The 121,896-nt window shown below is 41.8% G+C and overlaps 1 protein-coding gene and 1 pseudogene across 7 annotated transcripts; one reads left to right on the forward strand and one right to left on the reverse strand.

Moving 5' to 3' along the window:
* TBC1D30 (TBC1 domain family member 30) lies at positions 28,993 to 121,420 on the reverse strand. 7 transcript variants are annotated; one of them, XM_018047983.1, is made up of 14 exons: positions 120,018 to 121,414; positions 115,482 to 115,646; positions 72,579 to 72,640; positions 71,977 to 72,042; positions 67,087 to 67,212; positions 65,305 to 65,490; positions 59,130 to 59,298; positions 56,339 to 56,507; positions 51,400 to 51,505; positions 41,331 to 41,443; positions 39,140 to 39,279; positions 35,953 to 36,159; positions 35,740 to 35,781; positions 28,993 to 32,504 (listed from the first exon to the last, which is right to left on the reverse strand). In XM_018047983.1, the coding sequence occupies exons 1-14, from the start codon at positions 120,427 to 120,429 to the stop codon at positions 31,786 to 31,788; spliced, it is 2,682 nt and encodes an 893-aa protein (XP_017903472.1). In that variant the 5' UTR covers positions 120,430 to 121,414; the 3' UTR covers positions 28,993 to 31,785. The 7 variants fall into 7 exon arrangements, with proteins under 7 accessions (XP_017903472.1, XP_013819348.2, XP_017903473.1 ...); XM_013963894.2 differs by having other exon boundaries at positions 28,993 to 32,576; XM_018047984.1 differs by lacking the exon at positions 35,740 to 35,781 and having other exon boundaries at positions 120,018 to 121,413.
* On the forward strand, positions 102,644 to 103,629 carry LOC108636008 (annotated as a pseudogene).

Below are 121,896 nucleotides of genomic sequence, written 5' to 3' on the forward strand. Positions count from 1 at the left end.
GTTGTCCCTTTCACAGCACTTCCCTGGTGGTCCAGTGGTTAAGAATCCGCCTGCCAACACAGGGAACATGGGTTTGATCCTTGGTCCAGGAAGATCCCACATGCCTCAGAGCAACTGAGTCCATGCACCACAGCTACAAAAGCCCACACGATCTAGAGCCCGTGCTGCGTAACAAGAGAAGCCACTGCAATGAGAAGCCAGAGTACCACAACTAGGAAAAGTCCACACACAGCAAGGAAGAACCAGCACAGCCAACAAATAAATAAAAATGAAAAGAGAAGTTGTCCCCTTCACAATCTCTGCTTCATGTGACTGAGCCGGGTCTTCACGGCCATGGACATGTAACCCAAGGAACACTCCTGCTGCCTCAGTTACAGCCTTGACCAGAGACTGCACAGGAGAGTATAAATCCACTCCTTGAGCACATAGGTTGTGTGCTGTGTTGTGGATGTGGGAGAAGAGATGTCAGGCCTTAAGATGAGTCCATGTCTCCAGGGATTTCACATAAATGCTTCTCTAATTCTCATACATCTCTGATGGCCTCTAGGAGCCAAAGTTGCAGCCCAGGTGACTGAGCTGGCCTCTAAATCAAGTCAGCCTAGCTCATAGCTCATAATTAACCTCTACCAGATGCTGCCTCCTCTTTCTGGAATGTTCTCCTTCTTTCAGGTTCTCCTGGGACTGTCCAACATGTGCCCTTCCATGTTCAACATCCTTATCTGCCTAAGTATAGCTTAGTATAGAATAGCTAAGCTTTTCTCAAACTTGGGAGACATACAGAAAAACTGATAGACTCATACCTCAGTTTAAGAGAAAGTTTAAAGCTGTCAACTTCTGTCATCACTAAGTTATAAACCTGGAAGCAAATATGGGCACTGAAATTAAACAGTGGTGGTTGGATATGAGGTGATCACAGATATGATCCAAAATTCCATTTTTTAAAATATTGAAACATTAAATATATTTGATATTAAAGCATTGAACTAAGAAAAAAAATCAGAGAAGGCAATGGCAACCCACTCCAGTACTCTTGCCTGGAAAATCCCATGGACGGAGGAGCCTGGTAGGCTGCAGTCCACGGGGTTGCGAAGAGTCGGACACGACTGAGTGACTTCACTTTCACTTTTCACTTTCATGCACTGGAGAAGGAAATGGCAACCCACTCCAGTGCTCTTGCCTGGAGAATCCCAGGGACGGGGGAGCCTGGTGGGCTGCCGTCTATGGGGTCGCACAGAGTCAGACACAACTGAAGCGACTTAGTAGCAGCAGCAGCAGCAAGAAAAAATAAAAACTTGTAACTTCTCACTGCATCTCCTGGGAAACCATGGCTGCAGCTTCAGAAATACCTTCCGTGGTAAGGTATTACTTTCCCTTACTTTCCCTTTCTCACAGGTGGGCCCAGAGAGGACCCTGTGGACTCTCAGATAGGCGGTGCCACGTGTCTATGCATATCTGTGTGTGTGTGTGTGTGTGTGCAGGAGGAGGGCAGGGATGTTACAACTGACATTTACTGAATGCTTCCTTGTACAAGGCTGGTTAAGTACATTGAATGTTTTGTTTACTTAACCCTCCTCCCAAACCTTATGTGCTGCTGCTGCTCTTATCTCTCCTTTTCATGATGAAGTGATGGAGACTGAGCGAGGTTTAATCATCTGAGCTGGGTCACACGGTTGGTAAGCAGAAAAGCCCTTGTCTACAGCCAAAGTGGGAGCTCCTGACATGAATACCTCAGAGACGGCCTCTCTCTCTCTCTCTGATGAGAGGTGGCAGCACAGTGTACCTCTCTCCTCCTGACTCTCCATTGCCACCTTGAGTTGCCCCAGCACTGATTCTACAAAAAGCAGCTTCAGCTTTACTCATGGAACCATCCCAGCTTCGAGCACATGACCTGCTTACTAAACACTAGGCTTGTCATGGGGGGCAGAATGCTTTAAACAATGGGTTATGAGTGAGTGTGTGTGTGTGTGTGTGTGTGTGTGTGTGTGTGCGCGCGCTATTGTTTTAGTGATCCTTATTGTTCTGTTCCCCATTTTATGAATAACGAGTACTGGCTAGAGCAAACCCAAGAAAATTAACTTTCTATTATTGACAACAGAGCAAGGAGCCCCAACTCAGGACCATATCCCATAAGCAGGTCCTCACACACTTTATCCACCTCCCCTGGGACTTGCTAGTTTGTGAGAATTCTGAAGGGACAGATAGAGCCCCTACATTTCGATGTTGGGGGTTAGTTTGGGAACAACAATATTGTTGTCTCACTGGTGAGAGACATCCTCTCCAGGTTTACAGTGGGTGGGCTCCACGCCTGACAGCTGGGCTCTTCCCCTTGTCCTCCTTCAGGATTTCAGACAGGCAGGAAAGAACACCGCGGCCACAGCCACTGTCTTCCTGAACAATAGCGTCAGCTCCCCACCTCTGCCGTTAAGGCTCCCTGTGGAGAGGCTCAATGGAAGCAGCCTATGTTGAGACACGATTCGACTTGCTCACTTAGAGGCATTACAGGCAGGAAATGAAAAAGAGATGAGACGTATTATTCTACCTTTGGGACCCCAGATAGTATGTTTATACAGTCACCATGAGGTAACAACATGGAAAGGCTCCAAAGTCTGGCATGACCTAACCTGCAAGTCAATTTTCCTGCTTTCCGGTCTAGAATCCCTCCCTGGGGGAGCTGCATGCCGTCTGGAGCTAAATGTTTCCAGTCAGGGAACTTCTAATCTCTCTGGAGACACCCCTGAGTAAACTAGTGAGTCTTCTCTTTCATTTTACCTCATTGCCATTGCTTACGCTTTGGGCGCCAGGCTAAATAAGTCTTTGCTTTGGTGGGTTACGCCTTTCAAGTATTTCCTGTCTGTTATCACATTCACTGAAGTCCTTTCTGGGTCCCAGTTCTGTTTTTGGTGCCTTTAATCTCTCCTCATAAATCAGCCCCCAACCCCATTTGCCTCATCATTTTTTAAAATTTATTTATTTTTAATTGAAAGATAATTGCTTTATAATACTGTGTTGGTTTCTGCCATACATCAACATGGATTAGCCATAGGCATACATATATCCCTTCCCTCCTGAACCTCCCTCCCATTTCCCACACCTCTAGGTTATTACAGAGCCCTGGTTTGAGTTCCCTGAGTCATACAGCAAATTCCCATTGGCTATCATTTTACATATGGTAGTGTCTATGTTTCCAGGTTACTTTCTCCATTCACCCTGCCCTCTCCTTTCTCTCCCCACCCCCATGTCCATAAGTCTGTTCTCTGTGTTTGTGTCACCATTCAGTTCATTTCAGTTGCTCAGTCGTGTCCGACTCTTTGCGACCCCATGAACTGCAGCATGCCAGGCCTCCTTGTCCATCCCCAACTCCTGGAGTTCACTCAGACTCACATGCATCGAATCGGTGATGCTATCCAGCCATCCTGAAAATACCGGTTTATTTCTCCATTTTCACTGATTTTCTCTGAACTCTCTTTAACCTGTCTATGTATTTCTTGTACTGGTTGTCTAAATGTATGGATGTGAGAGTTGGACTGTGAAGAAGGCTGAGCGCCAAAGAATTGATGCTGTTGAACTGTGGTGTTGGAGAAGACTCTTGACAGTCCCTTGGACTGCAAGAAGATCCAACCAGTCCATTCTGAAGGAGATCAATCCTGGGATTTCTTTGGAAGGAATGATGCTAAAGCTGAAGCTCCAGTACTTTGGCCACCTCATGTGAAGAGTTGACTCATTGGAAAAGACTGATGCTGGGAGGGATTGGGGGCAGGAGGAGAAGGGGATGACAGAGGATGAGATGGCTGGATGGCATCACAGACTCGATGGATGGGAGTCTGAGTGAACTCTGGGAGATGGTGATGGACAGGGAGGCCTGGCGTGCTGCGATTCATGGGGTTGCAAAGAGTCGGACACGACTGAGTGACTGAACTGAACTGAACTGGTTGTCTAAATATAATTTGCTGGGGTAAAAGCCATATGTGGGGGGAACTCATCAATTAATCTCCTGTCCTGAATCCTTTCAAAGAGTCTTGTATATAGTTCTAAATATCACTGACCTGATTATCCTATAAATGTATAATAAATACCCCCTAGAACAACATGATAATGTCAGTAATAGGAGTGCATATCACAAGACGTCCTTACAGGAGAGGCTATTTTCCTTCAGGGTCCTTTGGTTCATAGCAATTAAGCCAATGTGGAGGGACCTATCTCAATTCTTGGTACAGTTTCTAATGAATGGCGTTAAGGAAAGATTCCAGGACATTTTCCCAGCCAACCTCCCCCTTGTGGAGGAAGGCTATTTCTAAGTTGGCCATTCAGGAAGTATACACTTTCCTTGGGAAATCATGCTATTTGTGGTTAAGGCCTGACACCAGTCCACCAAACATAAGTAATCAAGTTTTTACACTTCATAAAACCCCCAGTGTGAGCAAAAGAGAGGTGAAAGGGGACCCATCACACACTGGTAATGTTTGTATGAACTGGCATGACCTTACTGTAGGTAACTTGGCAATCTGCATCCAAAATCTTTACAAAGTACATGCCTTTTGACCAATGGGGAACCAATGAGGTTCCTTATAAATAAATTATCCAAGAAAATAATTGAAAAAAGGACGAAGATGTGTGTACAGGATGTTTATCCAAGTATTATTTATAGTAGTAGGAAAATATTGGAAATAACCTAAATTCTTTTAAAAACAGTGATTAGGTAAATATAACTGAAAAAAGGGAGCCACATGTAAGGCTATTTAACCCAGTATTATGTATAGTAGTGGGAAAAACTGGAAACAGCCAAAAATTCCAACATATGATGATTTATTCAACAAGGGATGGTCCAAATCCCATTTATTCACATAGAAAGATGCCTACAGCACATTGAGCCAAAAGATTATCCTACAAAGATGGAGTCATAGTGTGATCTCAATTTTACTTAGAAAATTTTCTACCTCTGTGTTCCTGTAAACATAGCAAAAGGTCTAGAGGAAAATATTTTAAAATATTCATAGTGGTTGTTTCTAAGTGGTGGGCTGAGGGTGTCTGATTCTAGCCCAACAAGCCTAGTTACTTGTGAAATGAGCAAAGACAGTAAAGCTTCTCTTCTACCTTTTAAAATCTGAATCATAACCTAATCAGGGTTTACTGAGCTTCTACCACATGCTAGGGCACAAAGATAAATGAGGTGGGTTTTCCTGCCTCGGGTAAATGTGCAGCTGCCGTAAGAGTACGCAGAAGATTGGCCAAACAGAGGAAGGGCTCAAATGGGGCCTGCAAGGATGGGAGAGGCTTTAGGGAGGAGGAGATGTCCAACAGACCTTGAGGGTAACAGACAAAGTGGGGAGGAGAGCTCCGAGTCCAGGCAACAGAATGAGTTGCACACACACAGAGGGGGGCAAAGGCTCTCGCTGGGCTGGGGTGGCCAGTACTGGAAAGAGGTCTGGGAAGAAATAAAGAAGGGGACTTCCCTGGCGGTCCAGTGGTCAAAGAATCTGCCTTACAATGCAAGGGATTCTGGTTTGATCCCTGGTCAGGAAACCAGGGTCCCACATGCTGCAGAGCAACTAAGCCTGAGTGCACAAACTACCGAAGCCCACGTGCTCTAGCACATGCACCACAGAAAGTCCATGCACCGCAAGGGAGGATCCTGAGTACCACTGCTAAGGCCCGAGACAGCCAAAGAAAAAAGTAAATATTTCAAAAAGGAAGAAAATAAGGCTGGAAATGCAGACAGGGCCTTGAATGCCACTCAGCATTATTCACTTTATCCTGTAAGCAGATAGAAGCCACTGATTTTTAAGTTGGGGTGAAACGTGGACAGATGTGTATTTTAGAAAGACAACTCTGGGGCAGCAAGGAGAATTGATGGGAGTAATAGAAAGGCTAGAAACAGGCCAGTCTGAAATAATAATATTATTATAAATAATTATAATTGTTATAATATTATAACTAATTATAATAAATAATAATATAGTTATAATATTAATAATATATAATAAATACAATAATGTTTATAATATAATATTATAAATAATTATAATAAATAATATCATAATAATAATAATCTAAGTTAGAGCATCAAAAGGAGAGGTATGGACAAAATCAGGACATTCTTTTCAGAGACAGAATTGAAAGAATTTGGTAGCTGAGCATAGGCTTTGAAGTCTGACCGTCCAAGGTTCAAGTCCCGGTTCTACCATTTACAGGCTGCGTCATCTTGGGCAAGTTACTTAACCTCTCTTTGCCTTACTTTCCTCATCTGCAAAACATATACAGGTAATAACAGTATCCACCTTAAAAGACTGTTGTGAAAATTAAATTAGTAAATACATGTGACACGCATGTAGCACAGTGCCTAGAACCTAGGAAGAGCTCGTGCATAGCAGTTGTTAAGCTCTGCTGCTGCTGCTGCTTCTGCTGCTAAGTCGCTTCAGTCGTGTCCGACTGTGCGACCCCATAGACAGCAGCCCACCAGGCTCCTCTCTCCGTCGGATTATCCAGGCAAGAACACTGGATGGAGTGGGTTGCCATGTCCTTCTCCAATGCAGGAAAGTGAAAGTGAAGCCACTCAGTGGTGTCCCACTCTTCGAGACCCCAAGGACTGCAGCCTACCAGGCTCCTCCGCCCATGGGATTTTCCAGGCAAGAGTATTGGAGTGGGGTGCCATTGCCTTCTCCATGTTAAGCTCTAGCCCTATTGAATAAGAACCGCTAACATGTATGGAGACCCTATTCCATGCCTGCTACTGAGCTCATGCTCTACTCACATTCTCTCTACCCTTGATGGTAAGTGCTTTTAACCATGTTTTCTACAACAGACTCAGACATAAGTGATGTGACCAAGATCATAGAGGTCTCCATCTTTGAGGGAAGGCCAGGTCTCTCCCAGCCCATCTGGGGTCTAAAACTGCTCCTCCCTCTTTACTTGCTTAGATTCCCGATAGGTGAGGGAAAAAAACAACTCCAAGAGGTCTCCACACTTTCTCCTTAGGAAACTAGACAGGTGGTGACACCACTGGTCCAAACAAGACAAGGGAAAGGAGGCTTTCAAGAGTCCTAGAGAGGGACTTCCCTGGTGGTCCAGCGACTGGGACTTCACACTCCCAAAGCAGGGGACCCGGGTTCCATCATTAGTCAGGGAAGTAGATCCTGCAGGCTGCAACTAAGACTCAGTGCAGCCAAATAAATAAATATAAATAAATATTTTGAAACAGAATCCTAGAGAAAGAACACTTTCAAGTTATCTAGTTCAACTCACATTTATAATTTCAAATTTTCCAATCTTGGGCTTTGGTCCTCTCTTCACAACATGCCACCTCCTAAGTGTCAAATCTTCTTTTTAATTTTAAAAATACTTCCTATCATACACATTTTACTATATATAAAGTAGATGACCAACAAGGACCCTCAGTATAAGGAAACTATACTCAATATTTTGTAATAACCCTTAAAGGAAAAGAATCTGGAAAAGAATAGACATGCATAACTGAATCACTTTGCTGTACACCTGAAACTAACCCAATATTGTAAACCAACTATACTTCAATTAAAAAAAAAAAGTTCTATGGAAAAAGCGAAAAAAAAAAATTTTCTTCCCAACATCTTGCTGGTCTTGAACTATCCCTTTAGGTATAAATAAAGTCACAATAATTATCTCCAGAGCACACAAGTATTTAAAAGCTCACAAGCGTGCTTTTATTATCTATAAAGTGATTAGTCGATATCTATGACTAGTGTTTGGTTGGTTTTGCTAGCAACCTAGGGCTTCCCTGGTGGCTCAGCTGGTAACGAACAGACCAGCCAATACAGGAGATGCAAGAGATGCAGGTTCGATCCCTAGGTTGGAAAGATGCCCTGGAGAAGGAAATGGCAACATGCTCCAGTATTCTTGCCTGGAGAATCACAGGGACAGAGGAGCCTGGCAGGCTACAGTCCATAGGGTTGCAAAGAGTCGGACATGCCTGAGCACACATACACGGCATGGCTAGCAATCTATAAAAGTAAACAACGTCAGTGAACAAAGAAAACAGTTGCTTTAAAATCAGGTCCAATCAGACTCTCAGTAAGGAAACTCCCAGTTTAGAGTTGGCGAACGTGTGCCCAGCACTGAGCTAGACACCGCCACCACCTCATAAAACCCCAGCCTCTTCCTTATCACACCTTCACATATGTCCGGCTTTCATCATCATCTCATTAGGCTGTTAAGCGAGTGTTGATAAGTTCTCTTTCGTGCCATTGTGAAAGACCGAATCACATCTGACGTTCCCACCCAGATTTCTGACTCTAAGAGAAGAGTTGATTAAATTCCAGATGCCAAGAGGCACGCATCATCAAACAGAAAGATGGCTCTCTGTTGCGAGGCAATTTTTCTTTCCCTGCAGGTGACCTGGAAAAGCAAAGACATTCCTAGAGTGGGCGCTGGCTTATACCATGCAGGGCTCTGGTGCTTTGCACAGGCTACCAAGAGCCCTTTGCATCCTGTCGATGGTTTACCTGCAAAGCATTATGCTGACCTGCTTCCAAAATAAAGGTCTTCACTCACATCAGAGTAAACACCTAACTTCTGAAGCAGCTCAAGAGGATAAAAATGAAGAAATCACTTGAACTCATATTGTTTCACCTCCTCCAAATGTAGATTCAAGGACGGTTAAACACACACACACATACTTACACATGCAACGTTTAGAACCAAAGAAATGATCCAGATATGCTAGAAGAGCTTTTCTTGAATTAAAAGAAGACCAATGTCTGCAGATAGAAAGAACTCAAGTGCCAGGAAAAGACAATAATGTCAATATTCTAAATGTCCCAGAACTGTACACTGAAAAATAATTAAAATGGTAAATTTTATGGAATGCATGTCTCACCACAACAATGAAGAAAAATAACCACCAGGAAAAATGTACATAAAGTTGGATCCTGGTTATATAGAATAGGTAGGTAACATATATAATTTGTCTGAATATGCATAGAAATAAACTGGAAAATATCCCACAATACGAATAGTCTTATCATTAGATATTGAAATTTCTGATAATGATTTTCCTTTTGTATAATTTCCTGTTGTTTTCCAAATTTTATAATTTAATGAGCATGTAATTTCTTCTACAATCAGAAGAAGGCAGTAAAAAATAATAATATTCCTCAAATCTGTCCCTTCTTCACCATAACCTTTAGCAAGACACCGCCCCCAATCACGTTTCATGGGAACTATTTCCATAAACACCCTCACTAGTGAATGAGACCCTCTCCACTTTCTCTTCTGCACCACCACCAGAGAAAGAGTTCTTCAGAAGCATAAGGCAAAGGAGACATGCCACACAATAGCGTAATATCCACAGTAGTCATCCTCACCCTATTGCTGGTCCTTTCTCATCCCAAAGCCCCATCCCTCCCCTAAGGCTTGCCTTGTCCTTCAACTCCACTCCTTCCTCTTCCCTCTCTTTGGATGAGCCTAAGGATAATGCTGATTTGTAGGCATCAGGGGTTGGGATGAATCTGAGTGGTGGGTTTGGGGAGGGATATAGGGCAGTAACATCTCCAGAGGTCTCTATAGGAGGGCATTCAGGTAGAAATACACTTGAAATTGGGAACTTGTATTCTGTAGTAATTTGGGATAACTTGGGGTAGGGTGATAGAGATTATGGGCGCTGTAATAAAATACCGTCTGCCACCAAGCACACTTGGTTTAATTTGATTGTATAATCCCTTGGGTTGTGTGAATTAGGGTTGATGAACATCATGGAGAGTTCTAGTCCCATCAAGCCACCACCGGTTTACCTCCACATTAGCTCCCTGATAACTCATCAACACTTAAACAGCACTTTCTCTGGAGATTATTCTCTGACACTCTAGGCTTGGTCACGTGCCCCTCTCCCGGACTCTCATAACACAGCACTTTCTCTGGAGATTATTCTCTGACACCCTAGGCTTGGTCACGTGCCCCTCTCCCGGACTCTCCTAACACTGTGAGTAAACCTTGATCCGAGCCCTTCCCACACTCTAGTCTACTCCTTCTCTTACCTACACTCACTAGACCATAGCTCCTTCTTTCGATCTGCGTCCTGAGCACCAAGCACTGTGTCTGGCAAATGACAAGTGCTCAATATTTTTTCACAAATAATAATATGAATAAGCAGAGAAGAATTAAAGCTATACATAATTCATCTCAAGAGGTTACAGAGAGATAACTGATCTGCTATTCTGTACCTCCACAACCCTGATGATTAAGCCAGAAGAAACAACCTTTCATATAGTAAGCTACAGCGAACTAGCCTGTGAATCAGTCATTGATGAACTAATGAACTAATGGAATCGTCTAAAACAAGGCTCAGGACAAATCTTAAAGTGAAACAAAAATATGTGACTATTTGATTCCCGTAGAGGTGAAGGCAGGTAACACACAGCAACAGTATCATAGACTCAGAATCTAAGAAAGATCAGTGGGGGATTTGCCAGTCCAGTTAGGTGATAGTTATTCCATGAATGAGTTACAGAAGCGTTTGCTATCCCTCTCCATGGACCTCTAAAGAGCCTTGTCTTCTTCATCTTCCCACTTATAAGTGGTAGCCAAGTCACTCTTATTTTCCGTCACTTGCAACCAAACATAACTCTAATTAATCCATCTTCCTAAAGAAAATGAGTCTTGAACAATGAATAAAGGTTGGCCAAGTGCAGAAAAGCAGATAGGGTGTTTCAGAAAGATACACAGCACGAACACACTTATGGAAGTGTGAAACTTCATGGTGTCTGTGTAGCAGCAGACAACAGGAACTCCACTACACATTACAAGGCAGAGAAAAGCAGGCTATGAGGCTGGAAAACAGGTGGGTACTAAATTCAGGATAACACTGTATGCCGCACAAGGGAGTCTAAATTTTTATCTTGACTATGATGGGAAGCTACAGACAGTTTTTAGACAGAAGACTGATAGCTGGATTAGCATTTAGAAAGATGCTAATGGCAACAGAGAAAGGAACAAAGGGGAACAAGCCAAAGGCAGATAAGGGCTACTGCAATGGTCCAAACATCCACTGCCCTGTAATTTACTTCCACATTCAAAGCAACACAAAATAAGTCCACCCCCAGAAGTCAAAGATACCAGGGAATCTTGGGTGGAGTAACTGTGAAAAATTCATATGGCTAACTCCAGTCCTTTACTTGAAAGGACACCTTTACAAGCACTGCCTAGGCCAGCTTGGCCCAAGCCAGTAGGCCTGCCTCTGATCCACAAGGACTCAAAATAATTAATCCCTAGACTTTTGCCTCATTAAAAATATATATATTTATTTATTTATTCAGGTATTTACTTATTTGGCTGTGCTGGGTCTTAGTTGCAACATGCAGAATCTTTGATCTTCGTTTTGGCATGCAGAATTTTTAGTTGCAGCATGCAAACTCTTAGTTGCAGCATATGTGATCTATTTCTCTGAAGAGGGATCGAACCTGGGCCCCCTGCATTGGGAGCACAGAGTCTTAGCCACTGGACCGCTAGGGAAGTCCTTTGCCTCATTCTCGACTTGTGTTCTGAATTATTTCAACCAGGATATGCCTTAGCCTTTGTTGTGGGACTCTTGCCTCATTTCCTGCTTATAGCCTTACAATCAGCCCTTAAAAGTCACACCTGATTCTCTGATACATCCTCTGGTTAGCCACTACCCCATTTCTTTGCTCCATTTGTAGCAAAATTCCCCAAAGCCTTCTCAGTACTGATTGTCTCTAATAACTTTCCTTCAATTCTATCTCAGACCTACCCATCATAAACACTGAAATTATTTTTATCAAGATCACCAAAGAAGTGCATGTGGCTAAACATAATGATTAATTCTTGGTTCTTGTCTTTGACTAATTAGAAGTATTTGATCTCCTCCTTCTTAATAAATCTTCTTCACTTTTAGTTCTGTCCTAATTGCCTAATTGTCCCTTCTCAACCTCCTGTGCTGTCCCTCTCTTCTGACTCACATCTTTAATGTTGTGGGGCGTCCTGGAATCGGTCCTCAGTCTTCTCTTTGCCATGTACACAACACTTTCTCAACTCTGACACTACTGGCACTTGGAGCTGGATAACTCTTGTGGTAAGGGCTGTGATATGCACTGTAGGATATACACTAGATTCTATTCACTAGATTCCAGTAGCAATCCTCCCCTCCCCAGTTATGACAATCAAAAATGTTTCCAGACATTGCCAAATATCCCCTGGGTGGCATGGGGAATCGCCTCTGCTTGAGAACCACTGCTCTAAGTCTGTAGGAAATCCTCCTTTAAATATTTTAAACTTTAGTGATCTCTTCCAGTTTTTAGTCTTTCAATGCTATCTATGTGCTAATGATTCCATAATTTATATATCCAGTCCAGACCTCCCTCCTGAACTCCAGACTAGAATATTCAATTTTGCTTTCAAATATTTCACTTCCATACCTAACACATATTCCGAACTCAACACACTGTCTTCCCATCTCAGTTGAAGGTAGCTCCATCCTTCCACTTGTTCAAACTAAGTATTTTGGATCCATCCTTGACTTCTCCTTTTCTCTTCCACACCCTACATCCTGCCAAGAAATCCTATTAAGTTTACCTTTAAAATACATCCAGCAACTAACCACTTCTTATCATCTCCACTGCTGCTGCTGCTGCTGCCAAGTCACTTCAGTTGTGTCCGATTCTGTGCAACCTCACAGATGGCAGCCCACCAGGCATCTCCACTACTATCCCTGATTCAGGTCACCATGATCTCACACCTGGGTAATTGGCTTTCTTGGTGGCTCAGCTGGTAAAGATTCTGCCTGCAATGCAGGAGACCTGGGTTCAATCCCTGGGTTGGGAAGATCGCCTGGAGAAGGAAAAGGCTACATGGGTCACAAAGAGCTGGACATGACTGAGTGCCTTTCACTTTTCTTACTTAACTGGTCTCCCTGGTTACAATGTTGTGCTCCTACTGCCTGTTCTCAGCAAAGCAGCCAGAGTGAGTCTTTTCAAATATTAAATCTGATCATTTCATTCCTTGCCCCAAATGCTCCACTGTCCTCTCATCTTACTCAGAAGAAGTTCTTGAGTTCTTACAAGTTCTTAAGAGAGCTGGCTGCTTGTTACCTCACTTGTTGTATAAACTGCTATTTTCAGTTATCACCATCTGAGATGAGAAAGCTGAGAGGAGCAAGTTGGGGAGGGATGACCAGGAGTTCATGTTTGGATGTTCTTAGACAAAGATGTTGTGTAGAAGTTGGATCTGTAAGTCTAGAATTCTGAGAGATTCTTGACTGGAGGTATAACTTTGGGAACTGTTGGCACACAGATGGTATTTAAAGACCTGAGTCTGGAGCCGGGCGCCAAGGTAGTAAATATAGAGAACCAAGGACTGAGCCCCAAGGCACCCTAATATAAAACAGAGTGGAAATAAAGGGAGGAACCAGGAAAGGAGATGGATAGCAGCCATCAGTGATGCAGAAGGGAAACCAAGAGAGCATCAGGTGAAAACAGTCAATGAGAGTCAGGTGAAAACAATCAATGAACTAGAACCTGTGAGTAGAAAATGTCTTTCCAAACCTAGACTGACTCTTTTAGGGCTTTCTCTAAGAAATTATAATCTACTTGCATAAAAAATGCAGCAGAGAATGTCAATATTTCTTTCATCACTGTGCTTAATTTCTCATTAGTTTATCACACACAGTTCTTCTGGTTCAAAGTCTTATCTCCATTTAATTTCCATCTGTTTTCCTATTTATGATAGTATCACAGTTTGATTAAGTAAACTGAAAGCTTAGGTGTTACATGAATAGGAAATATTTATATAGAAATACCAAATCAACACATATGAATAACATCTTAAATGCAATAATTGCCACATTATCTAATCATTAATCTTGTCATTTACCAAAATGGGTGGCTAGAGACCAAAACTGGGAGAAAGATCTCTTCTTAGCTCTACACTTCATCCTAAGAAAACCCTCTAAACACAAAATGACTAATATTTAATAATCAATCTAGTAATTGTTCAGATAATATACTACTTTGTTAATTTCAAGGGTGAAGCCCAACACTTAATGAGAGTTGGAACCACTTTGACTTGGTTATTTCTTCCAATGATAGAGACAAGGGCCAGTCTGGCCAGTGTGGCACTAACAGCTTACCAAAGCAAAACACAAATGAACTCTGGTCAATGTCTGCAAGAAGAGAGATACCTTATGTATTTCTAAATGGCTTCTTGGAAACATTTACTCCCTATGAAGTAGAGGCTTACTGTTCTTAGCTTCCGATCATCCTTTTAAATCAGAAGCTCTTACAGTTATTCTAAAAAGAGCCTTCAAGCTCTTATTTCCCCCAAATAATAACTGAGCCCCAGAAACTAAATATCAACAATGCTTCACATGTGTAGGACAGTAAAAGCTTCCATAGTGTCTATTTCTGATTTCTCTCATATAAGCTACTGTTCTAAGAACTCAAACATAATTATGTACCTATATGAAACAAATTTTACTAAAAATGTGAAATTAAGTAAACTTGAAATTTTGTAAAGCCCTATTTTTACAACACAATGATAAACAGAATCCAAAACCCAAGCTAGGTTTCATTCATATTCCTTGAGGAATCAGATTTCAAAAAAATTAGTCAGATCCTTCTAAAGTTCCTATAAAACGAACAAGCACAACCAGTAACATTTTAGCAATTAGAATAAAGTCAGAGCAGATATATACTCCAATTCTGAGAATGGCATAACCCTGGGAGAGTCATCTACACGAAAAGAAATAAAAGGTAGAATAAATTGTCATATGTCTTAGCCAAATGACATATAGGACTGTGAGATTCCCAATCCCCACTAACTGAATGAATGGATAAACAAAGACCTGGGTTTGTAGTGGAAATTTTGGTGGGAAAAGTCCAAGATGTTAAAAAAACCTGCCCTGACACAGATCCTAAGAAAAGTGCCCTGGGGGTTGAAATCCAGCTCAAATTCAGAAGAATCAGAGTGGTTATAATATATAAATGTTAATACAATCTTATTAGATGGAAGCTTCCAGACCAAATGAAGTAATTATCCCTGTATTTGGTGTGAATTAGACCTCACCTGGAAAGTTATGTTTCATTCCAGGAAAGACATAGTTGGAAAGACGTTTTGTTGCAGTTGTTTAGTCAATCAGCCATGTCCGACTCTTGGCGACCCCAAGGACTGTAACCCACCAGGCTCCTCTGTCCTTGGGATTCTCCAAGCAAGAGTACTGGAGTGGGTTGCCATACCCTCCTCCAGAGGATCTTCCCGACCCAGAGATCAAAGGACATCGGCAACCCCAATATTCTCCAGAAGATGTTCCAGATGGCTTAGCACAGAGCCTTGGACCTAATGCTGCTCAACAAATAAGTACCCTGAGTCTGGAAATCACATGAGAAATGATTAAGGTAAGTTGAACACAGAATGTAGTGTCTAGCAGATCCATCCCACAGGGAAACAAGATGCCCAACAAAGTATGCCTCATATTTCAGCAGGTACTCCAGTTCATCCTTCAGCTCTGGGGTCCCTAGAACAGACATCGGGACCTAGAGAGGGTGTGGCCATGGCTAGTCCTCCTCCCCTCCCCACTGCGAGCTCCTCCTCTCCATCTTCTCCAAAGAGAGATGCTGCTGGGCTCCAGGCTCAACTTTTACCATTGCACAACATGCGGGGCGTCTCTTTGAGACAGAGTCACCTGTACTGGACACTGCACTGGGCACTTATGCCTAAACCGGCCACAGCACTTGCTTTCCTTCAGCTAGCTTCACATTCTACTTGAAGCTGATTTTGAAATCATTCTTCAAGAAATAATGATCTTTGACTGGGAACTTTGTGTTTGAGTGCTCCTTACCCAACAGCCAATTCTACATACTTTTAAAAAATTTATAAGATGGGAGTATGGGGATGGGACAGGGGTGGGCATGCAGCAGTGGGATTCTTCTAGGTCTCCCCCTCACTCTGGATCCTGGACTCCAAAATCACTGCAGACAGTGACTGCAGCCATGAAATTGAAAGATACTCACTCCTTGGAAGAAAAGCTATGACAAATCTAGACAGCATATTAAAAAGCAGAGACATTATTTTGCCCACAAAGGTTCATCTAGTGAAAGCTATGGTTTTTCCAGTAGTCATGTATGGATGTGAGAGTTGGACCATAAAGAAAGCTGAACACCAAAGAACAGATGCTTTTGAGCTGTGGTGGTGTTGCAGAAGACTTCTGAGAGTCCCTTGGACTGCAAGATCAAACAGTCATTGCTAAAGGAGATCAATTCTGAGTATTAAGTGGAAGGATTGATGCTAAAGCTGAAGCTCCAATACTTTGGCCACCCGATGCAAAGAACTGACTCTTTAGAAAAGACAGGAGGAGAAGCGGATGACAGAGGATGAGATGGTTGGATGGCATCACTGACTCAATGGACAGGAGTTTGAGCAAGCTCCGGGCAATAGTGAAAGACAGGGAAGCATGGTGTGCTGCAGTCCATGGGGTCGAAAAGGTCGGACACAACTGAGTGATTGAACAACAACAATCCCCACTCAAACACCCTGGACACTTCAGAATAAAATTCCCAACATATGCTAAAACGCAGGGGTCTGGCGATATTGCATGAAGCAACAGTGGCACCTAGTGGTTACAAAAGTTTGTCATACCCGTGCTCAGTTGAAGTGAAAAAAACAATAAAAACCCAATCATTCTCCCCATCCCTTTGTATTTCTTATGCAACCAGATGGATGGGAAGTTAGTTGGAAAATAGAAAGTCAGTAAAACAGAGAATCATTAAAATAATGCATAAAGAGCTTACTAAAGAAGAGAATGGCAAACCACTCCAGTATTCTTGCCTGGAAAACCCCATGGACGGAGAAGCCCGGGGGCCTACAGTCCAAGGAGTTGCAAAGAGTCGGACACGACTGAGCGATTAACACACACACACACACAAACTCTTAATATAGCTAATGATAATTTCATATAGCCGTAGATATATATCAACCCACTCCAATATCCTTGCCTTGAAAATCCTATGGACAGAGCAGTTCATAGAGTCGCAAAGAGTCGGACAAAACTGAGCGACTAACATGCACACACATATATCCAAGGTTTCTTTACTGAATGTAGATCCACTAAATCATTGCTAGTCTATGTTGCATAAATCAAACATCATACATCACCTAAAAATGTCCAGTCTTTGTTTATTTAAATAGTACAGAATCGTAAGAGTCTTGTGAAACAAGATTCCCTCCACTGATTTTTGTGAGTTTTTTCCTCTCATAGTTGTCCCTCTTTACTTTTTCTTTTTTTAATAATCATACTTTTTCAGGTTCAAAGTTAACTTAAGAAGGAGAGATGAGCATGGGTTTGGGGAGCTGGTGCCCATGTGTCCACGTGGCATCCCCCTCATTATGGGTGCCAACAGCTGTTCCAGCCCACCCTGACTCAGGAGTGGGGAGACCTGGTCAGCGACACATGATTCTCCAGTTGCCTCTTGCATCATATCCAATTTTTAGGGGCAGGGCTGGGATGGGCCACAAGAGGGAAAAGAGTAGGCACCGACTGCTAGAAGCAGTCACCAGGTGGTTTAGGGTGTAAGAACTGGAGCCACACTCCCTGGGTTCAGTTCCACTTTCTGCCACTTTTGAACTCTCTGACCTTGAGAATATTACTTATCCTCTCTCAGCCCAGGTTCCTCGTATGTAACCTAAGAAGGGACATTAGTACCCACTCTTAGGATGGTTATGAGAGTAAAATGAGGTAATCCATGTTAGGCCCTTAGCACAGAACCTGTCAAACAGGAAGTCCTCATAAATAACTATTGTTATCTTACATTTATTTTCTTTCACTACCCCATAGACCAGCAGCTCTCAAACTTCTTGGTATCAGGATCCTCCTAAATTCTTAAACATTTTCTTAAAAATTATAAGGACCATACAGAGCTTAAAGCTTATGTAATTTTATATTTACTTTTTTATGTCAATTCAAAATATCTGAATTCTTTTTTAAATGACAACAATTAATCCATTAACATAAACAACATTTTATAAAAAAAATAGCTTCACTTTCCAAAACAAAAATATCTGATAAGAAAGTAGCATTAGGGTACACGTGTCTCTTTCAATTCTGGTTTCCTCGGTGCATATGCCCAGTAGTGGGATTGCTAGGTCATGCTGCTGCTGCTGCTGCTAAGTTGCTTCAGTTGTGTCCGACTCTGTACGACCCCATGGACAGCAGCCCACCAGGCTCCCCTGTCCCTGGGATTCTCCAGGCAAGAACACTGGAGTGGGTTGACATTGCCTTCTCCTTGCTGGGTCATAAGGCAGTTCTATTTCCAGTTTTTTAAGGAATCTCCACACTGTTTTCCATAGTGGCTGTACTAGTTTGCATTCCCACCAACAGTGTAAGAGGGTTCCCTTTTCTCCACAGCCTCTCCAGCATTTATTGCTTGCAGACTTTTGGATTGCAGCCATTCTGACTGGCGTGAAATGGTACCTCATTGTGGTCTTGATTTGCATTTCTCTGATACTGAGTGATGTTGAGCATCTTTTCATGTGTTTGTCGGCCATCTGTATGTCTTAGCAGACGAATGGATAAGAAAGCTGTGGTACATATACACAATGGAGTATTACTCAGCCATTAAAAAGAATACATTTGAATCAGTTCTAATGAGGTGGATGAAACTGGAGCCGATTATACAGAGTGAAGTAAGCCAGAAAGAAAAACACCAATACAGTATACTAACGCATATATATGGAATTTAGAAAGATGGTAATGATAACCCTATATGTGAGACAGCAAAAGAGACACAGATGTATAGAACAGACTTTTGGACTCTGTGGGAGAGGGAGAGGGCGGGATGATTTGGGAGAATGGCATTGAAACATGTATACTATCATGTAAGAAACAAATCACCAGTCTAGGTTCAATACAGGATACAGGATGCTTGGGGCTGGTGCACGGGGATGACCCAGAGAGATGATATGGGGAGGAATGTGGGAGGGGGGTTCAGGATTGGGAACTCATGTACACCCGTGGAGGATTCATGTCAATGTAAGGCAAAACCAATGCAGTATTGTAAAGTAAAATAAAGTAAAATTAAAAATAATAATAACAATAAAATAAAAATAAATTAAAAAATAAAGGAGTAAACATCGTTTTTAAAAAAGAAAAAAAAAAGAAAGTAGCACTGCTTTACACTTTCGCAGATTTCTTTCATGCCCGGTTACCAACACAGCTGGCCTTTGCATTCAGTCTGTTCTAATATCTCTCATTAGGTAGCCTCTGAAAAACTCGCGTACACTCATGAGAAAACGAGAGTGAAAAAGACAGACAATATCTTAGTGTCGTTATCAATATAAACAGTTTTGATCTCAGGAACCCCAAGAAAGGACCTCAGCGACTCACAGGCTCCCCAGACCGCACTTGGCAGCTGTCGCCCAGAGCATCAGTCCGGATTTTCCCCTCAGGATGAGTATGGTGGAGTCATGGGCCTCATGGACCTGGATATGAAAATACAATTGCTGGTGCAACCATGGCCTTGCTCTGCTGAAAGGTGGCAGCAAGCCCTTCCATCCAAAGCCTACCTTACTCCATCTGGTTCAGAAACTCAGACCCGGTCCTGCAGAAGTCCAGATCCCCACTTCTCTACTGCAAAGACAAAGCTTGGTTCTCACTAATAATACTTTTACAGGATCCAAACTACTTCTCTGGGTTAAGGTATGCGGCTGTTTCTATTATTGTTTTTCTTGCTTGTTTTACTTTCTGTTTTTTTTTCTGGGAGGGAAGAGAGTTAGTTCAAGGAAAATAAGATATTCACTTGGCATAATTTCTGTTTTAGAAAATATCTTTTTTTTAAATCTGGAAATCCAATGGTTGGGTGTGACTTGATTATTAATTTGTTATTTTTATATCATCACAGGTTGAAGTGTTATTCGTGGCAAGCCTTTATGCAAATCTTGATGCTGGGTGAGACCCTTTAAAAGTTTTTTTCTTATTCTTTCCTTTCTTGACCTTTCAAGCTACGTCAATATAACTACACCGTGCCATCATACTTACCGTGTCCCTCTGTGATACTCCAAATCCCATATGAGGCCAACTCAAGCAATGGAGGCGCTTCCTTCCAGAGTTTATCTCTAAGAGAATTTTCAAAAGGAAGGCGGAACCAGACTCTCTGGGACTGACTGCTTTGGGTGCAGAGCCTCCCTTTTACCCTCCACAGGTTCTACAGCACCGCTTATTGCTCCCACTCCACCACCACTAATTATAGAAATTCTAAAAGTTACCTTATCCGTCATCATCTTGAGCTGCTGGCATCAAAATCCATATCAAAGCAGCTGAAGTGACGAGGGATTTCTGGAGGAGATGCTCATTTACTGGAAACACTTTGCAATGATTCCACTCAGTTCAGGAGCACTATGAAAATAAAAACAGTATGATGTGTCAACTGTTAGCTGTGAACTTCTTAAATTTATTATTTTTAATTGGAGGATGATTGCTTTACAGTGTTGTGTTGGTTTCTGCCATATATCAACATGAACCAGCCATAGGTATACACGTGTGTCCCCTCCCTCCTGAACCTCCCTCCCACCTCCCACCCCGTCCCACCCCTCTAGTCACAGAGCACTGGATTTGAACTCCCTGCATCATACTGAAAATTCCCACTGGCTCTCTATTTTACATATGGTAATGTATATGCTTCAATGCTACTCTCAATTTGTTCCACCTTCCCCCTACTGTGTCTACAAGTCTGTACTCTGTGTCTGCGTCTCATTGCTGCCCTGCAAATAGCTTCATCAGTACCATCCTTCTAGATTCCATACATATGTGTTAATATACGATATTTGTCTTTCTCTTTCTGACTTAACTTCACCCTGTATAATAGGCTCTAGGTTCATCCACCTTATTAGAACTGAGTCAAACTCATTCCTTTTTAAGGCTGAGTAATAATTCCATTGTGTTTATGTATCATGACTTCTTTATCCATTCATCTGTTGATGGACATCTAGGTTGCTTCCAGATGGAGGATATATATGCAACAGAATACTCAGTCAGTTCAGTTGAGTCGCTCGGTCATGTCCGACTCTTTGTGACCCCATGAATCACAGCACGCCAGGCCTCCCTGTCCATCACCAACTCCCAGAGTTCACCCAAACCCATGTCCATTGAGTTGGCAACTCAGCCATTAAAAAAAAAAAAAAATGAAATAATGCCATTTTCAGCAACACGGATAGACCTAGAAATTTTCATACTAAGTGAAGAAAGTCAGCAAGAAAAAGACAAATATCATATGATATCACATATATATGGAATCTGAAAATACAACACAAATGAAATTATATGCAAAACAGAAATAGACTCACAGACATAGAAAACAAACTTTTGGTTACCAAAAGGGAAAGTGGTGAGGTAGGGATAAATTAGGAGCTTTGAATTAGCACATACAAACTACTATATATATATATATATTTTTTTTTAAAGATAAACAACAATATCCTGTATAGCTTTGTTATTATACAAGGAACCATATTCAGTATCCTGTAATAAACCATAATAGAAAATACATGAAAAAGTATATGTGTAACTGAATCACTTTGCTGTATACCAGAAACTAAGACAACATTGTAAATCAACTATACTTCAATTTAAAGGTTTAATTATGAAAATGAAACCCAAAATAGTAGTAGAAGAAAAAAGAGAGACTTTTCAAATAATCACAAGATGTGGAGAAGGCCCTTCTAAATGTCACACAAAATCCAGAAGATAGAAAAGACTGATGAATTTGAAAAAAAAATGTTTCTAAATATATGTCAAAAATTAATATAAACAAATTTAAAGATAATCAGCAAAATAAGAAAAATATCACAACTCATATAACAGACAAGGACATTTTTCTTGTATAAAGAACTGGTATCCTGCTATATTGGTCTTCCCAGGTGGCACATTAGTAAAGAATCCGCCTGCCAATGCAGGAAACACTAGAGACACGGGTTCAATCCCTGAGTCAGGAAGATCCCCTGAAGGGGGAATGACAACCCACTCCAGTATTCTTGCCTGGGAAATCCCATCGACAGAGGACCCTGGCAGGCTCCATGGGGTCACAAAGAGTCAGACACGACAGCGTACACACACATCCTGCTATAGTTAAAATGAATAACCATCAAGTAACTATTGTATATCAATAGTATCAGTAGTGTATCAATAGTTATATCAACTAACCATACAACTAACTATTGTATAGCTCAGGGAACTCTGTTCATTATGTTGCAGCCTGGATGGAAGGGAATTTGGATGAGAATGAATACATGTTTATGTATGGCTGAGTCACTCTGCTGTGCACCTGTAACTATCACAATGTTCTTAACTGGCTATACCCCAATATAAATAGTTTTTAAAAATACAAGTAAAACATATGCAAATTGTCCACATTTAGAATAAAACTGTATTTTAGTTTTTTAAAAAAAGAACTGGCATCAATAAGGGAAAAAAGAGCAAAATTGAGCAAATGCTATGAACAAACAACGTATAAAGAATTTTAAAATGAATGTTAACTTCATGCATGTTTTTAAATGCACATTAAATACCTGATAAAAATATTTGATAAGATATTGAGTAATATGAGGGTATGAGAAATTGGATATTTTCACACATCTCCAATGGAAGTCAAAATTTATATACAGAACAACTGTAGAGAGTAATTTGGCAACTTTATCAAAACCTAAAATGCACACAGTTACCAGATAATTCCATATCTAGGGACTAAGCCTATAGCTAAACTTGCTTGCTTGTAATATAACAACACATGTACAAGGGTATGTACGCTCATAGGTAAGGAACTAAGTGCTACGTTGCTTCAGTCATGTCCTACTCTTGGCAACACCATGCATGGACTGTAGCCCACCAGGCTCCTCTGTCCATGGGATTTCCCAGGCAGGAATACTGGAGTGAGTCGCCTTTTCCCCTGCCAAGGGATTTTCCCAGCCTAGGGATCAAACCCGCATCTCTTATGTCTTCTGCATTGGCAGGCGGGTTCTTTATCACCTAAAGCACCACCTGCTTAGTACAGGTAAGGAACTGTAAGCCATCAAATGATCTAACAAAGGCCAAAAGGGTAAATTCACTGTGTACAGTAAGTTGAAAATTAAAGCAGCAATAAAAAGAAAAAAAAAAGGCTGAGGTTGCTACCTGCACTCTTATGGAATCACCTCTGTGATACATTAAGTGAAAAGGAAGGGTTCAGAAGGTTCTTATGCCACTACCTATGCAAATGTGTGTGTATGAAAGTACTTGAATATGCATAAAATCTCTCTGGAAGGAGATGCAACAAAGCAGTAGCAGTGGTTTCCAGTGAATAGGGAAACTGCTGGCTAAGAGACAGGGTATGGAGGGAAACTTAGTTTTTACCATATGCTTACCATTTACCATGTTGAATTTTCAACATGTGCAAATATTACTTATATAAGTGAAAGTGTACATGGACAGAGTAGCATTTACATATATACATTGTGTAAAATATATACCATGTATAAAATAGCTAGCTAGTGGGAAGATGCTGTATAGCATGGGGAGCTTAACTGCGTTCTGTGATGACCTAGATGGGCGGGATAGGGTGGGGGGAGGTCCGAGAGGGAGGGGATATACGTGTACATAGAGCTGACTCACACTGTTGCAAAGCAGAAACTAACACAACGTTGTAAAGCAAATATACTCCACTTTAAATAAATAAGGAAGTAAATTTTTGAAACTGAGCTCCATGCCCTCTGGGTCTGACATTTAGTGATTTCATTATTCTGATACGAACATTTTTGTTAAATAATTCCATGACTCTATGATTTGTTTCCCACTTGGAAAATGTACTAGAAACTCCAGTCCATAGCTCCACATGAAAAAAAAAAAAAAACTTTAAAGCTTTTCACCATCTGCTAGGTTCTGTCGCATATACATTTGTGGAATTTAGCACGTATGTGTGATACAGGTTATATGTAACCTGACTTTTCACAGACTCAGCAAATTTTTGGTCTGCATAGGGTCCCTGTAACAATGACTCAAACCACTAAATGTGTGGTTACCAAGAGGGAAAGGGGTCGGGTGGAAGGAACTAGGAGATTGGAATTAACACATATACACTATTGATACTGTGCAAAAGTAGACAAGTGTTGGGAACCTACTATATAGCACAGGGAACTCTACTTAATGCTCTGTGGCGATCTAAATGGGAGGGAGCTCCAAAAAGGAGGGGATATACCCATATGTACGCTGATTCATTTTGCTAATGCAATAGAAGCCAACACAACATGGTAAAGCAAACACACTGCAATAAAAATTAATTTTTTCAAAAACCATTGTTCTCACATATTTTGAGGCAGTGGCTATAAGGTCTTTCCATCCCCTTAACACCAGGCAATGTTTTCTTGAAATCCTCACAAGGTGCTCCTCTTTTTTTTCCCAGAAGGTGTGCTCCTAGTGGGTGCTCCCAGTGGATCCTGCAGGTCCCCAAGAGGCCCACCCACCCCCATCCAGCCCTGCTACTTCCCAACAGATGCCAGCAGAGCTGCTCCAGAGCCTTCCCTGTGAGAGAGCTGAACAGGCTCCTGAGGGAGCAAGGGGAGACGCCCTTGGTTTCCATCACACCTGGGGAAGGAAGTTCCATACACAGGCTGCCTGGACGCCCAACTTTTGCGGAATTTCGTTAAAATAACCCTTTCGTGACTTGCTTACAGTTATTTTGCTCTCCCCAGGACTCAGCTGTGAACAAAGATGGGGCTGGAATAAGAGGTGAAATTGGTGGAAAACTGTTTCATACTCAGAATCACCTCTCCTGCCACCAGGAGATACAAGGCCAAAGAAGATTCAAAGGCTGGAGGAAAGAATCCCGTTCATAAAACAAGAACCACACTTCCTGTCACCAACTTACACTATCTATTATTAGGATGGGTAGGACAGAGCCAGAAGTCATAGAGAGCCCTCAGGAGACGTCTGAGTCATTGTCAGCTTAAACTATTAGCTACTTGTTAGTCACGGTGCCTACTATTTTGCCTTTTAACCTGTTATCCTCATAAAATGTCTATTCCAATTAACAGGTTTTTAATATGAATGATAAAAAACCTGACCAAACAGGTTAAAACCAAAAACTGGAAGGTTGACTGATGTAGTAAGTGCTGTGAAAGTGAAAGTGAAGTCACTCAGTCATGTCTGACTCTCTTCGACCCCATGGACTGTAGCCTACCAGGCTCCTCTATCCATGGGATTTTCCAGGCAATAGTACTAGAGTGGATTGCCATTTCCTTCTCCAGGGGATCTCCCGACCCAGGGATCGAACCCAGGTCTCCCGCGTTGTAGACAGAGGCTTTACCGTCTGAGCCACCAGGGAAGAATAAGTGGTGTAGAGAGAGTAATTTTGCTTCAGGTATGGTCTGATCCAGGGGTCTCTGACATGAAAAGGGCCAGGTTTCTGCTTCTCTGCTCTACTTGCTCAGACTCGATTCACTCCTCCAAGAATCTCTCCTGGATGGGGAGATGTTACAGGATGGTTGCTACCAGCAGCTCCTTGGCTTTTTCCTTCCAGGTTCAAATCCACTAAAAATGAGCAAATCAGCTTTCCCCACGAGTTCAAAACAAGAGCCCAGGAATTGACATTCTTTGTGTGCTTGACCATGGGTCAGACACCATGGCTGGGAACAGGGAGAATGCTGAATGGCTTAGCTTGGACTGTGTGCTCCTAGGCCATCAGCCTCACAGAGATGTACGTGGGAAGAGAACAAAGCTCTCCAGGACATTACTGCCAAAGGAAGAATGTTAATTCTAGGTCAGAATCACAGAAGTCTACAACAAACCTTGTGAGATTGAAATTATCCTCATTGTACAGATGTAGAAAGAGAAGGTTAAGAAACACACACAAAATCGTACTATTGGAAAGTGGCAAGGGTTGGAGCTGACGCTATTAATGTGTGTGATAAGACTAAATGGGTGGGTGGGTGTTTTCCAAGCAGACTGGAGCAAGGAGGGAGCTCAGGGAAGAGGTTAATAAATACACAGTTACAAGGGTGTTGGGAGAGTAAGAAGCTTTCAGGGCATTTCAAGTTGCTGTATGCAAAGGTCTCAGACGGTGCAGACAGCACAAAGCAGAAAGCTTGGGCTCTGGTGTTAGAAGGATCAGGACTCTGCCAGTTACCATGAGGTGACTGTGGTCAAGAATACAACCGCTCACCCCACTTTCATCATCTCCAACACAGGAAAAATGTGTGTGTGGGGTTCTTAGGAGGAATATGCCAGCAAGATAACATAAAGGCGCTAGTACAATGCCTAGCAGATAAGATCTCAACAAGGGGTTGACATTATTGTGCTGATGATGACAAACTGCAGAAGGCAATGAATGGGAAAGATGGCGGGAAAACAAGCTGGAAAAATGACCATGGGCTAGATCAAGCCAAGATAAGGGTTTCAACATTTATCCTTCAGAAGATGGGAACCAGCTGAAGGATTTTGACCAGAGGAATTGTCTGAGCAGTTTTGCATTTTAGAAGAATTACTCTGGCAGCAATATGCAGTCATACCAACAAAGAGAGGTGGGGTGGGCTGGGAGACTATTTGAAAGTCCATTAAAATAGGTTGACCAGTGGTTGCCAAATCTAGTTCAGTATCAAAATTTCTAGGAGAGGTTTTTTGTTCTGTGGCTGCTTTGCTTTGTTTCAATCCAGATTTATAGATCCTCGTCACACAGAGTTGGACATGACTGAAGTGACTTAGCAGCAGCAGCAGCAGCAGGGATTGGGAGACACCTGGGTTTGAAGTATCAGCTTATTTCCAACCAGAGAGCTGGTGGCCCCACAGGGCAATTGATCCACCTCCTTCTCAAGGATCAGCACTGCCTAAAGAAAAACTTAGAAGTGTTGTGGGAGTATATAGAAAGAAAGAAAGTATTAAGAAACAGTCAACTTCCTTGTTTTTTAACCTTAAGAAGACTCTTGAGGCCCCTGGGATGCAGGGTGAAGCAGTCAGATAAGGCTTGCCCATGCTGGAAGGAAGGAAGAGAATGGGATGGAGAGTGACTTTGCAAAAAGGTCAATGGGTTTGATCAGAGCTGCACACTAGGAAAGAAGTAGACTCAGCTTCAGGAGATGGCCAGCAGGGAACCTCAAGGGAGCTGAACCAACCCAAGTGTCTATGTAGCTCCATTCAGTCCCCATTTAACTGAGCCCAGATTGCCTCTGTGGAACAGCTACATTGCACGGTTCTGGTTTCAGCCATCATCCAGTAAGGACCTCTCATTCATAGCTGTATCCAGTGAGTCTATGATTCCAGATTTCGCTGAAATTTTCACCTGAACTGCCTCATGAAGATAAGAGAACCACCATGTCAATGGTCCAAACACTCATGGGCCCTTGCACTTCCATTTTGTAAATGAACCATAATTCATGCAACTGTTATCCTTGTCCTCAGATCTTTACATTATTTCCAAATTTCCTCTAGTAAATTTAATACTGCAATGAAAATTTGCACATAGGACTTTCATCACTATCACTTCCAACTCTAAAATACCTTAATACACTATGATGAAACTTGGTAATAGCTATTTTCTCAAGTTCAAGATACGAAGTCTTAAGCATCACTTCCTTTTCAAAGGGTGCAATTTAGGGATCACTTGATAAAGTTAAATATGTGTTGATTTTTTTAAAAACTCTTAGTGAGCAAAGAATAAAAGGTGCTTTCCTTAACCTGTTAAAAGATACCTACCAAGAACCTCAGGAAACATCCTACTTAACAGTTTTCTTAAAAGTCAGGGATGAGATATGAATGCCTATTATCACTGTTTCTATCAATTCGGGAGGTCCTAGGGACAAAAAAAAAAAAAGGCATTTTCATTGAGTACTTCTGTAGTTACTTCAATCTTCAAGTATAGCAATTTGGAGGTGGAGATAAATATATATATATATATATATATATCTTACAAATTCACACATTTTCTGACCTTGCAACTCCATTGGGATGAACATATCCTAAGAAAATTCTTAGGTCTGTGCACAAAGATATAAGTGTTAGGGTAGTCTTTCCAGTACTATCTATAACCAAAAAATACCAGTTTGAGATATACCCTACCATATATAAAATAGATAAACAATGATTTACTATATAGCACAGGGAATTATATTCACTATCTCATGTTAAACTATAATGGAAAAGAATCTAAAAAACAATATACAGATCTATGTATAACAAAATTAATTCTTATATACCTGAAACTAACATAATATTGTAAATCAACTACACTTCAATATGAAAAAAAAAGACATCTCTTTTACAAGAAGATGCTGTTGTGTGAAGTCTGGCATGAACACATGATGAAATACTGGTCAATGAAATGCTGCTGTAGAAGAGCATTTGCTAAAAACAAAGCTTCAGCTAGTGTTCTCAACACACCTTTTAGTAGACAGTGGTGTGTGTATACATGCAAACATAAAAAAACAGCAGAGAGACCCATTCCAGAACACCAATGGTCCCTTGTGCTCTGCTTTCCAAATTTTCTTAATACACGTGTCATATTTCTAATAAGGAAACATAGTATATTTAAAATGCTGCCTCAGATGATGGCTGTATGTAGCAAAAAAAACAAAACAAGTAGCTCAGAAAGAGTCAAGGGAGATTTTATGAGGGGAGATGGCAGCAGCTGTACACTTGACCACAGTTCTCTGTTCATCTAGATTCCATAAGACCGGGAAGCTAAACTACTGCTCTGTTTTATTAAAACAAAGAGAAATGAAAGCTCTACAGATTCATTTTCTATGCATACATTCACACACACGTATGCACACTCTTGAGCAAACTCTCTTACTTATATTTAGGAACCCAGCATTCTGCCAAGTTCCTGGCAGATCACAGGCCACCTTGCAACCTAGCGGTTAAACTGGGGTCACTGGAGTTTATTGGGCTGCTTCACATGAACAAAGGCAGAGGGGAGGCTGGGGGGAAGTCGACAGGAAAAGAGAAGAGGATGAGAGAAGTCACACAGCATTCTATGCAGGCACTCAGATAAACAACGCCACAATAGCTACAACAATGAGAATCTTTATGCATATATTTTCGTGATCGGTACAGTTCTTCAGAACAAGAGAGACAAAAAGAGGGAATACAATATTCCAAACAGTTACAGCCCCATTGTTGACATTACAAACTAGGTTTAGATTAGCTGGAGGCTTTTGTAAGAGGACTGAGGTGCAGAGACATAAATCGACTCCCAGAATAGTGCTGACAGGGTACAGACATACCTACAAATAAAGAAACCGCTACTTGGTAAGTACTTCTGGTCCTGGTGTACAGTGTCCAAGACAAAGGAAGATAAAAGTCCACACTGGTCTTCGTACATGCTGTGTGCTACAGGCTACTGCAGATTCTGTTTTCTAAAGTAGGCAAAGCTCACAAACTGACCGATTCACATGGTGATTACATGGTACAATGCATGCACTTTAACAGGACAGAGTGCTTGAACAGGAATTTGTCGGGTTTTGAAATCCTGCTGTCGTCATTCTTACCTCAAAAGACTATTACCCTTTCAGTAGTTTAATCTTCATCAACAAATACTTATCCCCAACTGCATGCCATCACATCCACCCTTTCCTCAGGAAGACCAACTGCAAGAAACTGGAACAATATGTGTTACAAACCCTAAGATAGGTAGCAGACAGCGATGGCACAAGCCTAGGAACTGCAGTAAGTACCCTCTACCTCATTACCCACCTCCCCAGACTCAGAGCCCTCGGGGAGCTGGAAACTGACTCAAGAGAGGAAAAACAATTCTCTGTTCAAATCAGACATCCCTCCAGGGGACAGGACTATTCTGACTCACTTGGGACTGGGGAGGAGAAAAGAATACAAGGTGGAATCATTCTCATCTGAAAGGCTGAGCAGATGGAAGAAAATCGTGTCTCTGGCTTAACTTTGGAAAACATGGTCTCTTATGCAAAGTAATCCCGACTCTCCACCTACACTCTTCCCAAGACACAGGTTGTGGGTGTGGCTGCTCTTTAAGAAGCTGCGTGCTAACTTTGGAAAGCACTAAATTCAAGACCCAAACTGCAATAACTTATTACTCAGATTTTCCATCTTCAATTCTTTAAGGGGTAAAAATACCACAAAAAGGATAACTCTTCTCATTGTATATATCATTCTCATGTTTTCTGTTCAAAAAAAGCCCACACAATCACATTCTCTATTTTATTCTAAAAATTAGTGCCTCTCCATAGGGAAAAAAAAAATCCTTTCTTAAACTATAGTTTTGGTTTCAGAATTAGCAATCCTCCAATTAGGTCAAATGAATATTGTCTGCATCATCAAAATGCCTGCCAGCCTGGTCGAGGTCTTCCAGAGATGAGGATAAAAATGCTGAGTCTGTCTCTAAAGATGGTGGGAAAAGGGGGTTGTGGAGTGAGCCTTCTGTCCAGCCAAAATGACAGCTGCATGAAGTGTTTGGTTGTTTTTTTTAATAAACTGCCTTTTCAGATAAGCAGGTCAGAGCTGGTTTTACAAAATGCCATGATAGCATCTGGCGAAAGGTTCTTTGAGTCAGGAGGGAGTGCAGTGAATGGCTTCCAAGTCTTGGTTTCTAGAACCTAGGTAGCCAACACATCTGTGTACAAAGAGCATGAAACCCGCCTATTGCACTGGAGGAAACGTGGCTGAGTCACACTGAGTACCGAGAGTATTTACCTGGAGTATCTGAAGGGTTATTCACCTCTGGGTGACTCAGGGTTCCCATCTGCATAGTGGAGATAACAGGTGCTATCTCTGAGGAGGAAGGGGTGAGAGAGAGCTAGAAAGTACTGGGGACTTCTCCACGAAAAGGCAGTGTTCAAGTAACAAAGAACTCCAACCTCCCCCAAAAAGCACAAAATTCAACTAACAGAATTGCAGGTACTATGTTCTGGCTTTTGAGCAGAGGCTTCCTGTATCTGCAGTGGAGAGCTGGTCAGTAAATGAGCTGCGTGGTGGAGGGTGCCAGACAAGCTCTGTGTAGAGCCCATCAGAGATCCCACCACTGAGGACCTACACTCTCCTTAGGAGAAGAACATGGAGCTTGGGGAAAGCTTAGTGGAATCAGCAAGCTGTTCGGGGCAGCTGCTTAATGCATATTCCCTTAGGGACCCCTGCATAAGCTCTTCAAGTTGGTGATGAACCTACATTTCAACAGATGAGGGTTTTCTTCACTTTGCAGGTAGAAACAGAAAGTGAAGGAAAGGCTGTCTAGATTTTTCTCCTGAACTTCAGCACAAGAATAAAAACCAGTTTTGAGACTGGCCGAAACTACTGAAGGAAAACTCACACATACAAACATTTCCCCGCTGCCCTAAATAGGGCATGAAGAGGGAAATTGGGAAGTTTTGTTTTTTTTTTTTTTTTGCAACTAAGAAACTAACTTTCTTTTTGCAGTTTCTGTTCTAGCCAGCTAGTGTGTGCATGCTTTAGTATTAATAACACCCAGAGAACTGGAAGTTTTGGGGGGTGCCACTAGGACCCTGAAGGCCCTCAGAACAGGAGGGAAGGAAGAAGAGTTAACAGTCTAGATACAAAGTCTTTTCTAAACAGCTCACAAGGAAAAGTTGGGCAAACACTTTAAAACCACAATATTTATTTTGCCACAAGAACCCACTGCATCAGTAATCAGAAGACATCCCGATTCTAGCGCCAATTATACAATTTCCAATTCCCATTTTTTAAGGACTGCTGCTCATCTCTGAACCTCTGGATTCACTCTCAGGGGACAAGGGAAGCTCATCTGGAGCCATCCATCCGGCTGGAACCCTCCTGCCACGGGGAAGAGGTGAATGTGGACAGTTTCTGAGAGAAGGTCACCGTTTCTTAGTGCTGCTGTTGCCACTGCTGGACTTGCTAAAGCTCCTGCTCATGTGAGGAAAGTGCACGGTTGGGGTTCTTTCTGTCGGACCATATAATCCCAAATTCCTGGCGGCGGTGGACTTCCGCAGTGGCTTGACGCTGGGAAAGGGGCTAAAGATGGGGGTCTTCGGGTGGCTACCACCTTGGGAAGCCTTGCCGGGGACCTTGTTTCCTCCCGGGGCATCGGGTGGCTCTGGGGTGTGTCGCTGGCTGGGTGGAGGTACCCTGGGCTCAGGTTCAGCAGCAGCATCCCTTGGGGTCAGTTCCAAGGCTTCTATCTTCACCTGGACCTCAGACACATCGGCCTCTGCATCCGCAAACACCGGCTCCGGAGACCGCCCTTCGATGGTCCTGCCTGTGCTGCCGTCGGAGCAGCCGCTTTCGCCTCGAGCTGTCCCGACACAGTCGGAGGGAGATGCCTTGGCCGCCCCCAGGGTGTGAGTCTTGGAGCCCTCGCTCTGCTCTTCTATCAGCCCGACCATATCCCCGCAGCCCAGCTGGCTCTTGGTCCTGGCCATGTTCTTTTTGTGGACACGGATGTGGGTTCGCCATGGAGAATTGAGCTTGGTCCTAAGGTCTTCGTAGGGGACGGGTGATATTTTGCCTCCTGTGTGCCCAGGGATGTGGATGACAGCGTTCTTGGCGGCTCTGTTTGACATTTTCATCTTCTTGCCTAAAAGAAGGTGGTTTATAACTGGAGAGCTGTTTACCTGAGACGGGAGAATGCTGGTCACCGGCCCTTTGTCTGAAAGAAAGGTTGAAAGGTCGTGTGAAAGGTACCACAGAGAAAAACATCCACCTTGGAAGAGGAGTCAAGACAGGCTGTCCCCGCCCGCTGCCCACATATTTCCCCAGTAAAGGCAGAGTCATGTAACTGAAGGCAGCAGAAACTGAATTCAGTCCTTGAGCCTGGGGTACAGATTCCCTCCCTTCACACAGAGGAGAGAGGGGCTGAGGACACAAAGGGAACAGACTCTGACCTCTTATTACCAGAGTCCAGGCTCTCTAATGCTTTCTACAGAGAGCTTTGCTTCTGAGAAGCAACCTCCCAGGTTATATGTCTAGGAAATCTTTGGGGGAAAAAAAAATTTTTTTTAATAATAAGTCAAACACTGTGACCGTATGGATTACCAGCTGTCAGCATCTGAGAGGTGGGAAAACCACACCCTGCATGTTATTAAGTGAGAGACAGCAGAATGAGAGAAGTGATAGGGAGGTGGTAAAAACGCAGTGACATCACAGGCATCAGGTGCCTGGTCCCAGGTCCACTCCTGTGTCCTCAACAGACTCTAAAAGCAAGCTGAAACCAGGAAAGCACCCAAAATGGGGTTCTCCTGAAAGACACTATTAACGGTAGTACTGTCTTCCTCCTGTGGCTATGACCAAGCCCCTGTTTTCAATGAAGTTTGCACACTCAAGGGGACAAGAGCTGCAGGCAGAAGTAGTGGAAAAAGACCACCTTTGTGAACAGCCTTCCTTCACATCATCCAGGTCATGTGGTGGTGGTCGTCCTCCCTGCTATGCTTCTCAGCTGCTCTCATCTCTCCACCTCTGGTCACAGGCCAGTCTCCAGTGAAACTTGGACACCTGTTTCCCCTTCACTCTGTGTCCTCTTACCTCCCTGAGTTACGTCACGGCCTCAACCTGTCCAGTTCCTTCCTAAACATCATCTGGATCTGCCTCACATGAAAAAAAAATATTGGACTCTCCTATTCTTCCCGCAGACTCTTCTAGCTCGCAGACCTTGGATGTAACTATTCTTGGTAATGAACCACACAGACTTCATTCCCTGATGCCCCAGGCTTCTCATAATCTCTCACTGTCTCTTCGGCCCCCTTACACCACCACCACCACCCTGCTAGGTGCATGGCTGATCCCTTGGACCACACCTCATCAATAACCACGTTTCAGCATCCCTGTGGCTGTACCGCACGTGCCTGACAAAACTCCACTCTAGAGCCACAATTCACGTTCTCTTTTCCAAAGTGGGAGCTAAGAGCTGCTGGGGGTAGTGGTGAGGGGAATGGGGGATTCACACAGGTATGTGGGTTGATATTCCTTAAATACATAACTGCCCATTTTTTTAGGTCCTCACTTGCACTGAACAAACGTTCTTTCCCTCTCCCATTGCTTTCAGTGTTCAATCTAAATCTTCATTCCTTTCTTGAAGCTCCTACACAACCTTTAACTTACTCCCAAGCAAACAACTTTTTCTCCAATTTCTTCATAAAAACAGAATCTATTAGGACTAAAATGCTTAACTTCCTGTCCTCCCTAACCTAGAAAGCTAACCTAACCTAACCTCAATCACCATCCTCACCACCTTTCTTTAAATCTCAGAAGCTGACGATTTTTGTTTGTTTTGCTCACGCCACGCAGCATGTGAGATCTTAGTTCCCCGACCAGGGATCAAACCTGTGGCCCCTGACTTGGCAGTGTAAAACACTGGACCACCAGGGACATCCCAGAAGCTGGGAACTTTTGCCTCTAGCTGAATTTCACTCTCTCCACCTGTACTGCTAATCCTAACCTATACCATCTCCAAAACCTTTCTACTCAATGTGCAATCCTCACCCAGCAGCAGTGGCATCACCTAGAGGCTTATTGGATATGCATAATCTTAGCCCCACCCCACAGCTACAGGAAGCAGATTCTTCATTTTAACATATCCCCAAGCAATGCATATTCACACTAAAGTCTGAGAAGCAATGTTCTTGAACTTTGCCCTTGAGCACCAATATTTCTCTAAAAATAACCACAGAAACCATGATCTAGAGTAGGGGTCAGCAAACTTTTCCTATTAAGGACCAGACTATAAATATTTTTGCTACTGAAGTGTGAAAGCCATCATAGACAATATGCAGACAAATGGGCATGCCTGTGTTCCAATAAAACTGTATTTATAAAAACAGACATTGAGCAGAATTTGACCTATAGACCATATGTCTGTACACACAGCATGTCTGTACATACAGCACAGACGAGAGTACAAACAGTGGGCTGATTTAGTACCCAAAGGCAACTGTTCAACATCCCACCCAAAGCTTTTGAAAGTGGTTCAAACAGAACTATATAAAGAATCAAAACGTGGGGGTTATAGCCCTGGCCTGACCACTCAATATAGCTATATAATCCCAGACAACTGCTAAGCCTTCCTCAATTACCATTTCCTTATTTTTTACAAGGATATGAAAACATCTGTTCTTGCTTTCCTTGTAGATTTAAGGACAAATAAGGACATGTATGTGCCACTGCTTTGAAAATTAAAGTGTTATAGTTTTTAGTTTTTTGTGTGGTAGATTTTTATAATGATTCAGGATAAAGGAAGAATCTTCAAGAAGTTGCCTACTTCTTCCCAACAAGTAAAAGGTAAATTCAGTTTTTGTGCAAGACAGTCACAAGCTCACCAGTCTCTTAGAAACATGTCAAATTATACCATGGTTAACTCTGGACTGGTATCATTTTCATTAGGATTTCACTTAGAATAAGACAAACCAATTCCCAAATCAGCATATATTAAACAATAAAATAGACTGTTCATTGGGATTTGGGGAATTTAAAGAAAAAAAAAAGAAGCTTAACAATCCTTGGAAAAGAGCAACTCCAACTACAGTAAAATTGTGTTCTTCTCAGTAGACTCCCAAGACACTGCTAACCCATCAGCCAGGCACAGAAATGGTTTTTTCCTTTTCCTCTGATCACAACATCTGTTATATTACTATCTAAATGACTGAAGAATAGCTTAATTTACTAGTACACAGATGACTAAATTCCACTTCCAAATGCCTGGAGCTTAAGAAGTAAGAGTTCCAAAATGTCTCAGATCCAAGGATTGCATGGCTTTGCAACATTCTCATCATTTGTAAACCCTTCTCCAAAAGCAACGAGAGCAAAGAGGTGTTCAATACCATCAGCCGCCTGGTCCTTGGGACCTTTTTCTTCTTTAGAGCCTGATAAGATAAAATAAAAAGTGAAAAGGTAAAGATGCTGTTGTCTCCTGCCAGCTGTGTTGGTGGGTGCTGAGCCAGAGTGAGCAGTAATTCCCAGGCCATCCTAGAAATACTTGTGTCGACTTATACAAGTTGAGACACAGCTGAAATTAACTCAAAGAAGTACATTACCTGCCCTGATATACACCTGATGAACCTGCTGCTGCTGCTTCTTTTTAATCCGAGAATATTGCCGCTTCAGTGCATTGATATCTGTGGTCATGCGTTCCATCATCATACTGTTAAAAGCTGCATGGTATTCACTTCGGCAGGAATTGATCGCTCCTGGACTCAGCTCTGCAATGTTATTGGATCTCAGACTCTGGTCCCCATTTGATTCTGTATTCCAGGGAAGAGAGCCAAGGAGACGGTGTCACTGGAGGAGAACAGAACTAAGTGGGAATTGATGACACTATATAACCCAGGGTAGTATCTTAACCTCCGGGAAATTCTGAACCACAGAAAAAATCCAGGTACACTAGAATGTGTCTAGTACTTGTTTTTATTTGGTTCTGAAAATACTTCCGCATTTTCTTATTAGCCTAACTGTAATCTGAAATGAGCCATGTGAGTTCATTGTTTGATTTTATTACCACTTTGATCATTATATGGACATAAGGTCAGCTGTTTCCAGATAAAAATCACTGCCATTTTCTAAACTTCCCTTAGAAAAATACAACTCTAGCTGTCTAAAATCAGGGGACAGATTTCCATATAACTGCACAAGAATTTACAAGGGATCAACCGTTTGCAGGGTTTAGTCAGGCATTAAAAGTGAGTTTTTTCCTCAGTTAAAAATAGCAAGACAAGATTATCAAGACTTCAGATCACAGTATCACTAGAAATTAATGTTTTTATTCATTTAATAAGCATTTCCTGACTCTCTGTTATGTTTGTTATATCTGGTGTGGTTTCTGCTCCTGTGACATCAACAACTAGATTTATCCCTTAAATTTGAGATTACATCCAAGTATGAAAATGAAAAGTGTTAGTCAGTCATATCTGATTCTTTGCAACCCTGTATACTATAACCTGCCAGGCTCCCCTGTCCATGGGATTTCCCAGGCAAGAATACTAGAGTGGGTTGCCATTTCCTTCTCCAGGGGATCTTCCCGACCCAGGGATCGAACCTGGGTCTCCCACACTGCAGGCAGATTCTTTACCACTGAGCCACGAAGGAAGCCAAGAAACAGAAATAAATACTGTGTGAGAATACATTCCCATGTCACATAGGCAAAAGGGGATAAATTGAGATTTTTCTAACACAGTATGTAAAACCAGCCTGGGGACAAGCTTTAAAAACAAAGATTATTAGGGGATTTTAAGTATTCTAACATCTGCTGAAAGTGTTATTCAGATAAAGACTGAATATCTGATATTTTTATTGAAAATATTTCTCTAAGGAGAAGAAAATTAAAAGGAGATCTACTAATCTAAACTAAAGTAACACAAAGACTAATGATGAAATTTAGGAGAAAGTTATCATGTCAAACCAGAGTACATAGTTGCACAGAAAAAATAACAAGGTAGAAAAATGGAACATAGACCCAGACTATAAAAATGTTAGAGTTAATAATACATTATAATGTTAGATTCAAAATGTTAGAGTTATAATACATATTGATCCCATGGCTAGAAACCAAAAGCTAAAATTCAAGCAACAAAAGAGAAGGAAGAAGACATTACAAAATCAGAAGAACCCTGGTTGAGTTCAGATTCTTTTTTAAGTCATTTCAAAAGATGACGAGGGAGTACATACCAAGAACACACACACAAAATGACATGAACTGAACGTTAAGCAGGTTAAAATATAAAGCATGCTGAGGGTTAAAACTACCATGACCATGTTGTTGTTTTCACCAACAACAAAATGAACAAACCAAAAAAGCATGAAGAACAAAAATGAGAAAATAGCTCATGACTTTGAAATGGCAGTATAAAGCTAGCAGATGGCAGAGAGAATGCAGAGGTGCCTGACATCTTTTGTTTCTGTACTCTTCCGGCAAAGAAAATGGTCTTCAAACTAGAAGAGGCAGAATTAAATGTCCTAAGGGAAGAACTGCCACCCAAGATAGGAAAGATAGGAAAGATCATAGTGGGAGAACAACAAACTGCTTTAAAAGAGTTCACTGCATGGATAATGTCCAGACTTCCACAGGAAGTCTGTTCTCTGCAAGGAGAAAACAAACATAGCATGGCATTCAATTTAGAGTACCATTTTTAAGAAGAATACTACCAAACTGCAGGACATTTAGAGGTGAATTTATAGAATATTAAAAGTTCTGGAAGACATATCTTTAAGAAATTCTGAACTTGGACCATGGAGAAAGCTCTAGGGGACATGAGGACTGGTCTCAAGATCCAAGAGACATCCAGCAGAAGAGGGAGCAGACTTGTTCTGTCTTGCTCTGAACAGAACTATTGATGATCAGAACTGGTAAGTGGACGTTATCTTTTCAAATCTAGAGACCTTGGACTAAGCAGAGGAATTCAGCGGAATGTCCTATGAGATAATGTGTTTCTCGTCACTGAAATTCAAATAGAGGCTACCATGTTTTGGCTTTAGAGAATATTTCTATAGTGGAAAAGAAGTTAGTCTATAATGAATCCAATTATACTCAAACAATATAGTAAGCATCTATTATGTATCTGGCCCTGTGCTAAGGAACTGAGCACACAAAGTTGAATCAGGTGAGTGGAAAGCAAAACTAATCATAAAGAAAAAGAAATATGGATGATGTATGTGACACACAACAGAGAGATCCTCTTAAATGATAAAGTAACAGAGAAGATACTTCTAATGAAGATCTTTAACAGTGGTAATCAGTTCGGGAAACAATAGGCCACAATAATAATACCCTGCCTATAGTGTGAAGAAGGCTGAGCGCCGAAGAATTGATGCTTTTGATCTGTGGTGTTGGAGAAGACTCTTGAGAGTCCCTTGGCCTGCAAAGAGATCCAACCAGTCCATTCTAAAGGAGATCAACCCTGGGATTTCTTTGGAGGGAATGATGCTGAAGCTGAAGCTCCAGTACTTTGGCCACCTCATGTGAAGAGTTGACTCACTGGAAAAGACTCTGATGCTGGGAGGGATTGGGGGCAGTAGAAGGGGACGACCGAGGATGGGATGGCTGGATGGCATCACGGACTCAATGGACATGAATCTGAGTGAACTCCAGGAGATGGTGATGGACAGGGAGGCCTGGCGTGCTGTGATTCATGGGGTCACAAAGAGTCAGACACGACTGAGCAACTGAACTGAACTGAACTGACAGTGAACCAACACACTGTGATTATCTAACAGAGGCCTCCTCTTTACCTTTAACTTGCTTCTGGTACTTCTGCAGTTCAGGTGCCAGGAGTCCACTGAAAGGTCCGAGACACCCCACTGCATTAGCAATAACATCTTCATCATCTGGGTCATTCTCTTCATCGCTGTCTCTGACCTTACCATGTTGCCTTGGAAAACATAAAAGAAATAGCAATATTCAAAAAATAGCGGTATTACTTTTAAGTAACATACCTACATGATTTAAATGACATACATATATGCTATAATTTATATAACACATTTATATAATTATATTTATAATACACATTTTAATATATCTATATAGTTATTATATATATATATATATTAGGTTAGTCAAAAAGTTCATTTGGTTTTTCTGCAAGATGTTACAGGAAAACCCAAACCTCTTGGCCAACCCAATATAAAGTCCATCTCCCATCCTTGTCCAACTTCTGCCTGGTTCTTGCCTCACCTAATTCCCATACCCGATCACTGTTACTCATTTCTGATGTATTCTTTGGCTTTGTTATCAGGTAAATAAGCAAATATGACTAGTCTTATTTTTCTCCTCTTTTTCATAAGTATTAGCATACTACATATGAGTACACTCTTCTGCACCTTGCTTTTATTCAACTGAAGAGAGTCTCTGTATTCACACACAGAGCTTCTTCCTCATCTTCCTAACGGCTGCACTGTACTGCATGTATACATAATCATACGTACGCATGTACTGTACTGTATCTATATAGCCCATGTTGTGGACTAGGCTATTAATGACGCACGTTTGAGTGGTTTCCAATATTATTCTATTACAAACATCACTGCAGTTAATAACCTTATATGTTAGTCACTCAGTCGTGTCCAACTCTTTGCAACCCCAGGCACTGTAGCCCGCCAGGCTCCTCTCAGCACATGGAATTCTCCAGGCAAGAATACTGGAGTGTGTTGCCATTCCCTCCTCCAGGGGAATCTTCCCAAGCCAGGGATCGAACCCAGGTCTCCTGCATTGCAGGCAGATGCTTTACCATCTGAGCCACCAAGGAAGTCCAAATAACCTTATACACACTGTGTTTTGCATGTGTACAGATATATTTGTGGGATAAATCAGAAAGGTAGAATTGCTGGATCAAAGGGTATGTGCATTAAAATCTGGGGAAATACTGTCAAATTGCCTGCCCCAAATCCTATGGTAATTAACCTCTCATCAGCAAAGTGTAAGAGTGTCTGTTTCCCTATAGCCTTATCGACAGAGAGCACACCGACCTTTTAAAGTTTTGTCAATCTGATAGGTGAAAAAACAGAATCTCAATCTCACTTTAATCTCACAATCTCACTTTGCATTTCCCCGAGTCTAAGTGATGCTGCCTTTTATGTAAACTGCCTATTCCCCTCCTTTCATCATTTTCAGTTGCGTGGTCATTTTCTTATGGACTTCTAAGAACTTTATACACAAGAGAAATCAGTTACAAATATTTTTCCACAAGTATTTTTTTGTCTGCTTATGGAGGTTTTTTTTTTTTTTTTTGGCTCTGTTTGGTTTTAGTCAAGCAGAAAATTATTTTTAGTCAAGTAGAAAATTATTTTTAAAGTGCTTAATTTTTTCCTTTATTTTTTAAATTTTGAGTCAGTTATTAACACCTTCCCAATTACAAAGAAGTAAAGACATCCTTCCATATTTTCTGCTGCTTATTTTATTATTTCATTTTTTTCCATTTAACTCTCTCATCTATATGGAATTTATCCTGATGTGTGGTATAAAGTAATGACTCCTATTTTATTTCTTTCCAGATTGAGTCTCATAGGCCCAGAACCACTTACTAAATAGTATATCTTTTCACTGTGACGTACATTTCATAATATAAATTCCTGTGTATATATATTTGTCAATTTCTGGTCACCACAGTATTTTAAATTAGCTCATCTGTCTCTTCAGGCACCAATTCTACACTTTTTAAATTACTGAAATTTTTATTATTTGATATTTTTAAATAAGTTGTAGGGTTGCTAAATACCATTTCAGTTTATGTCCCAACCTTCTTCGAAAAGTAACACTTTCAAAAATCTTCCTCCTGGATTTAAATCAAAACCTTTGGGAAAGAGATATTCAGATTTTAAGCACTAAGCTATTTTGAATGTATTTCTGAGGTTTAATAAATATAAATAACAAAATATTAAGTCTTTCATCATGAAAATAACAAGGGGAAAAAAAAGACCTTACCCAGAAACTGAGGTGGGCTTAACTGTGGCAGGGAATGGTGTAATGTTGTAAGTGTATTTTTCCCTCAACTCTGCCAGTTGTGGAAACGGGAATGGAGCCATAGAATAAACAGTCTGGAAAACAAGAACAAAAACACCATGTCTGAAATCGTGGTCTTAAATAACTTTATCAATCCTGTGAAGACATGAAAGTTCTATGATTTGGGTGTGAAAAGGTAGAGACTGCTCCTTACCCAGCTGATGGAGAGAGTCCACTTGATATTGTCTTAGAGAAAGACAGAAGAATTTTTAAAAAATTAAAAAAAGAAACAATAGTGAGTTCTCAAATCAATCCAGCTGCAACTGGGCACTCAACTGGTGAATGCAGGGTAGGAGTGGAGCAGGAGAAATGAGGACAGTCTGACACCCCCCTGCTCCTTTGATAGATGGGTTAATTCAGAAATCCATAGCTCCCTATTACTTCTTTCCCAGAGAACCCATCAATCTTCTTTATATGTACTGCTCATTTTCCAAAGCTTTCCTTGATGATTTTTATAGACATTAAATGTCAGCCTTCCAGATAAAGTTAAATCTGGGGGACGATCTCATGATCGCCTGCAAGCTTCCTCCAAAGATACCACCTTTTCAAATGTCTGTGAATGAGTTCTAGGCGAAAATTGTTAACTGTTATTTTTAAAGAAAAAAAAAAAAGAAGAAGGAAATGACAGGGGTGTAAAGCATAGGCTGTTAAAAAATCTATAAATAAAAATGGGAAAAGCACCTGTGCTTCCTCCAGAATTTTAAGATGATCTATCATTCTACCAGTGAGAAGAAAATCATCTTGTTTGTTCTCTTAATTTGATAAAAACTTAACTGCTCCAAACATATTTCTTCAATCTTTTGAGCTCTTATTCATCAGAAGATGCATATTAGTCACATGAACTTTCATTTCTTCCAGGAAGCCATTCAATGTCCTGATGACATTTTTCAAGGAAAATATTTTAAAGTAGTATTCTTCAATTCAGAAGGTTTGGGAAATGTCTCATCTCTGCACCGGAAGAAAAAGGAAGGCTCTAAAAGGGGCTTCCTAGCACTGCAGTCTCACCCCACAGCTCAGAGCCGCCAATGGAACAGTCCACTGAAATCTTGATTCTAAACAGCCAGCACATCTGACTGTCCCCAAACTTCGTGGTATCCACTTATACCTTAGTGTAACATCCCAAGACTCCAAACACAAAAGTGCTGGCTACAATTCCTTTGATTCTCCATTGCTTACTGTGCAAAGTTAGAAAGTATATCAAGACCACAAAAGTCCTCTCTAAATCACCTTATCTCATGCATACTTGATTACAGACAGTCGCTGACTCACAAGAGTTCAGCTTAAATGATTTTTCCTCTTTATGGTGGTGCAAAAGTGATATGCATTCAGTAGAAACCCTTCTTTGAATTCTGAATTTGGATCTTTTCCTGGGCTTACAATGTGCCATAGATCCTCTCTCATGATACTAGGCAATCAAGCTCCCCATCCGCCAAGTGATCACGAGGGGAAACAAATAATACATTTACAACCATTCTGGACCCAGACAACTGTTCTGTTTTTCACTTGTAGTTCAGCATTCAATAAATTACATGGGTTATTCAACTTTCCATTATAAAATAGGCTTCATGTCAGATGATGTAGCCCAAGTATAGGTTAACATAAGTGTCCTGAGCATGTTGAAGGCAGGCTAGGATGAACTGTGATGTTTGGTAGGTTAGGTGTATTACATTTTCAGTGTATGATGAGTTTATCTGTGTGTAACCCCATCCTAAGTCCAGGAAGATCCGTGTACCAAAATGGCTGAGAAGCAGCACAAATGTACTAACAGTGAACTGTTTCCCCCTGGAAAGAAGCAGAAGGCACCCCGTGGCTCCCATTAGTCCGGAAGGTGAGATTATGCTGGTTCCCAACCTCTCTGTGCCTCCTTTTCATCTGAAAAGTGAAGGCATGAAACTCATCATGAAAAAGTGAAGGATGGTGGTTGCCTCCGAGAGAAGCAGGATCAGAGAGGAGTACATGAGGATGTTCACCTGTGTTGTTAATATTTTATTTCTTAAACTGGGTCATGGGTGTGTAAGTTTTGTCATATTATTTTAATACATTCTGTATGCCTGAAATACTTCATATGATTTCATTAATAACATGGTCAGAGTACACTCTCTTTGATGCCACAAAGGCTGCCAGCAGTTCAGTGCCCAAAAAGCTGCTTTACTGACAGTACAGAATGCCAGTAGAGGTTTGATCCATGGTCAGGGAACTAGACACCACATGCTGCAACTAAGATCTGGTGCAGCAAAATAAACGAATAAATATTTTTTAAAGTCTTAATTATGCACGGTGATGGTTGACTGGACTTTTGTGATCATTTCACAATATATACAAATACCAAATCATTAGGTTATACACCTAAAACTAATATGTTATATGTCGATCATATCTCAGTAAACAAACCCATATCATTAGGATTCAAGTTTAAAAGATGGAATTACTGGGAGGGAGGTTCAAGAGGGATGGATACAGGTATACCTATGGCTGATTCATGCTGATGTTTGGCAGAAACCAATACAACATTGAGAGCAAATATCCTTCAATTAAAAATAAATTTCACTATTAAAAAAGATGAAATTACTAATGTTAGGAATTTCAAAATTCTCTACAAATGAAGGAAGATGTCTTACTGGAGACAATCAGTGAGATGTCTAGCTGAAGAGTCACCTTTTATTTCTGCTAATTTTATTAAAAGTTATCAGAAAACTCCTTGGCCCAGACTCATGAAGGAAGTGTGTAAGAAAAGAAAGAAGAGTATATCTTGGCCCTACTCTGTCCCATTCTGCCCCAGAGTAAAAGGTCTGGGGTCTCACCAAGCTCCTTCAAGGACCACTCAGCTAAAGACATTGAACCAAAAAGAACACAGGCTCCATTGGGATTCATGTTCTTTTCCTGCTCTTCCTTTCTCTATAATTTACTTTTAGTTAGCCCTTTAAAGTATAAATCAGTGTTTCTGAAAGAAATGTCCTTATAGTATTTCGCATGTATTCACACACTTACTTAAAGGTCTCACTTGTCAGAAGACATATTTATTCCATGAAGGTACATGACATATCACCACAGTCCTCAGGGTACCTGAGAAGCTCCAGGTACCCAACTGTGTAAATCAGAGATTTACAACCAATTTCAAGAAAGGAATTTTACTAATTATCTTAGAGCCAAAGTATAGTACAAAAATAGTATCTTAAGGTTAAAAAGGAGTTTAAACATAATTTGATTCAACCTCCCTCCCATGCAAGAGCACCCTTTAGAGCATCTCTAACATTTGATCATAAGGGTGCTGCTTGAACACTTCCAGTTATGGGCCCACACAGTTTTGCAAGGCAGACAGTTTCATTTTTGACAGCACAAATAATCAAATAGTATCCTTCTATTGGACAAGCATTCACATCCATGTGATTTCCATTTCATCACTGATAGAAAAAGGAACAGTCTCATGGCACATGAAAGCTCCCCTCAGGTAACCGTAAACTACTGACAACCACTTTTGGTGAGGTTTTTCCAAACTCATCTAGTAATTGCATGTGCCTAAATTTTCTATAATGCCGCTGCTGCTTAGTCGCTTCAGTCACGTTTGACTGTGTGCGACACTATGGACTACAGCCGGCCAGGCTCCTCTGTCCATGGGATTCTCTAGGCAACAGTACTAGAGTGGGTTGCCATGCCTTCCTCCAGGGAATCTCTCCAACCCAGGGATCAAACCTGGGTCTCCTGCATTGCAGTCAGATTCTTTACTGTTGGGCCACCAGGGAAGCCCTCTAAATATAATAACTATACAGAGAGATTAAAACTATAGAGAGAGATTTTCTCAGTGATCTAGTTCCTAAGACTCTGTGCTCCCAATGCAGCGGGGCCCCAGTTCAATCCCTGGTTGGAGAACGAAATTCCACATGCTGCAACTAAGAGTTCACATGCCACAACTTTAAAAAAAAAAAAAAATCTTGCATGCCACAACAAAGTCCTGGAGCAGTTAGAAAAAAAAAACTATAACTTTTCTCTCAAAGATTCCATGAGAGACTTTGTCAAAAGGCGTAGCAAAATCCATATAAACAATTCCATCAGTATTCTCCCAATCTCTTTTTCTAACATTCTCTCTTATTTAAATGGCCATTGCTAATAATATAAAAGAGTGATGAGATTTATGGTAAAAAGAAAAACAAACTCAGTAGATAATTTGGCGCATGGCACCTAGAACTGAAAGAAATAGGGAAAACCAAACAGGGAGAATCTTTGCATCTCTTCAGCACAAAAATAAAGATCTTGTATGTGGTCCACATTTTCCATCTGATTTTATTTTTCATCATTTCAAGTTTGCTGACAGACTTAAGGTCTACCGTAATTGGATCATAGCCACTGAATTAATTTTCTTAAGGAGTAAATACAGAAAAGAGAGCGCTTGAAATGACATTCAGCATTTCTTTCCTTAATACTCTACAATGTCAAGGAAAACCAACCAGTCTATTTACTGCCCAAACTACCAACATGCATTTAAATAGACATTTTATATTTAGGTACTGCTGAAAAGGAATAGTATTTCTCTTTTTCATCACTGACATGTTTTACAAAAAACATGAAATCATAAGCTGTACAAAATTAGGCTCAGTTCATCTTTACCAGATGTTTTCCTCGGCAGGAAATGCTGCTAAAATGAAATCTAATCAATCAAGCCACAGTCTACATTTTTCCTTCTAGGATTCTCTTAAAGCAAAATAAAGAGGGGGCTCTCCTTTCTCCTGGAATCTAAGACAGGAAATTCCCAGAAGACAAAGTGCAATGTATCTGTCATTTACAATGTTTAAACTTCAGGTGAAATGAAATGTTGCCCATTCTTCTAAAGGGGATTTCAGATTTTAGAAAGACATTTTAGAAACACAGGTAGAAGCCCTGTGTTAGGTGGTGAGGAGCAGCAGGCCACGTGTTGAGCTTGGATCCCACCAGTTCTGGGCCTGCCACTAGACAACCCAAGAATATGGCAAGATGCTCTCCATGTCTTAGTTTCTTCTCTGTTAAGTGACAGAATTAGGTTAGTGGGCCTTTAAGAGTCTTTCAAATCAGTGTTTCTAGAAGTGTTAGTTCAAACCACTTGCATAACAACCACCCATGGGCCAAATATCTGCCTTTTAATACACTCCTGACATGTTGCTTATATACAGTCAAGTTTGAAAAACACTGCCTCAAATTCTAATGTTTTATACCTCTGTGTATCCATGGAGCAGCCAGGGGGATTCCTAGCACTACGTTAGGCATTATGGCAGAGAAGGCAATGGCACCCCACTCCATTACTCTCGCCTGGAAAATCCCATGGACAGAGGAGCATGGAAGGCTGCAGTCCAAGGGGTCGGGAAGAGTTGGACACGACTGAACTACTTCACTTTCACTTTTCACTTTCATGCATTCAGATCAGTTCAGTCACTCAGTCGTGTCCGACTCTTTGCGACCCCATGAATCGCAGCACGCCAGCACTGGAGAAGGAAATGGCAACCCACTCCAGTGTTCTTGCCTGGAGAATCCCAGGGACAGGGGAGCCTGGTGGGCTGCCGTCTATGGGGTCACAAGGAGTCAGACACGACTGAAGCGATTTAGCAGCAGCAGCAGCAGCAGGCATTATGGGGATACACAGTAATATGAGGCCCTTATCATTAAGCAAACTGCTACTTCATTAGGGAGAGAACACAAACATATTTGAAAAAATATCAAACAATATAAAATAATTTGTAATGAGCACTAAGCCAGTAGTGACAATTGCTGACAATCTTAAGTGTTGAAGGAGTAGGGAGGAGATATTAGGATCATTAACAAGGGCTTAGGTAACAGCCTGGTGGGAGGAGCTGGGGGAGACTGAGTACGATCTGGTAGACAGAAAGGATTTTCACAGAGAGGATGTCGGAAGAAACCCCAAGCCCTGTCACGGGGATGAACACGGCCCACAGAGGACAGGGTGAGGACGGCTACGGCCAGTGCAATAGGTCCTGGCTGTGAAGTAGTGGGGAACAGCTCTGGATAGGTGAGGAGTGGGGCAACCACGGAATGCCTCCAACGCAGCCAGTGTGAGAGCAAACCCACCTGTCTCCCCCCATGAACATCCCCTCTTCTTCCTAAGCCAGAAACCTGTGGGCTGTCCTTGTCTCTCCCTTCCTTTCTCCCTCACACCATGTCCCTTTTCCATGGCCATGTCCTGTCAACTTCACCCTCTAAGTATTGCTTCTGTTCCATTCTTGCTTCTTCATGTCCCGACCTCCTGACAGAGGCCCCTTCAAGTCCACCCTTCATGGGGTTGCCCCTGGAGTCGACATAAGACACAACTAAGACTGTTTCCCTCCTCTCCCTGCAATCTCTCAGACCCACAGCTCTTCTTCTCCCCTTTCCAAAGGTTCAACAGAAGCCCAAGAACTCCAACAAGCACAGCCTCACAACCACTGACCTGGAGGATCAAGTCCACACTCCTTACTATGGGTTGTGGTTTTCCCTACATTTGTTCAGCACTCAGTCATGTCCGACTCTTTGCAACCCCAAGGAATGCAGCATGCCAGCCTTCCCTGTCCATCACTATCTCCTCCGGAGTTTGCTCAGACTCACGTCTACTGAGTCAATGAAGCCATCCAACCATCTCATCCTCTGTCACCCACTTCTCCTCCTGCCCTCCATCCTTTCCAGCATCAGGGTCTTTTCTAGTGAGTCAGCTCTTCACATCAGGTGGCCAAAATACTGGAGCTCCAGCTTCAGCATCAGTCTTCCAATCAGCAAACCAAACTCCTACAGCTTCCTTCCCACACCATAATGTTTGCCACAGCCAAAGCCTTGACTCCTGCTGCTCTGTCGCCCATGAATTGCCTCTCTGATCTGCACCACTGCCTCCAACACATACGCACACACCCTCAATGTGCATGCTCCCCTGCATACACACACACTCGCATACACACACACTCGCATACACACACAGAGTATGACCTACTCCTTGTTTATCTTTAGAGATAAAACCAGACATTAATTTCCACAAAGAGGTCTTCTGACAGAGAGAGGCGCTCAATTAACATTTGGAGAAGTTAATACAGGACTTAGAAAACTAGGCTGAAGCATTTTATTTGTTAATAACAAGGAAGCATGGGAAGGTTTTATGAAGAACAATAAAAAGACCAAAGCAGTAAGTGATGACGATTCTGCTGACTGCAAAGTACAGACTATATTAGAGGAGAGAGACCATGGAAGGAGGGCCATCATGTGATGTGATCAGCAACCACTTGAGAAAGAGAAGGCAGAGGGACTTTCCTGGTGGTCCAGTGGCTAAGACTCCATGCTCCCAATGCAGGAGGCCTGGGTTTGATTCCTGCTCAGGGAGCTAGATCACACATGCTGCAACTAAGCATTCACATGCTGCAACTAAAGATCCTGCATGCAGCAACTAAAATACTCCACACGCCACAAGGAAGATGGAAGTTCCTACATGCTGCAACTGAGACACAGCACAGCCAAATACACAAATAAATACTTTTTGAAAAGAGAGAGAGAGAAGGCAGAAAACTAGTTGCAGACTCTCAATGGCTATTTGCTTAATGAACTAATACATTTACTGTGCAGCAGTAGGAGAAGGTAGTATCTCCCTGGTGGCTCAGATGGTAAAAAGTCTGCCTGCAGTGTGGAAGACCCAGGTTCGATCCCTGGGTCAGGAAGATCCCTTGGAGAAGGAAATGACAACCCACTCCAGTATTCTTGCCTGGAAAATCCCATCGACAAAGGACCCTGGCAGGCTACAGTCCATGGGATCCCAAAGTGTCAGACACAACTGAGCAACTTCATTCTCTTTCTTGCTTCTTTCTAGGAGAAAGTAAAGTCCTAAATATTATGAGAAAACAGTCCCTGTCCTCCAGGAACTCATAATATCACTGAGGAAATAAAATCCACCCTCAAATCAAGGTAGAATGTGATGAAGGCTCACAAGAGTGGTACAAGGAAAATGTGATGAGTCAAAGAAGCAGATGCTTATAGTTGAGCCTGTCAGAGACTGGACTGATGCTGAAGTTGAAACTCCAATACTTTGACCACCTGATGCGAAGAACTGACTCATCTGAAAAGACCCTGATGCTGGGGAAGATTGATGGCAGGAGAAGAAAGGGACGACAGAGGATAAAACGGTTGGATGGCATCACCGACTCAATGGACATAAGTTTGAGTAAACTCCGGGAGTTAGTGACGAGCAGGGGGGCCTGGTGTGCTGCAGTCCATGGGGTCACAAAGAGTTGGACACGACTGAGCGACTGAACTGAACTGACTGCTGACTGTTTCATGAAGGAGATAGCATATGAACTGGCACTTTCACAGGGAGGCAGGCTGGAAACACGTGAAGAGACTGAGGGAGACCGAACACAGGGAGCAAAGGTGTGGAGCAGGCATATCCCCCAGTAGTTCTGGGAACACGGAAGACAGTGTGACTTGCCTAGACTTGGGTCAAGGGTACAAAAGGGAACAACAGGAACCATGGCTGAAAAGAGAGGTAAATGCCAGACAGTCAAGAGCACTGGGCGATGAGCTGGGAAATCCATGCTCTGTGTTGAAGGTAATAGGTAGTCACTGAAGTTTCATGAGTGAGGAAGAAGGGATGAGATCTCAGAGTCCTGCCTGGGGCATGTGGATCAGGCAGTTCAGTAGGATGTCAAGCACAAGTCTCCAAACCCCAGGCCACAGACAGTACCTCCCATCAGATCACTGGCAGTATGAGATTAGAAATAAAGTGCATAATTAATAACATGCTTGAATCTTGAATCATCCTGAAACCACTCCCCTGACCCCGGTCTGTGGAAAACTTGTCTTCTACAAAATCTGTCCCTGGTGCCAAAAAGATTGGGGACCTCTGAAAAGGATCTCATATGTGGAATATGAGAATAACGTTTAATAAAAAAGACACTTCCCTCTACAAGAGAGAAGAAGCAAGGAAGCAATGGCTCGGGAGGTGTGACAGGAGCTGGAATCAGAGCACAGAGGTCCGGTGCAGATAGCGTACTTCCTGCGCTAAGTCAAACAGGAAGGAAAGAGGAGAGACGAGAATGCAAAGAAAAGGCGAAATAAAAAATAGAAATGCTCAGGGAAATTCTACCGGGTGGTCAGTATTCTCAACAACTTGGGCAGCTTTCTGCTAAAAGTGAGGGGTTCCAAGAAGCAGGTGGAAGTGCCAGGAGATGAGGAGAGAAATAAAACCTCTTCTCAAGTCCTAAATGAGGGCCTGAGTCTTTGTTTTCTAACCCATTGACTGGGCCCCAGCCACCAATATGACCTCAGGCATGGAATCAACATTAAAGTTGAAACCAAGAAAAGAGAGAGGGAAGCACCACAGAGAAAGAAGGAACCAAGGCCCAACAACAACTCTGGATAAGAACCACTGCTGGTTGTTTGCAGGACGAAGGAAGAACCTGGAAGAGAAAGTGTCATCAGAAGCCCAGAAGGCTGAGAAAAAGATCATGTTATAGAGCCTAATGGAAGACACAGTGTTAACAAATCTGCTATCTCTTCTACACTCACTGCCATCTTTAATGACCTGCCCAATATGATGCTGAGATACAGTAACATGCCAGAAAGTGACAAAACCCTTCAAGTTGGTGATTTTGAAATGTATGATTCCTATGTAAAAACCTGAGTTGCAAATGTGGACAAAACAAATAAACCAAAATGAGAAGCAGAATAATCTTCTTTTGATCCTCAATAATTCCTTCCCAGAAATAATTATTTCTCCCCACCAGTCTCCCTTTAAGGCTAAGAATCAGATCCAGAATAAGCGCCTGGGGATTCGCTGGTGAGGGGGGCGGTGCTCTGATGGGGTTTTTCGTTTGTTTGTTTTTGTACTGCATTTTCTGGTTTTTAAAAAAAGTTCCAGCTTTATTTGAGCCATAATTGAAATATAACATTGTTTAATGAAAGTCATAATAAATATCTGTTATTCGTTTCTTCCTTCCTCTGCTTGTTCTCAAGGTATTGGGGTCCCCTGAGCCAAGTGGGGCAGGCATTGCCCACTCACCTGCATGAGTTCATGGCTTTCCAGAAGATCATTCTCTAGCATCTCCTGGGTAAGGCGCCCCATGGTGCTATAGAATTCATCTGCTGTCTCACAACATTCTATCTGCCTAGATAAAGAAAGGACAGAAAAAGGAATTGTTTAGGAGACCCCTGCTATCAGGTACATGCTGCAGGCACAACAAGACATGCTGTCCCTTGCCATCAAATCAACCAAGTTAGCAATCAACGGAAGTCAAAATCCTATGATTACACTCACAGTACAGCCTGTGGTCGGCAGAGAAAAGAGTTTAAAAACTGGAAGGTCAACATAGTGGTACTTATTCCAGGGTGAGTTCCTCTCTTTGCTATACCGCTCTCCTGACTCGCAGCTCCATCGGTGGCATTTTTATTGTTTCCACGTGACACCTTCTACACGTCTGAACACCCATCACTGGTCAGAAATAATAACTAAGAAATTGGGTACCCAAGAACAATTATCCCCTGGAGGGAATCTGTTGCTCTCAATTTGCAAACAGCAGTACCATTGACAGACTAAAACCAAACCACAGTAGAAATGAAAGATGAAACACACAAGAACTTTCTCTGCACATTTCGTCAGTCCTCAGGATATTTTCACAAAGTCTTTCCAGCCCTTCTCAGGACACTGCTGCTAGCTGGCGATTACACCCTGTTATATTTTTTAACTTCTTATTTTGTATTAAGGTACAGCTGATTAACAATGTTGTGATAGTTTCAGGTGAACACTGAAGGGGCCCAGCCATGTATGTATGTATGTATCCATTTCCCCTCAAACTCTCCTCCCATCCAGGCTGCCACACAACATTGAGTTCCATGTGCTGTATAGTAGGTCCTCGCTGGTTATCCGTTTTAAACATAGCAGTTACACCTTGTTTCTTGCATTTGGTTCAACAGGTAAATAAAGACTGTCACCTGCCATCCTGTGAGACAGGTGAAACTAATTCTTCTTCTAGAGAGGGAAGAAAAAGGAATTACCCAAAGCAGAGACCTGGGTATTTGTTTTATCTATTATGTCATTCTTTGCATAGCAGAAAAACTATTTGCCTTACCAATCATAAGACATACTCTTTGACATATGCTAAGGCTGGGGGATCTCCATAGAGCCAGTCAAAATAATGTGATCCTGGGAAAACTTCAGGCTCTAGAGTTCTGTTCAGATCATATTGCCACAATCATGTATGTAAATAAATGAATAAACTGTTGAAGTGCTGATGCAAAAATTTAGAGCAGCATGTGGACATAAATTGAAAAGTGGTTAAGTTTATCCTGGGGGCCAGGAGGAGAGTGAGGAAGAGAAGTAATGTTTAAGGTGAGTTTTGATAAATATTCTCCAGATTGACAAGGAGGAAAAAGCATCCCAAACATGTGGATACAGGAGACAGAAGGCCCTACCCGGGGAGGTGCATGTAGGTCCACAGATCACAGTGGGGGTGGCTGTACGGCCAGGGGTAGCCAGAGAGAGCTGAGGGTGGTGGTGGTGTTTAGTCACCTAATCGTGTCCAACTCTTTTGTGACCCCATGGACTGCAGTACGCCAGGCTCCTCAGTCCATGGGATTTCCCAGGCAAGAATACTGTAGTGGGTTGCCATTTCCTCCTTCAGGGGATCTTCTCGACCCAGGGAGCGAACCCTTGTCTCCTGTTCTTTACCACTGAGCCACTAGGGAAGCTGAAGGTAGAGAGGTGCAAAGAACAAACCGCAGCGGCCTCATCTGCCTGCTGAGCCCTCTCAGGACAAGAGTCACTGAAAGGCCTTTAATAGAGAGTGTGGGAACAGACATGCCATTGGCAAGGTTGCCCCAGAGGCGGCATGGCAAGTGTAGGGTGTGATGGGAGGCCATGGAGGGCTGTGCCAGGCATGAGGCAACGAGGGAGGGAGCAGTCAGGTCAGAGAAGAAAGGACACATGAACGAGATGCCACTGAGACTGTGCTGATGGCGACAGCTTACACATTCCACAAGTGCCCTGTATGAGCAAAGGAGGAAATTTCACGCTGCAGAATCAAGGTGATGGGAAGGGCCCCGTGGATACGCACGCATGAGGCCCTGATGTTACTCAGGTACACGTGGCCCGGAGATCATCCGCATGATGTTCAGGACTTTTCCAATGGACAGGTTGTGGGGAAGACGACAGGCCCGGGCGTCAGAAAGGTCCAGGGCTAAATCCCAGTTCTACTCACTAGCTGTGGGGCCTTGAACTAATTGGTCAGCCTTCCTGGGGCAATTTTCTCACCTGAAAAGACAGGGAGAATAATCCTATCTACTTCATGGGGTTGTGGGGAGAACTGAATAAGATAACGTGTTTAATCTTCTTAACATAAAGACTGCAGGCCCTTTATGGTGTGTGTTGGTTGCCTTTCCTTTCACTTAATGCTCAAAACATGTGAAATTATAATGAGCAAAAACTCTCAAACATTTAAAATCCTACCAGTCTAACTCACAGATTCCTGAACTTCATAAACAGGAGCCATTTATAATCAGTATATTCACATTATTAGAAGCACAGATAATAGAGCCAAGGTACCCACATTCAAAATCAGGTCTTTCCACTTACAAACTGGGTGACATGGGGCAATTTCCTTAAGTTCTTTGTACCTCAGTGACGACATCTGTAAAATGGGGATGATAATAGAACCTACCTCCTAGGATGACAGTGAGATTAAATGAGTTAATTTTACATCTACAGTGCTTAGAATCATGCCTGTCCATTGCAAGCACTCTGTGACTATCAGATATTAAGTGTAGCTATTATTATTTCAAGTGTGACATCCCTGGGATGACCATATTAATAAACTCTGATAGATAATGGGTAGAGTAGATAGGAATAAAATAAGAACCACCTCTTTTCTTCCTGCCCCATAATTCAGTTCAGTTGCTCAGTTGTGTCTGACTCTTTGCAACCCCATGAATCGCAGCACGCCAGGCCTCCCTGTCCATCACCATCTCCCGGAGTTCACTCAGACTCACGTCCATCGACTCGGTGATGCCATCCAGCCATCTCATCCTCTGTCGTCCCCTTTTTCTCCTGCCCCCAATCCCTCCCAGCGTTAGAGTCCTTTCCAATGAGTCAACTCTTTGCATCAGGTGGCCAAAGTATTGGAGTTTCAGTCTCAGCATCAGTCCTTCCAATGAATACCCAGGACTAGTCTCCTTTAGGATGGACTGGTTGGATCTCCTTGCAGTCCAAGGGACTCTCAAGAGTCTTCTCCAACACCCCAGTTCAAAAGCATCAATTCTTCGGTGCTCAGCTTTCTTCACAGTCCAACTCTCGCATCCATACATGACCACAGGAAAAACCATAGCCTTGACTAGACGGACCTTTGTTGGCAAAGTAATGTCTCTGCTTCTCAGTATGCTATCTAGGTTGGTCATAACTTTTAAGAACTAACAAAAAGGGGACTAGAATCAATCCAGCATACAGTCAAGTGCTGTAGTATTTTAATCCTATAAGCTAATTACTCAGCAACTATCACAATGGTCAGAGTGTGATACTGGTAATAGAGAAACTGCCAATGCTCAAATAGTTTACGAGGCATTAGGTTGGAAATACACGATTGCAGAAAAGGGCTGACATCAGAAGAAAGCAAACAGGTGTGTAAATGTCACAACAAATTCCCCACAGGTGAATTTATTTGCCTCATTGAAAAGCTATCTGCAGTGAAACAAAGGCAGAGGAGATTGCTACGTGCTATTTAAAAACACTTCCAAACAACAATGATTTTTTTTTTAAATCCCTGAATTGTTAGTTGGTGGATTTTTCTTACAAAATTAAAAAATGCTGCAAGTCTCTCAGGAAACAACTTCGCATCAATAAAAAGGCTACTTAAGAGGTTTCTGAAACAAAACACTGGAAGTGATTTATAAGTTCTCTGACGTGTTGTCTATGGGTACCCACTCAAGTCATTTAAAAACAGTTCTAGGAAAGAAACATTAAAAACTTTTCTGCATCTTCAGTTAACTGTAACAATTTCATCCTGATGTCTCTCCCATTACCCAAAAGGCAGATATTTAATGTAACAGTCATAATACATTAGAGATGGGTGAAAATACCCTAGTGTTTTCAGCCCTGATACTAGACAAGAATGTAAGTGAAATCTGTTTGGTGGTAATAGATTTCAAATGGAATTAACTCTTGATGAAAGGGAAGAATTCCATGTTTTCTGCTACTGACTAGGTACCAGGCACCAAGCTAGATAACTTTATACACATTATCTCGTTTAATTTTATCACATTCCACAAAATACCAACCCTGAATATTTACTGGAAGGATTGATGCTGAAGTTGAAGCTCCAACACTTTTGGATGCGAAGAGCCAACACATTGGAAAAGACCCTGATGCTGGGAAAAATTGAGGGCAGGAGAAGAAGCGGGCAGCACAGGATGAGATGGTTGGATAGCATCACTGACTCAATGGACATGAGTTTGAGCAAACTCCAGAAGATAGTGAAGGACAGGGAAGCCTGGCGTGCAGCAGTCCACGGGATCACAAAGAGTCAGACACGACTGAGTGACTGAACAACAACAAAATAATTATAAAGACTCAAACATAAGCCATGCTGCGGTCTTAACCAACAAACCCACACAGCTGTCTCCAGAGCTTTTAGTTCCTCTTCCACCTAAGTCCCTCTCCCCACATTTTTCTGTTGGAAAAACGCCAACAGCATGGGGCTGCCAGGACAACAGCACTGAGGAGGAGTAGAACTCCAGGCCTGAAACAGCCTGCCCCCTTCTCTAAAACAGCTTCCACTTGCCCCCAACATTCACTGATGAGCCGACAGAGAGTTCAGAAGGCAAAAGCAATTGCACAGCAGTCACAACTTTCTCTTTTCCTCATATTTAAATATTGATGGCTTTACACACTGGAGAACCAAAGTGTGGTAAGGCTCTCACACCACAGTACAGAACAGGAAGGGGAAATTACTTACTCTCCCAACTTTGCCCAGATAGCCAGCGACACCCGTAGGATGATTTCCGAACCTTCAAAGAAAACTGAATCCCAAATCTTTAAAACTGTATGGTTAGGGAGACACGTAGCGAAGAGAGTCAGAAACCACTGCATCGTGAAGACATTTGTCAGTGGGGGCTCATATCCACCTGAAATAAAACAAACGCTCTACATTTCTGCAGAACTGATGGTGTGCAAGATATGAAAACACCCTCTTTCAATCTCTTACGTCCATTCAAATACTAGCTTGGCCAAAAAGTTCATTCGGGCTTTCCCATAACATCTTACAGGAAAAACCAAAAGAACTGTTTTTTGGCCAACTCAGTATGTTACGATATATTTCCTGGCTGCTTTTTTTAAAATCTCTCTAAATTCTTGTTCTTTCCTTATTTGGATGGAGGTAGGGAGAGAACATCGGAGAAGGCAATGGCACCCCACTCCAGTACTCTTGCCTGGAAAATCCCATGGACGGAGGAGCCTGGTAGGCTGCAGTCCATGGGGTCACTGAGAGTTGGACACGACTCAGTGACTTCACTTTCACTTTCCACTTTCCTGCATTGGAGAAGGAAATGGCAACCCACTCCAGTGTTCTTGCCTGGAGAATCCCAGGGACGGGGAGCCTGGTGGGCTGCGGTCTATGGGGTCGCACAGAGTTGGACACGACTGAAGCGACTTAGCAGCAGCAGCAGCAGCAGCAGGGGGAGAACATAGGTGTGTTTAATAAAAATCGCAATACTATGAACTTCACAAATTCTTTGTGACATTTCAGAAATCTTAACCTAAAATTTAATTTGAGTGTACCTACTGCAGGGCACTGAAAATCAAGAAGGATGCTCTCCCTATCAAAAACAGGATAAAAAGAAAGGATTTTAACCTCTCAAAAGTAAAAGCTGATTTCCAAAACCTCCTAAAGCCCACTTTTATTCAAATGCTGCTGATAAAAATAAAATTGCTCATAAGCAATTACTTGTTTACTTGTTAATTTATCCATAGTCCTCAGACCACAATGGAATTAAACCAGAAATCAGTAACAGAAAGAAAGCTGGAAAATCCCCAAATACTTGGAGATTAAGCAAACTGACATTTTAAAATATCTTTAACTAAATATTTTAGTTAAAATCCAGTTGGTTAGATCCCAGTTTGGTTAGATCCCAGTTTTAAAGATCCCAGTTTTAGAGATCTGGGATCCAGCTCACTTTGAAGTTTCCGAATTCACTAAAACAATAGAGTCCTCTCCCATTATGATTGCATAAGCATATATTTTAATGAAATATAAAAATTTAGATACTAGACTAATCCTTTCTCCAAATTACAGTCAGAAGGTACATTTACCCAAGTACAAGCAAAACAAGATCTGTCCTCCTTTATCCATTTTCTTCCTTCTTACCTACAAAGAAAGAAGTATCTTTGTTCACAGGCTAGAATCTAAGGTCACCAAGGCATTCGGGCAAATGTGGAGCCCAGTGAAGTGTGTCTGATTTTGGAAAAGGCCAATCTGGTCTTGCTGGAAGCTTTATGAAATCCTCACTGGTGTACAAGTATACTGCACAGCCAAATTAAATAAGATTACTCCAACTACTTGGAAGAAAATGCTTAGAGACACCTGTGTGTCACTATAATTTCCAGTGTATTTTAATCACAGATGAGGTCCTCAAAACCCTTTCAGATCTTCCCAGATTTAAATTCATGGGTCAGGAACTGACAGCCATTTAAAGAAAACATAGCAAACATTGTATTTTTGATATCTGGAGAAGTGCAAGCAGTGGGTATGATGACAGCTACAAGCTCGGGTACTTGGGAAGCTGGTGATGCCAAATAGATGGCAGAGACTCAGCTACTGGCAGAGCCACCTCCATTGCCACCTTAATCAACCCAGTCCCTTCCTTCAGGGCTCAGATTCTACCTGGAGGCCAAGAGAGCCCGTCTCCAGTAAGAACTGGTCCATTCATCTCAAGGAAGTCTAAATATCCTTCACTTCACATGAATGAATAAAAGGAGCATTAAACATCTCAGCCCAAAGGACCACTTTTATCTCCTACAACTTTATGAAAATACATATTCTACTCTCCATAACGTCAATGGTTGAAGCAAAACCACAAGCTCGCCCAAGCTGTACCTGTAGTTCAATTTTACAGAACTCGTATAATTCTGATGTCAACTTAGAGCAGTTTAACTGATAGCAAGGCACAGATACCACTCTTTACCTGCTGCTGCTGCTGCTGAGTCGCTTCAGTCGTGTCCGACTCTGTGCGACCCCATAGACGGTAGCCCACCAGGCTCCCCTGTCCCTGGGATTCTCCAGGCAAGGACACTGGAGTGGGTTGCCAGTTCCTTCTCCAGTGCATGAAAGTGAAAAGCGAAAGTGAAGTCGCTCAGTTGTGCCTGACTCTTTGCGACCCCATGGACTGCAGCCCACCAGGCTCCTCCATCGATGGGATTTTCCAGGCAAGAGTGCTGGAGTGGGGTGCCATCTCCTTCTCCGATTCTTTACCTAGAGTACAATATATAGTTGGTGAGCTAGTACTGGTGAAGTATTGGGCTCCTGACTGACTTTTTAACCATAACCAGCTAGAGATTTAACATCTGGCCTTCTTTTGGGTTTTGTTTTTAGTTCTGTTTTTGTTCTCTAGAAATCTGTTTCACTGCACCAAGCTCTACCAAGTGAAATATATGAAAACATGTTTCACCATTCAAGGTTTAGGCTCATAGGTACAGTGGTATCAGAAAAGTAAACTATTTTCAAAGGTAAAATAGCATCGAATCATCACTACCTCCACTCTCCTTGTTTGCGGTTTTCTGAAGAGTATCCAGGTGCTGAGATAATTCAGGGAGATTCAGTCTCAAGAGGTCTCGGAAGACGGCCATATCCACGGACAGTGCCCGGAGATTGTTGACAAAATAGCTTTCAGGAAGTACCTTGTCAATAAGGTAAATCATAATCTGAGGAAAAAAGATATAGAATAAGATTGCTTCACAAAAACTGCTTGCTATACTAACACGTCCTACATAGAACATATTCAAATTGGCAAAAGACAGTTAGCCAAAGCACACCATTCTTTACACGTGTCAGCACCAAATGTTCTGGATTTTCAAGGCTCCTCTCCACTTCAAGGGAAGGAGCAGGTGGCATAATTGTCTAAGTCAGGGGTCCCCAGCCCCAGGGCCATGGACTGGCACCAGCCCTTGGCCAGTTGGGGATCTGGCCACACACAAGGTGAGCAGTGGGAGAGCGAGTGAAGCTTCATCTGCCGCTCCCCATTGCTCATGTTATGGCCTGAACCATCTCCTCTGCCCAAGCCCCATCCATGGAAAAACTGTTTTTCATGAAACCAGTCCCTGCTGCCAAAAAGCCTGGGGACCACTGGTTTAACTCATTCTGACCCTAAATCTGCTGCTGTCTAAAATTTTCAGCTGTGCCACTAGACCTGAGTTCATCCTGGAAGTAGCTGCGATGATATAATCCTCAGCCTCCCTCTGACAAGCCATGGAGCTCAAGCTTTCTCAGCATCCAGCAGAAATCTCAAGGTCAGCTCCTTGATGTCAGCGCAGTTTCATAACCTTAATCTGAAAACTCACAGCTGGCCCATCATGGAACATCCCGACTGCAGTCAATCGCAAGATTCACTGACCATCAACCTGAGTTTTTGAACAACCGATGTCAGCTTTTTGTCCACTTTCTCTCCTGGGACAATGCAACAAATGGTACATTTTTGTATTGAGCATATGGTGCTTTTAAAATCAGATGAGTGAAAGTGAAGTCGCTCAGTCATGTCCAACTCTTTGTGACCCCATGGACTGTAGCCTATCAGGCTCCTCCATCCATGGGATTTTCCAGGCAAAAGTGCTGCAGTGGATTGCCATTTCCTTCTCCAGAGGATCTTCCTGACCCAGGGATCGAACCCGGGTCTCCTGCATTGCAGGCAGACGCTTCACCATCTGAGCCACCAGGGAAGCCCCAAAATCAGATGAGATTGCCTCATATTCTTCAAATTACTGTTTTCATCCTAACTTTTCTATTCATGGTCAAGAACCACTGGAAAAACCCAGAAAAATACACCTGAGTTCTATATGTCAATCTCTGGTCCTTTCCCTGTCAGCCTGAATGCTCTGTTAATGCCCTCATCCCTCGAAGACCTACACATTTCCCAGAACACAGGGAAAGCAAAACTAAGAGCAAAATCATAGCTGGCCCTGTACAGTGGTGAAGTAGGTGTCTCATATTTTTTCACAAAATACTATTTTTTTAAAAAATTATCTCCCAGATCTGCCAAGGGCCCATTTCCCCCTCATCCTTGACTTGTAGCTTCTACTTTCAGGGTCATAGTTTTGACTAAGTCAACAAGGGTGGGAATATCCTCTCAAAAAGGCCTCCCTGCAGCCTATATTACAGGAGTGACCCAGTCCCGGGAATCACTTTAGCTTTCTTACACAGAGACAGAATTTACCAGGTAAATGTATCATCACCCTAGAAATAAGAGCTCAGCAATAAAAGTAAAATATTCAGCTTATGTGGAGGGAGGAAGTCCTTGAGGAGCCAGGCCAGTTCAGGGGGAGGACAGATTTTTAGCAGAGCTGAAGGCTCTGTCAGGGACCTCACACTCTACCGGTAAGAAGAAGAGGAACTGATGGGATCACAAAGACAAAATTTAAAGTAACAGTCTGTTATTACGCTTTTCATTTAGAGTAAGTTACATAATACCAAGAAAGATTTTTATGAATTATATAAATGAATTTATAAGGTTTTATGAAAAGATTATAATCCCTCAAAATTATATGAAAACTAGAAAAAAAATCCAAGTATCACAGTAATTCTTCTAACCCAATGAAATTCTCTGTCCAAAGGCATCTCAAAGTCTAACACAAGATGTAACAGCCAGTTATGTTGCTCCACCTACTCCTGTATTTCAAAGAACAAATATTAGATTAAAAAACAATAGGGTAAATAATGGCAGTGGAACAAAGATAGTCTCGTCAACAAATGGTGCTGGAACAACCCTACACTCTCCACAAAATGTAACTCAAAAGGGATCATGGACCTAAATGTAAAACACAATACTATAAAATTCATAGGAGATAAATATAGCCTAGATGACCTTGGATATGGGAATGACTTTTTATATAAAATACCAAAGGCACAATCCATGAAAGAAATACTTGGTAGGCTAGACTTTATTAAAATTTAAAACTCCTGTTCTGTGAAAGACACTGTCAAGAAGATTAGAAGACAAGCCAGAGATTGGGAGAAAATATTTGAAAAGACACATCTGACAAAGAACTGTCACCCAAAATATACAAAGAACTCTTAACACTCAATAATTATAAGAAAACAAGCAACCCAATTAAAAAATGGACCAAAGACCTTGACAGATACCTTACCAAAGAAGATATGCAGATGGCAAATAAGTTATGAAAAGATGCTTCATATCACAGTCATCAGAGAAATTCAAATTAAAACAATGAGATACCACTATGCACTTATTACAATGGCCAAAATTTAGAAAGCTGCCAACACCAAATGCTGGCAAGGATATTGAGTAACCAGAGCTCTAGATTTGCTGGTAGGAATGCAAACTGGTAAAGCCACTTTGCAAGACAGTTTAACAGTTTTTTATAAAATTAAGCACACTCTTATCATACAATCCAGCAATCGTACTCCTTGGTATTTAGCAAAAGGAGATGAAAACATATCCACATAGAAACCTGCATGTGGATTTTTATAGCAGCTTTATTCATAATTACCAAAACTTGGAAGCAACCAAGATGTCCTCCAGTAGGTCCAGAAAATGGAATATTATTCATCACTATAAAGAATTAAGTGTGCGTGAAAGCTGTTGCTTGGTCACGTCCAACTCTTTGTAACCCCATGGACTGGGAGCCTGCCAGGCTCCTCTGTCCACGGAATTTTCCAGGCAAGAATACTGGAGTGGGTAGCCATTTCCTGCTCCAGGGGATCTTCCGGACCCAGGGACCCAACCAGCATCTCTTATGTCTCCTGCACTGGCAGGGGTATATGGAAAATCTCTGTTTCTTCCTCTAAATTTTGATTTTAACCTGAAATTGCTCCTTAAAATGAAGTATTAAAAAAAAATAATGGGGAAGCTTCAAATTTTTAAGAAACAGTGAAATCTTTGTTTTTAACTATTTCAAAACTCTGTTTTTTTACTATTTTAAAAACCTAAGTTACTAAGAAAAAACAATAAATGCAAAAAGGCAGGGAAAATGGTTTACCTACTCTGATAAACTATTTATTTCCCTATTAACGAAAACTTACCGAGGCCAAAATAGCCCCCGGAGAAACACTGACATCCAATATTTCCCTTAGCATAGGAACTGTCTTCAGGAACCCAACCTTCCTCTGCATATTGAATGTCTAACCACGAGATTCCCAAATGATGATGATGTCATTTCATTCCACAGAGTTCATTTTCTTAGAGGCAGAAATATAAATATTCAGTTCCTCAGCTTTGTCTAATTCATCTTTTTATGTGAATTTTTAGTTTCTCAAGCGTCACTGAGATTCATCATTTGATTGGCATGTACATCCCATATCCCAAACCTCTCCACCGTACTCTCTAACCAGAATTGTTCATTTCAGCTTTTCAACTAAACAGTTCTCCTTCCATAGTCGTGCAAATTACACCTGCGGAAAAAACGGAGTAAAGCATACAGAATGAGTAAACAAAATTGCTTTTAATAAAAAATGTGCTAAACTCATGTATTTGATTTGCCACTGCCTCCCCAACCTTCCACCCCTAACTATGTGATACACAAGTAGCTTCAGAGCTGCTTCCTTAAATACATGAATGGAAAGTCTGAGAGGATGAATACAGATTGAGATCATGGCAGGATGGATTTATAATTAATTCCAACACAATGCGTATAAAACCAAGAGAAAAATGTGTTCATTTTTCCATATGACATTAAGTGAGTTACTGAGACTATCACTAAGGTATGCACTATAATTAACCAGAATTGGGACCTTTAATACAAAGACTAAGTATTTATCCCATCCATCACACAACACTGCAATCAACAACAGTTTCAGGGTTCAAATACAAATTAGCAACCCTATATTACCCCAAGCAAATAAGGCAGTAGCCATCCTCGACACTTGAAATCCTTCATTTCTCATAAAGACTTTTTGTGGTGACTCACTGAGTCATATTCAGACCTACAAGTTTAACTTACTAGTGTCCCATCTCAAAATGTTTCCAGAATTTTTTTTTTACTAAAAAAAGGCCCTAGACATCAAAGATGAAAAGATAAGACGTATCATTCACTTTCAAAACCTTTCTCCACACAAGCGCCTTTCAGAAGACATTCACTTGCCGCCTATTTCCTTCATACCTCACCCCAGATATGAAAGCAACCTGTTGAGAAGATCCAACCAGGGACTTCCCTGGTTGTCCAGTGGTTAAGACCTCACCTTCTAATGCAAGAGGTGCAGGTTCAATGCCTAGGGAGGGAGCTAAGATCCCATATGCCTTGGGGCCAAAAAAAGGCAAAACATAAAACAGACGCAATCCTGTAACAAAGTCAATAAAAACTTTTAAAATGGCCAACATAAAAAAGAAAAGAAGAAGAAGAACCAACCAGAATTAAGTATAACAAATAAGGCAATTTAGACCATGACCCCCCAGTCTATACCTGCTAGTAGTCACACTCTTGTGTAAGCCCTTCCCCTTAAACAGGAGCTGGACCTAGTGACTGACTTTTACTAAGTAAAACATGGCAGAAGTTTCTGTGTGACACAGGGAGCTCGGCCGGGTGCTCTGTGACAATCCAGAGGGGTGGGATGGGGTGGGAGATGGGAAGGAGGTGCAAGAAGAGGGGGACATGTGTATGCTTATGCTGATTCATGTATGGCAGAAACCAACACAACATTGTAAAGCAACTATTCTCCAATTAAAAATAAATTCAAAAAAAAAAACATGGCAAAAATGATGGACTGTTAGGCTGCACATCTGTCACACAGTCCCCTCTGACTTGCTCCTTCTCTTTTCCTCTCTTGCTCACTCCGAGGAATGCCAGCCACCATGCTGCACAACGGAAAGGCCCACAGAGCAGAGAACAATATCCAGCAAAAAACTGAGGCCCTCAGTCCAACCATCTGTGGGGACTGAAATCTTAGCAAGGATCACAGGAATGAACTTGGAAGCCAGTGCTCTTCCCACTCAGTTGAGCCTTTGGATGAGACTAAAGCCCTAGCTGAGAGTTTGAATGCCACGATAACGTGACCCCAAGCCAGCTAAGCTGTGCCCAGATTCCCGACTCAAAGAAATGTCATACACATTTGCTGTTTGAAGCAGCTGAAGCTATGCAGCACTGGGTAATCAATATAAGTAATACTGAACTTGGTTTAAAAATATGATGTCTCAGGGATTGCTCTGGTGGTCCAGTGTAAGACTCCAAGCTCCCAACACAGGGAACATGGATTCAGTACCTGGTTGGGGAAGGAAGATCCCACATGCTCCACAACAGAGAGAGAGAAAGAAAGATCTGTTCCCCCACCTTTATCCTCAAAAAGCCCTATATATACATATATATATGTGTGTGTGTGTGTGTGTATATATACATATATGTCCTGGAGATGCAAATGGCAGCCCACTCCAGTATTCTTGCTTGGAGAATTCCGTGGACAGAGCAGCCTGGTGGGCTAGTCTATGGGGTTGCAGAGAGTCGGACACGACTAAGCAACTAACACACACACACATATATGTCCTTTCATGTCTCATAAGGGAGCTAAAAACATAATCATTCTCCTCAAATTTGGCAGCTATAGAAGTTTGTCCTGTGACCAGGCTTTAACTTGTGAAAATCATGGATAATTAGAAAGATACAGTAAATACTTCGGAAGGAGGTGGGGCATCAGGGAAGAGAAATCACAGCTCCAGTATTTCACTCTCTGAAGAATTTCAGTTGCTTTCTTCAAAGTCTGATACTCACTTTCAGAGCATCGCCTTCATTGCCTTCCACCACTTCCAGAATCAGTGCAGCCAGGATGTTAAAGCCTTGGCAATACCCGACATTCTTGTTCCATCGGGCATAAGCCAGAAGGACGCGCTTCAACACGACCCTGTCCTGCTCGGCCTCCTGGCCACAGTATGAACTGCAGCCTGTGCGGTGAAGATCCTAAAACAAGAGGGGAAACAATACTTTTTAAAATAGCTCCTTTATGCTCTCTCTAAAAGAAAAAAAAAAAAAAACTCGTTTTTTCCTTGTCTCAGCATTAAGTCAGATTATCAAAATGGATTTTAGTTTTTAAAATATATAAGCAACTTATATACATAGACCAAAGCTTGTATCTTTTAGTTTTCTAATATTCTGAGGCATTTTCAAGGGGAATTTCAGTCAGGCAAATTTTCTACAAAAAGTATTTCCAGAGTTAACACAAAAAGGCCCTCAGAATTAACAAATATAACATTAGGCTTTCAAATAAATTGACAGTTTATTTTAATGATACATCTCAAATAAAACAAGTCATTTCAATGCATGTATGATAGGTACTAACATTATTTCTTTCTACCAAAAAAAAGGTATATATATATTTAGGTATCAAAACTCCAAACAGTATTCAGGAGCAAAATGCAGCCAGTATCAAAAAGACACAGAAAAATCATTCTGTCCAAGTTGTTTTATAAACATGTATAAAAGAACAGAAACATTTGCTGTGCTTTAATATATAATGAAGGCAATACCTATAATTATCAAGCGGAGACTATGATTTTCAGGACATATTCATTTTAGTGATATATGCAATCAGTGAGAAGAAAAGATTCTCTTAAGAATATGATTCTTATAAAACATGCATTATCTTAACTCACCACTTAAATAGAAACAAAGTATTTCAAATATGGAATACTTCATTTCTAGGGAACACACACTGAACTTCCAAACAAACAGCTCAAATGCCCATAATACAGAGGCTTTTCAAGCATATTACAGTACAAAATTTCATTTTTTTTTAAACTTGTCTGAAACACACCAAGTAAGATGAAAATATAGCTCTTTTTAGTTAGTACTTGCTCCTGAAAAAAAAGTATTTTCAAATCTGCCAAAACATTAGCCAACTTCTGGTGACCAAACTTTACATGAAACAACTTTCCTTTTAAAACCTCAGCTTAGCATCACATGTAATGTACTCATATAAAATAAAAGCATGCCCTAGAGGCTTATGTAAAAGAAGAAAAATGGGATTAAATCAAATCAGCATCTTTGGCTTTTGGTGCCAGCATCTAATCAATAGTAATAATCCAGGTAGGTGAACCTTGGCTGCCTCCACAGCTGGCCTGAACATTCAACCCTCTGGTGTAAAGTAAACCCATCAGTCAATTTAACTATCTTCATAAAATGACAGTTAAGAAATTATCAAAATCCTAATAACTGCCCAATTATTCTAATATGAAATAGGCTTAACTAAATTTCTCAGTGACTTTGATGTAAAAATCCAGTTAAAAGCATTGACCCATGCTAAACAAAAAGGAACTTCAATTTCCTATCATGCAAGCAAAATCAGAATGGAAACATTTTCTTCTTACTAGCAACATGCAGATGTACAAAGACAAGGCATCAACAAATTCCCCATTTTAAAAAGTTGTTAACTAATGAAATTAGGAAGCAGGAAATACACAGACATTCAAACCATAAGCCTTGATCCTCTGTCCAGGACGCATCTGGTTCTTAGAAATCTTCCAAGTTAAGACAATGAGCCAAACTCAGAGGTATTACCTTAACTATCTGAATTCCCATCGAGTCATCATCAGGATTACTCCTCTCATTGAAAGTGAAACGCATGGTTTTGTCCCAGTCAATGGCTATACTGTGCAAATAATGATCTGCCAAGGTCAACCAAACCTAAAATAGTAATAAAGAAGAATGCTAAAGTAAAATACATAATTTCATCTTTATTAGTCAATACTGATTGCATCCAGCAAGAAAATGAAAACTGTTACTAGAAGAGATATAGCCTACATGTAGAAAACTAAGAACCTCATTGAAAAGTCTGCTGTACTAAACTGTACCAACTAGGGACTTTTACTTATTCTTTCAATTAATATTTATTGAGTTCCTACTATGTACCAAGTAACAATCCAGCCATTAAGGATATTGTTAAGAAAATAAAAACATATCAAATTTTATTTCAGTTCAGTAGAATAGCTAGATTATTTTGCTGTTGTTGTATAGTTTCTCAGTAATGCTTGACTCTTTTGAAACCCCATAATGTGTAGCCCGCAAGCCTCCTCCGTCCATAGGATTTTCTACGCAAGACTACTGTAGTGGGTTCAGTTCAGTTCAGTCACTCAGTCTTGTCCGACTCTTTGCGACTGCAGCATGCCAGGCCTCCCTGTCCATCACCAACTCCTGGAGTTCACTCAAACTCATGTCCATTGAGTCAATGATGCCATCCAACCATCTCATCCTCTGTCATCCCCTTCTCCTCCTGCCTTCAATCTTTCCCATTATCAGGGTATTTTCAAATGAGTCAGTTCTTCACATCAGGTAACCAAATTATTGGAGCTTCAGCATCAGTCCTTCCAATGAATATTCAGGACTGATTTCCTTTAGAATGGACTGGTTGGATCTCCTTGCAGTCCAAGGGACTCTCAAGAATCTGCTCCAACACCATAGTTCAAAAGCATCAATTTTTCAGCGCTCAGCTTTCTTTATAGTTCAACTCTCACATCCATACATGATCACTGGAAAAACCACAGCTTTGACTAGACCTTTGAGGGCAAAGTAATGTCTCTGCTTTTTAATATGCTATCTAGGCTGGTCATAGCTTTTCTTCCAAGGAGCAAGTGTCTTTTAATTTCATGGCTGCAGTCACCATCTGCAGTGATTTTGGAGCCCCCAAAAATAAAGTCTGTCATTGTTTCCACTGTTTCCCAATCTATTTGCCATGAAGTGATGGGACCAGATGCCATGATCTTCGTTTTCTGAATGTTGAGTTTTAAGCCAACTTCTTCACTTTCCTCTTTCACTTTCATCAAGAGGCTCTTTAATTCTTCTTCACTTTCTGCCATAAGGGTTGTATCATCTGCATATCTGAGGTTATTGATATTTCTCCCAGCAATCTTGATTCCAGCTTGTGCTTCTTCCAGCCCAGCGTTTTTCATGATGTACTCTGCATATAAATTAAATAAGCAAGGTGACAATATACAACCTTAATACACTCCTTTCCCCATTGGAACCAGTCTGTTGATCCATGTCCAGTTTGAACTGTTTCTTCCTGACCTGCATACAGATTTCTCAAGAGGCAGGTCAGGTGGTATGGTATTCCCATCTCTCTCAGAATTTTCCACAGTTTATTGTGATCCATACAGTCAAAGGCTTTGGCATAGTCAATAAAGCAGAAATAGATGTTTTTCTGGAACTCTCTTCCTTTTTCCATGATCCAATAGATGTTGGCAATTTGATCTCTGGTTCCTCTGCCTTTTCTAAAACCAGCTTGAACATCTGGAATTTCATGGTTCATGTACTGTTGAAGCCTGGCTTGGAGAATTTTGAGCATTACTTTACTAGCATGTGAGATGACAGCAGTTGTGCCATAGTCTGAGCATTCTTTGGCATTGCCTTTCTTCGGGATTGGAGTGAAAACTGACCTTCTCCAGTTCTATGGCCACTGCTGAGTTTTCCAAATTTGCTAGCATATTGAGTGCAGCACTTTCACAGCATCATCTTTCAGGATTTGAAATAGCTCAACTGGAATTCCATCACCTCCACTAGCTTTGTTCATAGTGATGCTTCCTAAGGCCCACTTGACTTCACATTCCAGGATGTCTGGCTCTAGGTGAGCGATCATATAATCGTGATTATCTGGACCATGAAGATCTTTTTTGTACAGTTCTTCTGTGTATTCTTGCCACCTCTTCTTAATATCTTCTGCTTCTGTTAGATCCATACCATTTCTGTCCTTTATTGTGCCCATCTTTGCATGAAATGTTCCCTTTGTATCTCTAATTTTCTTAAAGAGATCTTTAGTCTTTCCCATTCTGTTGTTTATTGGAGTGGGTAGCCATTCCCTATCCCAAAGTATCTTATGAGCTTGTTATACTGGGCTCCAGATTACTCTCTTTGCTTGGGCAAGAGCTCCCTGGCCATCCATGGAGAGAGAGGGGGGTGCAGTGTGTTTTCGTTTGTGTGTGTGTGCACACTCAGTCATGGCTGACCCTTTGCAGCTCCATGCAGAATGGGCCTGTTTTCACCTCTGCATCTCAACCATCCCTCTCTAACACACACAAGAAAACTGATAGATCAGTCAGTCAGTCAGTTCAGTCGCTCAGTCGTGTCCGACTCTTTGCGACCCCATGAATCGCAGCATGCCAGGCCTCCCTGTCCATCACCATCTCCATGGGTTCCCATAAAGAATAATTCTTTTAAAGGAATCACTAGATATCTTTACTCCTTTCATTACCTTATCCAGAAAAGTTGCTTCACAATGCCATTTTTCATGTGCACTTTGAGGAACCCTCAATGTTCAAATTCTAAGAGTATTAAGATTAGCTTATAATACGAACCAGCTTATTTACAAAACAGGTTCACAGACTTTGAAAACAAACTTATGGTTACCAAGGGGGAAATGTGAGGGATTAGCATATAGACAGTACTATATATAAAACAGATAATCAACAAGGACCTACTGTACAGCACAAGGAACTCTACTCCATATTCTGTGGTGACCTATATGGAAAGAGAATCTGAAATGGAATGGATATATGTATGTGTACAACTGAATCACTTTGCTGTACACATGAAGCTAATACAGCATTGTAAATCAATTATACTCCAATATATAAAAAGATTAAGTTTTAAAAAAGAAATGGGAATTGTGGTTGCCAAATGGGGGAGGGGCAAGGATGGATAAGAAGTTTGGGATTGCTGCTAAGTCGCTTCAGTCATGTCCGACTCTGTGCGACCCCAGAGACAGCAGCCCACCAGGCTCCCCCGTCCCTGGGATTCTCCAGGCAACAACACTGGAGTGGGTTGCCATTTCCTTCTCCAATGCATGAAAGTGAAAAGTGAAAGGGAAGTCGCTCAGTCGTGCCCGACTCTAGCGACCCCATGGACTGCAGCTCACCAGGCTCCTCCGTCCATGGGATTTTCCAGGCAAGAGTACTAGAGGGGGGGGCCATTGCCTTCTCCGATTATATGTAGAATGGATAAACAACAAGGTCCTACTGTGTAGCACAGGGAACTATACTCATTATTCTAGACAAGGGCAACTCAGTATTCCCTGATAAACCATAGTGGAAAAGAATATGAAAAAGAAATACATAACTGAATCACTCTGCTGTACAGTGGAAATTAATACAACATTGTAAATCAACTATACTTCAATAAAAATTTTTAAAAAGGGGGAGAAGCTAGGTTTACAAATAAATAGCTGACATTTTGACTATCAACAGGCCAACAACTATCAACAGTCCAGTTTTGACTTTTGAACATGACTTAGCCGGACTAATACTGATTAATATCTCTAGCCAGACCTCTCTCCTAAGCATCACAACCGTATGTGCAAATATACACTTGATATCTTCAATTTAGACATCCAACAGGCATCATAACCTTAACATATCCAAAACCAATCATCTAACCAACTGTCACCCCCAACTAGATATACACACACACACACACACACACACGCACGCACGCAGGCACGCACGCTCGTCCCCTGTGGGAAAATAGTAACTCTACCCTTTCAGAAGCTCAAGTCAATCCTGAAGTTTTTGATGACATTGCTCTTACACTTTATATTCAATCTAATAGGAATTCAAGTCAACTCAGCCTTCAAAATATATCTAGAATCTTATCCCTTCTCTCCATCTCCACTACCAAAACCCTGATCAACTCTTGCCTGAATTATTGCAAGCTTCCTACTGCTCTCTCTCTGCTGTTGCCCTCACATTCTCAAGTTAGCGGTCAGAATGGTCCATTTAAAATATAAGTCATACCACGTTATTCCCCTTCTCAAAACTTTTCAATGCTTCTCATCTCACACTGGGCAAAAGTCCTCCTATGGCCTGTACGGTCCTACAAGACCTGCCATTCCCCTAAGGCCATCACAGTACCTCTATGACCCACCCCCCACTGCTTTTCCCCTTGTCCTCTGTGCTTCAGCCACCCTGGCCTCTTACTTCTGCTTGGATACTCCTGAGATGCTCTCACCTGAGGATGTTTTCTGTTTGGAGTACTCTTCCACCAGGTAGCTACGTGGCCACCTGCTCACTTCTTTAAGGGCCCTATTCAAATGTTACCTTGCCATTTAAAATGCTACCTCCTTATCTCCATTCCCCTACACTCCCCTTACTTCTTTCTTTGCTTTATTTTTACGTATGGCACTTAGCATCATCTGAAATACTTTATATTATATTCATAATAAAGTCTACAAGGATAAAAATTTTGGTCTGTTGGGGTTTTTTTCCCCACTGGTGTATCCCCAGTACCTACGGAAAGTACCTGGCACAGAATAATCAATAAATACTTATTGAATTAATGAATAATGAAGAGGGACAGATTTCAAATTACTAAATCCAGAATATTCTTTTTGACATTCCAGACACTTTAAAAAGAGACAGAGTGACGGTGCTTTTGCATTTTAGCCATACAAATCCTCCTCACCTTTCTCCTCCATTCCTTCGGTATTCCTGTTGATAGTCTGGCAACTGCCTTTAGAGCATCGTACCACTAGAAATAAAGAAGAAACACTGTCAAAGTGATAATATTGAGCTGGTTAAGCACTTTTCAACCTTTTTTCCATCTTGACATTTGCAGAATATGATAATATTTATACAGAATACTGGGGTAAACGTTCCGAGCTTCCTTCAGCCAGGTATGTCTGGTCTAAGGGCCATGACTGCCCCAAGCTCCTCCACTTAGGCCCCCTTAACACACTTGTTACCCACTCGCAACGCATGCACACAAGGGTTGGGAAGCTCTGGTTGGGAAATCAACACCTGTGTTATAGATTCAGAATAAGCAGTTGGTTTTCAAATTTTTTCCCACACTTGAACCATTAAAAGAAAGTACAAAATTTTTCACTGAAAGTATAAATCGAGGCCACTTATAGTTTCACAAGTTATTTCATCCATAATTTTAAAAACAGACTCATCTTATGCATATCCAAGCACATGCTAATCTTCCCATTTTGAGAATATATCTCAGTGTACCTTGTAGTTACCCCCCCCAAATAAAGGTATTTTTGAAAATAAAAATAAAATTACCTGCTGAAAACCATTTTGACCTAAAGATGGCTCAAGAGTGAACTTCAACTTTGTGTCAACTCCTAAAATAAAAAGACATAAATAACAGTTATCTAGGGAGAAAATACACTATATCAAAAATAAAAGTAAAAATTAACCTTATACTACTGGGTCATCATAAAATTTTTAAAACACTTATTTTTTTACTAGATTACAATCTTATTAATTGTTAATTTTGTTGAAAGAAAAAGAATATTAATTATTAAAATAGAGAAACATCCTATGGTAATAGAATGGAACTTCTCCATAGAATGGTGGTTCCACAGCTGTCTGGTTCTGTGCAAAAACAAAAAGTGACACATGGGCTTGCAGCCATACAGACTTCCATTCAGCTTTGGTTCCTACAGTCAAGCAAATTACTTAACCTGAGTTTCAATTCTCCATCCTTAAAATGAGGATAAAGCCTATCTCAGTTAGTCGTTGCAATGATTAACTGTAAGTCACTTAGCACAGTATTATTAATATTTATGAAACATGGGAAGAAAATTCTTTACTTACAGAATTTGCTTTTTAGGACAATTGCATTGGCTATTTCTATTAAGGAAAATTCAGTGAAATATCAAAAGGTATAAAAAATAATGTCATTGCCTTCCCATTTGTGGAATAATCCATATTTTAAAATTCTGTCATGATAGACTTATTCATTAGAGATATGTTTGTATATTTAGATTACAAGCTAATAATATAACTGAACCCCAATTCCAAGTTATCTACAACCTTAGATAAACTTCTTTGACTCAAATCTCAAATCTACAGAATAGAAGCAAATAAAGAAGAAAATGTATAAAGACTATATGCTATATTCATATTGGACTTTCTTATTATTGAGATGAAATTACATGACAATTTTTATTCCCACTGAAATGATATCAAAAATAATGTAACCAAATCTGAAAATTCTATGTATTCTTTTTTATAATTTCAAAATGACACTTTAAGCCCATTTTAAACTTAATAACTCAAGGACCAAGATACACCAAAAATTATCAATAGCATCGTTTTACAATTTACAATTGTCATTATGATGACATTTTTGCTTCTAAGATGTTGAACGGCAGATTAAGCATACTGAAACCTCTCCACAACTTCCACTACTTAGGGAACAATCTTTCTTTAGAATCTCGTATGTAGATAGGAACATACTTTAGAATTTGTAAAATTATAATGATAAAGTAGACATGTCTTTTTAAAAGCATATATGGAGTCAAGAAGCTGAAAAGAGATGTGTCTGATTTACCCAAGCCCATGACAGTATGAAGATGCCTTTCTTGGAGTCCTAGAAGAGTACTATGTATACAAAAGTTTGGTCCTAGATTTCTGAAGTCAAGCTTTATAATCAGTGCCCTGATAATTCTTTTCAGAGCTTCCCAGCCAAAAGGATACACTGTCTAGATAGATAAGATTTTCTTCTTTGAAGGTATATTATGTATCTTGATGGATACTCATTACTGGGAGATGATTTAAATGAAGTTTTGCCTCAGTGTGCAATGATACAACGGGCGATAAGAGTGCCTCCAGCTGGAGCCATGATTTTAAGATAAAACCTCTTGGTGAGGTTGCTGTCCAGATGCAGGGTGCTGAATAGAAGCGTGTTTAGAAATGACGTTTTCTTTATAACATAACAAAGACCAGGAAATTCGGTCCCATGCTCTTATCTCAACCGATCTAAAATCCTATGATTCCCCGCATGTACGACCAAATATGCTCCCTTGACTTTATCAGAAGTACCTGCTGGGCATCGTGCCAATCGCCTTGCTGAGCTGACACCCGGCTGGGGTTAGTTAAAACCACAACTATTTTCTCACGATCAAAAATGAGTCACAGGATTTCCCTGGAATTGATCATTCGCCGCCTGCATGCAAAAGCTGAAATCAGGCCATTTCTACTTCTTTTCTTCTAACTGAATAAGGAAGGGGAGTAGGTTTGTGTTTCATCTGGTAATCACTGGATATTCCGGATTCAGGAACACAAAACACTTAACATGGGAAGGAGTTTTTTCTTTTTCTTTTTTTTTTTTTTTTAAGGCTAAAGAAAGACTGTGATTAACTACTAGTCTTTGCAACTAGACACTTCCTTGGGGAGAAAAACAAAGAAACCACGAGGTTCGGAAAGGCAATGACGCGTACCACCCTTTGGGGCTTAGCGCCTTGATTCTCTCTGCAGCCTCAGGACAGCAGGTCCCCAAAGGCGCAGGGAGACGGAGTGGAGGGAGGAGGAGGTTCAGGGGAGGACGAGGTTCAGGGGAGGACAAACCCACCTGGAAGCCAGCTGGTGCCACCCTGGGGACAAGTGGGCGCTAAGCACGGGTCCGGGCACAGCTGGCTTCCTCTGCGGCCACTCCTAACCACTAAGCCTTATACCCAGGGGCCTGAGCACGCCAGGGCTGGGCTCATAAAACCCCCGGGGAGGAATGCCGGGTGAGGGAGCGGGCGCGGAGTTATGCAGCCTGGAGATGCAGGGATGTGTAAACACAGGCTGACAGCAGAAAGGGCCTAGCCTAACACAGGCAGCTCACTCGGTCTTTGCCTACAGAAAGGATCTCTGCTTTGCAGGAGTATTTCCTGCCTGCGCTCCACCCGGAGGCTCCTGGTGATATGATCCCAGCACTCACCAAGCAGGGACGCTCAAGAAAATGCACCGTATTTTTTTTCCTTCGCGGTCACTACCTTTCCCTCTGACTCCAAGTATCAAACCTGTGCCTTTCTCCGCCTCCCACACCTCCTCTAAGGTGTGGCTTCTTGTGCGTCGGAAGCACAATTGGTTGCGCGGCCTCTGACAGCCCAGGCAGCCGCCAGCACTTCCCCGAGCGCACCAACAGCAGCTCCGGGCACAAGCCAGGGCTGGACCACTCACAGGCCGCGGGGTGGGGGCGCAGGGGCAGCCGGGGGGAGCAGCCTCCTCCGCGCCTAGGGAGGCCGCTGCCCCGGCCAGGCCTGGGTCCTCGCTTTTCCCTCCCAGGCCGACCCAGCCCCGCCTGCGCCCAGCCGCGGCACCCAGCCTAGCAGAGTCTCAGCTAAGGCAAAGGCACCAGCGCCGGGGACGCCACGCTACTCTCCAGTGCTCCCCTCTGCCGCCCCGGGTCCTCACCCGGCTCCAGGGTGCAGAGCAGCCGGGGCGCGGTCCGAGAAATGCAGCTGCGCTTCTTGAGCACATTGCTCAGGATGGTGCCCACGCCGCCACCACCGCCGCCGCTGCCACCACCCTGCCGCTTCAGGCATCTCCCTCCACGTCTCAGGGAGCCGGTCAGCTTGTCCTGCCGCATCCGAGAGCGCCCTGGGATCCCGCACTCCGCCTGGGTTCCCGCCGCTCCACTGGCGTAGCGGCTTGGCGCGCGCGGGGGGCTTGGTGAGATCGCTTAGTCGAGGGTCCCTGGGAAGCAGCGAGAATGCTCGGGAATAGAGGGAGCCGGGGAGAACCGTGGGAGCTGCCGAGAGTGGGGCGGCAGGCAGGCATCTGCAGTGCGGAGCCAGCCAGGCTGAGGCTTGGAGAGGGCTTGGGGCGGAGAGGAGGGCGGGAGCGATCGAGTGCTCGGAGATGGAGGCGGCGCTCCCGCCCCCAATCCCGGCATCACCGTGCGCAGGCGGGGCAGCCTTAGCTCTCCAACGCCTGGCAGGCTCCCGGCACCTGCGTGGGGCGTCGCGGAGCACCCCCAGCCCGGGCGCGGGCGGCTGAGCAACGGCGAGACCAGGAGCAGTGACAGAGATCTCCCTGCTTCTCCCAAGATCTGAGACGCTGGAGGGAGCACCAAAGGGAGCCAGTCTCAGGCGCAGAACACCAGTGAGCAGCTGGTGGATGGTGAAGCACCAGCTTCATCCCAAATTGTGTCAAACCCCTTCCCGGCATCTTAGAGGGCATGGGAAGCACGTTAAAAGTGTTATTATCATTATCAGTAGTCTTATATATTAATATTATTAATGTATAGATGCTGTGTGTTAATTATATATTAATTACATATATATTATTATTATTATGGCTGTTTCTTTCGGAAGAGTGGAATTAAAAATAAAACTGTTCCTCTTAAAAGCAGGGTGTTTTAAAGTGGCTCCTCCATCTCTCCAGCCAGAGACTTCAGTAGTCAAAACTACTAGCAATAATTACCGCTGTTTTTAAGTCATTCATAAACTAGGGCATTCCGACATTCTCCAATGGATATTAATCATAAAGGTGAATGAGTCAGAAGAAAGGAAAGGATGTGGAGGGAAATACGAAGATATTTGTATATATATATTTAGAAAAGGCACAACAGATGGATTAAAAAAATAAATAGTATTTATATGGAAAAGAACAATGTAGAAGAGAGAGGAATAGAAAACAGATTTCTCTGGATGGACCTTATGCAGTTTGGAATCTGGAATAACATTGATATTATTCATGGTTATTAATAGTATTATTAATTCATTATAGTAATAATATTAATAAATCAAACAAAAAGGAAACTCTAAAATTTATAAATGAATAGAGACACATGAACCTAATTCAATATCCTTTTGATGGCAGAAGAACCCAGAAAAAAATAAGTTGCTTTAGAGTATAGTATTATGCTTGCAGAATGGTGGTATACCTTTTAAGAGCAAATAGAATTACAAAGAAATCTTAAATGTCATTCTGTAGCATTACTGTTATTAAAAATATTGGGTTTTTTAATTCTTATGTACACTATAGAATAACCTAAATAAATGATGCTAATGTCAAAAGGAACCAAGGTGTTTTCAATGTAACAAAAAAGTGTACAAAGAAATCAAGTTTTTTAATCCTGCAACAGTATATCTTAAATGGAAATAATGTATGAACTCATCTTTTTTCTTTTCAAAAATACATATAAAGCCACTGAATAGGTTGAGAACTAAGAGCCACCCAGCATCACTGAATAACCCTGGCACCCAGAATTTGGTCCCTAAAACTCATTCCCCACTAAAAGGAATCAGGGTTCCTTTAGAAACATCTTGATAAACAAAGGAAGAAAGGCGGTGCTTCAAGACTAACTGAGTCATGTCAAAAAGACATGAGAGCCACACAAACAGGATACTGTTGGACTATCTGGAACATTTTGAGCATCAAAAACAATGGCTGCTAATGGACAGATGAATGGATAAAAAAAGATGTGGTATATATACACAATGGAGTACTACTCAGCCATAAGAAAGAATGGAATAACATTCTTTTACAGCAACATAGATGGGCCTACATGTCATCATACTAAGTGAAGTAAGTCAGAAGTGAAGTGAAGTAAGTCGCTCAGTTGCATCCAACTCTTTGCGACCCCATGGACTATACAGTCCATGGAATTCTCCAGGCCAGAATACTGGAGTGGGTAGCCTTTCTCTGATCCAGGGGATCTTCCCAACCTAGGTCTCTCACATCGCAAGCAGATTCTTTACCAGCGGACCCACAAGGGAAGTTAAGTCAGAAAAAGACGAATACCATATGATATCACTAATATGAGGGATCCAGAACATGACACAAATGAACTCATTCACAAAACAGAAACAGACTCACAGACATAGAAAACAGACTTAACAGTTTCCAAAAGAGAACGGGGGTGGAAGAGGGGTAAATCGGGAGCCTAGGATTAGCAAATACGAACCACTGTATATAAAATAAACAACAAGGTACATCTGCATAGCATGGGGAACTACATTCAATATTCTGTAATAAACCATAATGGAAAACAATATGAAAAGTATATATATATATAAGTGAATTACTTGGCTATACACCAGAAACTAGCACAACATTGTAAATCAACTATGCGTGCTCAGTCCCTCAGTCTGACTCTTTGCAACCCCATGGACTGTGGCCTGCCAGGCTCCTCTGCCCATGGGATTCTCCAGGCAAGCATTTTGGAGTGGGTTGCCATTTCCCTCTCCAGAGGACCTTCCCAACCCAGGGACTGAACCTGGGTCTCCTGCACTGCAGGCAGATTCTTTACCACTGAGCCACTCGGGAAGCCCATCTGATGTTTGACGTTGGCCAGTTTTTTAGAAGGCAACACAATCCCCTGGGCGAAGATGGTATTGAACACCCATAGTTAAAGGAAGAAAACTGGAAGGAGACAGAAAATCCAGCTGGGAAGTGGACACATGGCCTGGTTTCCCAGAAGTCTCATATGCTCAAACCACAGAGGGTTTACATTCTCTTTTAACATGAAAGGCTACTCATACTCAGGTTTTAGCACTGGGCCAGCAGGAAAGTCAGTCTCACCAGCCGAGAGGAGGAGAAATGGACGCTGCTCTACAACACTGCCTCCAGGCTAGAGAGGAGGACATCTAGGCCTGGCTGACATCCACCACTCAGACCATCCCATACCCTTTGGCTCAGACTCCATGTTCACCAAGCAAACTTTTGATTGCATTTGGCTTCATGTAGAGACTTTGCCACCGAGGAGAGAACACACTGACCAGTTAACAGCAGTCAATATCCCTGAGTTCACTCAACTCTCAGTGAATTGAAGAAATCATATCTCTAGGCTGCCAAAGCTCGAGTATAGACCTCAGACTGCCAGCTCACCCAGATATGTCATGGCTGACAAAAAGGTTTGCCTCTGAAATTCTTCAGTTACAGCATTTCTCTTACTGTTAGTGACAGGGGCTTGTTTACCTTCAAGATCAAAATCTTATTGCACTTAGATTTATTACAAGAAAAAACTCTTAAAAAAAAAAAGTTTCTTGAAAATTTCTCGTCCTAAACTACATAGAAGTCGACACACACAAAAAAAATTTAAGAGTTTCTACTATTAAAGCAATACAAAATGAAGGAATCAAATAATATTATTTTGTTTACATGGGAGAGGAAAGCCAAGACTGCCAACTTTTGTAGTAAACAGATAATTGAGCACTAAAATACAATGCTCTAAAAATAGTCACAGCACAAGCCTAGCATTATATTTATTGTATGACTCATAGTTTCTTATTCATGTCTGGAATATTGTTTTCTAAAAGCAAAAGATAAAGATGTCATCTGAAGTCAACTCATAGAGGAAACAATGCCGACATGAACTCAGCTGGAGGATCTTAGCTGGTGAGATTTCCACCCAAAGCCAACTTACCATCACTCTTCACTAACTGAGTGATTTTTCCTAATCAAATAATATCTGTGAATTCACGTTTGGGCAAATCAGCCTTTGGCATAGTCCAGAGCAGTTATGATTTAAGCTGAATTTAGGAAAACCAAAAACTTCACATTGGATGAGAATCTGTTACTGGCTTGCCAAACAAAATAAGCGCTTGAGGAAATACTCTGAACATCTCAGAGTCCAATACCCATAGTATATCCCCAGAGATGCAAGCTCCAGGCCAAAACAAGAAAGTAGGGATCATTCAGCTTGTTGTGCATCTCCAGGCCTACATGCTGGCAGTGAAGCTTTCTTGAGAGCATATGACTCCTTTAATGGAAAAAGGAGACAAGTTAGCAGGAAAAGCAAGTCCAACATTTTTAAGAAATAAAAGCCAAGTCCCCCGGGGCTTCCAGAAGGGAATCAGGTCCGGGGTTTCTGCTATTTTTAACAGGTAAATCTTAAAAGAAAAAGGGCCTATGTGTTTATCTCTGGGGACTGAACAGAGCAAGTAGTGACAGCTACCAAGAGAAAAAGCTCTGAAAACCTGAAGCAAAGAGAGAGGAAGCAAAGGGAGTTGGCCCACTCTGAGGAGGTGGCTTGAATTCCTCCTCCCGGCTTCATTTCTCTCTGGCAGCTGTGCTCAAGCTCACAAGTGTTTGAGAGTTAGAAGAGACGTTCCAGACATCAGGCCCAGCGCTGTCCTTCATCAGGCGGGAGACAGTATGTCTTCTGTTGTTGTTTAGTTGCTAAGTTGTGTCTGACCCTTTTGTGACCCCATGCACTGTAGCCCACCAGGCATCTCTGTCTATGAGATTTCCTAGGTAATACTGGAGGGGTTGCCATTTCCTTCTCCAGAAGGAAATCTGCCTGTGTGGCATGCAGATTCTTTATCACTGAGCCACCTGGCAAGTCTGATATGTCTTTGCATTTGTGCTAATGAAAAGGGTGGTGGTCTGGTGGCATTCCCAGGTGGCACAGTGGTGAAGAATCCACCTGCCAATGCAGGAGACGCAGGTTTGATTCCTAGGTCGGGAAGATCCCCAGGAGCAGGAAAAGGCAACCCCCTCCAGTATTTTTACCTGGGAAATCCCATGGACAGAGGAGCCTGGCAGGCTACAGTTCAAGAGGTCGCAAAGAGTCGGACACGGCTGAGTGCACACACAGACACACACACACACACACACTGGTGGCATAAAGTCTCCTCTCTCTGCTCTCCCCACGATTTCTGCAGGTCCGTGAGCAACTCCTAAATAGGAAAAGTCATATCTCCTAAAGGGACAGTAAACTGTGACCAGTCCCATAAGTTCTTTCCTCAGATTGAACTAAAAGTAGGGCCTTAATAAATAGCTCCTTCAACTCAACACCCAAGAAGGAGCCCACACACCTATGAGCCCATGGAGACGTCGTCATAACCATTTTCCCTCATGAGAGAGACGGAGAGGAAAGGAAGAACCTTACAGTTATCTGACACATCACGTAATATCCTGGACCATTTTGTTTCTTTTTTAATGGTTTCTCTTAGTCATAAAACCTATGTCTCTACTTGAAGCATCCTTGAAGACAATTAGGTGTAGCTTTTCTATTTTGTTTATCTCAGAGATAGAATTCTGTTGCACATGGAACAGAGAAGCTTTGAAATTTCAACACCAAATCACACTCAGCACCATCTTCTACGTCCCAATGGTCCCTGCTTATGCTTTCTCAGAATCATGCTTTTAATCAGATATTTTCCAAAACAAAACCACACCTAACATTTCCCTAACATTGACTATGCCAAAGCCTTTGACTGTGTGGATCATAATAAACTATGGAGAATTCTGAAAGAGATGGGAATACCAGACCACCTGACCTGCCTCTTGAGAAATCTGTATGCAAGCCAGGAAGCAGCAGTTAGAACTGGACATGGAACAACAGACTGGTTCCAAATAGGAAAAGAGTACGTCAAGGCTGTATATTGTCACTCTGCTTATTTAACTTATATGCAGAGTACATCATGAGAAATGCTGGGCTGGAAGAAGCACAAGCTGGAATCCAGATTGCCGGAAGAAATATCAATAACCTCAGATATGCAGATGACACCACCCTTATGGCAGAAAGTGAAGAGGAACTAAAAAGCCTCTTGATGAAAATGAAAGAGGAGAGAGAAAAAGTTGGCTTAAAGCTCAACATTCAGAAAACGAAGATCATGGCATCCGGTCACATCACTTCATGGGAAATACATGGGGAAACAGTAGAAACAGTGTCAGACTTTATTTTTTGGGGCTCCAGAATCACTGCAGATGGTGACTGCAGCCATGAAATTAAAAGATGCTTACTCCTTGGAAGAAAAGTTATGACCAACTTAGATAGTATATTCAAAAGCAGAGACATTACTTTGCTAACTAAGGTTCCTCTAGTCAAGGCTATGGTTTTTCCTGTGGTGATGTATGGATGTGAGAGTTGGACTGTGAAGAAGGCTGAGCGCCAAAGAATTGATGCTTTTGAACTGTGGTGTTGGAGAAGACTCTTGAGAGTCCCTTGGACTGCAAGGACATCCAACCAGTCCATTCTGAAGGAGATCAGTCCTGGGATTTCTTTGGAAAGAATGATGCTGAAGCTGAAGCTCCCATACTTTGGCCACCTTATGCAAAGAGTTGACTCACTGGAAAAGACTCTGATGCTGGGGGGGATTGAGGGCAGGAGGAGAAGGGGATGACTGAGGATGAGATGGCTGGATGGCATCATGGACTCGATGGACGTGAGTCTGAGTGAACTCCGGGAGATGGTGATGGACAGGGAGGCCTGGCGTTCTGTCATTCATGGGGTTGCAAAGAGTTGGACACGACTGAGCAACTGAACTGAACTGAAAATTTCCCCCAAGCATGCTCGAATATCTTGGATGAAGTATTTTAAGGATAACCAGTTTTATTTACAAACCAGAAAGTTTCAAATTCAAAACGTATCTAATATAAAAATTTAATTCCTAGCTGGAGTGATGGAGAAGGCAATGGCACTCCACTCCAGTACTCCTGCCTGGAAAATCCCATGGACGGAGGAGCCTGGTAGGCTGCAGTCCATGAGGTCGCTAAGAGTCGGACACGACTGAGCGACTTCACTTTCACTTTTCACTTGCATGCACTGGAGAAGGAAATGGCAACCCACTCCAGTGTTCTTGCCTGGAGAATCCCAGGGATCGGGGAGCCTGGTGGGCTGCCATCTCTAGGGTCGCACAGAGTCGGACATGACTGAAGCAACTTAGCAGCAGCGGCAGCAGCTGGAGTGAAGCCCTATTTCAGAGTACCACCCTGGAAACACATGTAAAACCCTGCAGCCAGGTCCACATAACTTCAGATGCATAGCTAACCCAAGATTTTCTATTTTCTAGAAAGTATTTTCTTGCCTCAAAAGAATGGAAATTGAGGGACTTCCTCAGTTGTCCTGTGGTTGGGAGTCCACCTGCCAAGGCAGGGAACACAGGTTCGATCCCTGGTTCAGGAGGATCCTGGATGTTGTAGAGCAGCTGGGCCTGTGGGCCACAAATACTGAGTCCATGTGCTGCAGCTACTGAAACCCACGTGCCTAGAGTCCCTGCTCCACAACGAGAAGCCACTGCAATGAGAAGCCCAGGCACCGCAACAGAGTACCCCCACTCACCACACCTAGAGAAAGCCCAAGCACACCAGTGAAGACCTGCTGCTGCTAAGTCACTTCAGTCGTGTTTGACTCTGTGAGACCCCATAGACGGCAGCCCATCAGGCTTCCCCATCCCTGGGATTCTCCAGGCAAGAACACTGGAGTGGGTAGTGTAGCCAAAAATAAATAATTTTTTAAAATAATAATAACAGAAATTGATTCAACACCACTTAAGGAAGGTTTATGTTGACCATAGAAGACATCTTTAATTTCTGTTATTCATTCATTCATTAGTGAAAAGTTATTCCTCAATTGCTGTGGGAAAGGCATTGTGCTATGGCCTCTGGGAAATAAAAGTTTGAATTCAGTATGTTCTGTACCTTCAAGAAGCTTAAATTTACTGAGGGACAGACAAAGCAGGTAGTAACAGGACAGTGTGAAAGGTTCATTTCAAATACTTTGCAAAAAAAAAAAATATTGCTAGGATTTTCGTCAAAGAGTGTTCTGCCTATGTTTTCCCCTAGGAGTTTTATGGTATCCAGTCTTACATTTAGGTCTTCAATCCATTTTATTTTTGTATATGATGTTAGACAATGTATATATATGATGTTCTAATTTCATTTTTTTACATGCCCAGTTTTCCCAGCACCATGCTGTTTTGGTTGCTCTAGCTTTATAGTATAGTGCAAAGTCAGGGAGCATGATTATAGCAAATATAATAAATATAAGTGGAATATAACCTTTAAAAATTGTGAACCACTATACTGTACATCTGTAACTTATATAATATTATACATCCCCTATAATTCAATTAAAAATTAATTACTATGCAAGTACTTGGAGGGATACCATTATCTCTACTCCTCCTAAGTATCAGACATTCCAGTGTTTTCCCAGGGCTTCATTTTATTGAACTATTAAATTTCACCTGAAAGCAGGCTAAAAGGACAAAGCTCATCTCTGCTCTTCTCATAATTGTGATATCAGCCTTTTATTTGCACATCAAGAGTAGAACTCAGACCAATCACTTTAGAAGATGAAACCATGGTTCAACCTGGTCACAACTGGACTACTTAGTTAAGATTTCCCAACCTTTAAACCAAACTATCCTGAGTTCTTTTTGATCCAGTTGAGGGATGTGAAAGGAGAGGTTTCCCATACCTATTGACGTGTATTAGTTCGGCTTAGAAATATACGTTCCTAGAGAGAAAAAAGGAAATAATACGCTTTAAAAACAACATGCTTAACTTTGATGGTAATGCTATGCTGCTAAGTCGCTTCAGTCGAGTCCGACTCTGTGCGACCCCATAGGCGGCAGCCCACCAGGCTCCCCCGTCCCTGGGATTCTCCAGGCAAGAACACTGGAGTGGGTTGCCATTTCCTTCTCCAACGCATGAAAGTGAAAAGTGAAAGGGAAGTCGCTCAATCATGTCCAATTCTTCGCGACCCCATGGACTCCAGCCTACCAGGCTCCTCCGTCCATGGGATTTTCCAGGCAAGAGTACTGGAGTGGGTTGCCATTGCCTTCTCCTGGTAATGCTACAGAGGTATCAAAAAGAGGAGAGAGAGCTGAATTAATATGAATGTTGACTTAGCTGGCCTGGGAAACTTAGATTTCCCAGCTAGATTTATTCAGAAGAGAAGATACAGAACATGTGAACTGATGAGGAAACCCGTGAAAGCTGCACCTGGTAAGGCCTCCAGGAGGCAACATGGTGTGTCAGAAAGGTCCTGGGGTGGGGGGGGGGGACATATGTATACCTATGGCTGGCTCATGTTGATGTTTGGCAGAAACCAACACAATTCTGTAAAGCAATTATCCTTCAACTAAAAATAAATAAATTTAATAAAAAATAAAATAAAAGGAAGATCCTGATGATGCGAGAGAGAGACCAAGATTAGAATGCCAATGCCCATACCCAATTTCTGGATTTCAATTTCTCCCCTTTGGAATTAATGATACTTACTCAATCACAATAAACTGGAAAATTCTGAAAGAGATGGGCATACCAGACCACCTGACCTGCCTCTTGAGAAATCTGTATGCAGGTCAGGAAGCAGCAGTTAGAACTGGACATGGAACAACAGACTGGTTCCAAATAGGAAAAGGAGTACGTCAAGGCTGTATATTGTCACCCTGCTTATTTAACTTATATGCAGAGTACATCATGAGAAACGCTGGGCTGGAAGAAACACAAGCTGGAATCAAGATTGCTGGGAGAAATATCAATAACTTCAGATATACAGATGACACCACCCTTATGGCAGAAAGTGAAGAGGAACTAAAAAGCCTCTTGATGAAAGTGAAAGAGGAGAGTGAAAAAGTTGGCCTAAAGCTCAACATTCAGAAAACGAAGATCATGGCATCCGGTCGCATCACTTCATGGGAAATAGATGGGGAAACAGTGGAAACAGTGTTAGACTTTATTTTTGGGGGCTCCAAAATCACTGCAGATGGTGACTGCAGCCATGAAATTAAAAGATGCTTACTCCTTGGAAGGAAAGTTATGACCAACCTAGATAGCATATTGAACAGCAGAGACATTACTTTGCCAACTAAGGTTTTTCCAGTGGTCATGTATGGATGTGAGAGTTGGAGTGTGAAGAAGGCTGAGCGCGGAAGATTTGATGCTTTTGAACTGTGGTGTTGGAGAAGACTCTTGAGAGTCCCTTGGACTGCAAGGAGATCCAACCAGTCCATTCTGAAGGAGATCAGCCCTGGGATTTCTTTGGAAGGAATGATGCTGAAGCTGAAACTCCAATACTTTGGCCACCTCATGTAAAGAGTTGACTCACTGGAAAAGACTCTGATGCTGGGAGGGATTGGGGGCAGGAGAAGAAGGGGACGACAGAGGATGAGATGGCTGGATGGCATCACCGACTCGATGGACGTGAGTCTGAGTGAACTTCAGGAGTTGGTGATGGACAGGGAGGCCTGGCGTGCTGCGATTCATGGGGTCGCAAAGAGTCAGACACGACTGAGCGACTGAACTGAACTGAACTCAAGTAATTGTGAGAATGGGGTCGCATAATGAAAGTCAAGACTCTTAACACTGTAGTGATGCAAAGCAGTCACTCAATACCTTTGCACTGGGGTGTCTTCCTCAGTGTTTATTGACAACTCTACAAAATAAAGGTTAAATAAAATAGCCCTGTTCACAGTCTACCCAGAAGTCTGCACAACAGGCCCAGGACCTGACTTACAGGGAAAGTCTTGCTGGCTAGAACATCCCCTTGAGGTCCTCACCAGATGCTCCCCTTTAGCATTCCTACCCTCATACCCTCAGTCAGGGGAAGGAATGTTGACTATATATTCATGTTCACCTCAAAATGCAAAATCAGAACCGCTAAAGGGGGTTCCAGAGAGGCACACGTCACAACTTAAGGACACTCTACCTGTAGTAAATCGAAGCCTTGGGAGATGACAAATACCCTCTCTTTGGAGTTCCCAGGCAGAGGCTGCAAGCCCAGCAGTCAGGAGTGCTGTGAAAGGACACTTAAAATGAGATGAGGCTCAACTATATCATCAGTAAGACAGCTTCCAACACTATGATTCTCTGAGACCAACTGAATGGATATTCAGAGTCTATTACTTTCTAAGAATTCCTCCATCCAATATAAATACTGACCAACTATAATGCTTAGAGAATACAGCTTGGATTATTATAGTTTCAGGTAAACTGACATTTAAGCAAAATAGAGGCTTAATGAGGCTTCAATCCTCATTAAGGATATTTTTTAAATGTATCATTATATTTTCTTGACTTAAAAAGAGGAGCCTGAACAAACTGAATTTTTATGTATTTATGAAAAATCTTACATGGTCTTTATATTTTTTATTCTCATTGTCTGAGAGTCCAGGCCAGGTATTAGAAAGGAGCTGAAAATCACATTAGGAACTACATTAAAAGGAAAACACATGTCTCCTGAATCATACGGGTGACAGAGACCTGGGGGTAAGAGGAATTTTATTGTCTGTCAGTCAATACAGGCCTCAGCATTTTAAAGGGTAGCAAGTCTGGTGACTGATACTCACTTTTATCTTTACCTGCACAGACATAGGAATTCACCAGTGTAGTCTTAAAAATAGTCATCTCTGTGCCCTAGTTTTGCAACTCAATGTAAAGTTTTGGTAACAGAGAAAAACTCCTAAGGAAGCAGACACTTTTACTAAATATACTTCCCAAGTGCTCTTCTCTTCTAGAAGCAATACAGGTGTGGCCTAGTATACTCATGTACTTAATATAGCAGCCCTGGCACCTTTAATTACCACTGTCTTTTGTCCCAGCTTGCCACAGAGTGTCACATGGTGGTACGTCACTCTGGCCTAATGCCAGCATCAATCAGATACACCAGCTCCAAAGGAGGGAATAGATTATGTCTAAATAAAGTTACCTCTGGCTTCTCTAAACTTTAAATCTTCCTAATGCTTGAAAATAAATACCACAGTCTATTTCAGGAAAGTTCAAAATAATTTTCTAGCATGAGGCCTAAAATACAGTAAGAACTCAGTAAATTTTTTTAATTGCATCTATGACACAAAGAATATCAGGTTGGGATCCTGGTGACTGAACATTTTTAAATGGTAACTGCCTATATTTCAGACGCCACACTTCTCCCACCCCCACACCTGATTCATCCATGCCCTTGAATTATTTACACACTTCTCAGTGGATCATAAATTGCATTGAGCACAGGGACTAAGGCTTCTTCATTGTTGGATCTCTCCCCTCCCCTGCCTGCAAGCAGCATGGGGCTCATACACACCTGACACTCAGTCCAAGAACATGAACAATAAATAACATCATAAACTCATGTCAAGAAGAGAGCCAGACATTCTCACTCCTTAAAACAAAAAAAAGCAGGAGTGGAAGACTTTTTATTCAACTACAGGAGAATTAAGCAGATGTGTTTATGAACAGTTATTTCGACTGACATTTATGCCATGTCTCCAAAAAAAAAATCCATAATCACTATTCTTAGTCTCCCTGACAAGTTTCCAAAATACATGTGATGCTCAAATATCACATATGTGCTCTACTCATCCCTGGTGGCTCAGACAGTAAAAAGTTCTCCTGTAATGCCGAAGACCTGGGTTTGATTCCTGGGTCAGGAAGATCTCCTGGAGAAGGGAATAGCTACCCACTCCAGGATTCTTGCCTGGAGAATTCCATGGACAGAGGAGCCTGGTGGGCCACAGTCCATGGAGTCTGAAAGAGTCAGACACAAGTGAGTGACTTTCACTTTCATCAGGTAAAACACTCCTAAATTCTAGCTATTGGCAGTCCTCTGTCCATGGGATTCTTCAGCAAGAACACTAGAGTGGGTTGTCATGCCCTCTTCCAAGGGATCTTCCCAACCCAGGGATCAAACCAAGATCTCCCACATTGCAGGCAGATTCTTTACCACCTGAGCTACCGAGGAACCTCCAGGACAGTATAGTAGCTAAAATCAAACTCTAGAACCAGCTACCTGGATTGAAACCTGGCTCCAACATTCAGTAACTACATAAACTTTGATAGGTTAATTATCTCAATCTCCTCACCCATTAAATGGGAAACAGTGTATTTCAAAATAGTTATTCTAAGGATCAAATAATACAAGGAAAGCACTTATGGTACTGTCTGGCTCAGAGTAAGTTCTTTATAGATGACTTATTGTTATCATTAGTACACAGTATTAAAGGCATTTAGAATTTTTTTAAGGAAAGACATTTTGGAAGTTTTCATATCAACATTGTTGTAGATTACAAACGATGCCACCTGGTTACTTGAGTGTCTTTGCTCTTTAACTATGTTACCTTGCATTTGGGCCTAGAGATTTTATTGCAAAACCAGTCTAAGGGAAAGTGAAAGTCACTCAGTTGTGTCCGACTCTTTGTGACCCCATGGACTATAGAGTCCATGGAATTCTCCAAGCCAGAATACTGGAGTGGGTAGCCTTTCCCTTCTCCAGAGGATCTTCCCAACCCAGGGATCAAACCCAGGTCTCCCGAATTGCAGGTGGATTCTTGACCAGCTGAGCCACAAGGGAAGCCCCAAAACCAGTCTAGGAAGCCCATAAAAGCAAACATTCATTTAACTTGACAAACTGTTTGCATTTCTCATCATTTTAATTTTTTCAACATGTTACTTGGAAAGAATTCACTTCAGTGCAAACAAGCTAATCCTTCTCTGCTCTTCATAAATTAATAAAGCCCTAGTATTAATTACCCAACAGCCTCCTGCTTTGCAAGATCACTACAAGGAAGAAACCAACCTTCCTCAGCAGACTTTAAGTAAGCAATTTTCATCTCAATCTTTCTATTCCTGCAGTATCACAGCTTTTAAAATAATGCATGCAGTTATCTAAAATTTGGTTCAATCATTTTGTTTTAAAGGGTTTCCCAAATGTAATCCATCATTCACCAGCAAGTCCTGGCCTTTCAATATATTTTGATTATTTGCAATATAAATAAGTTGTTTGGTGCATTCTATCCATTCCCACATGTATTGATATCAATTCCTCGAGTTGGGGGCTGCAAATACACCCTAGAAGGGAGAAGAGTTTGTGGGAAAAAAATATCATTTTTAGACGGTTGTCAGTTTTCGAGGACTAGAGTTTCTAATGGAGATGCACAAAGAGAGAAGTGAGGATGGGAGGAGAAAAATAAACAACAGCTACTGTGTACCAGCTGTCTGCTATGGCTCAGGCAGTGGGCTAGGGGCTGTAGTTCTCTTATCTCATTTTAACCCCACAAGGCAAGCATTATTCCCCAAGAAGTGGGGAGTAAAGGGAGAGTGTACACATATATTATCAGGATAATATACTGAGCATGACGGGGAAATGACTAAAAGAAAATAGATGCAACTATAAATAGTTAATTCTGAGTGGTAGGAATATAGGAATTTATTGTATTTTTCCTTGTAACTTAAACATTTTTTTATTCCTGAAGGAAGAAAGGAACAAAGAAGGAACAAATGAAGCAGTTAAATAAGTTTCCCAAGGTCATATGACTAATAAGTGGTGGAGCTGGGGGTTGAATCCAGGTCTACCTCCCTGAAAAGCTACACCAAGCCAATAAAATATAACCAGATAGTTCTGATCTAAGCAGGACCAAAAACACTCTGGAAGTTTTGAAAGGAGACTTGTTCACAGCCTCATTTATGTTACCAAGTGAATGAAACATCCACCATTTCCTTAAACTCCCTATAAATTATTTACCTACTAAAACAAATAAGGTACTGGCAGAGATAATAGAGAAGCAGCATCAACAAGGTCCACCTGGCACTGCCAATTAAATAAAAAGATTCCCTGATGCCAGAGAAAATGGGTGAAGCTCTTAGGGAAGGATTACTGAAGACCAGCTGTTTCCTCTAAGAGCCCATGGCAACATGGGGCTTGGTGGAAACCTCACAAGACAATCATTTCTGCATCAACCACCCTTATAATTCATCCAGGAAAAATCTTGAAGTTCCCCCCAAGAAACTGCAGATATGATCTGTCTCTGAAAATAATTTGTCAAATGTGAAACAGGAAACAGGCTCAAGAGCTGAGAAAGCAACAAACCAAAGATCCTCTCCACAGAGAAAAAACATTAGATGATGAGGACTTTGGGTATACTTGTTCTTGAATAACTTCTGTGCCATTGTTGTGTTCCCTCTTGTGCAGGGACCAGCTGTCACAATCACTGTGTCCCAGAGTTAGGGTAACATTTGAGATGATTCAAACTAAATTGCCCAGACTTTTAAAAATGTGTTTGAAAACTCTTGCACAATATCACACACAGCAGAAAAAGCTCATTAACCACTTGCTGATGTTGAGGCTTTGATGTAGTGACTCAACGCTTCAGATGCCTCCTTGCTGTATGTCCAACGCTTGCATTACAAAATTTGGTGTACAACCGGTCAGAATGACTGTCATCAAAAAGAACATAGAGAACAAATGCTGGCGAAGACGTGGAGAAAAGGGAACCCTCGTACACTGTTGGTGGAAATGTAAATTGGTGCAGCCACTATGGAGGATTCGTACGACCCAGCAACTTCTGGGTATATATCTGAAGAAAAACAAAACACACTAATTCAGAAAGATACATGCACCCCAAAGGAAGCAACCTAAGTGTATGTCAACAGATGAATGGGTAAAAAGGATGTGTGCATGTGTGTATACACACACACACACACACACACACACACACACACAATGGAATGATACTTGGCCATTAAGAAAGAATGCAATAATGTCTTGGAGCAACACGCATGAACCTAAAGGACACTGTGCTCTGTGAAATACTGTACGGTATCACTTATAGCTGGTCAGTGTTAGTCACTCAGTCATGTCAGACTCTTTGCAACCCCATGGACCATATAGCCCACCAGGCTCTTCTGTTCATGGAATTCTCCAGGCAAGAATACTGCAGTGGGTTGTCATTACCTTCTCCCAGGGATCTCCCCAGCCCAGGGATCAAAGCCTGGTCTCCAACATTGCAGACAGATTTTTTTTTACCATCTGAGCCACCAGGGAAACCCATCACTTATATGTGGAACTTAAAAAATGCAATGAACTAGTGAATAAAATTAACAAGAAGCAGGCTCACAAATACAGAGAACAAACCAGTGGTTACCACTGGGAAGGGGGAAAGGGCAATATGAAAGGGGAGAGGAAAAGAGAAAAAAGGGTTATTATGAGATTATATGAAATCATGTGTGTGAACATTTTAAAAACTGTAAAGCACCATAGAATTTAAAGACTCTTTCATTCAATACAAAAGTTTTAAAAATCAAAACAATACTGTATGACTTGACTCAAAATGAACTTTAGCCAAACAGAAGTGTTTAGAATGCCTCCACCACCCCACCTGACCTCATTCTAGATGAGCTGGGAAGGGAACGTAGAAGGGTAGCACAGGCAGCAAAGTGAACTACAGCTGACTCTCCTGTGAGGAAGACTTTAGGCAAGGCCAGTGATGCGGGTTCACCATCTAACCCCTGATCCTCTGGCTTTCTAACAGCAAGGGCAGCTGAGCCCTAAAATAGATTGTGCTTGGGCTGCCACTTTAGTCCTGCTGGACTCTCTGCGACCGAGATGGACTATAGCCCACCAGGCCCCTCTGTCCATGGGATTCTCCAAGCCAGAATACTAGAGTGGGTCACCATTTCCTTCTCCAGAGGATCTTCCCAACCCAGGGATCAAACCTGAACCTCTTACATCTCCGGCTTATCACTAGCACCACCTGGGAAGCCTAAAATAGATTACTGTGAAAGTGTTAGTCACTCAGTTGTGTCCAGACTCTGTTCAACCCCATGGACTATAGCCCGTCAGGTTCCTCTGTCCATGGGATTCTCCAGGCTAGAATACAGGAGTGGGTTGCCATTTCCTTCTCCAGAGGATCTTCCAGACCCTGGAATCGAACCTGAGTCTCCCGCATTGCAGCCACATTCTTTACCATCTGAGCCACCAGATTACTAGAGCCTAAAGGAAAAGACTGTCAGGGAGAAATTCCCAGAGGAAAATGGCCCAAGAACATTTAAGAGCAAGGATGTCCAAGATTCAGTTCACCAGAAAACCACCTCTTGTATCCTTCCACACTGCAGCTTTCCTCCGTGTCATTCTAAAACCTTCAGTCAAGGACATTACTCGCAGCCAGCCTCCCGCCAGCAGTACTTCGGGGACTGAGAGAGGAGGAACAGGCTTAGAGTGAAGAGAAAAGATGGTGCTACAGGGACAGACAGCACGTGACCTTGGAGAAGTAGGATGATACCAGGCAGAAAAGATGTGAAACAAACCCCTCTCCCACCAGATTCCCTAACAAGGGCTGTTGGGAGTGGGGGCTGTATTTTGCAATAGGTCATCTCTAGCTCAGGAGATCACTTTCAATGTCTCCGAGGCCTTGCAATCGTGGGAGATGGGGGAAAGGAAGCAGCAGGGGTCAAGGGGAAGGAAGGGGGTGCTTCACGCTGAACAGGGCATGGGAAGGCTGCTGCCAGCGGAGCTTCCTTTCTCCAATGGGAATAGCTGGCAAAGCAGAAGAGAAAATGCTGGTGGGGAGGAGAGAATAGACGAGGGAAAGGAAAACCTTCTGCCAAACGATCCCAAACTCCACAAGGTAGAGAAACAGGTCTTCCACAACTGGGCCTGTAGCGTGACGGATCTGAAGAAACAGACAAGAGGGTGAGTGTGAATCACAGATGCAGAGGGAAACCACAGAAGCAATTTTACGGTTTCATTTGCACAGAGTGACAATTTTACCTCTTCCCTTCCTATTTGGATACCTTTTATTTCTTCTTATCTGACTGCTGTGCCTAGGACTCCCAATACTATGCTGAAGAGAAGTGGTAAGAGTGAACATCCTTGTAGTACCAGATTTTAGTGGGAAGGCTTTCAGCTTTTCACCCTTGTGTGTTACACTGGCTGTGGGTTTTTCATAACAGAAGCAGTTCTAAGTGAGGAAAACAAGTTACAAGACCTAAACTGGGGAGACTGAAACAGGGCAGAAAGCAGATGGATGGACAAAAATGACTTAGGATGGAGGTAGGAAGAATTCAGAGTATGAAAGCTGTGTTTATGTGATGCTGTGTGAACAACACAAGGACAGGCTTGTCATGCTTAAAAAGTCAGAGCTGCCCCATGTTCATGTCAGCCTTATTCACAATAGCCAATCACTTGGAAGCAATCCAAGTGTTGATCGATGAATGAATAAACAAAATGTGGTACCTACACACAGTGGAATATTATTCGGCCTTAACAATGAAGGCAATTCTGACACATGCTACTACATGGATGAATCTTGAGGACATTCTGCTAAATGAAATAAGCCCATCGTAAAAGGACCCATACTCAGGGGAGGTTGCCAGGGACTGAGGAGAGGACTGGGGAGTTTTGCTTAATGGGCGCAGAGCTTCAGTTCTGCAAGAGGAAGAGTTCTGGAGACGGATGGTGGTGATGGCTGCACAGTTATGGCTCTACGGAATACTAATCAACTACATACTTAAAATGGTCAAGTTTAGGGGCTTCCCTGGCAGCTCAGTGGTAAAGAAGCCACCTGCCAATGCAGGAAACGTGGGTTCAAGCCCTGGCCTGGGAAGACCCCACATGCCACAGTGCAGCTGAGCCAGTGGGCCATAACTACTGAGCCTGAGCTCTAGAGCCCGGGAGCCCCGACTACTGAAGGCCTGGAGCCCATGCTCTGCCACAGAAGCCACCACAATGAGAAGCCTGGGCACCGCAACCAGAGAGTTGCTCCTGCTTGCCACAATGAGAGAGAAGCCCGCACAGCGACAAAGACCCAGCACAGTGAAAAATAAACAAAATTATTTTTAAAAAGATGGCACAGTTTAGGTTACATTTTACCACAGTTTAAAAAAAGGCAGAGTTGCAGACCAGCGATTGATGATGGACATTTTTTAATATGCCTCTCTTACAACAGCATCTCCCAAGACACTGTTATTTTTTCAGCAAAGGTTTTTGAGCAACTACCCCATGCAAGCAGATTACTAGACACTGCTACTGCTACTGCTAAGTCGCTTCAGTTGTATCCGACTCTGTGCGACCCCATAGACGGCAGCCCACCAGGCTCCCCCGTCCCTGGGATTCTCCAGGCAAGAACACTGGAGTGGGTTGCCATTTCCTTCTCCAGTGCATGAAAGTGAAAAGTGAAAGCGAAGTTGCTCAGTAGCATCCGACTCCTAGTGACCCCATGGACTGCAGCCTATCAGGCTCCCCGATCCATAGGATTTTCCAGGCAACAGTACTGGAGTAGGGAACGTCAAGTAAGTAAGGCACAGTCCAGCGGGAGATACAGACCAGGGGACAGAGCATGACAACTCCATGTGGCCAGGACAAGCCTGAACAGAGAAGCACCGAATTCAGACTCTGTGGTCAAAGGTACTTTTCAGAAGACATGATGCCTCAGCTGGATCCTAAAGGTAGAAGTTACCATAGAGAGGTAATGGAGAGGAGAGTACCCAAGCGAATAGCACGTGGCAAGAGCATGTGGTGAATTTTTACAACCAGCTGTAATTCATCCTGCCTGGAGCGCAGAGTGGGAAAGAACAATTTGAAGAGAGGAGGATGGAGCATCAAACAGCAACCACATTTCAGCAATGGAGTGTCAAACAGCAACCACATGTCAACAATGAAAATGATCTTTCTGGGTGGTGACAACCCAGTTAGGAAAGGATGTGTTAGCTTCTGACGCATGATTGATTTTGTGGGAAGAATGTCATTAATGGCATATGAGGACAAACACAGAATAGTTGAGAGGCAAGGAAGCACCAACTATCCATGTGGCCATAAGATCTTTGAGGGGGAGTGATGAAATATGCATAACATAAAATTAACCCTCTTAACCATTTTCCATGTACAGTTCAATAATGTTAAGTACATTTGTGCTATTGTGCAACCCATCTCCAGAACTCTTCATCTTTCCAAACTGAAACTCTACTTATTAAACAACTCCCCATCCTCCCTCCTCCCAGCCCCTAGTGACAACTTTCTGTCTCTCTGAATTTCATGATTATAGATGCCTCATATAAGTGGTACCTATTTGTCTTTTTGTGACTATTATTTCACTTAGCATAATGTCCTCAAGGTTCAGCCATGTTTTAGCATGTGTGAGACTTGTTTTCCTTTTAAACGGTAAATAAGATTCCACCATACGTATATATCAGAGGAGGGCATAGCAACCCACCCCAGTATTCTTGCCTAGAGAATCCCCATGGACAGAGGAACCTGGTGGGCTATAGTCCATGGGGTCGCAGAGTCGGACACGATCGCCATGGACAGAGGAACCTGGTGGGCTACAGTCCATGGGTCGCAAAGAGTCAGACACGATCCCCATGGACAGAGGAACCTGGTGGGCTACAGTCCATGGGGTCGCACAGAGTCGGACACGACTAAGCAGCTAAGCACACATATGTATATACCACATTTCATTTATCCGTTCATCCATCAACGGACACTTGGGTCACTTCCACATCTTGTGGAATATTTCCACGTACCGTGAAAAATGTTGCTATAAACATGGGTGTACAGATATCTTTTCTAGACCCTGCTTTCAGTTCTTTGGGGTATACAGTTGACTCTTGAACAACATGGGTTTGAACTGTGCTTGTCCATTTGTATGCAGATTTTTTACACCATCTGCAGCTGGCTGACTCCACAGATATGCACTATAGATACAGAGAGACTCAAGGATTTTGGAACTGATCCTGTAGACACCGAGGGACAACTGTATACCCAGAATTGTGAGATCATATGGTAATTCTATTTTTAGTTTTGGGGGGAACTGTCATACCATTTTTCATAGCAGCAGCACCATTTTACTTTCCCTCCAAAAGGGTTTCCGTTTTTCACACATTCTCACCAACAATCGTTTTCTGTTTTCTTTTTTTAATAGCAGCCTTCCTAATAGATGTGAGGTAGTTGCAACCATCTTATTAGCCCTTTTCAGCCTCCGATTTCCTCACGTGTAAAATAAGCATGCTGGACTAGCTGGTCCCCAAGGATCTCAAATTTCATTATTCTACAAATTGAGAGGAGCAGTGGATTGATTAACAGGGAAATCTCAGTCAGGTTATTTACTCATTCTGAGACTCCCATTCCCTAACTATAGTTACAGCACTGATACCAATTTTGGGTATAGTTTCAAGTAAAACACAGACTGAAATTCAAGTGCAAGGAGTATTAACTTAATGGGAAAGTTTAAGAACGTATGATCCCAGCCATCCATGGAGAGGACATTGATACCACTGGATGCTGAAGGTGACTGGTCCACACAGGTGGAATGAATCTCACAAACCACTGGCCTTCCCAGGTGCGCATGTGTGTGCTATTGCTTCTGACTCTTTGTCATGTCTCTTTGCAGCCCTGTGGACTACATAGCACACTAGGGCTTGCCAGGTAGCACTAGTGGTAAAGAACCCACCTGCCAACGCAGGAGACAGAAGAGTCGTGCGTACAATCCCTGGGTCAAGAAGATCCCCTGGTGCAGGAAATGGGCAAGTAGCTCCAGTGTTCTTGCCTGGGAAATCCCATGGACAGAGGAGCCTGGCGAGCTACAGTCCATGAGGTCACAGAGAGTGGGCCATGACTGAGCACAGCATGACAATGGCAATAATGGAGACACCTTCCACTCACTGTTCACCTTTCACTCAAATAAAGGGATAAACATTGCAACTACATTTTTTAACGATCAGTTTGGGAACTTTGTTGTTTTTCTGACGTGGGGCGAATTGTTTCTGCTCACAAATACAAAGGCTAAAACTGTGAAAGAGAACATGCTGCTTTCCTCAATGCGATACCATGAAGAAGAGTCACCAGTTAAGTCCCCCAGAAGAATACTGTTTCTTCAAATAGATGAACAAAGGCAAGCAGGATGATGTGCAGAAAAACCAACGGCATCAGACACAGAATCCAGAACTCCTGAACTCACAGCCCAATACTATTTGCCAACTTCGTACCTGCTCTACAAAGGAGAAATAATATCACATCTTTCCAAGAATAACAACAAATCTATTAACATGGATGTGGCTCTCAATGCAGGAAGCAAACTTGAGAAGCTGCCTTGATGACCTATTAAGAATCAGCACCTAACACCTTAGAATCACACCTTCTCATTACATGAGAGCTAAATCTAACACCTGAGGACCACAATCTTCTCACATTACATGAGGAGAGTCGAATCCCTAATACCTCCTATGGGTCATCCTGGGAGAAATAGGGCAGAAAAAGTTCAGAGAGGGCCACCAACGTGGGCTAAAAGAATCTGCCCAGAAAGAATCCAAGATGTATGGAGAAAACAAGGAAAAGACTTCTGTGTCCCCTCTCCACTGGTTTTGAATTATATTACATAACTGATGCCAGAAACTGTGATCTGACAAGTCAGAAAGCTGCTGAATGTCAGAGGCAGCAGACCCAGTCAGGAAGAAGAGCGCAGGTCCCAGGTCAGGGAAAGGAGCAGGCCTGCCCTCTGCTGTCAACCCTGGGTAGTGTCAGTAAAGTGTGAGGCGATCTCCACCTTGAGCTGGAAGAACTAGACAGACACACACAAAAAACAAAGAGCCCAGCTATGGCAACTTTCATACAGCACAGAAAGCTTATGGGAGAGATCGCAGGCCAAAGAGTAAATTTTGATGTTGCCTTAGTTACCACATCCCAAAACACTTCTTTCTGCAAATGGTGTTGAGAAGACAACACTGGATGAGACCAAAAAAGAGCTCTAAAAGACCAGGCAAGGGCCAACGATGTGCATTCGTTAGAGACAATTCTCTTCCAACATAACATATTAAAATATGTTTCTACACAGAGTCCATTGCAAACACTTACTTGTTCATACCCTCCCCAGAAAAAAAAATGCTAGACTATTGGTCAATGACATCAAAAGTAAACTCCTGACGAAAATTCCAAGAAGTAGGTAGGAAAATAAAGGTCCTGCAGTTTGGGGAGGGAGTTGGATCAGATCCATATTTAGAATTGAGAGTAGAGAGGTAAAATTTTACAATGCTGTGAAAGAGATACTCTATAAAGACAACATAGCTGAATAATCTGTCTTGGCTATTCTCCTGTTGCTTTTTTGTTGTTTAATCACTAAGTTGTAGCCCGCCAGATTCCTCTGTCCATGCGATTTCCCAGGCAAGAATGCTGGAGTGGGTTGCTATTTCTTTCTCCAGGGGATCATCCAGATCCAGGGATTGAACCCAGGTCTCCTGTATTGTAGGCAGACTCTTTACCATTTGAGATATATAAACTTATAATATATAAATTTATAAACAGTATAAATTCTCAACCTATTTTTCAGACTTTCTACCTAGAATGACATCACCTAACTTTCTCCACTCACTTCACCCTCACATAGAGATAATATTGCATTATCATTATCAGTACTGTATACTAACAAAATAAATGTTTACTTATCCAATAGCTATTGTCAAATACCCATGCCCTCAAACAGCTTTCAATCCAGCTAAGAAGGCAGTTCATGGACATTAGTGTTCTATATTCAACAGGCAGTTAACTAGCCCAATTTTATACCCAGAAATACTAGGATTACGAGAAGTACATCCTAAGTTCCTGATGTCCTCACAGCCTATACAATTATCTCTGCCTGGGATACTTCCTCAGCCCACCTACCCCTAGCCACTTAGCACATTCCTATCATTTCTAATCCTAGTTTTTCTTTGCAAGGCTTCAAGGGGGACTTAGGTGATTCCCACCTTGGACCCTATGGGCCTTGTACACACAGGCAGTTGCCTACTTTCAGATATAATGTGTATCCCCAAAACACGTTTAACCATCAGCTTTTCAACTGAAACACATAAAAAGAGCAATCTCCTTCCATGCTATTGGACAAGAGTAAGCCATCCTTTCCCAAAGAGCTGAAAAGTCTAAAATCCCAAATTATGATAACCTAGTATCTCCTCCTCAAACAATCCCATCCTATCACATTTTTAAAATGTGAAGAACCCCAACAACCTTCACAGTTGCCTTCAAAAAGCAAATACCCACATGTTGATGGAAAAGGCAGCCTCTGAAATCTCCTCCTACCAGGAATAATGGCATTAATAGAACAGTATGTCCAGACCCTGTTCAATAAGCATTTTGTATAATTTAACTCACTTAATCCTCATAACCATCCATGAAGTAGGTATTATCATCATGCTCCGCCCCCATTTTGTTTTTTTTTTCTCCTCCACTGAGAAAAATGAAGCACAGAGATGTCAAAGGACTTACATGAAACTGCACCTCGTGTAATTACACGGCTGAACCAGGATTCAGGTAACGACCGACCATACAGAGAACATAAATTTAACACGGTTCTTAGGAAAACTAAAAAAAGAGAACTCCCTCTGCTGATGTAGGTACAGTTTTCTTTTGTCATAATTGATCACTAGGACACCACCAACTAGGGGAGCCTTGACTGAGTTACCGATCAACACAGTTTCTATAACGTTTTGTTTTTTTTAATTGAAGTATAATTGATTTACAATATTGGGTTAGATTTAGGTGTACAGCATAGTGATTCAGTTTTTGTGTTGTTGTTCTGTTCTTTGTTTTTCAGATTATATTCAGCAACACTTTTAACTCTTCCACACCTCGCTTTGCTCAGCCCTAAGGTCAGGAGTAAACAGAAATCACATTTAAGTTCTCTTCTAGCTCTAAATTATTATGAATTTGAGACTCAAATTTTTTTCCTCTAAAAACCAGTTCACTTTGTGACAAGGTCACAAGAAACATCTACTGTTTTTTCTTTCAAAGCCACAAGAATCTCCCCAGAAGTGAGAGGTTCCAAAGCTATACAGTACTTTCAAACATTTTACAAATTTCCAATAAGGATATGTAAATTATGACAATATGAAAAAATAATTCAGCAGCAAGACACTAAGAGCTTAAAGAATATGAGAGGAAACTCATATTGTTGTTAAAATATATTGTAAGCAATGATAAGCTACTTTCTTTATTCTAGCCATAGTCTTACTAAGTAACTTTAGGGCAGACCAAGCTGCTAATCATATATCAAGATATTACCTAAATCTGTTATCAGATTTATGCCAAAACTCACAATTCTGGAACCATGTTCCAAAGTTAAGGCACATCTACCTTAATCTAAATGCTAAATCAAGTCAATTAAACCTCAATAAAGTTGAAAAAATGTTCATTTTTTTCCACCTAGCAAAACAAACAAGCTTATGAAAAAGGAGCACACACATCTGGATTAAGGAAGATTCAAAAAATATTTCAACTAATTTTCAGTTCAGTCGCTCAGCGATGTCCAACTCGTTGCAACCCCATAAACTGCAGCATGTCAGGCTTCCCTGTCCATCATCAACTCCCAGAGCTTCCTCAAACTTATGTCCATCAAGCCGGTGATGCCATCCAACCATCTCATCCTCTGTCGTCCCCTTCTCCTCCTGCCTTCAATCTTTCCCAGCATCAGGGTCTTTTCCAATGAGTCAGTTCTTCAAATCAGGTGGCCAAAGTGTTGGAGTTTCAGCATCAGTCCTTCCAATGAATTTCGGTCCCAACTAATTTTGGTCCCCGTCAAAATCACACTAAAAATACAGTTAAGAGATCTTTGTTTATCATAACCAACAAGGATCAAGAAGTAAAAAAACAAACAAACAAAAGCAGCACAGACAACAGCAATAGAGTTTTGAAGCAGAAAAAACATACAGACATGTAGAAATTGACTTAGCAGATCCTAGAAAGCCGGATCCCAAAATGACACGGGAAAGCTGAAATCCAAACTCTATTACACCCCATACTCCACGAAAGAGGTAGCCAGGCTTAATAAGGAGAGTAGGGAGACAGCTGTTGAAAAACATTTGAATCCCTAGATTCTCTCCTCTACTTCATGTGGCTGGTCACTTACTCCTCTGTGTGGTAAGTAACTTCAGTCATAGTCAACTCTTTGTGGACCCCACGGACTGTAGCCCGCCAGGCTCCTCCATCCATGGTATTCTCCAGGCAAGAATCCTGGAGTGGGCTACCATGCTCTCCTCCAGGGGATCTTCCCAACCCAGGGCTCAAACCCATGTCTCTTAGGTCTCCTGCATTGGCAGGCAGGTTCTTTAGCACCACCTGGAAAGCCCGACTTACTTCTCTACCATCCCTGCAAAAAAGACGGAAGTTTTCGTTCCTGAAAAGGGTTAAAACAGAGTTGCTGGACAACCAGCTAAGAGAACTCAACCTAAAACAGAGGGATTCTTTGACCATATGCACCCTGAGTGCTGAATGCAGAGACCCAGCTCTTATCCCCACAAAACTTCCACCCAGGAAGGAAGTTAGGAGACTCTTCCCTGAGGCCTCTCACCAGCTCCACAAGAAAAACCTAGACACTGACTTGGGCTCGGGGCTGGGGGAGGCAGGGGATAAGAAAGGTCCCATCCAGATAACCCTTCAGTAAAGCTCCAAGCCCATAAGCCCTAGTGGTGAGCTCAGACAGAGTTCAAGTCATTCTTTCAGATCCTCACATTTAGGAGCAGACAGCCAAGGACTACCAAATATTCAGAGAACTCGAACTAGAACAGCAGTTTTGAAATTTTTTTTCCTCCCTGTACAGCCTATTTTCTCCAAATAGCTGTTTTCTGTGTATCTGTTTTAGTCTCCATCATTAATATCCCTAGAGCAATGAGAAGATATATTGCATGTGAGATAAGAACAGAATACTGTACATATACATGAAACATGCAAATAACAAGGCCTCAAAGAGGTCTCCGTAACAGGATTGGGAAATAAAGTTGAGATAATCTCTGAGAAAGGCAAGCAAAGTTACAGATACAGGAAACAAAACGAGAATGAGAGCGCGCCCACTCCAGGACGCGGGAGCGCCTCCTCATGGCGGCCGCGGCTCCATGGCGGCCGCAGCACTGTGCGGTGTGGGAGGGAAGGCGTGTGCGAAACGGCGACAGCGCCCGGGGGGCGACGGGGCGGCCGCTGTGGGGCGCACTCTCCGCGGCATCGGCGACCCAGTGTCCGGTCAGTGCTGGCCTGAGGAAGAGGCGGGGACGGCGGTTGGCGACGACCCAGCGCGTTTGAGCCAGGACCCGGCCGAGGCGCGCTCTCCGCCCACAGAAATGAGCCGTCAGACAGCAACCGGGTTACCTACTGGAACCTCCCAGACTGGCACAACTTCGTGCAACAGTCAATGGGCGAGTCTCTTTCAGTGTCCGATGTGTTTTAACCATGTGTTGCCACCGATTCCTCGGTGTCAGGGTGGCCATCTTGTTTGTAGTAACTGTCGCCCAAAGATCTCCCGTTGGGATCCATTCGCAACTTGCCTATGGACAAAGTGGCCAATTCAGTCCTTTTTCCTGTAAATACGCATCTTCAGGATGTGAAATAACTCTGCCACACACAGAAAAAGCAGACCATGAAGAACTCTGTGAGTTTAGGCCTTACTCCTGTCCGTGCCCTGGTGCTTCCTGTAACTGGCAAGGCTCTCTGGATGCTGTAATACCGCATCTGATGCATCAGCATGAATCCATCCCAACCCTGCAGGGAGAGGACATAGTTTTCCTTGCCACAGACATTAATCTTTCTGGTGCTGTTGACTAGGTGATGATACAGTCCTGTTTTGGTTTTCAGTTCATACTAGTCTTGGAGAAACAGGAAAAATATGTTGGTCACCAGCCATTCTTTGCGATTGTACAGCTGATAGGAACACGCAAACAAGCTGAAGACTTTGCTTATTGACTCGAGCTAAACGGTCCTAGGCGGCTACTGACTTGGGATGCCACGCCTCGATCTATTCACGAGGGACTTGCAACAGCCATTACGAATAGCAACTGCCTAGTCTTTGACACCAGAGTTGCACAGCTTTTTGCAGAAAATGGCAAGTCAGGCATCAATGTAACTATTTCCATGTGTTGAAATGGCAATCAAACATTTTCTGGCCAGTGTTTAAAACCACTGCATTTGATTTCAGAGAATAAGGCACCTGTCTGCCTACCAATCAGAAATTTTTGGTAGGTGGAAGCTAGACACATGATGGTAAATAAAAGGAAAGGCCATTAAATAAATGTAATAACATGTAATATATTTAATGTAATAAATGTAATAACACTAATATATTTAAAAATAAATCAACAGTAAGCCACTGATATATATATATATATATATATATGCGCACCCAAGATGGGCATCTTTTATATTAAGAAAGGAAGCACTGTAAAATAATTCTGAATTTGTGTTTGTTGTAGATTGAGTATATTGTTGAAAAATACTGGGTTCTTGTTTTTTGTGTGCGTGTGTGTGTGTGTGTGTGTGTGTGCATGTTTGGATTTTTTTTCCTTTTAACTGAAAAGCCATGTTGAGTGGTCTTGGACCACTGCTTTTCCCCTATGTGAGTCAATACACAGTCCTGCTGCTGTGTGTATATTTTTGTGTGTGTGTGTATTTTTGTGTGTACTTGCTAATTTTTATTAATTCTAGTTTTTCATTAAATAAATTTGACTTTCTTTTCTGTAATTCAGGGTTTTCCTCACTTTTTTTGTACCTTTTAAAGTTAGTGTCTTATTGATAGGCAGAACTGTTGACGGTAAAATTTATACATGTGTTTGATACATATTTTTCCCCATTAATCAGTTTATTAGAAATATTTTAAATTAAACTATTTTGTGAAGATATGGGTTTCAGAAAGGAAAGGTAACATCGGAAGAACCATCAGGAGCTATTTAAAGCAGCTATAAAATGGCCTCCCTCTCTTCTCCAGTTGAGTCATACCTTCAAACTTATTCTTTGTCAAGCTAGAGAGTACTGATTTTTGTTTTAATACTGAGGAAAAAAAATCAGGCTCCCTCTCCCCCCACATATCTTGGACAGATCACATATGTTTAAAATTTGTTCTTGTATTTATTGGTTTTGCAAAAGAAGGCGGCGTCTCACACAGTATTTGTAATTAAAAGCAAATCATTTGTTTAAAAAAAAAGGCAGTTTGCAAAAAAATGTTTTGGTCTTTTATAATTCTCATTAAAAGAATATCTGGCCAATTAAAAAAAATTACAGAATTAGTTCAGATGCTCTAACAGCCAAACAATAGAATTACAGAAAGAGGAAAAAGGAAGAAAAATAAAAATATAGAGGATGTTATATAGCAGAAACACAACACTGTAAAGCAACTATACTTCAATAAAACTTGATTTTTACAAAAGGAGAGAGGAAAGGCAAAGAATTAATTCACATAAATTTTCCAGAACTGAAAGGCATGTTGCCTGATGGAAAAAGCCTGTCTAGACCCGGCACAATGAATGAAAACAGACCCACACCAAGCAACCTGACCATGAATTTCAGAAGGCCAAGAACAAACAGAAGAGTTCACAAGCTTTCAACAAGGAGAAATAAACAGTCCAGTACAAAGGATGTCAGATCAGAAGGCTTCAGACTTCTCTAGTCCAACAGTGAAAGCAAGGAGGCAACAGAGCAGGAATAGAACTGCCAATCGAAGCAAGGATACAATAAAGACATTTCCATCCCTGCACAGTCTCCAGAAATTGACCTCACAGGCATCCTTTCTCAAGGGGACATGGGTGATGATATAAAAAAATAAGGAGGAGAAAACACAGGACACAAGAAGAGAGAACTCCAACACAGCAAAGACAACCTCCAGGAAAAGAGTGAAGAGAGATCTCAAGATGAGAGGTGTACTTCAGACACGGCACGGCCAGTGCGGAGTGGAGCAGCAGCTCAAGTCACAGGGGTGTGGACTGCAGTCAACACAAGATGCTTCCTGCTACTGGTCCCTCTTTCTAATTCAAGGAGAGAATTCCCAGGTGAGCTGGCCCAGATTCTTACCTGGGCTTGTTTATCTCAGTGTGCTGATGAAGCGCCTATTCTCCACTCCCCTCCATACTCACAAAAGTATTCTGCTTGGACCTACTTCTGAGAGCAGGAGCAAAGCCATGGCAGGCTTCAAATCAAAAATAAGCAGCAGTCACAGAGCAATTAAGCCTGGGGCACAACTACTGAGCCCATGCACCTACAGTCCATGCCCCACAACAAGAGAAGTCACCACAATGAGAAGCCTGCGCACTGCAACTAGAGAGTAGCGCCCGCTCGCCGCAACAAGAAAGCCTGCACACAGCAGCAAACACCCAGCACAGCCAAAAATTAATAGAGAGCAGACTTGTGGACACAGTAGGGGAATGAGGGGGTGGGACAAATAGACACAGTATCATGGGAACATATACATTACTATATGTAAAATAGATAGCCAATGGGGATTTTGCTGTATGACTCAGGGAGCTCAAACAGGTGCTCTGTGACAACCTAGACAGGTGGGACAGGGTGGGAGGTGGGAGGGAGATTTAAGAGGGAGAGGATATATGTATACCTATGGCTGATTCATGTTGATATATGGCAGAAACCAACACAATATTGTAAAGTAATTATCCTTCAATAAAAAAAAATTACAAAAAAAAAGCAGTAGTCTACTCCCCTAACTTAGCTGATCATTCAGCAACTAGTCCAAACTACAATCCTGGCAAATGCTACAGGACCCACTTACAATCTTGCCCTCTGACACCCCCAGAAGGGGCTCCAGTGAATTGATCAGACTGTGACCCAGAAACTGGTTATCTTTTCAGAGCTTTTCCAGAAGTAACATTACCCTTTCCCTTCACAAGTAGGGGTGGGCTTGCTACTCAGCTCTTTAAAACTATATGTTATTTATGAATATGTCCAGGAGGTGGGAAAAACTATAAAGAGAAGCAAGCGAATAATTAACACAAATGCAGGAGAGAAAGCCGATTTCAACCAGGGAGGAAGGAACACACAGAGACTTCTAATGTGCCAGTAATATTTGTTACTCAATCTTGATAGGTAGATATCCACGTACATCATCTTTTGTTTATTTTTTAATATACATATATGTATTAGAATATTCTTCTTTATGGGGATACATTCTATAATATTTTAAGCGGTAAGTGAATTCTATTTAAATCAGTGATATTGTTTTAGTATATTAAAACACTAGAGAAACCCAAAACTTTTCTTCAAATTTTTATGCTTGTAAATGTGAAATGTTATATGAAATGGGCAAATTCTATGTCACTCACCCAAGCTGACAGAATAAGAATTAGAGAATACAAATAATGCTATAATTTTTAAAGTTGAATCCATTATTTAAAACATTCCTACAAAGGAAACTTAGGGCCTAAATATTTTACCAGTGAATTCTACCAAACATTTATGAAAGGAATAATTCCAGTCTTACACAATCTCTTCTAAAGAATGGAAAAAGAGGTACCTTGAAGGAGTAACATCATATGACATCCCTTATATGTGGAATCTAAAAAATGATTCAAAAATTTCCATCCATTATCACTGCTTCCATTCAAGATTAAACTGGAGTTCCTAACCAATACACAAGAGGAGAAAAATAAAAGGATGGTAAAGAAATCCATAAAACAAAGTATTTACAGGAGATAAAGATTTTGCATTTAGAAAAAATCAGAAGCTTTTATGATAAATTATTAAAATTAACAAAAGAAAAAGTAAGATGATTAGGTACAAAATTCATGTGCAGAAAATGACTAGAAACAATTTCTTAAAAGATACCAATTCAAAACAGCATCAAGAAAACTCAATTTCCTAAGAATATAGTAAAAATATATAAGGCCTCTATATAGAAAACTGTAAAATATCATTCAAATAAGTTGGAATAATAATAAATAATAATTTTAAATGCCATCTTTACAGACCAGAAGACCCACCATTGTAAAGACATCAATTCTCCCCAAAAAGCCAATAATAAAACAATCTTAAAGAATAACAAGGTGTAAGAACCAAGAGAATCAGATAGCAAGAGTTACTATAAAGTATAATAATTAAGACAGTGTTGCATTAGCTCAAGGATAGACAAAACAGAATAAAAGCTTCAAAGTAGACCACACACATACAGACATTTTTCCAAAAATGGCACCACAGAGCAGTGGGAACAGGATGGTCTCTGATAAACTAGGCTAAGTAATTAGATGTCCATATGGACAAATGAAATTTGACTCCTATGTTATATCACAAACAAAATGAATCAATTCTAGGTGACTCAAGATCTGAAAACAAAATACTAAAACTTTCTGAAAATAAAATGGGATAATAAAAAAGCACCAACTATAAATGCAGCACTGGTTTTGTAATCTATGGGACCCCTTAAAATCATAAACAGCAACAACAGAGCATTAAATCAAGTGTGGGGCTCTAATGAGCACAGGCCCCGTGTGTCTGCACAGATCACAGGCTGATGAAGCTGGCCCTCCAAGAAGCTAAAAGACTAGTAAATTGGACTACATAAAAACTAAGGACTCTTGTCCATTGAATGACACTCTCCTTTTTCAACTGCTCCATTTCCTTTTATTACAATCCTGTCCCCATGTTCCAAAATGAATAGCTACTTAACATACACACCACTGAATATTCATTGGAAGGCTTGATGCTGAAGCTGAAGCCACTGGATGCAAAGAGCTGACTCATTCGAAAAGATCCTGATGCTGGGAAGGATTCAAGGCAGAAGAAGTGGATGACAGAAGATGAGATGGTTGGATGGCATCACCGACTGAAAGGACATGAGTTTGAGCAAACTCCGGGAGATGATGAAGGTCAGGGAAGCCTGGCATGCTGTGGTCCATGGGGTCTCAAAGAGTCAGATGCGACTGAACAATAACAACAACACACACCACTCCTAAAATTGATCTTCAGTTCAGTTCATTTCAGTTCAGTCGCTCAGTAGTGTCCGACTCTTTGCGACCCCATGAATCGCAGCACGCCAGGCCTCCCTATTCATCACCATCTCCTAGAGTTCACTCAGACTCACGTCCATCGAGTCCATGATGCCATCCAGCCATCTCATCCTCTATAGTCCCCTTCTCCTCCTGCCCCCAATCCCTCCCAGCATCAGAGTCTTTTCCAGTGAGTCAACTCTTCTCATGAGGCGGCCAAAGTACTGGAGTTTCAGCTTTAGCATCATTCCTTCCAAAGAAATCCCAAGGCTGATCTCCCTCAGAATGGACTGGTTGGCTCTCCTTGCAGTCCAAGGGACTCTCAAGAGTCTTCTCCAACACCACAGTTCAAAAGCATCAATTCTTCAGTGCTCAGACTTCTTCACAGTCCAACTCTCACATCCATACATGACCACAGGAAAAACCATAGCCTTGACTAGATGGACCTTAGTCGGCAAAGTAATGTCTCTGCTTTTGAATATGCTATCTAGGTTGGTCATAACTTTTCTTCCAAGGAGTAAGCATCTTTTAATTTCATGCTGCGGTCACCATCTGCAGTGATTCTGGAGCCCAAAAAAATAGTCTAACACTGTTTCTACTGTTTCCCCATCTATTTCCCATGAAGTGATGGGACCGGATGCCATGATCTTCGTTTTCTGAATGTTGAGCTTTAGGCCAACTTTTTCGCTCTCCTCTTTCACTTTCATCAAGAGGCTTTTTAGTTCCTCTTCACTTTCTGCCATAAGGGTGGTGTCATCTGCATATCTGAGGTTATTGATATTTCTCCCGGCAGTCTTGATTCCAGCTTGTGTTTCTTCCAGCCCAGAGTTTCTCATGATGTACTCTGCATATAAGTTAAATAAGCAGGGTGACAATATACAGCCTTGACGTACTTCTTTTTCTATTTGGAAATTGATCTTAAGATTCTCATTTCTTTCTCAGTATATTAAAACAAAATGGAAAAAAAAGCTTTTAAAAAAAATCACCAGGTTTAGTACACCCCAAGAAGAGCAACTTTACTAAACAACAGGGAACATGTCAAGAATCTGACCAAATACACAAAGTAGCAGGTGAGATTCCAGAGGGGAAAGAATGACTCCCAGGAGAACATACATAGATTCCTTCTAAACAACACTCTTGACAGTGAAAATGCAAACCAGAGAAGTGGGAGAAGGTGTTTGCATCACATACATCTGACAAAGACTCATACTCAGAATCTATAAGAAAAAGGAGACAACCTTTCTTAGAGACAAAAAGGAAGAGGAAGAGGTGCTGAACCACATTAGTAATCAGCAAAATTAAAACAAAAATCATGCAGCCACTAAAACACTCACTAGAATGGTTAAAATTTAAAGGACTGACAACATCAACACCAAGTGTTGGCAACTCCAAATCTTTGTTATTCTGTTGTTGTTTTTCCCCATAGCACTTATTACTTTAACACCTTCTTGGTGGTTTAGTCATCAAGTTGTGTTGACTCCTGCAACCCCACGGACTGTGTAGCCCACTAAGTTCCTCTGCCCATGGGATTTTAAAGGCAAGAATACTGGAGCGGGTAGCCATATCCTTTTCCAGGGGATCTTTCTGACACGGGGATTGAACCCAGGTCTCCTGCACTGCAGGCAGATTCTTCACCAACTGAGCTATCAGGGAAGCCCTAACACCTTCTTACATACATATAAAAAAGGATTGATTGATTCTCAGTAAGCCTGTGACCCAACTAGGTCAAGGAAAGTGAACTATGGGACTTTCTGGAATTATGGAAAAAGATCTGTTCTTTTGATAAGTTTGCTGAGTTGGAGCTGCTGTTGGTCACTGGGGTGTTATCTAATACAGAGGAAAGCACAGCTAAGAGATGAAGGCATATTTTTAAAGATGCTCTTTGAGCACCTGTATCTGATTTAGCTACACCTGAAGGCACATCCCTGGACTTTTAACTAGGTAAGTCCATCAATTTCCTTTATTGCTTAAATAATGAGGTTCTGTACCCACAACTGAAAGGAGATTCATCACTGCCACGAGATGGTAACAACAAAAAATGGTAGACTGGAAAATAGTGCATTAATCATTCAAAATTATGTTTATGAATAATTTATGACAATAGCACCAGTTTACGGTATGCCACATGAAAAAGGCGGGATACAGAAATATACAGTACACTGACTTTGGAAAAACTTCATATTTTTATTCAAATAGAATAAAGATTCAAAAATTTAAGAGACCCTCTTTAGAAAATTATTTTTTCCTCTTTTTTTCAACTTCTGTATTTTCCAAAGTTCCTTTAATATATTTAAACACTTTTTATTGAGATATAATTGATATACCATAAAATATTCACCCTTTTCCACTGTACAGTTTAATGATTTTTAGTATATTCACAAAATTGTGTACTATCTAACAGCACAGCATTTTCATCACTCCAACAAAAAAGCCTTGCCATCAGCAGTCACTTCCTGTTCTCCTGAACTGCCAGCCTTAGCAATGACTAACTTATTTTCTCTTTCTATGGATTTGTCTATTCTGAACATTTCAAATGGAATCATAAAGTATGTGGACTTTTGTGTCTGCTTCTTTCATTAAGCATGTTTTCAAGGGTCATCCATGTTGTAACATGAATTAGTAACTTCATTCCTGTTTATGGCTGAATAATATTCCAACATATGGGTTTATCACATTTGGTATCCATTCATCCACTAATTGACATTTGCATTGTTTCCATTTTGGGGCCATGATAAAAAAAAAGTTGCTATGAACATTCATGTACCAATTTTCATGGGGATATACATCTCCAGTTCTGTTGGGGAAATACCTAGGGGTAGATAGATGGTTGAGTGCATTACTTTTATAATTTTTAAAAAAGCAAAGGGAATTGCTTCTTAATGGAAAATGTTGAATGTCAGAGACACCAAGCTTAGGGTCACACAAATTCCTTCTCTTGCCAGAGATGACAAGGTACTACTGCAGAGAACATGGCCACAGAAAGAGAACAATGACCACTCCTATTGGACAAAGTCTCTCCCAGGCATTTATGATAGCAAGATTTAATTATAATAATCATGATAATCAAGATGCCAGGGCGACGCACTAATAAAATGAGTCTATAAGCTGCATAAATCCCTGTACTTACTGACCAGACTAAAAATAAAGACATTTCCAAGACTCTCCTGGTGGTCCAGTAGTTAAGAATCCACTTTGCAATGCAGGGGACATGGGTTCAATTCCTATGCTGAGAATGAAGACCCCTCCTGCCACAGCAACTAACTGAACTGACTACAACTACTGAAACGGCCACAGCTTCTGAACTCACGCACCACAACCAGACAGCCCACGTGCCGCAACTAGAGGGTCTGTACCCTGCAATGAAAGATCTGCCTGACGAAACAAAGATCCCGTTTGCCTCAACGAAGACCAGTGCAGCCAAATAAGTAAATAAATAGAGTGATTCTTAAAAAAAAAAAAACAGTATTTTCATATATACGCTTTTCATAGTTTTCCAGTTATCTCTAGATTTTATCACTGGAGTGATAGCACCTTTCACAAACTCAACCAGCATAACTTAAACATTTAATGCACCAATGCAAAAAACTATAGAACTAGGCAAGACCGATCACTAAGATGGCCTCCCTTTTGCTTTCAGGAAAAATAGTCAAACCATGGGATAAGCAAACTGCTTAAAAATCTTAACATCAGAGTCAAACTCCTGGCCAAATAGTCATCTTATTCTTCCCATCATCTTAATGTCTTTGAATGGATTTTCCTACACACCACATGCACTTGTTCCATAATCCATCTGGCCAAGAAAAGATAAAGTATTTTATATCACATGCCAACATGCTAAAGCAGTATATTCTAATAAACCTGAAACTCTATATTATGTGCTTTGCAGGTTACAAATTTCTTATTGCTCCAACAGTAATCCAGTATTATAGAAGTATCACTCTAGTGGCTAAGAAAAAAAAGTAGAGCACTCTTATGTCACAATTTATGGTACAAAGAGTGAATTTTTAGGATATCTATCTTCAAATTCCACCTCAGCCACTAGACAAATTACTTAAAACTTTCTAAATCTCAATGTCCCAATAAAATGTGCCTAAAAACAATAAAATGTGCCTAAATGGGCTTTCCAGGTGGCTCAGTGGTAAAGAATCTGCCTGCCAAGACACAGGAGATACAGATTTGATACCTGGGTCAGGAAGATCCCCTGGAGGAGGAAATGGCAACCCACTCCAGTATTCTCGCCTAGAGAACCCCCTGGACAGAGGAGCCTTGGCGGGCTACAGTCCATGGGGTCACAAAGAGTCAGACATGACTAAGCACACACGCAGGGACAAAATACTCTCAGAGTTGCTATGAGAGATAAAACCAACAGTATGGCATAAAACACATACTTATGAATAATAACTGCTGCCATGGTTCTTATTATTAATTATACCATTAATATTAAAGTGGTTATACTATGGTTACCTTTAGATGACTGGTAAAATATAAGGGAAAAATCTGCTATTCTGGAAGGCAAATATTGATCCTGCTCTTATTCTCACCCCAGTGTGAAAATAAAGGGATGTTACCATAAGACTTGGGGTAGAAAATCAAAAAGTCTAAGTGCTTGCTTCACATGTGTTAGAAATAAAAATGGTCTAGTCATTTTGGTTCATAATCCATACCTATGATTATTTCAAAATTAATATATCCCCTTTCATGAACCAACAGGAAAAACTCATTTTAATAAAAGATTTAAATTGTTTTATTCTATGGCATGTTATAAAAGGGAAAAAATCACTTATGGAAAGAATTATAAGCACTGAATCTATATGGAGAGAAAAGTAGGGATTATCTGGACTCCTGAACATTAAATACAAACAATTCAACATGTTGCTGTATTTGAATGAATCACTGACAGTCATTACTAAAATGGAAGTTCAGTGATTAATTATATACATCTATTTATCTGTTGTTAGCTGACTTTGAGGAAAGAGGACAAATGTACAACTACTGAACTCAGGCATTCAGTCACTAAACACCAAATCTCTGGAGTTCTCTAAATAACCACTTAGTCAAATTTCTAACAATGTCTACATCATAATACTGTATCATATGATGAGAATAATTCTGAGACACTGTTATTTCTTAATTCAACAAAAATACTCTGTTAGTTCCATCTAATAGAGTCTTATTAGCTAGGTGAGAATTTAAATCCCAGGAAAGGAGCCATTATGCCCCATATTCTCTGAAATGTAAAACCCTAGATTTAAAGAGACAAAAATCTAAAATACATAGGAATGGTGCATCCGCAAGTTCACAAGTTGAATCACCGGCTTGTGGACATATTTTTCTTAAAAGACATAAAAGCCAGTCCTTTCATCAGTCAAGCAAAGTCAAATTCTAAATGATTATCAGTCCCTGGTGATTACCAACCCATGATACTGTGCTGACCTGACCTTCCTTTCTCTCCTAACACTGGCTCCATCGCCCACTTGCACTTTCCCACACATCCAAATCCATTCATTTACCACTCTGGGTTTTTAACTTCTGGAACAAACAATACTAAGGGGAAGATGAAAACAATAGTTGACAAGAGAAAAATCAAGATCAAAACGTTTCACCATTAAAAGGGAAAATAATACCGTTTTTACTGAATACCAGTGAATCAATCAGAATCCACGGAAAAATATCAAATACTTGTAAAACATGACAACTTCTTGTAGATACACATGTATATACAGATAGATATGTACTATATAGTATATGTCTGCCTATATATATATGTGTATATTTCTGTATCTCTACCCTCCTTCTCCAGCAATTTCAGACAAGTACTTAGCTCTGGAGAAAACCCTCTATGGAATGACAATTTTGCTTCTTGTATGGAGTATTACATCATTATAATAATAAAGCAGTATTCTGTTTAATTAGGTCAAAACCTTCTTCGGTAAACACCATGAATAATAATCTTGGGATAACAGTGATACAATAAAAGGAGAGGAAGCAAACAGTATTTTCTTTTAAATAACAAACATAAGAATGTAATTTAAGCCATTATATTATCTGAAGCTAATCAAGCCCTGAAACCTGTTTTACACAAATAGACACATCTTAATTTAGAATTTAAAAAAAAAAAACTCTAGGAAGTGTCACTTTACACACAAAATGTGAGAAAGTAAAGGAACAAAAAAGGCAACTTTCACATGCACCTAAAAAGCTGCATTCCATCAAAACACATCACTGTGCCTATATTTACCATACCTGAACATACTGTTCTGCCGTGCTGCATGTTAATAAAAAATACAAAACACAAATGGGGAAAAATTAGCAGAATAAAACATAAAACTCTTGCATGAAGAATTTAAAAAACCAATTCATAAGCTTTTATATCTAGTATCTAATATGGATTAGTAATTTAACATTTGAACAAACCATGTATCTCTTGGTTTTGAATGAATTAACCCCCTGAGACAATTTAATTTTTAAAATATTTTATCCTTTTCAGATTTCAGAGTAAGTTATAGGATCCTGGAGACAAGAGTCTCCTTCTTTTAAGTCAACTGCTTAATTCACTTATTAGAGCAACACACAGCATAAGGAAGCAGAAGCATGACTTCTAGGTTGTGTCTCTTTGCTGCTGTTTTAAAAATAAAGATTTCAGACATTATTTAGCATTAGGCAAAAATAACCATTTTCAACGTGGGATACTACTTCAAATTTAGAATAACAAAACTAAGTCTGTAACATCAGATATGTATTGGATTGGCCCAAAAGTTTGTTCAGGTTTTCCCATTCCATCTTATGGAAAACCCAAGCAAACTTTTGGGCCAAGCCAATAATACATACCTTAACTGAAAAATATAGGAAACTGTCTGAGTTGTTCATCGTTCTTGAAGGGATAGGCTGAAGGGGTAGGCTTCCATTTAAAATTTCTCAATATAAATATTCGAAAATATCATGACTACTGATGTAGCTTCACTAACATTCCAGTCCCACACGGCAAAAGGGCTAAGCCCACTCTGCACTTACTTCTCTTCTGAGACACAGCCTGCAGGCACGCTGTCACAATGTCACAGTTTCTCTGTACTTTGTGCACAAGCCTATCTTTCTGCTTCAGCTGCCGAAGTAACTTTGCTGATTGAATGCCAATCCTGTACTTTAGTTCTCGAAGGATCGTCTCCAGTTCATTCGTGTCTATCAGCAAAAAGGGAAACAGAACAATAAATACTCTGAGAGGAATACAAATTCCAATATGATACTGATCATAAGATAAATCTTTGGAACATCCTTTAAACCAAGTAATCCTGAATTTTCACCCAGGATTACATACACATATTCAGCTAAGAGATTGATGAAATAAGTCACTCATCTATTTCCTGCCCTGTCCATGTAAATACTGTAAAATATATTTTATTCTTGAGGCTACCTGTAACATGTAGGCAAAGAATCTTAAGATATCCAGCTCTGATTGCAAATTTATGTTTCATTGACTCAAAATTGTATCATTAAAGTGCTCAGACGGTAAACTTGCAAGAAAAGAGAATTTTTTAGTCTATTAAATCAATGATAAACCTAACAGCTGATAACAACTTTTTAAAGTACTCAGCTTTGTAAATGATCAGTTAAAAGTAAGTAATACTACATTTTCTAATGTAGATGTATGCAGTGATGACCATTCTGTTTCAAATACACAGTCTTCCAATAGCTTGAATATTGGGACAATACTTCACCTCCAAATATGGTAGAAAATATATTTCCTTTAATCAGATAAATAAAAGATAGTTCACATCCATAAAACTAATACTCTCAACATCAGTTTTTCTACTAAAGAAAAAAGACTTGAGAATCAGAAGCGATCACAACATTTACGTGGATAATCATTACAATTTGGGAGTTTCGTTAGTCATACTTAATGTTATCCTTAGTCACCATGCTGTGACCTGCCAGGCGAGCAGAGCCTTCTACTTGGCGTGGCATTGGTGAGGCCCTCATTAGAGGTCCTGTGTGCGGTTTGGATCTACTCATTCTGAAAGAGATTTAGAGAAACTAGAGAGGGTCAGAGAGAAAAAAAGAAATGTTCAAAAGTAAGAAAAATACTCCAGAGATCAAAGGAAGTGAACTTTGGGGATCTGAGTAACACAGGTGGAGGGGGGTATTTGCTTTAACAGCTGTCATACTCAGTTGACCTCATTATGAAAAATGCATTTGACCCTGAGTTAAAAAGAACTACCTTTGGATTAATCAACTGTCTTATCTTAGACAAGGCAGTGCTCCAGGTCTCAAATTATACAAGATTATTCTGGGAAACAAATGTGAATAGCATTTATAAACATCAATATAAAGAGCAATAAAGTAAGAATAAGGAATTGCTATGAAGAAGAGAACAAAAGCCCATTATTTCTCTCACCTTGAGTTCAAATGTGAGACATAATGAGAAGAACGAACACACTTTAAGTTAATTGAAAATACTTGGGTTCTGAGGATGATTAAATATGGAATCAAGCAACAGGAAAACACCAGAGACTCTTTAAATCTATATTCCTTCAAATAGAGCAAATTTGAATGTTCAAAGTAGTTCCTTCTAGAAACAAAAGAGGTAGGAATATCATCTTGCATTCAAATTACACTTTCCTTCCACTAAAAAGTCATTTTCAGTGACTCTTAAGGTACCTACAGCTCTACGATTTTTTTTAATAATATGTACTGTCCGGTATAGCAAAAATCGTCATAGTTGAATTTGAAAACGCCTTTTACAGCAACGTCTGCTGGTATGTAAATATCCAGAAGATAAAAATAAGGTCTCTTTTATCTTTATATGTCCCACAGCATCAGCCATAGCTCCTAACACAGTGTTAAATAAATGAGGAAAACTGAAGAGATCATCAACCGATCATCATCAGTGATCATCATCAATGACCATCATCTCCTCTTTAAGGAACTCCAGTGTACATAATAATAAAAATAAGCATCCTCAACTTGATGGACAAGAGTTTGAGCAAGCTCCAGGAGTTGGTAATAGACAAGGAAGTCTGGTGTGCTGCAGTCCATGGGGTCACAAAGAGTCAGACACAACTAAGCGACTGAAATGAACATTTATTGAGCACTTCATACACATTAACTTACATAAGTCTCACGTCTTCGCTATAATGCAGTAGTATTTTCTTTTGTTGAAGTATAGTTGCTTTATGATATTTATATTAGATTAAGGTATACAGCAGTGATCCAGTTATATTTTTTTAGATTCTTTTCCACTATAGGTTATTACAAGATATAGTTCCCTGTGCTATATAGTAAATCTTTGTTGCTTATCTATTTTATATATAGAAGTGTGCATCTGTTAATCCCATACTGCTAATTTATCCATTCCCCCTGGCTTTCCCCTTTGATAATCATAAATGTTTTCTATGTCTGTGAGACTGTTGCTATTTTGTAAATAAATTCATTTGTATTATTTGTTAGATTTCACATATAAGTGATAGTATGTATTTGTCTTTCTCTGCCAGACTTATGAAGCAGCAGCATTATTATCGGTAGGTAAGGAAAATGAGACTCAGAGAGGTTAAAGAACTTGCTAGTAAGGAACAGCGAGCTGGCAGGATGTTAACTCAAGCTGACTCCAAAGTTCACGCCCTTAATGAAAACACTGAGAAGAGCACCTGGATTTCCTGAGAAACCATTATGGTGCCTCACATAAATAAATGACCCACACATGCTAAATATCTAAATAGGTGCCAGAGCAAAATCCCTAATAGAGGGAAAAGAAAATTAACCACAGGTTATCTACTTTATAAGAGAGTCTTAACTGTTTTATGTCAGGAAGGATATTTTTTGATCCTGAAAAAAATCAATAAGATTTTTCTAATAAGATGTAAAATTATTTTAGCAGACAGCAGTTTCCATCACTTGATTCTTCATTCTGAGTACTCTGATGATGTTTATTGGTAAAGGTGTGTATCTGTGTGTGCAGGATTGGCATAATATGGCATCATGCTCTTCCTTAGAGAGTCGACTACAAAGAAAGAGGAGATTAGCAGGGAGCTTAAGACTGAGACCTGGGCAAAACTGGTGCTTATAGGTCTTAGGAATGAGTAGGAAAGTGGTCACTCATTGTGATCTGTAGTTCCAAAACTGTGACCTCTTTCTTCCTTAAACTTTAGCTTGCCAAATTTCCTCTTCCAAAAGGAAATTACTAATCCACAAAATTCTCTCAGTAACGAAAAGTGAATAACTTTGTGAAAAAAACGAAAAGCCAAATCATAATTCTTCAAAACGGATTAGCTGGATTCTGAAAGAACTATTGCCCTACGGAACTTCTTGGCATAAACAGACACTCTGAGAACAGCCAAATAATTGTATAAAATTAAATGGCAGGACTCCAGCTAAAGTCTCAGGCAAGGGGAGGAAGGTGGAAGCCATTTGTAACAATCAGCTGGGGGAAAAAAATCTTCAGGGGAAGCCAAAAGAGGAAGGAAAGCTGTTTACACAGATTTCAGAAAGCAGACAGATTTACTCCATTTCTAGTTTCTTTTCCCCTCTGGTACCAGCTAGACTGATCTTACAAATAGGAGACAGGAGACCACTCCATAGTATTCTTGTTCCTCCATTTCCTGGTAATTTAGCACAAGGACATTAATTCAAGAAATGTTATGATAGCTTAGCATTTGTTTTCTACACCTCACTTCATTTCCTAAATTGAGGTCTGGATATATCTATACAAAAAGGTAATTGTAAGTAAGTGTAAGTGCCTGAAAGGCAAGTTGAGGGGGAAAAAAATATCTCAATTAGGACTAGACAGCAGCATCAGAGTCTGATAACAAAAGAAACACCAAACTAACCTCTGCCCCCAAAAGTCAAGGCCATTTTCTGATCGACCTCTTCAACTGAAGGTTCCAGCAGTTAAATGCTGTGATAACTACATTGCTCTAGGGCCCTCCACTAACCCGCCCCCCAAGGGGGAAAAAAATCCACCTAATGAGCTTCTTGAAATCTGGCGTTCTAAGAAATGGATTTCACACGTTCTGCTTAGAAACTGCATTATTGAATTATTCTGCCTCACTAAATACTATCCAAGTATGCAGCCAAAGAAGGATTTAAAAAAAAAAAAAAAGGTGGCTGCTTTTTTTTTTCTTCTTAAACTAGCCCCAAGTGTCACCTCTATTCCGCCTGGGGACCCTCTAGGTAATTTCAAATGGGTAAATCAGAAACTCCAAACCCGTCTTAACAGCTGTTCTGATGCAATTAGAACCTGGACTGCCTCTCGCCTCCGGCCTCTGCAAACACTAGGAGGGAAGGGGTCGGGGAGTAGGGGAGACCCGTGGCTACCATTCCAACAAGCGATGCTTCACTAGCCGGCTCAAGAGGGAATGGGGGGACGTAAGAACTAAGACTAGTTATGAATCCGTGACACTGTGGACAGCCGCGACGGATCAAAGGAGACGCCCTAAACATAGTATCTCCGGGCGCTCGGCCCATCAGCACAGGTGCGCACAGGTGAGCGCCGGCAGATCTGGAGGGGGCTCTGCACAAGGACGCTCCCCGGACACCCCCACCCGCCCCGGCCCTCACCTTTCTGCCGCAGGTACTGCCTCTGGTGCCGCGGGCTCGGCCGCTCCTGCAGCTCCTGTAACACGCGGGAGTCGCCGGCGCCGCCGCGGCCGCCCAGGAACACGTCGGAGCCGGAGGCCTCGGTGGAGCTGTCGAGGCTGTCTCGGCGCCGCTGGCGGCCCCGGGGCCCCCGGCCCCCGCCGACCGCCTCCTCCTCCTCGGTGCAGCTGTACAGCTCGGTGAGCAGCCCGCTCACCAGGGACGCCGTGCGGCTGCCCCGTGGCTCGCCAGGCTCCGGGTCCTCCTCGCCCTCCCAGGAGTCCCGGGAGCCCCGCGCTCGCTCCGCCCGGGGAACTCCGCGCCCCGAGTCCTCCGGCCTCGCCTCGGGCTGCGGGCGCCCCGTCCGGCCCCCGCCGGCCGGCAGGACCTCCATGGCCCCCGGCCCCGCTCCCGCCGCCCCTCTCGCGGTGCCGCGCCGGCCAGTTCCGGGAGGAGGCGCGGCCTCGGCCCCGCAGCCGGTGTCCTGGGCCGGGCGCGGCGCCAGCGGGCTCCGGATCCCCCGGTGCCCGACCTCCCCGGGGCCGGAACCCGCGCCGCAGCTCCTCGGCCCCGGGCGGGAAGGAGGCGGGGGCGGCCACGCCAGTGGATACCTGGGTTCACCTGCCGCAGGTGAGGCCCGCCTGAGCCCGGGAGCACTGTCTAAAGAGAGCCAAGGAGCAGGATGTGGCCAGAACGTGTCAGCGTGAAGCCCTTAGCCCGGAGGGGGAAGGGCGCTCTGACTGCTGCCGCCTTCACTTGCATGTAAGTGATTAACTCAAAAAGAGGGCAACTCTTGCATCCTGTTCAGCCACCAGAAGGAAACGGTGCCTGGGAGAGTTCCAAACACCCAGCAATAGGCCAAGGCCGGGAGCTCCCTCCACATACTCCTCAAAGCCAGCCCTTCTCACCTTCCCACCTGAGTCGGACAAGACTGAGCGACTTAGCAGAGCACAAAGGCGTTTCTTAGTTTAGATTCTAAGATCTGGAATGTACTTGAGATTTAATAACGCTGTAAACTTTTTTCCTTCGGTGAAAGAATTAAGATTAATAAAGATTCTTTCACCTAGATTACGATCAACTAAATCTCTGGCACAAGACCTAACAGAATGGGGATTTAATAAATGTTACCAGAAGACAAAACTAATAAATTGACGCAGCTGATTCTATCAGTAAAATGAAAAGTTTACATGATACCCTAGACCTCAATGGAAGAATTGGATGCCCCTCCACTGTAGATATTTCTGTGAATTATTAATTATTGTCAATGTTTTCGTGTGCCAGAGACAGTTCTGCCTTCTTTGCATGAATCTTCCCATTTAATTCTCACTTTAACCTAGTTGGAGAAGGAAATGGCAACCCACTCCAGTACTCTTGCCTGGAAAATCCCATGGACAGAAGCGTGGTAGGCTACAGTCCACGGAGTCCCAAAGAGTCAGACACGACTGAGGGACTTCACTTTCACTTTCGCCCAATTAAGGAGTAAGCACATTTAGGGGGATGGGGAGCCCGCGGGATCTTAGTTCCGTGAACAGAGATTGAACCCTCACTGCCTGCTTTGGAAACCCAGAATCTTCGCTACTGGACCACCAGGGAAATCCCCATCTTATAACATATAACATTATATTAGTTTCAGGGATACAACATAATGATTTGACATTTGTACCTGGGATTTCTTTGGAAGGAATGATGCTAAAGCTGAAGCTCCAGTACTTTGGCCACCTCATGCGAAGAGTTGACTCATTGGAAAAGACTCTGATGCTGGGAGGGATTGCGGGCAGGAGGAGAAGGGGACGACAGAGGATGAGATGGCTGGATGGCATCATGGACTCGATGGACGAAGTCTGAGTGAACTCCAGGAGTT

The sequence above is a fragment of the Capra hircus genome, chromosome 5, assembly GCF_001704415.2.
Source record: "Capra hircus breed San Clemente chromosome 5, ASM170441v1, whole genome shotgun sequence".
NCBI lineage: Eukaryota > Metazoa > Chordata > Mammalia > Artiodactyla > Bovidae > Capra > Capra hircus.

Excerpts from the sequence above, each read along its gene's own strand:
- TBC1D30 (XM_013963894.2), bottom strand. The coding sequence starts at position 120,429 with ATGGAGGTCCTGCCGGCCGGCGGGGGCCGGACGGGGCGCCCGCAGCCC. Across the intron at positions 39,280-41,330 it reads AAGCCCACCTCAGTTTCTGG|GCAACATGGTAAGGTCAGAG; the intron begins GTAAGGTCTTTT and ends ATGTTTTCCAAG. Across the intron at positions 32,577-35,739 it reads CAAGGACCAGGCGGCTGATG|ACAAAGGGCCGGTGACCAGC; the intron begins GTATTGAACACC and ends CCTTTCTTTCAG.